Source organism: Ischnura elegans, chromosome 5 (assembly GCF_921293095.1).
Source record: "Ischnura elegans chromosome 5, ioIscEleg1.1, whole genome shotgun sequence".
NCBI classification, from domain to species: Eukaryota; Metazoa; Arthropoda; class Insecta; order Odonata; family Coenagrionidae; genus Ischnura; species Ischnura elegans.
This window is the reverse complement of record NC_060250.1, coordinates 84166119-84274825: the sequence shown is the minus strand read 5'-3', so window position 1 is coordinate 84274825 and position 108707 is coordinate 84166119. Positions and strand designations below refer to the sequence as shown.

General features: G+C 38.0%; 1 protein-coding gene across 9 annotated transcripts; it reads right to left on the bottom strand.

Annotated features, from left to right (window-relative positions):
* Positions 1-1685: 1685 nt before the first annotated feature.
* Positions 1686-62309, bottom strand: LOC124159145 (chromodomain-helicase-DNA-binding protein Mi-2 homolog). 9 transcript variants are annotated; one of them, XR_006864908.1, is made up of 35 exons: positions 62110-62302; positions 61251-61375; positions 61012-61140; positions 60730-60919; positions 60073-60218; positions 47634-48080; positions 46665-46934; positions 39350-39549; positions 37499-37622; positions 35964-36149; positions 35115-35275; positions 34759-34933; positions 34362-34474; positions 33727-33896; positions 32880-32965; positions 31599-31910; positions 31022-31261; positions 30707-30829; positions 30071-30258; positions 29189-29489; positions 28466-28654; positions 27058-27210; positions 25933-26170; positions 25304-25449; positions 23272-23363; positions 22939-23125; positions 21689-21940; positions 20520-21176; positions 19689-19945; positions 18748-18913; positions 18089-18283; positions 17383-17731; positions 14275-14348; positions 7592-7630; positions 3176-3316 (listed from the first exon to the last, which is right to left on the bottom strand). XR_006864908.1 is itself a non-coding variant. In XM_046534736.1 (34 exons), exons 1-33 carry the CDS (start codon positions 62144-62146, stop codon positions 7617-7619), a joined length of 6618 nt encoding a protein of 2205 aa, XP_046390692.1. In that variant the 5' UTR covers positions 62147-62302; the 3' UTR covers positions 3177-3316; positions 7592-7616. The 9 variants fall into 9 exon arrangements, 8 of the variants coding, with proteins under 8 accessions (XP_046390686.1, XP_046390687.1, XP_046390689.1 ...); XM_046534736.1 differs by lacking the exon at positions 14275-14348 and having other exon boundaries at positions 3177-3316; XM_046534730.1 differs by lacking the exons at positions 7592-7630; positions 14275-14348 and having other exon boundaries at positions 1686-3316; positions 62110-62309.
* Positions 62310-108707: the final 46398 nt, after the last annotated feature.

Here is a 108707-nt window from a genome sequence, read left to right as displayed (position 1 = left end):
CCAAACCAGTTTGATATAATTTATCAAATTGGTTTGGTAATTGTTACTAAATTTTTCAATGAGCCATATGACGACCGAAAATTTTGATAAATTTCATCAGAATTCGATAGTTCTAACTAAACCATTTCTGGGGACATTCTTAAGTAATTAAAAAATGACTCGCGGTCGTTAAGCCTCATCTCTTGGAGGAGATGATGGTAGTCTCCCTACCTTCTGCGTTCCTCAAATATTGGGCGAACCCACCACCTTTTTCTTGCATATCGCCGTCTTCTTAGTAAAACAAGGCCCAATAAGGCATTAAACCTCCATTCCATTTGTACAGGATTCAATGGCAGTACTGCACCCATTTCTTCCCTTCAAATATGTTCGCAGAAATACACTCCAACTCATATATCTGAAAGTTAGTTTGCAACAATCATACACGGTCGTGTCGTTTCTTTTTTTATAATTTCTTCTTTGCCGTAGATGTCGCGCAAGCACATCCTACGCGCAGGTTCGCTTTCGCTTGCATGTGAACGGTTCACGCGAATACGTGACGCGTATCGTCGCGCGCGTGCGCCTCTGACGCGTCTATGAAAACGTACCTTAAGTGGCAGTGGAAGGGAAAATAATGAAGTGAGCCAAAAAGTGGACACAAAGGCCATAGATACCATGCAGCTAACCTTTGCAGACATCAGGGAAAATACACAGGATACAGAATCCTTGTCAGACACACAAGTAGCGATGGCTCATGTGGTGAGTACTGAGCAGTACATAGTAATACTAACTAAAGCAGTATTACTTCCACAACGCAGCCAGTAAAATTGCTACATTGATACTGGAGTACATATTGCGCAGTACCCTGAAGAGTTTTCAAATTTCCAGACGAAACTGAATTTATTGATTCCCTAACTAAACTGACCAGTAGCAACCCCATAATTGTGTATCACTTAATAATACGTATCTATGAAGAATTCAAAGATACTTGGAGCTTTTGAGACAAGGTGATGCAGATCACTTGGACTGAGAGGGTGAGAAACTAAACAGAGTTCCAAACAGTGGCGCCGACTCCATGGGGTCAGAGGGGGCCCGAGACCCCTCAAAAATTTGTTATGGGGGTGAGGAAAAAAATGTGTCAGGTTTGTTAAGTTTCCCCGGAGTGTTCAGTTATCGAGAGTTGGGTTTTAGCGATCTAATGTTGATCATATGACTCTTCTAATAAGCTATAAAAAAACTATAAAACTCACTATTTATAAAATTTCGCGGGGCAAGACCATCGGTATGGGCCCCCCAACATTTTTTATAACTCAGCATCTCTGGTTCCAAAGAATGGGAGAAAAAAGAAAAGTGTGCAGAACAACATGCCAGAGAGAGATCCAGTGCATTGGCCATGTCATGAGAGAGAGTATTTAGAGAGAGAAATTTAATAGAGAAAAATCAAAGGAAAAGTCTCCTAAGGAAGACCAAAAGAGAAATGCTAAGTGTAAATAAGGAAGGGAACAAGGAAAAAGATCAAAAGGGGCCCAAATGAAGTAGCTTGGGAAAGAGAGAAATGGAGGGATCCAGTACACCAATCTTAAGAATGGAAGAGCATGAATGGATGACTGAGAAATCGAAAACAAATCTTAAAATATTACCAATCTAAACTCCTCCCAACAAACATGGTGAGACATACCCATGAAAATGCAAAGTTCTGGGAAAAAACGTCTTTTTGAACCAATGGGTCTTCCATTTATTTGTTGAAACTTTACAGCACGACCAAGTAAAACACATACTTTGCAATCATCTTGACAAATACCAACCTTAGAATAAAAAAGTATGAAACTGACATCATGTAATCTTTATTATTAATTGATTAACTGATAAATCCATAAACTCATGTTCATACTGCAAAAAATTCTTCCAAAGATTGCTATTTTACGTCATACAAAAATTGTGTTGTCAAGAGGTCTTAGTCAAAATCTCAAGAGCACAAGACTCACGCACCATTCAAAATTTAAGTTGTACTAAAAAAAAATGCCCAAGAAACAGTTACCTCCTTGATTATACGTAATAGCTTTAAAAATCGCACATCTACGTTCAAAACTGTTATTTTTTTCACTATCAAGAGTTCCTTGAACACTATTATCTTAAAAATAATAGGTGCAATATAACCATCAGACCAGATTATGATAATCTTATGGCGATTAAGTGCAGAAGAGCATCTTCTGCTCATACTTTCACTTCATCCTTTTTTTACATAATTAGAAAACTGTCAAACTGCAAAGAACACGAGATAAAAAGGTACCGCTAGATGAGAACAGATCGAGGAATGTTTTACACCAGCAACCACTCCTGTGTCAACGGCTGGCCACTCAAAAGTGTGCCAAAAATAAAACTTCTCCCATACTGTTACAGACATTGCCAAAGAAAAAATGTATAGGTTTTTATGGAAGAAATTCAACAACTCTCAGAGTGACAGGCATAAAGGAAATGCATTGCTTCAGGGATTTTAACTTTCTTTAGGACATGTTCATTGTTTTGCTATACATTGTTGTAAGACACAGCTAAAAATAAAAAAATGGCTGAAGTGCCTGCATTGTATCTAAATAATACAGATGCCTTATTAATACAAGTTTTTCTTCTGACAAAAAGGTCCTAAACTACAACCTTTCCTCTTCACAGGGGGCATTGAATTTCTGATTCGTTAAGACCATCTTCCTATTTTCTTTTACCGCATTGCCCAGCAACCAAACAATGCCCTAAATAAAATGTGCCAAAGTATTCCTTTGGCTTACTGAGGAACCTTGACACTAACCACACATATCTGAGTACGAATGCATAATAAATAATTTATAAAATGTCAGAAATTCACCAAATAAAAAAAAAAAGAAAACAGCAACACCAGCATGAAAAAGGGACAGCAGTGAAGGAGAATCACTCTCATAGCAGCCATTGAGATCCAAATAAAACAAAAAAATTCTCTATTTAAGGCGTGAAAAGAGGTGAAAACCAACTAATTCGCTTGTAAAAATTCCACCGCCAGCCCCCCCCTCTCTCCATTACCTGCATTGTTTCACACGCATACTCTCTTGCTCTCACACAATCACACACACCACGTGGTCCATTGTCGTGCCATTTCTGCCTTATTTCCACTGTTCTCATGTTCCCTTTTGTAGAAAAAACTCAAATATCTTTTTTTTTTTAATGTTTCCAATGCCAGTGCATGGGTGAGTGCATCAATCGTCGATGAAAATCAAATTCTGCTGCTGGCTGTTCCCAAGCTTGTTAGGCCCCATCACTGTTCCCATGGCGGCAGCTGCCACCATCCAGTCCTCTATTTTCCCTGGAGTGATTCCTTCAGGGACGGGAAAGATGTTGGCAAATGACATGAAATAGATGAGAAAATTACCGTAGGTGAGCACACAACCTTCTGGAGAAATTCAGGACAACAAAAAAATTATTCCACCAACCAACCACCAAGTTCTACTCCTAGAGGAGCATCCAATAATTGCGTGAGGCATTTAAGGGAAGGAGGGGGTCAAGCTGATTCTCACCCAATCTCACGTGGGGGAAGGGGGGGCCCTCGCAAAGTATTACGTAATTTTTTTTCAACAAGAAAGAGCGAAATTTTGATCATGATACTCTAAAACACTAGTATAAACTAATCTTAAATAAAAATAATTAAACAAAATGTTTTTTTTAATAAATCCAATGCAATGAAGCATAGATTAACGTATTAACACTAAAAAATATGCATTATTAAAAATCTCCCATGAGATTAGAGGGAAAGGGGGGTGTCGAGACAAATCTCATGATATCTCACTAAGGGGGAAGGGTAGTCCAAAAATCACCTCACGTAATTAATGGACACCCAAAAAAAAAATTGACTTCCATAGTATTTTAGTACATATTTCTTGTAAAGCCATCCAAGTTCTTTTATCAGTTGCATATTGTTGCTTTATGACAAACAGATACATCATTGCAAAAGAGTCTAGAATAAATTTTACTGTTTTGAAGCACTGCGGCCAAAATTACCACTTTGGTCACAATGCACCCTTGAAACATACGTCCCAGTCACCAACGGTATGAGACTTCCCCTGAGATTACAAGAATATTCACTGAGAAATAAGCTCCAAAGAAGCAGTCTTGCAAGAGAGGCATTTAATTTAACACAACCCAAAAATTAACAATAAGGAATCTTGAGATCATTCGTAGATGGGCTAACTTTTAACAACTCATTTTCGCTGAGGCAAATTGGGAATAGCATTGATTCAGCAATCCAATCCTTGAGAAATAATGCATAAGCAAGCCACTTCGTGTTTTTGCTTCCCACTTCCCTTCCTTTGTCATACAAAATTGAATAGTTTTTGTTTGAGTGGTAGTTGAGGGGAGGAAAGGTAGTCACCGCCTGTTTCATTATTTCAAACAATAACAAAAAACCTTTTACATAATTAGAAATTTCAATAACCGAGGCAAGTCGCCTTGAATTAAAAGTAGAGATGTGCGTATAGTATCCGCGAATACTCGAAAACCTCGAATACTAGAAACTATTCGGTATTCGATATCTCACATAATTATGCTAAAGGTACAATCTAGAATACCTCGAATACTTTGAATTTCGTGCCATACACTGTCGCACGCATATCGTTGGTATTTGACTCAGAAAAATGTAGAAAACCCTAATCATTTAGTGCATGCAGCACCGTTTTAGGCAAGTTGACCAACTACATCAAATTCGCGGATTAGAGCGGTGAAAAGAGTTCAACATGGGGAACCAAAAATGATCGGCTGAAAAAATCCTAAAATCCCTGGATTCCCCCACCAGGAGAACCTCAGCGCCGTGGGATAGTAACTACGTAGCACAATTCCCAAAATGCGCTACCCCCTCCATCCATCAGCCCCTCCTCCAACGCTTTCCTCCTCTCCAAAACCAAAAAGAAGGCCCCAGCTCGCACAGGGTTCGTATTACGAAGACCATAAATCAAAAGCTTCAAAAGAAAATATCAAGTTACAGGAGAGTAATAGAATCGTGTTTCACCCTTCCCTCTTCCTCCCCCTTGACCTTTTTCTGCCTACCTGCTTCGAAGCTCCCCATTTCTGGAGGACAACTGCTGCATAAGTCATCTCAAAATTTATCTAACAATGGCTTTTGGAAATTGATATTACACCTTTATTGGATTGAAATATTAGTAATGTGCATGTAATTTAAAAAAGAATAAGACCAAACACCTACCTACTTACTAACAAGACCAAACACGACGTATTTCTGAGTTTATTTAAGCATTTTACGCAAAGAAATAAATGTCAAAATACGACGGAGACTTAGCACTCTGGCGAAACTCGATATCCTCGCAACTGAGCTCCTCGGAAGCTGATGCCGTATTTTTTTTTCGAAAACATACATCAAGTTACAATTTATGAGTTATGCTATAAATCTCTATTGTCACAGTCGAAGGGATATTTTCTCAGGATATTTGGTTTCTCCCCGCTAGCAATTCAAATTCATCTGCTTATCTCGTGTGAACTTCCAAAGATGGACTGAAAATAATTGAAGAAATCCGGTGGAGAAGCGCGTGTATTTTGCAAAACGCCTTGGATTGTCCGCTAGCACTTGACAGTAGGAGTGAGGGTAAAGCGAGCTACCTGTTGAAAATAAGAAGTTGGATGAAGCCGAGTATCAGATCGGCGTGCCGCAGAAATGGCGTTTGGTAGATAAGAATGTATACATCAGACAGAAATCCATCGTAGCACTGTAAATGCCGATACAGCATGAAATCATTTTTTCACGAGGTCGTGTGTCCCCTTAGAATATTTGAGAGAGTTGTTAGTTGAACCAACTATATGCCCAAATTGTTTCCGTAAAATTAAAATATTCCATTAATTAGCTAAATTCCTGTTTGAATCCTTTAAATTGCTTAAATAAACTCAGAAATACGTCGTGTTTGGTCTTATTCTTTTTGAAATGACGCGCTCATTACTAATATTTCAATCCAATAAAGGTGTAACATCAATTGACGAAAGTCATTCTTAGACACCTTTTGTGCTAATAGATGACTCGTACAGCGGTTGACCTCCACAGAAAAGGGGAACTTCGAAGCTGGTAGGAAAAAAAAGGTCAAAGGGGGAGAAAAGGGAGGGCCCGAAACACGTTTCTATTGTTCTCGTGTAACTTGGTATTTTTTCCTAATGCGATCCCTGCGCGAGCTGGGACCTTTTGTTTGATTTAGGAGAAGAGGAAAGCGTCAGAGTGGGTGAGGCGAATGCTTAATGGAGGGGGATAGCGGATCGTGGGAAATGTCCTAAGGTTGCTATCTCACGGCACTGAGGTTCTCCTGGTGGGGGGAATCGGGGATTTTCGGATTTTTTCACCCAACCATTTTCGGTTCCCCTCGTCGAACTCTTTTCACCGCTCAATTCCACGAATGTGATTAATTCGTCAACTTGCGTAAAACGGCGCTGCGAGCACTAAATGACTACAGTTCTCTACATTTTTCCGAGTCAACTACCAACGACGTGCGTGCGACAGTGTATGACGCGAAATTCAAAGTATTCGAGGCGGTACTTTTCGCATAACTATTCGAGACATCGAATATCGAATACTTTCTAGTATTCGAGGTATTCGCGGATACTATTCGCACATTTCTAGTAAATACTCATTTTCGATTCAAATTTGGCATAGAATCGAATCAACCCATTACTAATTGAAACTAATTATTTCACATTGCATTATTCCTAATGCAGTTTTACACTTACTCCTGTTTCGATTGGCATTTAAATTTGTACGGAAAAATTAAGACCATTGATACTAATTTGCATTAAAAATGGCGTCCATCAGTTAAATTTTCCTCAGTCATGTTTTAAGAAAGTTCAAAAATAAATACTGAATAAAGGTTAAATCACTGGCTGAAGCGCATTGAAAAGCTTAATTTCAAAGAGAAAAATATGACTAAATAGTGATTACCGTTCCCCTTTTTTTCTTTTAATTCATAAATCTTTAAACGAAGTCTGAAAAAAGGGCAAAAAGCATTTCACATGCAGCACCATATTTAATTTTTAAGTGAACCAGTATATTCAAATCAATAACTCAGGAAATAGGTTATTCTTAATGGCATATACACTATCATACCATACTTCTGATAAAAGCACTTGCAATTCAATATCCAAAGGAAGATGCCTATCAAATATCCATCGTATTACCACACAATTACTACATAATTTCAAATCACAGACCATATTTAGAATTCATTTTTCTAACCTTTCACCTAAAATGATCAAAAAGGTATGCATATAAATGAGTTGTAACTGACAAGAACTTGCTGGGAACAATTATAAATAACCAACAAGGTGTTTATTAACATCCTTAAAATTAATGCTCATAATTATAAAAAGCATTAAGAATTGATTCAATCAATAATTCATAAGATAATATGCAGTGCAAAACAAATTTGTGGCTCCATTTCATGCAAAATTGGTATTTAATAAGCAATGATGCAAGGCAGGTGAAATATATAGTTGATAACAGACAGCAATAAAAATTAAATATATGGAACACAAAAGACACAGAAAAGGCATTCAGCTTTACTTTAAAAATTAACTTATTAAGACTACTAATGTTGGGAAATATTCTAACCTCTCTCCCCTTCCAAGTCAATGGATCAGCTTGAATTCACTGCAGATTGTTTGAGACACAGGCAGGCACACAGGGTCAAGGAGAAAACACACATTTATGAAAAAGCCATAACTATCAATTATGGAATTACCTAATTGTTAATACATTACTATGCAATATTAAAATAGGCCATAACAGCTTTAAGCATAAAAAAGAAATCATTTGATTCAATTTTAAGAGGTCACATATTTATGCAGTACTAACTGCTATTTAAATTATTATCACATTTGGTTACTAGATTGTCTCAAAATTTAAATTCAATTAGCTGCTTCCTCTGAGAGAATTTAAGCTTCCGAAAATATTACACAGGTTTTAAGAAGAATACATTGTAATATTTCAAGGAAAAGTATATAATTTACAAGGTATACTTAGAAAATTTAATGCAAGTTATACTTGTTTTCAAATACATACTCAATTTTTTATACATTAATTCTTTAAATTTAACTCTTAAAGAAAATGTTTGTGAATAACTTATGCAATAATGAGATTACATATGATGAATCAAGCACAAATGATAAATATGGTGATCAAACAATGAACTGCATAGTCAAGGGAGTTTAAATGAAGGTAGAGTGGTGAACAGTGATATGATATGGGATGGAAGCAGACAGTAACCAATCAACTACTCAACATGTTCAGGGCCAGATGCAAATCTGAATGGACCCGCAGAGAAACTAAAAATTAAATAAAGAGTTCTAGGTGAAGCCTGCACTAAGCTCTCTACTCATGCAGCATGCAAAAGCATAAAAATCATTCTGCCTATCGAACTTATCCATTGACAATCAAAAAAAATATTCCAGCCAAAAAAAAAACTATCCAAGATAATTCACCAAAGACAATAGGCTAAATTGAAGACAAATCAGACACATATCAGCCATCACATGAATGTTGCAATAAAGAACACTACTTATTGGATAGCTTTCAAATCAAGAAACCTGCATTATTCTTCATTCAGTGCCAAGAATGCATTGGAAACAAAATTTTATTTTTAGTCTTCACTTTTCTACACTCCATTTCACTAACATTATATCTGTGCATAATCAGAGGCCCTAATTTCAACAACTTCCCTCTCAACTCCTTAATTCTACACAGTATACCCCACAAAAACAATGACACAGGAATGATTATGATGATACTATGATCACAACATCACTTCTCTAGTCAAGATTACTTCTGAAGGCAAATGAGATTACCAAACGAACCATCACTACCATAGTTTCCCCATTTTTTCCAAATTCTGCTTCATTACTCCCTCTCCTAGGACAATACACAAACTCAATATGGCCAATTTGAATTATCCTTAGGAGCGTGATGCCATCTATGGCCAGCTAAAGGAGCTACACTTACAAATCCATACTCTGGCTTCTACAATGCAAAATTCAATTACTCTAGCTAACACAGGACAAGAGGTAAAGTGAATGGAAAATAACAGTACCTAGCAGGAAATTTTACTACAAAAAAACAACAACAATGAAAAATAAAAGGAGATAATAAAGCAGGGCCATTCAATGAGCAGGGATTAATGGGTCCACCAAATTAAAACTGGAGAGGCAAACCTGAGCAGACACTCTACAAGTGAGCATACATGTGCATTAGTATTTTTTCAGTCACTTATGAGGCTGCATCAACCCGCCCATCAGCCCATCCAGCCTCTACCAAGACTCCCTCCAGTTGCCATCGTGAAACAACGGCACACGGGAGACGTCAATATCGGGCGACGCCTCTGCAAAAACACCAAGTATAGCCCAAAGCCCTTTCACACCACAGTTTTTGCTATCATACTTTTCCCTCAAAGGAAATACAAACTAATAAGATTCATTTTCAAAGACAACTCAACAGGAATCTGCAGCTCTCATATTTTCAGGGTTGCGACAGAAAATGGATTGTTATATTCCCTTATTTTTTCTTAATGCACGAGGGAAAATTTTCGAATGAGCAATGATTAAATGAAATGCCAAGTAAAATACCTAGGATCGATTACAATCTAAGGAAACTAATCTTATGTTTTTGAGAAGAGTAACATACATTTTGATTAAGTCCTTCAATCCTCTCCACAAATATTAAAAATTTCCATACAAATTGATCACAACTCTGGAATTTCAATGAGAGACTTTTGAAATCCCAAAAAACATTTTGCAGTGAATTATCCTTTTTCAATAATGTTTCAGATGGGATGGACATTTCTAAAACAATAATCAGAGCCTGAACTGGAATGGCATGAATTTTTTACATTTTCCCAGGCCTTAAATTTTAAGGCAATCCAACTCTCCTTGGCTCTATTGGATTTCCAGATCTGTAGCAACCCTGACTTCCTATTGAGTTATGGGTGACCTACACCAGAGGCACTCAACCCAAACTTCTTTCAACACCCTTTTCATGTGCACCATATTCTTATTCATCAATGGAAAGACAGCATCATAATAACTATGACCACATTATTAATGAAGTAATGCAGTTTGATTCCAAATTCAATACGAACTTATGTCCATGCTGGTTACTTAGCTCTCAATCCAAGAAGTATGATTGACACCAACTAACAATCAAAACATTCTCTCTAAAGAGGATGCATGCCTCCTGTTGGACCGGTTTTTCTTGGTTACGGATTACTCACTTATGCCATCATGTTGACATTTTCAGGGTTTTTAAGTAAATCTTGGGCAACAATGGACTGTAGCTTGAATTTGAAAAAAAATTTCTACGCATAATATCTTATTTTTTATTTGAGAGACAGGTAAATTTTGACATAGGTCTACTCAATGCATTCCAACAATGTCAAGGTTATATGGTAATTTTTAAACAAATGAGCTACCAAATAAGACAAAAAATGAGCAGTTGAGAGGCAGGTATGCATCCTCTTAATCTCATTAATATGCATCAAATTAGAAGGCTACCGCAACTTGCGTGATACCTAAGGGATTTACAATGCCCAATCCCTAAGGACATCAGACATAATGGCTCAAGATACAAGATTAAAATACAATAAAAAGACAATCAGCATGATAATCACTCAAATGACGAGGAAAATCGCTTATGATGCTCCATTAAAAACATTATCTCATAGGATCGCAATAAAAGAATAATTAATTAAGATTTAAGATTGAGTGCCAATGGTCTACATGGGCATTTTTACGTATAACATTTCCTAACCACAGCATGCTAGACTAGAGCAATCTCTCTTCTATAATCATTAAGTGATAACCTTACTCCTTTCACAAGATTTCAACAGGTCTCAAAACATGGAATCCTAAGCTTTAAAAGAGAACTCCCACTCTATAAGTCAATAATTAATATTAATAGAAAATAATCCCATTAACCTATACTTGATCCCACATGCAGACCTCATAACTTCTTCCACAAGTTAATTTAAGGCAGCAATGCGATGGCATTCATGCACAATCTATCAGCTACACTTGTGTTCTCAGCAGCACTGAACCTGTGGCATCAACTACTTACAATAACATCTCACACAAAAGAAGCCAGAGCACATATTCCTCACTACTTGTTCAATCAACTACTTTTTCTATTTCCTTAGGCATATGATTCATTTAAAGGTATACCAGTAACCACCGGGCAAAATACAGAAATCACCTCTCACGTAACAATAATGTTAACACTCGAGTTCCTTATAAATTAAATCTATTCTAATCTTTACTCTCTCTTTTTTTGCCCATTATTTTAATGGAATTATAATGGAAACCATTTACGCCAAACCAGTAGATTACCAACAAACCTCTTAACATAATTAATGCATATACTAACATAATGCCTACTTAGTTTCAGTCAAAATAAATCTCTTTTTGAAACTTATGAAATTTCTGATGGGTGTTGTATACTTAGCAAATACATGAGGGCTTCAATTATCCCTCCGAATGGAGAGGCCACCCTGAACTAGATAATCGAAAGAAATGGATGATTCATTCATGATAATTTGATTGGAAATTTTTATCAATCTAGGTTTCCGTACCATCCCTCCTAAGTATCTTTAGCAACCATTCCACTGTAAACAAGTTTTGAGGAGGGGAAGGGTTACAGAAGGAGAACAGGGGATGGGACAAAGTGAGATTTGGGCATGTTCAAGGAAATGATTAGGGAAGTTGTAGGTAGATGATCGCATGAAGATAATCATTTGACTGATTACTGAGGTTCTACTACAAGTAGTTCAGTCAAATGCAGCGTTTAATTTAACAGATTCAATAATATTATATGTGCATTGTAATGCAATTTTATTCGCGGAAACTAATCAAGGACATATTTCAACCTCATGCCCCTTAAAATGCAACAATAACAGATTGATTTTGAAGATTATATTTATCTTTTCCTATGCAGGGTCCTAAAAAGCAATCTCAATAATAGATTCTTGCAGGAGTGCACACGTGAACAATATTTCTTTTCCCTCCCTTCTCATGCTACACACCAGTGGAAAGAATGAAACGGATTCATTAAGTTTTTAAAACCATTAAATAAAAATTTATAAAATGAAATTTTGAAGGAAGAGAATTTTTACCAGTGTTGACCCAAACTTATGATGCTCATATTGAAATAAGTTTCAAGTACTCAGTAATTGATTAAAAGGGAAAATAATTACATAAATTCAGTTTGACAAATAAGGATGTTTTAGAAAGAAAGCAAGAAAATATAGTGCTATCTTCAGAAAAATGCATAAATTACTTGAAAGAAATAAGGAGGAGTAGACATAAGAACATTAAAATTAAATACTTTCAGGACACAAACAACAAAGATGCTAAGTCTCAATATCTGTACTAGCTACTAAATAAAATTTTATGAAGAAGATCACCACTAACAAAAAATTCACTAAGCCTTACCAATTCCAGCTACTTGACAAAAATGATACAAGATCTCCTCAAAATGAAATCATTAAAAATGGGCACTGAGGATATATATAACAGCCCCGGTTTTTTCAATACTTAAGGCACTAGATTTTGACAATGTTATTGCAATCCTTAAGATAAAAATTTTTGGAATTCTTTGAACCTACTTTAGGTCAAATGACACTTAAATTAAGCTATTATTCCCTCCTAAAGCACACATTTATGCCAAACTCCATCACCAAGATTTTCAACTCTTTATAAAAACCTTGACTCACACAGTACTATGTACACCATAAGAAATTTATTTCCAAATAACCAGAAAACTATCTCTTCTCCTAGTAGCTTCAATGTTCCAATACAAACACAATATTTAATAATTGATAATGGCTTGTTTTCAAATTTTTTGCTAGAATTTAAAATAAATGTTATGCCCTAAGCACATTTGGAGGAAAAAAAAATGAAAACTAAACTGGCTGACCTCTCACACCAAGGGTTAGAAAGAAGAATACTATAAATATGAGAAAACGATTACTAAGCTGATGGAACAAAATTCAAGAATTGAACAAATCAATTCCTTGAATCAAGATAATGGGCAGTTGGAGACCAAGAAATATTGAATTATATTTTATTGCAGGAGGGTCCAGTAATGATGAAGATGATCACTAAATGAGAGATATGCCGAGGACATAAGACGAGCCAATTGCACTACAGAACAGTGTTATGTAGCACACGAAGAAGAGATGCACATGCACCATGCTAGTATGGAAATGGCAGACATGGAACATGCTTGCACACCACAGTTGTGTTTGAGTGTGTATGGAGTCAAGTCATGCCTCATTTAGAGTGCACTTCCTCAGAGCAACTGCACACTGCATACCGATGCAAATCAGCTTTGAAGTTTATCTTTACCAAATCCTTCTGCCTATCAATTCATTACTGAGTCACTAAAGGACAAGATACACCTTATTGAACTTCCCCCAGTTTTTCTTACGTGGATGAATAGCAAAACTAAAAGTACATGATCAAATTTTATCAATCTGTTTCTTAAAATTTTAAATCTCACACCCATTGTATGATCACCAAGGACACTTTCGGATAGCAGTGAGTGACTTCACATCCACATTATGGATAACTATAGCATGCAGTAAAGAACCTCGATTGCTCCATAATCGATGAAATACCTCCAGCTGAAATTATCCAACATCTAATAGTTTTAAGATGTTCTCCATTCACCTATCTGGAAGTAAGATATTACGGATTTTTTTTCAGATGCTAAACATTAAGTGTTTATCCTACCATCTTTAAACAATGATATTATTAAAAACGATACAGAAAAATTAATTTTGTCTTTGCCTTTTCATTAAAAAAACTATTTTTCATTTTTTTTAAGTTTCAAGAGCATATTTTCAAAACAAGGACATAAAAGGCTGGAACATTATCAGTATAAATAGTACAATGGTATTCATGAATATGAAATTCATATAGATGAGGTTCAAGAAACAATTAAGACAGGACAAAATAATCTTGCTAACATGTGTAATATTTGTGCAGTCATTTCCCTCGCGTTTCTAGAGGTTCATCTTTTCATATTTCACAATCAAGGGTTCCTGGACATGGCACTTGTTGATTTTAGCCAAGCCTTAACACAATACCTTTTTCAGATAGCGGAACACATTGCTTTTTAAATTATTGTTATTATAAATAATATTCCATCATTACATCTACTCCTCGGAATGCACTCTTGCCCTAAATGAGGCATGGCGGGACATTGGGATTGGGGCAGCCTACAGATGAGGACAAGGGAATGATACTTACTAAAACGGAGGGTTTCCGCTCAGAAGGGATTGGGAAGAGTGACAGACCGCATCACCATTCTTCAGATTGAAAGACTAATAAATGAAGGATTACATTATACTCAGCGGAATGCCAATATGCTATAAATTGTACGCCAATATCCAATTTGATATCAAAATTGTACCCAAGAAAATGATCATGCTGAAAGAATTTACCAGAAAATAAACCTATATAAACGTTTCCACCAAATTGTCTATAGTTATGACAGAATGAAGGATTATCATCAAATGACAGTTGAATTAATACTGTCAAATTCGTTTTCATGAGATCACTACAGTGAAATGTTCCTACAGAATTAGCACATGCGTTACAGAAATGTAATAAAAAATGGATATACATTCCTGATGATAAACTAAATGCAAAATAAAAATAGCTCTTAGTGAGCAAACAGCGCCTTTCCAACAAACTATAGAAAAAAAAAAAAAACTACAGATGGGACGTTCAAATAGTAAAATCACTGATTACCTCGAAGAATGAGCTTTTTACACAATTTGATATTTGATGACACAAAGTAATCAATTATTCGAATTTCAAATACAAAGCACAAATCGTCCGTGATTCTCTTTAAATCTGTTGACAATGGTTGGGACCCACATGGAGGTTTGCACATTTTGTTGATTCACCTTTAATAATATTTTTGCGAAAACTTATCATTGAAAGTTAGCATTAAAACATGCAGATAACTCCATTAGAACAACACTGAGAAGAATGTCTCTATACTTCCAAATGCAGACGAGATTGGCTATTCCTTTTCTCCTGTGACTGCCTGTTGCATAATGAAATTTACGTTTTACATATTCAAATTTCAAAGTAATTGTCAATTCTTCACTTAAGGCAATTTAAGGCTTGCAATAAACGAGTAAAGCATTATTAATAATACAACCTTTAATATGCACATGATAAAAAAAAGGAATTGCACTCCATGCACGCAAGTTTGACGTAATCGTGGGTGACAGTTGTGTTAGGATTTAGGAGATGCATTGAAGTGGAATGACTTGCAAAGTGTTTTTTATTTTAACGATCATTTCTAATTAAAATTGGTGGAAAAATTCATGTTGAGTTAAGCAGTATTCAATATTTGAGTAAGGTATTCGGAAAAAAATTAGGTATTTGTATTTGATATTCGAATCAGAGAAACATGCTATTCGATCCATCTCAAAAAAAAAAAAAAAAACTATCATCAAATTAAAGACAAATTTCAGTCTCCAGCATGAATTGACATCATATAATATCTACAAAAGGGCACTATTAATGAATGCAATGGTCAGCAACCAGACTAAACACCGGAGGATAATTTGAAGCCCTTAACAGGGTGGGTAAACTTTCAGATTATCAATATCATCGAGACTGAATTTGAAGACTGAGAGATCCACATTTCATCATCCATGAATAAAAGCTTGTATGCATTGATAAGGCCCATCAGTAACCCTAACTATTTAACTTAATCTCTGAGCATCTATCTACTTAAAATCATACCGCAGTGAACAAGTATGCAACACCCCGATGGAAGCCAAACAACCTACTACTTCTGATTTATGAGTAGACATGGCAAATCAGCCATTTCTTATTAGTTAATAATTAGAAACCAAGAGCTTCACTATGGGCATTACTTAATAGAATATGTTTAAAATTACAATTTTCAAATTAATAGCTAAATCACTCTAACATTTACATTACTACTGCCAAAAACCCAGAAATCATTCAATTTTTTAAGGAATTTTAAGCACTACATTGTGCTTCACCCATATTTAAATGAATAAATCTGAAATCATACATGACAAATGAAGAGGTTGCACTTAAAGAATATTACACACTAAAATACTTCGAACTTAAGCTTAACCACTCATTCATTGAATGTACATAAAGTCACTTTTTTTCCAAGTACACCACCTAACATTAGTCATACTAATACACAAATAACCCAATATTCAAAATAATAATCCCTATTTCCAACTTCACCATAAGAGAAAATCAATTGATTTTTGTGCCGTAAAATAGTATTTAAAGCATAGAAATAAGGGTTGAAAGTTCGGATTTGAAGACTCAATCGAATCCCATTAAATGCATTTGTTCAAAGTTCAGTTTAACTGATGGATTATAATTCAATCATCTCTTAAAAAATATTTAAATAAAACCCATATCAAGCTGGAAAGGAATATTTCCCAAAATTACAATCATATTCATACCAAATAGATTCTCTTGTCAACTACTATCAAAAAAGCCACAACAGACTAATCCTTCACCATTGCTATCAATTACTTTTGAAAATACAGTGGAACTCCGATCTATCGTTCCCGCATTGATCGGTTCCCCGAATTCGTCGATTTTTTCATCCATCCCCCTGAAAAACGATAGATTGAGGTTCCACTGTAATTACCATGCAATGCTAACAAAGATTCACTGATGAAGTCTGCATTATATGGCATCAGATAATTTTATTAAATTAAAATGACAATTCTTCAATTAGTCCATTTCTGTTCAAACTGACAATTAGTATTTGGAATTGATTACACATATGTAAAATGCAAAATCTAGGACATTATTTAATAAATATTGAGAGGTAGCTTCATAATAAGATACTATCTGGTTTCTCTAAACACTCCAAATCGATGACTAACCTATTCACTTGCAGCACTACACTGACTGCAGTAAATCTACCCCTGAATCATTGTTAATGGACTGAAACTTAGCTCAAAAATGAGTGATTACTGGATTCATTCCCACACACTGATCAGATACAAATGCATTCCCAAATATAACACATACTCATATAATTTACCATAAATACTATATAATTAATTTCAAATTTCATTTAAGCTATAAAGCTTTTTCTAAACCCTAGGAAATATAACCATTAATCATACTGATGTGGTAATTATATGAAAAATTTGAAAGTGGTACAAAGGGATCTTCTAATAAATACTCAGAAGCTGAATACCAACACCACCACAAAATATACTAAGTTCAACTTGACAGAAAAGAAATAAGTTCATTAATTCCCAGCAAAGAAATGACTTTTCAGTCACACAACTAAGCAAACATTAAAAATGCAAAAGTGCACTTGCTTACCAGGGAATCCAGACTGTGGCTGCCCAGGCACTGAGTACTGAGGCCTGAAGTTGGCAAAATTGCCACCAGGGAAAGAGCCAGGGAGTTGACCAGTCTGGAAGCCAGCGGGAAACTGGCCAGGAAGTATTCCCTGACCGGAGGCATTCGCAGAGGGGGCCCCAGGTGGCCCAATGGCCGCACCTGGGCTCGTACCATTCCCAGACCCACCAGTAGTCGCCAGTCGTGACAGAATAGACCTCTCAGACATCTGGAGACGCTGCGCAACTGGTGGAATGCGGGCAAGGGTAGCCGGGAGGCGACTCACATCAGACTTCATGTCAGAGAGCAGTTCTTCCAGTTGGTTGAGAACCTAAAAGAAGGCAAGAGATACAGCCCAATGAGCTACACCAGCTTCTCAGATTTGAACACGGGCAACAACTTGTGACCAGTTTGAAGCACTCAAAAGTAAGCACTCTCTCCTTCTAAGCACTCCTCAAAAGGAAAACATGGAGTCAGCAAGGGTCAAAACATTTTAGCCTGACTCCAGATTTTCAAGGCTTAAAAATTTCCATGCTGTATTACATTGTAACTTAAATAAAAACACTTTCAACATCCACAGTTTTATCAACAAGAGATCAAAATAAATTTAAGGAATATGAAGTAGGCTGGCATCTCTCAATGATTTCGCCAATTTATTTTTTCAAAAAAAAAAAAAAAACTATCTTACCTTGTGGAGTACAGCATTAGCTGGCTTGTTCCCGGCCAAACTTTCCTTTGACAGGTGCTGATGAGACTCAGCTAGACACTCAACCTCAGCAAATCGAGCATTCAGAGACATGGCTGGATGATTAGGATCTTGGGTGAGGTTTAAGTATGCAGCACGGCGAAGTTGTTCCTCTATCACTAGGGCCTGCTCAAGGAGCTGTGGACAAACAATACAAGTGTTACCTGTCCATCATTGCAATTACACTTTAAACTTCATCCAAGAGGATAGCATTATTATTGATCACAAAATATGGTTCTAATAAGAGAGCATATAGAAAAATGCCATATAGGAAACAATGAGGCAAATGACCTATCCACCTGAATAAATTTTTGATATAATTTTACTGATGAATAGACATTCAGCATATGCACATAAACTACGTTGAATACAAATTTATCTATGGAAAATAAGAGTGTTTCCTATGCCCAACGAAAAATTCCTACTGTCAATTAGAGATAAATAAGCTTAGTCATGACTATCAAGCAGGAAAAAGTTTGTAGCAAAATGAATGAAGAACTTAAATGTAAGTTATTTCTAAGGGAATTATGATGACAACAAATAATTAGTAACATTTACTATTAAAATAAAGAACTTCCATATACACTGCAGTTGATTCTCACCTTAAACCTCCTGGCCAAAAACTTGTTTTTGATTTCCAGGAAATTTCCCTTACCCACGTCCATCTTGAAAGGCTCATTGATGATGGCAAACCTGATATCATTCTGAATGTCTTGCCAACGTCCATACCCATGGGTAACAATGCCAGCAAGCAACCAGTAATCATGCCTACATGAGATAATAAAGGAAAAAACTAGAAAAGGTACCCACAGCTGGCTAAATCAAAATAATAACTACACAAAATTCTCATTTATGGATCTAAGGGATCTTAAGTGCAAAAACTTGCAAGGTAATGGATAACTTAACTGCAAATAAGGAGATTATAATTCATCAGATTAATCCAAATGCAAACAAAATGCTGAAACTAAGTGTAACTGAATATTACCCTTAGTATTTGCACATAGAGTGAAGGAATTTTGATGAAGTTTTTCACCTCCATAAGTTCATTTTTTTAACTCAAGGAAAGTACAAAGAGAAATATTGAATATTACTTATGGTGAACACGTAGTATGATTGCATATTGGAAAATTTCTAATACATCATAACAAACAATTAGGACACCAATATAACTAACAGCCTTGCTTCATAGAAATGATAAGAGATATTCAATTATGGAAAAGAATATGACAATTCAGTTGATGTGATATGATTAAAAGCCGCTGCTTTAGTATGTTGATTAACTAGAGAGTCTGCAATTACCATTTATTTCGGTTTCAACTCACAAGAGACCAGACCACATATCTGTTTATTGCACCAATGTCAGATCAATGAATAGGATATTACAGATTAGGTTTATGACCCGTGGAGTGCAAAAATGTAATTCAATTTACAAAAGTAATAATGTGAAAAATCAGTGCAACCTTAATTTTCCTGAAAAGTAGATAATAAGTGCATCCAAAATACAGCTTGGTTTCACCATATTAATAGTAGGAACTTAACCAACCTCCTGTGCCAAATTTCATACTCCCGACCAGGAACTGCAGCCTTCTCTTCATTCTGCCAGAGGGTGTGCAACTCAGTGAATCCACCATCAGCAATGTTGAACATGAACTTCCGCTTCAGTTTCTCAATGCTAGCAGCATCTTCACCGGTCATGGCCAAAATGGCAGGAGACGATAACATGGGCTTGGGACCCTCTTCTTTTCCATCCTCCTTCTTCTCGTCCTTAGTGGATGAAGTATCATCTCCACCTTCCTTAGCCTTCAAGCAGGAAGAATAAAATTACATGAGTAGATATAAAGGTATGCCTTGAAGGATATTGGTCACTGGAATTATTCATCAGTATTGCTTCATTAATTTGAAAACCTCCTTGAACTGAATTACTGTTAGATAATAGGCTTCTACAAACCAGCTTGGAATCAGCTTGTCTTTTGGGTTTCTCAAGTTTATGTCAAAGAAATGAAAAACTTTGTTGTATTCCACCCATTTATTTAAGGTAAGACTAGTTTTGACGCAGTGGCATCATCCTCAATTACTAGTAACTACCTTAAAATAAATTGGTGGAACACAGTACAGTTTTCCATTTCCTTTAAGTTAAAATAAATTTCCACAAAGTTGAGCCAGAGACGATACAGAATCTCTTAAGTTATTTTGTCAGGAATGATATATTTTAGAAAATTTCCAGTTTCCTTCTTCAGATCTGTCTTTCGAAACTGGAACATTTCCACAGCATCATTCCACATGTTATGTCACCGGAGAGAAACTAAAGGACTATCATGATTAGGAATTTCTCTTACCACAGAATGTACCCTTAAATAAAAATTTGCCAACTCACCCCCTCTTTCTTCTCCTCGGAGGCACCCTCCTTGGCCTCGTTGCCTTCTCCAGTCTTGCTCTCATCACTTTCCTTTCCTTCCTCCTTGGTGGTGGCAGCTGCTGACGGCTCTCCCTTCGCCTCGGCAGTCTCCTCCTTCTTCACCGCTTCAGCACCCTCACCCTCTTCCTTCACCTCTTGAGCGGCAACCACCTCCTTCTCCTTTGCGACCTCCTCTACATCTGCCTTCTCTGTCTTTGCAGGCACTGCAGAGGGAGCTGTTGACGCTGCACTGGAAGTATCCATTGGAGTTTCAGATGTGGCCTCTGGCTCCTTCTTCACCTCCTTTGGTGCCTCTTCCGCAGCTGCGGCGGCCGATTCGCCTCCTTCCTTAGTCTTGGCATCTTCTCCCGCATCCTCTTGGGGTTTGGGTGTCTCAGTCACTTCCTCCTTCACCGTGACAGTTGCATCTGTAGCAGAGGCCGCCTCCCCCTCTTCCTTCTCGCTTGGCTTTGCCTTCTCAGCCTCTTCCTTGGCCCCTTCACCCTTCGTCTCCTTGGCTGCACCCTCATCTTGGGACTTCTCCTTCTCCTCAGTCTTGGCTTCGCCCTCGACCGCCTCCTTGCCTCCTTCCTCCTTGGCCTCCTTTGCCTCTGGCTTCACACCCTCCTCGGAACCCTGATGAAATGAGAGAGCAGTCCCAATCATGAGAGAATCGCCAAAAAATTACGGATGGATTAGCTTGGCTCTTGGCTCACCAGTTTTCCCAGAGGTTTTTGTTTGAGAATGATAGGATTTATTCTAATCAGATTACATTCCAAACTGTTTATTATGTTTGGTTGCAAAGTGATTAGATTTATATGATTAGAATTTGATGAGTCATAAATGTTTTACACAGAGGAAGCATTAAGTAGATTCACTATTGCATAAAAAGTTTGAACACCTTTATAGAGCATAATTTACTTGAAAGAGAGTGATGTCAGGAAACCAATAAAATATATAGAGATATCTTTCAGCATTATTTGAGGTGGTTCTCAAAACGTGAACACTAGAATCATTAATAGCTCTTGAAACACTTGATTAAGAACTGGAACCGAAAACTGGTATCACAAACTGATGCCCGTGACCCAACCAGAACCATAACCAACAAAAAAGTGAAGCCAACTTATGCTTCTTTCATGCAAAATTACCTCATCTTTATCCTTTGGCATTGAGAGATTAGTTGGTCCAGCTCCATCCTCCTCTTTGCCAGAAGCCGCAGGTGTGGGGCTAGGTGCTGCACTGGGAACAGGCGTTGCACTTGTGCTTGTTGCAGCACTTCGGATCTCACCACCATTTGTAGCCTTATCTCCTTCCATTGGCGGCCTTACAACAGGCTCCACTGGCTTACGAATGAGTTCGGGCATACTGTAGTAGCCATTGATGTGCTCAAATTCCTGTACCTAGAAATATAATTAGATTATTAAAACACCTATCTCATTTCATAATAAAAGGGTGTAGAATATCCAGGTTACATTAATTCGCTGATGAAGATATCAAAATTATTCAAAATAACTGTCAGAATAACATATTGAAAGGGATTTATGTAAATTACTTAAAATGAAAATGCTGTAAATAAAAGCATGTCAATAAAAATTCCTTTTGTTTTTACAAATATAATTTTAAATCACATGTATTTAATGTTAATGGTACTGCAATTTCTCACAGTATAATTTACAATTGCAAGAACCAACTTCAGCTTTGGCAACTTTGCAAAGAAGAAAATGACCACCTTTTCAATCTTCACTTGTTCCATTGATATCAACCTCATGCATCTAATCTGTGTTCATAAAAACAACAAACAATTGCACTGATTTTGGCAACTTTGCGACTAATATAAATTTTAAGGGTTTAAGTTTATTGGACTTCCACTATGCTTAAACTGTGTTTCAAAACAATGATAAAATTAAAAATTGGAAGAAAATTTTTTAGCAAGAGTTAAAGGTATACATAATGTATGTTTCTCTATAATTACTTTCAAAAAGGCAATTTTTGTGTGTTTCAGTGGCCCGTTAAAGATAGCACAATATAGATAGAATTGTTTGCTCCACAGTTTGTTGTCAGCCACAATCAAACATTCATACATCTTGCAGAGCATAATATACTCATGGGGTAAAAGCATTACCATTGTTACCATTTATGAGGTACTTGTAAAAACAGAAAGACTGAATACATGTGTGTGTAACTTAAGAATAATACATAGACAAATTATTGAGTTATCCTCTTTCATGGCTAAACTTTAGGCAGTCTATTGAAATGCCTCAAACAAAACAAAAGTTTATATTGATAATCTGTACTTGCAGCACATACCACTAGCACTTAAAAAATTGGAGGCACAATTTTATAACAGAACTTTTAATATCCCAGCCCTACTTTCAGCTCATCAAATAATGCTACCAACCTTCTTACGAATCAAAGACATGACTCCAATCCTGGTAAGGACATGTTGCCTGCTGAGGCCTTCACGAGGAACCCCATCAGCAAAAGTTTCTGCATTATCAGCACCAGGCTCACATAGATGTCGCATGAACAAAGAGACATATGACTTGAAATTTTTCTCTGATTTTCCACGGAGATCACGAACCAACCTAAAACAGAGGAAGTCACAATTTTAGGCTTTTTTTATAAATACCTTAAAACCAAAATTTTGCCAGCTAACAGATAAGTGTCTCTACTACAAGTGACACTAAGTATCTCCACTCAGAACTCATGAGGCTAAAACTAGTGAACTCACCACTGAGAATTAAAAGCATCCTGGGGAGGCATCCCATAACGCATGATAGCATTAAGGAAAGCTTTCCTCTGCCTAGCATTGAATCCAAGGACCTGCAGAATGACAGGAAAAACGTTTTAGGAATTGCTAAGATAAAATTATGACATTTGTAACATTTTCTGGGTATTTGTCATCAGGATCATCAATGTTAATCATGGAATTAATGATGCTCCAAATAGGGAGATGGTTTGTTGGAGAGGGCCTTTAATGGAAGCCTACAATCAAAGGAACATTCCATTCTAAAACCTCTTCATTCCCAGGATCACTGTGCATAGCACAGCGATCACTGAAGGAATTAATATAGCGAGTGCAAAAAATACAGACAAGCAGAAACTTCCCACTGTCTATCACAATGATTGCTCACTCGCCTGTCATATGAGTAAGATTTTGCATCATTTGACATACCCAGAGATTTTTTAATAAGTGAATTAAAATGATACTTGGCTAATCTCATCATCAAAGCAAGTAAATATCACTTTGTACTCCTACATTTAGTTACACCCAAGTAACAATAGGCAGTATGAACACCAGAAGAAGCATCAGAAAGTTGACATAACACCTAGCTAAACCAAAGACAAGGATAGGAAAAGCAAAACATGGAAGTGACAGAGGAAGTTTGATGGAGAAAGAGTGGACGTACCCAGCAGAACAGGAGAAAAAAATAAGAAACGAGTAACAAGTAAGAGAAAAGTACAACGAGAAAGAGAACAGGAGACAAAAAAGAGGAATGAGAGATGGGAAAGAAGAATAGTAACCAAAGTTAGGTGCGAAAAAAGAAGGCTGGAGGTGTATGAGTGAATATGAAAGGCACAGAAGGGAAACAGAGACGTGAAGGTACATTCCAACTAAGCTTCATGAAGAAAGATCCAGAATCTAACAAGGACATCCATTCCTATAATTATTACCTGATCACAAGAAGTACAAAGAGCAACTGAGAAATTTCAATTAAAATTTAAAGAATTTCCCCGTCCTTGTGTAATTATACAGGAATATTTCTGATTGTTTATAAATATATTTACGTAATGCCGCTAATTGGCCCCAATCATTTCTTGAATGAATTAAGTTTATATTTGTGCATGAATAAGGTAATCAGCATTTGCTCATTGAAATGAAAGTCTAACCAATGATTTATGTGTATGTGTCATTAATGAAAGATTGTGTTTAAGATAAGATTACTTAAGGTAACCCGTTGGATTTCAACTGCTTTCGTACTTTCATTCCATAATGGAGTCAAAATGAGTAGGGCAACAAATTACTACTTCTTCACAGAACTAATTTGAATCAACCATTGACTTAAAAATGCATGGTGTCAAATTCAAAAAAGGGTTAAGGGCAGAAATCAAACAGAAGCTTGCCATTCAATGAAATATACAAGTAACTAAGTTTACAGATTTTCATATTGTATATTTAGAGCTACTAACTCCTAATTAGAGAAAATGAGCTCAAAATTAATTACTTTCTTTGAGTAGGCACTACGTTTGGTTTATTTGACTGGAAACCCCTGGTTGAATAACAGGATCTTAATTTGGTATTTCCTAAATTTAGACATATTTTCAGAGAAAGAAACATTTTCCAGTCCAGTGAGAACAAAATAACCAAATTAATCATTAGAAATAATTCACAATTGGTGGAACCTTAAACCAAGAATAGCTTTCCATCAATAAGATATCTCTGTTTTGTCACTGAAACACTGAATTTCGTACTGGAATTGGGAGGTAATTTGTGTTTATACATAATATGAGTAAAGACCCATTCGACTAACAACATTGTAGATGATGTGACACTCACAGGAATTGCTTTAATAAAATCTGTATGCAATCTAAATATTTTCAAGTCCTACTAACTAATGATATCATACTACCCTGCAAAATTAATTATAAATTCACAAGCCATATCCAGTTCCAGATCAGTTAGACAAATACATGGAGTCCATGCTCAATGAAAGGTTGTCATTACTATTCTTAAGAAGTTATTGCAATAAGAATTGGCTTACTTCAATGTTTCCTCCAACCCTGGCAAGAAGAGGTGGTAGAGGTCGATCCTTCTCATCCCTCCTTTCCATGCCTCTCCTCTTGCTACGGCGACTACCCTCGCCCCCATCAGTCTTTTCATCAAAGTCGTCATCTTCCTTATCATCATCTGTGTCAAACACATTAATACCAGATTAATGAACAAATTGGAAGTAGTGATAAATCTTTAAATAATGACCAACATCAAAGTCGACCTAAAGTCAAGAACATTTCTCTTACAAATTTGGTACCTTTTAAAACAAACAAGAACCCACAATACATAAATCTCTTAAAGCAAGGAAGGATATCCTCCATGCATGCATTAGATCTTATAAGGTACTAGGTCAATGCCAATAAAATTAATAGTAACTTAAGTGGCAATTGGTTCATTAGAATTTACCAAATCTACTTCAACTTTCAACATTTGAACAAGAGCTTGAATAAAATTGAACCCCAAAAATCTGAAAATACTCTCTAGAAAGCAACCAAAAAGAAACTAACCAACAATAAGGATATTAAAAGTGTATCATCATCAGAATAAAGAAACTGCCCCGTGTTATCACCTCCAATAATACCTACATAATGCCAAGAAACCTGACACTATTAAACTAACCAGATGGAGCAGAGAAGTCAGAGTTGTAGTCTGACAGATTATCCTGCCACGATGCATCATCCCGACCATCAACAGCGTCATTGTAGTTAACCTGCTTCCTCACTCGCTTTCCTTTTCCAAGGGTGCGAGCAAGATCTTCCTGCTGTTGCTCATAATGATGACGCAACAACTTCACCCAGTAGGCAGGATCAGTATTTTCTGCTTCCTGCTTGATAATTTCTGTGCCAACATCTTCCTCCTGATAGGATTGAGACTCAGTCAATAATTAACAACAAAATTTGCCACCGTTAAATGAACTGTAAATTGGCAATCCGCCACAAGTAATTGCCACTAACACTAATCAGGGGGTATAATAATAATAATCAAATGTCAGCGCTTCAATTCCTGTTCTAGCAAGCACAAACAAAACATGCTTTTAGGACAGAGCTAAGAAAATTCTATTTAAAATTAAAGCAAGTGGATGGAAATAATTGGTGAATTCAAGCACTAAAATTTAAAATTCAAAATTATGGATTTATTGGTGTATAACTTCAGTAAATTTGAATCTTAAATAATTGAATAGAAAATTGAAAAATAATCAGATAAGCACCTCCTAATAACCATTTTCATAAGTTTTTGACACAAGTACCATGGGACCTTAAAATAATTGTAGCATGATTCATGGAATTGCATCAGCCAGTAAGCATATGCTTGGGTGAAAATAGAACCGGAGTTTACTTCTTACTAAATTTATCGCAGCATTAATGCGTGAGGCCATCCATTAAATGATAAGAACGGGCCACTCACAAAGATGCAATTAAAAAAAAAAGATTACCATGAAAGAAACTTAATATCCATTCTTTTCCATCCATGACTTTCCCAACTGGTTTTGATGTGAAAGCATTCCCGCTCATTTGAAGGTAGTGTGTGGTCTAACAACACTCCACATTTAATGAAATTCTACATAATTTCAATATAGGATAAATATACATGAAGAGCCAAGAAAACCATTGAAACATAATCGCCATTCATACTTCATTCTCAACTCCATTTCCTTGATCATATAACAAGCATGTCCATCAATAATCAGAGCTCTAAAAATAAGAATGGTCCACCAAAATCAGCAACTTATACTAATCAACTCACATCTTCTCCTTCCTTGGTCACGTAACTGGCCACTTTGAAGGATGATAAGTACTCGTTTGCCCAGTTCTCCTTCTGCTCAATACCCAGCTTGGTCCTGTCAAGCAAGTCGTCAATTGCCTTTTCGTCATAATGAATGGCTTCATCTTCTTTACCCTATAAAACAAAAAAAAGTAAAAGCATGTTCATACAGTGTGCATGAAGCATATTTAAATACAGAAAACAATAATAATTGAGCAGTTTCTTTTGAAAAATCAAAAAACATCAGAATATTAAAAAAAAATTTTTTTGAAGATAGCAAGCTAAAATCTTGGGACTTTTTGACTTGAAAAGTCTTCCATTCACAATGCAAAAGGCATACTTTAAGTACACACAAAATAATTTACAATAAACATGCATTTCCATCTTCTGTCACCTCAAACACAAATTATGATGCATAACTAGTATTTCAAAGTAACTAGGCAATGGCCAGATTTGCAATGAACAATAACATTTTCCCTCCCATTGTTTTTATTTAATCACTGACAAATAGTACTAGCTAGGCATCTGGCTGCTTGGAAAGCAAAGGCTTCAGTTATATTAAAAAATTGAATAGGGTTATTTTCTTAATCAAAGAAAACGAAAGGCATTGATTGCGACTTGTTACCTACCATTAGGGTATTCATAATATACTAATTCTGTATTTGATTTTAGAAGTCCCAGTTTAGACAAATGTTAATGGTCAATTTTAACCTCATTTGAAAAAGGCCAGATTGGCATCCATGCTATGCCACTCCACAAGACGTCACAGGGACTTAGATTCTAAAGGAGTACATAGGAGTTTTACATCACCTGAGATTAGCAATGCACGCAGGAGGCACAGAGCTCAAGGAAAGATTTCTTAATAATCACCCATTAAAATTGCCTATGGACGGAAAGTTTCCTTCGTTTGATAGGGTATTAATAATCCTTATTTAAGCCAAGTGCTACCTGCTAGCAGGGAACTCTAGGGAACCGCGATGCTCGGCAGCAAGGAGCCTGCATCATAGCGGCAAGCAAGTAGCCTGCATCATAGTTCATAGCCTCACACCCAGGTGGCCTCACTCAACAACAGCCAGATGTCACACGGGCTTTTCCCTGCATTCATACTTAGCCGTCGCGTTTTCGCACGCTTGAAAATTTTCACTTTTCATTTATTCGCGAAAAATAGACAACGTCATTTAAAAATCTAAAAGCATAAAATATGTACTCCAGGGGTAATAATCTTTCAATTTACGCAATAAAAAGTAATAGGAAACCACCCTATTAAACTAGATGAAAAAACTGCTTTGGATGCATCATTACATAAGGTATTTCTCAACACTATATAGTGATGTGGTGAAAAAATTAGGAAAAATAGCTCATTTCACAAAGAAACAAGGCACTTTCTCACCTCCTCCTCTTTGAAAAGCTCCTCTGTACCAAACCTCAGAATGTCATCCAGCTCCTGCTTGGTGAAGTTGGTTCCACGACCACCCATACCAGGCCTAACAACTAAGTGAGTCAACATCATTTTCCTCTTTGCCACTTGTGTTACACGCTCTTCCACTGAATTACGCGTGACAAATCGGTATATCATCACCTAAAATTTAAAAAATCAATAAAGAAGTGAAAATACAAAACATTAACGACACCACACAAGCACTCTTCCATTCTGTATGTTTTCCAAAAATTGAATTATAGCTCTCTGTAGGGTTGCCATTGATTCTAAATCTAATTTTATTCATTCATTTGTTCCCATAGTTTTGCTGCAACAGAAAATACTGAAAAAAGGCAGGGATGCACTGAGTAAAACATATGACTTAAATGGAAAACAAGTCATTTTTTGAGATACATGAAGAAAAGTTAACAATTGGCCAATTTTTGCATTAGCCATCAAAAGAGCTGAAATCAAAACGGAGAGTTTCTCGTACTTTCTCTCGCGTGGAACACCTCATCAAACTTTCCTAATATCAATACAAAAAGATAAACCCCATGCTTGGTATATAAAACTCAAAATATATGAACAGGAATACATTTATTTCAAGTTACTATAAATTCAAATCCCTAAATAACAGTGAATTAAATTAATGGTTTAGATGATGTAGTCCTTTAAAAATACCATTCCACAACTCACCTTGTTTGACTGACCAATACGATGGGCTCTTGAGAAGGCTTGGATGTCATTATGAGGATTCCAATCAGAATCGTATATGATTACAGTATCAGCTGTAGCCAAGTTAATACCAAGACCACCAGCCCTAGTGGACAGGAGGAACACAAACTGCTGAGCACCTGGAGCATTAAACCTGTCGATGGCCTCCTGACGTTGAGATCCTGTGATACTACCATCAATTCTCTCATACTTGTACCCCTCACCCTCCAAGAAATCCTCCAGAATGTCCAACATTTTAGTCATTTGTGAGAAAATCAGGACTCTGAAAAGAAAAATTGGGAAAAAACAAAAAATAATCACATCCGAATATTTTTTTACCAAAAGCAGAGAGGAAAAAATTCATTTAAAATTCTAATTATAAATTGAAGGGAGAGAAATTTGAAAGGCTTTTTTCAGTATCATAAGAGGATTGCAACACTGATAATTCTTTCACTATGCAATAAACAAAAAGAGAAACAACAATTACTTCAACAAAGAGGACCTGGGTTAATTATTGCTTCCTTTTCCAGTAATTCCATTGTACAAATAATTTTCATAGGTAATAATCGATAATACGAATATCTGACACCTCAAATACACTGATCAAAGGGACCAGAGCATGTATTTACCATAGGCCAATTGCAAGACGTGAAGTTAAAATCTCACAGGCACCTCCTTGTGCAGACTTCAAAAATTTTTGAAAAATATGTTCCCACAATATGCCACAACCATACAGAAATGACTAAGTTTGCAAAGACTGCTTGCCAAATAAAATCTTGGGAGATGGAGATGACACCCTTAGTATGCTTTCATTCATAACCTTTAAAAACAATCATCTTAGATTTAAGATCAATGGAAACTTGCCTGTGCCCCTGATCTTTCAAGGTGTGGAGCATCTTGGAAAGTAGTACCAACTTTCCAGAGGCCTTAATCAATGCACCAACTTCATATGTGCCATTTATAGAAGTTGGGGCTTCCTGTGCAGCAGCAGGGAAAAGATATGGGTGGTTGCAACATTTCTTCAAGTCCATCATTATGTTCAACAGAGAAACCTAGATGATAAAGGACAAGACAAATTGTACAATAGCCACTATGAAATATTGATGAGTTAATCAAAGTATACAGAGCTACAAGAAGCAAAAAAATCTTCAACAGATATTAAAATTTAAAAAAGTAAATAAAGGGTCCTCAACATTGGCTTGGTGCTAAAAAATAGGAACACAAAAATCCCTATATTCACTCTAGTCAAGACAACATTAGGGCCAAATTCCAACAGCAATCACCAACACAGATTTATGATGTAAATATGAAACTTAATACATACTTGCATAACTGCATTTCAAGCTGTGGAATAGATTGTGGAATTCCACCTAGTGATTTCCTATTTTGAGGTGTTGTCAGCATAATTTTAGATTTTAATGAATACAATATTTTACTGATAAAACTTTCTAAATTAGAAATTCTAGCAAAGTCTAGCAAAAAACTATGTTTTGGTCTCACCTGCTGACCACCTCCTTTGGCATTCAGAGCTTCAAAGTTACGAGTGAGGATATATTTATAATACTTCTTTTGCATTGGTGAAAGTTCCACTCGGACAATAAATTCTGATTTTGCTGGCATGTTCTGCAAAGAGAAAAGTACATTAGTTTTGAATACAATTCATTACAATTGTACAGGTTAAAATGATTGCAATACTCAAGTTATATTTGTGCAAGGCAACAATAAGATGCCCATTCTTAACACAAGCAAGATATAAATACAGCCAATAATATAACACAACAAGCATTAAATCTTGAGAAAATTATGTATGATTACCTTAAGTACATCAGCCTTAAGTCGCCTCAGCATATGAGGCCCAAGCATGTCATGCAATTTCTTCACTTGCTCTTCCTTAGACAAATCAGCAAATTCATTCTGGAATGCTGAGAGGTCATTAAACTTATCCTGACAAAGGAAGTTAAGAAGATGGAACAACTCCTCCAAGTTGTTTTGCAGAGGGGTACCAGTGAGCAGCAACTTGTACGCAATATGGTAGCTATTCAGGATTCGGAAGAACTAGAGGAGATAAAAATGCATCTTAAAAATAAATAAACAGTGTGTAGCCAGAATTGACACACTCACCATGGCTGATACTACGCCACAGAAGTAAAAATAAAATTATCATTGCTATTATTAATAAAAGCATCATTGATACAACATTTAACACGGTGCTTATCATAACAAAATGCAAGATATTCATGATGGAAAAACTCATTTGCCTTGAACAGGAAAATGATTTTTTGCCGACAGAAATTTCTCACATTTAATCACAGATCTTCTCATAGAATTTTAAACTGGAATGTCTGCCATGAGAGCCAAGACAGGTTTGAATTAGCATGCATCAGTTGCTTACTTTAGACTGATTGTTTTTCAGACGATGTGCCTCATCCACAACCAACACAGCCCAATCAATAGAGCCAAGACATGCCGCATCAATTGAAACCAGTTCATATGAGGTCAGCAGTACATGGAATTTGACCGAAGATGCCTTAATTTTAGAAGCCTTATTGCCACCACGGACCGCTCCCTCTTCGAAAGACAACTCATGTTCCCTGATGACAACTCTTGAGTCTTTGTCGCCGACATACGTCACGACATAAAAATCTGGAGCCCAGGTTTCAAATTCTCGCTCCCAATTGATGATTGTTGATAGAGGAGCACTGACCTACAATTTAAAAAAGGAAAACTTAGTGACCATCTTAGCAACCAACTTAATCATTTTCTGAGAATATCCCACATAATTTAAAATCAAATTTTAACTTCCCTATATACATTTACCAAGGATTCAACAGTGAAAAAACCAAAACAAAGTCTATCGATTCAATGTAAAAACCCACTACAGTGGAAGTCCCTTTATAACAACAGCTCTTGGGAACTGAGAAGTTGCATGCAATAATGAACTGTACTTATTACCAAAGGTAGTTAGATAATCCAAAAAAAATCACTCCACAGGTTACCACGGCAAAGTTAAATGGTTCCTTGGCTATCTCTTGCTATGATGCACAAAGGTTAAGAAAAGACTTAGCTGTTTCACAAAATAAAATATAATATATTTGCGACAGGTTTCGATACAGCGTATCATCATCTGGCCAGATGATGATACGCTGTATCGAAACCGGTCGCAAATATATTTTATTTTATTTTGTGAAACAGCTAAGTCTTTTCTTAACCTTTGTGCATCATAGCAAGAGATAGCCAAGGAACCATTTAACTTTGCCGTGGTAACCTGTGGAGTGATTTTTCATTATTATGAAACAGCTAAGTCTTTTCTTAACCTTTGTGCATCATGAAGGAGTTTTACCACGTTACGCCAACCACCATCGCATTTATCTCTTGCTAACTCAAGCTTGGGGCTTCCACTGAACTTTGAATAGAAAATATTCTTAATTTTTGCAGAACATGAAGAATCAATAAAAACCAAGTCCAGAAGCAACATAATAACAATCAAACATGACAGATAATATAATAAAAAAACTTAGAATCTTAAAAGGGATGTTGGAAAAACCTCGTAACAATAATGATATGCACTTTGAAAGTAAACTTGAATTGTAAAAAAATCTCTTACATTTAACGTGTAGAAAAATCATTCAGAAAAACCCAATGACCATAATAGTCTTAATTTTAAAGTACATACCAAGAATGGTCCCCGACAGTGACCCTCCTTGTACAGTGAATACAAGAAAGTGATGGTCTGGATCGTCTTCCCCAAACCCATTTCATCTGGAAAGCAAATTAAGAATATTAGACAAACCGAACATGTTATCTGCTCAAATTCAGGGGAAAAGAGCAATAAAAAAATAATTGCAAAGCCAAATCTCAAAAGTGACATGAATTATGTTTCCTGTACTGACCAAAAAGCTTCCATACTACCAAAAAAGGAAAGGATTTACACACTCTTACACCCGACAAAAATCAGTAAACCGACAGCATTTATCCAACTAAGTATTCATGTAATTTTTTAATTTAACATGTCATGGAAATGGCATTAAAATTATATCAAAAATATGAAATCTAATTGAAAAATAATTCTACATACACACAAATAGAACTCTTTGAGATTAGCCAGAGGAAAGAGCAAGTGTGTCACCATAATTTCACTCAGAAACTTTCAACTGAGAATGGGCAATCAAATTATAACACTATACTGGCAAAATGATTTCAACTAATTGTTATATAATTAAATTTACAATTAAGAGATACCTGTAAGAATAACTTCGTTACACCTCAAAGGTAAAGCATAAGCTAAAGTTAAAAAAAACACCATTAGAAAAAAATAATAACGCTAACATTTTTGAAGACACTAAACTTGATACAGGAGGACAAACAATGACTGGAATACATGCTTATGAAGGAATTAAAAGGCACAGTCTATCAAAAAGAGGCTTACATATTAGGACTAAATTCACCCAACAGAAAGCCTCAACTGAAAATAGGACATGATCAATTTAGTCAAGGAAACAGAAAAAGAGATGAAATCATACCAGCAAGAATTGTGTCAATGCCTTGTCCCCAGGAATACCTCAACCAATTCAGACCTTCCAGCTGGTATTCGTGCAATGCCATGCCAGTTTGGTCAACAAACTCAGGCTGCTTTTCATACTTCTTTTTGAGATCAGTTGAAGGTTTGTCAGGAGGAGGAGTGTAGCGACGCCTGCAAAAATATCTTGTTTCAATGAACTAGGAAACAAAAATATACTAACTACCTGATATCATCCTTCATTTAAACAATGAATTATTTATTTGTAGAGGACCCAATATACTTAACCCAAACAAAAACCTTTCTCTGATTCATTGAAAGTTAAGAATGGCACCAACTGAATTTCATAAAATATTAGCAGGCTCATAATTTGATAAAGAAAGATGGAGAATTTATCAAATTAAGGTTTTCATAAGTGCCTAAGTAACAAAATTCCATAATAACAACTTATGGCATTGAATTTCTATTTCAAATGAGCTGGGACAATAATTAGCTTTGGAGGTTATCATTTTCACTTGAGCATACATAAATGTTTTTCATTTCAAGCAACAATTCTCTGTCCTTCACTTCAGTACAATTTGCAATTGATGCTCAATTTATGGCAATCAGATGCCTCTAAAAGTGAATAACAGCTCTTACGGAGTCCGGTCCCCTTCCTCCTCTTGCAGTTCCCTCGTCTTTGTCTTCTTCCCCTTGCCTTTTTTGCCCTTCTTCGAGGCAAGCAGGTCAGCATTACAAGAAGCTCGAAGGTCCTGAAAAATTCAATATGCCATCACAACATAACATTTCATTTTGAAGTGCTCAGCATTAGGAGCAGGAATACTTCTTTAACTATTACAATTTATAGACTAATAAGAAGCATGAAAAATGTCAGTATTGCCGTCAAACAAACAAATTGGTCCACCACTCATTATTTCAACTTTTATGAAATCATGGGCATAGTGATATGATGCAGAGAAGATGGCAAAAGAAAGCCTGTCATGATTAAAATCAGATATTCTACAAACTATTTCTATCTATTCACTGAGCTACCAACCTGATAATACTCTATTGCACGCTTTAATGCTGGTATGTCATTGTTTTCTTCCTCCCAAGTGGCTTGATCGTAACCAAGATCTCTCCACTTTACCAGGTACATTGTTCTACCATCCCTTAATGTCTTATGATTAATAATTCGATGAACAATCAGCCACTCTGGTTTAATACCATACCTGTAACATGAATACAAAAACTTTAGAACAAAAAATTTAGGCGTAACATCCACGTAAAAAGCATGGTACAGCAATTAGATGCCACAGTTAAAGGACAAAAAAATATTTAAATAATAAGACCCTCATTCTTGCTTTGAGCTATTTCAGGGACATAAATAATGGTAAACGAGATTTAAATTACTTGTAAAACTTATCCTCCAGGGACTGCTCATCAGCGTTTGCTTCCCTAATTTTCTTCATCCGCAAATCATACTCATCGAGTGGCTCTTCCAATTTAGGTGGCTCATCCATATCAGATTTACGATAATAGTATCTGTACATGGCTGGATGAAAGACATCAAGCTGAAAATAAAGCCATCAATGAATACAGAGTTCCAAATACTTTCATTAATAAATAATGATTTCAAGTCTAATTATTAATTATTGTTACTACAAATGAGAACCCAAAGTAAATAAAACTATAAGTTTTCAGCAAAATAACTTGCAAGAATCATATTCACAGGGTGGGAAAAATTATTTTCATAGATCTTAATCAACAATTATGCTCCTACTAACCAAATATTATGCTTAACTTGAAGTCGTGAAGCAGTCACTTAACGATTTACCAATTTGACCAGCAAGAAAAACTGTCATTAGTAACAAGTTAGCTTCATTTTTTATGCAACACGTCATACGTGCATTGACTGCCTATTGGCTATCTTGGCTATTGGTATATAACTTAATTTTTTCAATTTGCATAAAAACTGATAAATTTACTACATGGTTTACAATTGAAAGCTTCTTAAAGTTATCTTCATTCAAATTTCAATTATAAATGATAGGATTAAAACTAAAACTCACTTTAATCAACAGAAAGTCAAAATCTTAACGCAAATCTTGCCAAGAAATCAAACTTATATGGAATGAATTGACTTAAAAGAATGATAGAACACACACTTAAGTTGGATACATAAGATTTATTGAGAATAATAGCACCTGTAAACTTCGTGAAAAATTTATCACACACTAAAATGTCTCAATCCATACACACCTGTAGCTCCGTGATCCAGTCACAGTGCCAGTACGACTTCTCCTGCCACTTAACGAAAAACTCTCGCATGGGCTTCTGCGGTCCTTTCTTCGAGCCTTCTTCCTCTTCTTTATCCTTCTCTCCAGGCTTACGCTCAATCCACCTCCACGTCAAGATCTTACCGACTTTTCCAGGCAAGGGCTCGGCCTACAGGATAAATTAATTTTAAGAACTTTGCCAACAAAAACTGTGAAGAGGCCCAAGTTTGAAAAGTATTTGCTAGGGTATAATTTCATTAATTAGCAATGGTGGTAAGGAAGAGTCTGTCAGAGAGGAGAATTATGTAAAAGATTTTCAGTTTTCACTAACCTACTCCAAAAAAAATGCGAGAAAAAGAAATTTTTTTCACATAAAAAAATACATCAACTCATGATTCATTACAAAATTAAACCATCAAAGAAGTCAACATAATATCACTCTGTCAATGAGTCATCCAAGATACTTTCAAGTCAGTTTCAAGTGCCTATCCCACCATAACCTCAATTATTTCCATTACAGAAGTAAATATGAAATTGAAACAAGTTATTTAAGGAAAAGTTGTTTAACTGTGATTTAAAATCTACACATATGTCAACATTAACTTTCTGACTTCACTCAACTATAGGAGAAATATGCGTAAGTAAAGTAAGCCATTACACCAATGCACTGTTGGTTAATTATAGATGTATGTGTAAGGAAAATAGAAATAAGGAAAATTGTCAATGGCCACGTAAATTTTTTTCAAATATTTATTAATGAAAATATGGTATCAAGAGATAAATCATTTGAAAACCCTCATCTCCGATTATCCATCAAAAAATAGCAGCCAAAACTTACATTTCTGATCAGTCACTGAAACACAAAGCAAGGCAAGTTCATTCCTAAGAGTTTAAATAAGTTAAATTCTTGTTTAGAAAAAAAGACCAGTGGCAATATCAAGTTGAGATATCCAAAATACCATTATTATATGAGCAATGCTACGTGGTAAGTTCAGGGAGCCAAACATAAGCTCGTTACAAACAGAATTATTTAACATGGGTTCTAACAACAATTGTGAGCCTGAGCAACTGAAATACAACATCATCTTTGCTAAACCTTTAGGAAAAAAGTGCCATTAAAATAATTAGAATTACGTTTTAGATAGAACATATTTTGAAGCAAAAACAAACTTGAGATGGATGGAAGTATGCATCCCAATATTTTAAAATACATTTCCTTATGCAATATATGATGACTGATAAGATTGAAGAGACCCACAAGTCATTGAAACTAAAATTGATTGAAACAACACTTTTCTGTGACTGACGAGTTTTGAATATGTACTTAAGCTTCCACTAAAAATAAATAAATATTTATGCTACCTTTCAAATTCAAACTCATACTGACTTGGGCTACCTCAGTTATAAGACTTTAGATTGACATTACTACAGAAAAATGCTTTTTGAATGAGGATTTTCAACATCAAAATGAGCAATGCACCATGCTAGATGTCTAATATGCAGAAAGAAGCAACTCACAGAACAGCGAGGGCATTTCCAATCACCATCTGGGATATCAGTTAGTGGGGGATTCAAGCAGAAAGTGTGGTATGCAGATGGGCAGGAGTCACAGCACAGTAATTCCCCTCCATCCTTACAAACCCTGAAAGAAAAATTGATAGTATTAAAATTCATTTCATAAAAAAAGCTTCCAACAATGAACGACACACAATGACTAACAGTAAAACATATTAAGCCAAATATTTATTGAATTATTTATGACCGAAAGAGGTTCTGACTTCAAAGCATGCAGCTGAGAATAGGGTTAGAGCCCCAGAAGAAAAATCATCTTCAGATTCATATCTTTTTGAATAATGGCTACGTTGAAAAAGCTACCTAATGCATACAAACATATTTAGGATTTTAGAAAAATCATTCAAACATGACATCATCAGTTTGTGTCCTTCAAACACTTCTCCACGAGGTGGCCAGAGAACTCTGAAGATGATCACAACATAAGCATTTAATAGTTTCCATTTTGATATAGCCTGGATCAAATGTCCATGTGACAGACAAGGAACCTATTTCATGTGCTACTAATTGGTTTCATTCATACATAGTCAGTACATTATCAATAATAGAACACTGAACCATGTGAAATCCCTTTGGCCCTCATGGCCTCGAAGTAATTTCAATTTGATAAGTATTGATTTGAAATCCACACAGCAAATTATAACCCAGGAAGAAGGTATAAGGAGTCACCTTATTTATGGCCAGCCCCTGGCCTTTAGCGGCTCTGTGTATAAAAATGTGCTGGACAGGAGGCCTACCATAATTTTCAAATTGCTTTAACTAGGTTCTATGGCCATGAAATTAACAACCCAAATATGCTCAATATAATGATGTTTAGGCTTCCTTTTCTTGCCTTTTACCTACCTTCACACTTCTTAACAAGTAAAAAAAATAGTTGGGCAGGTTTATATTTTACATTGAAAACAAAAGTCTGTTTTTCACTAACAAGAAAAAACAATGAATTTACTTGATGAAAAATTGGCCCACTGGAAATTTATGTAAATAAATATTTGAACTTTCCAAAACTATGGCAAGAGCTTTCTCATAGCTGTTACAGGCCTGATAAAAATTAATTACCAGGCAAAAATAGTCACCCTGACATTACCTTGAACAGTATAATGTTCATGAAGCAGTGAAAATTCTAACTTACAATAAAAGTAGATAAAACATACTAAAATATGTTTCCTTCATGAAATCTAGTAATAAAAAGAATATAAAATGAATAGCAATTGTTTGTAACATTAGGATGAATTGGCTAAGTGACTAATTCACTGACCTCTGTAATCCAAAGTTCCCCTGACAGCTTGAAGACTCAGCCTGTCTTCCCATATTTCTCTGATAAGTAACATCCCCATCTTTAGGATGGACATTGCAAATGATAACTTAATTGCAAAGTTTATTTTGCTACATAAGGTTTCTGCCAACCATATAGACACTAAGACTAACTCTTCACCATTTTACTAACCCATTCCCGCAACTTTATCCAGTTATAATAAAAATAGTAACAGAAAATGTATAGCACATCCTGGCCTTTGACTAAGTTTTTGATGTATTACATAAAAAAATAGTAAATTACTACAAACATTTGCTTCTGAGGATGCCTCCCTCATTATCCAACAAAGAATCAGCACATGGCCCGAAAAGTTTTGCAGAGTTACATACATTAATGATAGTGATTCAAAGACTACCTTAGTGAGAAGCCTGAGAACCTTCTAACAAGAGTAAAACATTTCCTGAAGAAAAAACACTCGACAATTATCATAATGCAAAAAAAAACAGGTTTAATGCAAGTTTCACATGCATGGGCTTGTTTGGTACCTGCAGAATTCCATGTGCTCATCCTCTTCTTGCTCCTGCACGCCTTCTCCTTCACAGTGAGGGCACGACCACTTCCCTTCAGGGGTTTCCTCCAACTCGGGTTCCAAACATACTAGATGGTATGCACGGGGGCATGTGTCACACAGAATGATTTCACCACCTTGCTGGCAAACTTCACAGTAATCTTGATGGTCAGTCTGCTATAATACGCCATCAAGTATGAGAAAAACACGAAAGGCAAAGTGAAGTCGGGGACTGAAGGGAACCAAGGCAGGCTCACACCAAATCATAACCTATGCCAACCAATTTTAGAAACATCGGTGGACTAGCTGTGTCTTGAACTACAGTAACCCTTAAAAAAAACTTTGCAGATTTTTTAAGGGTTACTGTGGTGGAAATCCCATGGTGGTCACGTCTATCAATTAAACCTTTTTAGAATCAAATATTTCTCAATTTTCTGCGAATACTTAACGGAAACTCTATTCGGTTCTTCTGATGAGATGGGCTTTTCGTGACTTCCAATGCTTCTGAGTCCAACTTCGGCTCCATCATCAGGGTCAATAACTCACTCTCATAAGGCGTGAAAATGATTCTTAAGCCTGACTAAAAGAAGTCCAGCAACCACGAAATACTTATCTCGTATGAAAACTCAGTATCACACGAAAGTGCACTGAAACCAGACATTCGAAAGAGGAAAATAACTCGCCTTCACCCAGAGTGAAAATGTGCCAAAACAGGAAAACCCAAATACCAACAAAAGAAAAAAAATCCATATCTCTAACACTGGTTTTTCAATTGACTTCACAATCAAGTTACTCTGTTCATCTAGTCGTTGGCAGAATAACAGTTGGAGTTGGGTTCCATCGCACTGCTGCAGACTCATGTGAAAATAAGATATGCATCTCTCCCATAATATAATTAGCGGTAGCATGAATACTCAATATTTAATCTGAGTTTGGTACTTCTTAAATATTAGAACTTAATTTTTAATCTTTAAGAGACTAATCTGTGCTATAAAGACCATCAGCATGGACAGCAGTGTTCAGCTCAATTAATGCACCCAGCACCAACAAAGTTTTACTGTCAGCGACCATGTAAACACCCATTCTCCTCCCCATAGATGATTGCCAAGTCAACCAAAAATGCACTTTCCAAGATGTTCATTTTTTCCAACTTTCTAAGGCATTAGGTTTTTTTTCTATCCTTGGCAATTTCCATTTCAGCAAATTATTAGCTCAGCTTCATTATTTCATTCTAGCATTAGCCTATATTTGAACTAGGATCCCTCAATTTCCTGAATTTGCTAATTCCGATCATCCTGGCTTAAATCCTAGTCATGCTAAATTTTCCTAATGTCGAATCATTGCTCATCCATACCAGCAACTTTATCCTGGCAATTATTTTCCCGTCATAAAGACAGCTAAATCCCACAGGAATAACCTAGAAAAATTCATGACAAGAAGTACTTGGTTCAAATTCAACCTTAATTTTGTACTCACCTGGGTTTCAACAGAGTTGTGCTATCATCTGGTTACAGGATGGCACCATAGTATTGAAACTTTGGTCAGTACAATATGAATAGCAGATGTAAACTAAATAATTTTCAATTTGAAAGTGAGCTATTTCTAAATAGTGAAGCCTGAAATAATTACTAACGAACTAAAAACCGCAGCCAGGACTGTGGATGCTACCTGCATCTCTAACTTGCTTCAATTTCTAAACAGCAAAGTATCTACCTAAAATAAAAATTCATCACTTCCTCATGGAGTTGCACTGTATGTAAATCTTAAATGGTGTGTAAAATTTAGGATTGGAAAATTAGAGCATGAATAGTAAATAAGGGATGAAGATTTAAGCCCTACATCTAAAGATTGCAAAGCCTGGAATGACTTTCGTAGCATGTCAATCACCCGACATTAATAAGCAAAACACACCATCTCCACACAATTACTGTATATTTTAGTCATAAAATGAGATACCAGCTCTCCTGATGATGGCCAGTATTAAAGGCTGCTAAAGTTCTCTACATTACTATTCCCTCCACCTTTGCCGAAATTTCAAAGAATAAGTAGCTGTCAGTAGATTAAGTGGTCTGCTTATCAATTCAGCCACAACAGCCATACAAGAAATTTAATAAGAAAACAGACCTGATGATTACCAAAGCAGTCTTCAATACAACTATACAGTTGTGCAGATCAAAGATTGGTCAACAGCTACCATCCATTGTACCCTTCTCCAAATGATTCATTTGCCTACTTGCTTAATTTTTTCATATCAAATTGAACCTGGCAAATGTACTTGACTAAAGGTCTATCTTGAGGAGATTCCCCAACTAGATTATACGGATGAGACAACCATGCACAAAGTCATTTGCACCACAGAAAAGAGTTATGAGAATAAAGTAAACCTGCTTTCCTGTGAGCCCACTCTTAGCAAACGATACCAAAAAGACTCAAGCTTGAAGAAGCATCCTATGGACACTGAATTTGAAGTCCCTGACAAATTGCAGCAAAAAAATCAAGATTCTTCCGAAAAAAAACTATGCTACTTCTAACATCATTGTACTGAGTTTTGTAAAGCAATCAGAAACAAAATGATGTTTATCAATTATATCACCTTACTTTAGAAAAATCAAAGTTCCATCTGTTTTTTTTTTGCATCGGGAACATCAGAAATACCCTGTCAACTTACAGCAAGAAATAATCCAAATAACTACCAAGCAAGAAGTCATGCCATCACGAAAAAATACTTGCATAAATAATCTATAGCTACTTAAGAAAATATGTCATTCATCAAAGACTTACGCACCACGGTAGTACTAAATTAACCACTTAGTAACAAAGTATATATTAGTAGAGCAAAAACTACTGCACTCATTAAATCACAGCTACACCACAAAAGTTAACCTCTGTGAGGCCACATATCTCAGTGACCAGGAAGTAAATTATTCATGAAAACAAAATCACATACAACTGCATCATGACATCGGAGAACAAGTTTTAATTTTATGAGAATAAAAATTTCATGAGTAAAAGCAAGTAGCATGAGTAATCTCACTGACCAACGATAAAGGCTCATACGAGGATTTTAAAGTCTACACTAGATCTTAAAACTAAAATTAGCAATTAGCAATTGACGGCAAATTTTAGCCATAACTGATACTCTTTCTCGCCAAAATATGGAGGGAATCGTAATTAAATATCTAAAGCCTTAATTTGTATTGGGTATTATAACAATTTCATCACTGGCCCATAACTGATATTAATGATTTTTTAAAATCAATTCATCAAAACCCTTGTTATTCAATTATTATTTGCACTTAAGAGAAATCTTTTCATCTTGAATTCAATTACAAAGGCAATTACCTAACTTGAATGCTTCTGAGGCTCATTAACTTGTTCTCAAATCCTTTCGGGATTCCCAGAGTAGCAGCTGAATTTTGAGGGCTGAAAAAAGCTTCAGCTCTTCCCAACGAAATCAATTATGAGGATAGTAGCCAAAATAAAATGCCCATAAACGAATAATTCAAGTCATAAATTTCAGAGATCATATAAAAACATTTCAACTAGTTATGTAGTAGCGACAAAAAAATTTAACCTACACAGTTTGACAATACTTACTTAATTACACAATTCTTGACTTCAAAATGCAGTTACTGACTGAAGGACACCAATTACAAATGTGAATATATGTCTACTTACTACTGCATTAATTAAAGGAAAAACTTAACCTCAGGGTAACAAACATATAACTCCAAGGTAGCCACCTACTTAAATCTGAAGACTAACAACTGAAGTGGCACAGAAAATTAAGATGATATGTTATTACAATTAGGCATGTATTCTTTTTACTATATAAAAACTAGAGATGGGTCGAATAGCAGATTTCTCGAATTCGAATATCGAATTCGAATATTAAATCATTGCTCGAATATTCGAATACCTCGAATTTCGAATACCTCGAATACTAAATGATGAATGCTGGAATGTTTGACTTGGTTGCCTATGCAGCAGGCAACACAAGATTTTGGGAAGTAATTTTGAATTCCTTTAAATGATTCGAACAGGAATTTAGCTGATTAATGAATATTTTAATTTTATGGAAACAATTGGGCATATGATTAATTCAACTAACATCGCTTTACCCTCACTCCTGCTGCCAAGTGCTAGCTGACAATCTGAGGCAATTTGCAAAATACAAGCGCTTTTCCTCCGGATTTTCTTCAATTATTTTCAGTCCATCTTTGGGAGTTCTCATGAGATAAGATGATGAATTGGAATTGCTATCAGGGAGAAACCAAATATTCTGAGAAAATATCCCTTTGTCTGGGACTGTAAAAATAAAGATTTATAGCACCACTCATTAATTGTTACTTGATATATGCTTTCGGAAAAAAATACCGCATCAACTTCCGAGAAGCTCTGCTGCTCATATCGAGTTTCGCCAGAATGCTAAGTCTCCGTCGTATTTTGACATTTATTTCTTTGCGTAAAATGCTTAAATAAACACAGAAATACGTCGTGTTTGGTATTATTCTTTTTGCAATTACGCGCACATTACTAATATTTCAATTCAATAAAGGTGTAACATCAATTGACGAAAGTCATTCTTAGACACATTTTGTGCTAATAGATGACTCACGCAGCGGTTGACCTCCACAGAAATGGGGAACTTCGAAGCAGGTAGGAAATAAAAGGTCAGTGGGGGAGAAAAGGGAGGACCCGAAACACGTTTCTTTTAACTTGGTATTTTTTCGAAGCTAAAGTCTTCATAATATGATCCCTGCGCGAGCTGTGACCTTTTTTTTTATTTCGAAGAAGAGGAAAGCTTCAGAGGGGGGGGGGCTAGTGCTGAATGGAGAGGGATACCGGATCTTGGGAAATGCGCTAATGTAAGTATCCCACGGTACTCACACAGCAGTCGACCTCCAGAAATGGGGAACTTCGAAGCAGGTAGCCAGAAAAAGGTCAGTGGGTGAGAAAAGGGAGGAGGGCGTGAAACACGTTTTTATTGTTCTCGTAACTCGATATTTTTTTCGAAGCAGGGGTCTTCGTAATGCGATCCCTGCGCGAGCTGGGACCTTTTGTTTGATTTCGGAGAAGAGGAAAGCGTCAGAGTGGGTGAGGCGAGTGCTGAATGGAGGGGGATAGCGGATCGTGGGAAATGCCCTAAGGTTGCTATCCCACGGCACTGAGGTTCTCCTGGTGGGGGGAATCGGGGATTTTCGGATTTTTTCACCCGACCATTTTCGGTTCCCCCCGTCAAACTCTTTTCACCGCTAAAATCCATGAATTTGAGGTAATTCGTCAACTTGCGTAAAACGGCGCTGCGAGCACTAAATGACTACAGTTCTCTACATTTTTCCGAGTCAACTACCAACGACGTGCGTGCGACAGTGTATGACGCGAAATTCAAAGTATTCGAGGTATTCGAGGCGGTACTTTTGTCATAACTATTCGAAACCTCGAATATCGAATACTTTCTAATATTCGAGGTATTCGAGTATTCCCGGATACTATTCGCACATCTCTAATAAAAACCTTATTATTATTCAAATATTGCAATGTCTTATTTTAATGATATTAAGAACTTCCACCATATCGTGCCCAACATCATACAAGATATATAACAAACCACTTAGTGGAAGAAATAAAATTTTGTGGGGCAAGGTGAATAATAGCCTGGAAAGATCCATCGTAAAGCTGGATCCAAAAACGCTGAGCAGAGACATTAGAAGCATTGAAGTTATTCTGCAGATGATGCACAGCAATATTAGGCATAGATGTGATTATGCCTGAGCTACCATCCAGCAAGTGAAAAGCAAAATAAGCAAGCATGCCACTGTCCACCTGTAACACTATGTATATGCTGATGTATTACATGATGTAATCCCTGATTTTTTACATTCAAACTATTCAGGGACGAGAAAGAAAGAATTTTTTCAACAGATAATTAAAAAATAAGATATAATTGTGAAAAAAGGCAGAGTAGTTTAGCATTTGGTGTGAGTTACCATTGATTTTTAGGGATATTTTAACTAATAGAAAATCAAATGAAAAGCATGCATGATAATCAAATTGTGTAAGAAAAGAAGCCTTTTCCAGGAAGCATGCAACAAATAACCTATCTCCGACATAAATCAATCAATTTCATTACGAAATAAAACAATGATCCAGCACTGCAATACCATTCCAAACTTGATCACCTGAGCTACAAAATAATTCCACACAGATGATAAAAGGTGATACTCAGATAAAAACCAGGCAACTTTACAGTAAGTAGGAGAGTAGTTAAGCAAATTAATAAGCATGGCCCAATATTTACTTTACAAATGTTATGGCAATTGCATAAATCAAAGGCCAACCAAATTCAAAAATTAATTCTTTTGAGATTCCACGAAAAAACGAAAATTATACAACAACAACCAATGAAAGTAAGAAATAATAATAATTGGCAATACATTTTATCAACAATTGTGCATACATGTATGAATCTAAATAAAAATCTGTAGCATGCATTGTCACTACCATCTTTTTCTCTTTGAACTAAATAATTTTAATTCACCAGAATGGATTTATTTCAATAACACTTGTACAAACCACAAATTTAAAGAACACAATCCAGGTTTTGACACCTATGCAGCACCATCTTCCTGAACTGAGGGAGAACCTAACCACCAAAACCTATGGCATGGTCGTATTTGTGGTTTAAAACAGACTGGAATCGACCACCATTCTTTTGGTCAAATATTAATGCGACTATAAGTATTTATAATCCTATAAATTGATAAATTTCACAACAAATACCTATTAAGTTAGGAGGGGATACCTTACATCACAAGCAAATACAGTCAACTCTCAATTATCCATGCTACTAATGAATATAAAGCCCGAATAATAAAAAAAACCACTGATATTCGATAATATAACGAATGTGGCCGGAATATTAACAATTACTTCCTGATGCAGAAAATATTTAGGACACACACATTTACATTTGTATTAAGATACATTTCACAGAGATACATCATCTATTTTTTTAGATTTTCATCATTAATGCCAGCAGAATATGCTTAAATATTTAATGAGCAGGGAAGGGAAAAGAGACCGGACAATTTATAAACCAGATACTTAGGAGCCAGATTATTGAGAGTTAACTGGATAGCACTATCAAATTTATTTGGTCGTAAGGAGAAACTTAATTTTTGACTCCCAATATTAAACTTGTTTTTACTTCCAATTTAGAACACTTACAAGAAGGCTACACACTGCAGTAAAAGAGAGCCGATTTGGAGGTAAGTAGAAGAAAAGCATACCTCATAACCATCCTCTCCTTCACCACCGGGGAACTTGGATGTTGTTTTGGTTTTCTTCTTCTTCTTCGACTTATTCCCTATTTTTGTCTTAGCCTTTCTGCGAGGGGGAGGGACAGGAGGAGCGGCCACAGTATCAGGTTCTTCAGTGGTCTTTGAGGCCTCTTCAGCATCCTGAAGCATTTGCTCAAATTCCATATCGGAATCCCTCTCACTACCACTACGCTCCTCCTCCTGGGAAGAAATAGGAACCATTTCCTTTCTTAACTCTATCTGTAAATAATGGCATTTTTTATAAAATTAGTTCAAAAACACCAAAGAAAGGTACAGGTTCATGAGAAAATTGAAACAAGCCAAACCCAATATGCTTTGATGCAGGGATTTTGAATGCCCGATGATGACAGACATTAAAACAGCTCCAGGTCCTCTAAAGGCTGGTAATTCATGAATAAACAGTAAAAAAAGCAAGTTCTCCAAGCTATAAATTACGTACTTGCCATATCACGTATAAAATGTTCATAGCAAATTGAAACGTCATAAATAAACAATACTGTTAAACCAAAAATTAATGCATGTCAAAACCCAATGATATTCCTTTCCAAGTAGATTTGGAAAATAAAAGGTATCTCGCACTTAATCATTAAATTTAAAACAAGAAGCAATCTCAGGGATCCCTGAGAGGTGAAATATCACTCTCTACTAATCACTTTCATTAATTACAGCAAAACTTTATCAACATATTTCATCAAGATGCTCATCAAGTAAATTCTGAGCATTTGAGACCCACTAACACGCCCTTGGAATTTAGATAAAGAGCAAGGAGAATCCCTCTTTTCACTGAGAAAAAGGCACACCCTGACTGTGATCAAAGGACACACAGCATCTTTTGCACTTCCTCAGGTTTCCAAGAGGAAAGCAAAAGGCAAGCAATTGTCTAAGGGCTCAGGGGTACAAAGTGTAGGGAACACTTACTGAACTGCCCCTCTTTCTCTTTCCAAGCTTGATCTTCAGGGTCGGAACTTTGGCTTTCTTGCTCGTCTTCTTACGCCCTCTCTTCTTCTTGGATTTATCATCGTCATCATCATCACCTGCACCACCAGGGGTGCCACTGCCACTCCCCCCTTCATTGCCATCCCCTCCCTCGTTCCCACTACCTGCGCCACTGCCCCCAGGGGTCATCGCAGCCCCACCTGATAGGCCACTGACTGACGCAGGAGGAGAATCCCCACCGGCATCGGGACTCGGTGGCGGCTCCTCTTTCTCTTTGACGGAACGAGACCGGCTCGACTTGGGAGTGTACTCGGACACAGGAGTCACTGGCTCTGACACTGTGGCTATCTCTGGCTGTGTGTTTGGGTTGATGTTGGAAAATTCACGCCACTTCGCCGCAACCAACATCATAAGCTTGGACATGGGCACCTTAAAACAAGAAGTGACAACAAGAAAGGTGAAAAAATAGCAAAAATGTAAAATTTCAATATAAGAAAAGAAAAACGCTGGAAAAGGCAAATGGTAAAAATACATTAATGTTTTCAAAACTAAGCCATCAAAGTCTCACTCCACGTGCCTCATTGGAAATTAGCCATCAATTTGAAGTATATTTTTAACACATGAATGTAATTGCAGCTGATAATTACATTCAGATAAGTTATGAAACAAGCCACTAACGCAGAACATTTTTAAAGCTACCAAAACCATCAATAAAACTTTCCCAAAGAATTGATTGGTAACTACGTAAAATCCATTCGTAGAACAAAAATCAAAATAGCTACAGCAGCCCCTATTACAAATATAACAAATCTGTTGCTCCTAGATTCCTTGTAAGTGGATTTGTGGCATTTTGGATATCATGGCATCCATCATACTTCAGATAATAACAAATATTACATGGAACCGTTTAAATGATGGTTCCAAAACCATGAGGAAAAGTTCTGTTTCCAACATTAAATTACAGGTAATTCTTGATACATTCCCCAACAATATTTTAAAAGGCAAGTTAAACTGGTGTAAGCATACACAGTTACACAATTCATAAAAAAACACTAAACATGAAACACAGATTGCTCATCTTGGATTTCTCTTACATAATTAGCCAGAACAAGGTATTAATGTGAAACATCAGTAAGATTTTATTACTGCTGCCTTACATTACCATTCACTTTCACCAGAACGCCTTTTTGCTGAACATAAACACCAATAAAATGACCAATTATTACTATTACACATAGTTATTACCCTTCCACAACACAAATATGTATTGATTTGTTAAAAAAAATATCACAATCACTAGACATAGGACAGAAAAATAAAACTGTATTACAGTTAAGTACAGTAGAATATGGATAAAATAATGAAGACTCCAAAACACATTCACATGGAGTGAATGAGCAGTCTAATACATAAATCAACAAGTGAATATAAACTGATAAGGAGAGACCACATACTTTGCTCCCCCTTTTTCCATGCCGTATTTTTTATGGCATTCGGAATGGCAAACACATATCTGAACTGGTAGTGGTTTCATTGAATTCAGAGCTTCGTCGTGGCAGAAAATTTTGTATTTTTAATTTGATCATACAGCGACAAATATTTTTATTAATTTTAATCGCAGCAAGCATATGCACAAGATAAATTTTTTATCATCATAATGGCGTTTAGGTATTTAAGCAGTGTCATTTCAAACGCGGAGATATGAAGACCTAACTTGCTACCCTCCTCAAAAACATACCAAAAGATTAACAGGGAGCAATAACAGTGGCTTTTTTTTTGAAGAAATGACATTTGTAGGTGGTTCTTGTTATCATGCTGGAAGGGCAATGGAAGATTTTGGAAAGCGGCGAGCACAAAACACATTTGGCATAATTGTTTATTTTAAGTAATCGACTTTTATTTCATCCCATTTGTTAATTGAAATAATATTTCGGAATGCTTCTTTTGTTACATACAGCATAATCCGATCCCCCGGGCTAATGATGGGGAGAGGCAGCACGAATTATCGGAAAACATGAAAAATCCAAACTTTCACTTGAATATCATTTAATTTCATCACTGCTCCGTATCATACCTGGTTTCCGAGAACCATGCGTCTGTGGCTGCAAGATCATAGATTTAGAGAAGTGGTTTCAACGAATGATTCTAAACACTTTGATGATACAAAAAATTGACATTCTAGCACACACCAACCCTTGCTAGTGTAGTCGTCATACCTCTGCATTAGAAACAACACCGCTTAAATACCTAAACGCCATTATGATAATAAAAAACTTCTCTTATGCGTATGCTTGCTGCGATTGAAATAAATGAAATACTTGTCACTGTTTGATCAAAAAAATAACTAAAAAATATACTGCCTTGACGAAGCCCTAAACCCTGGCCCCCCAGGGGAGCGGACGACGCTACCACTTCACCAATTGCCCTATCTGCTTCAAGGTGCGTTATCTTGGAGTTATATAGGGCTTGTTAAAAGTACCGCATGCAAATTAATTAATTACAGGCAAACTTAAGCCCATTCAATGGAACCACTACAAGCTCAGATGTGCATTTGCCATTCCGAATGCCATAAAATATTGAAAAATTGAAAAAGGCAGAGCAAGGTACATAATGTCTCCTAGTGAGTCTTCTTTATAATTACCTATGGGTTACCAATAACACATTGCCCAAAACTAAGTGTTTACGCAATAGGAAAGCTTATTAGAAGTTCAAATTCTCCTTTATTTAAGTTTTTGCCCAGAGGAACTTGTTACTGAAAGTAAAGACTCAGCAGATTAAAACCATTACAGTTATCATCATAAAAATACAGTGGAACCTCGTTAAAGCGAGTAGGGGATATAGCGACACCCCCGCTATTACGAGAGATAGCCGATGAACCGTCAATTGACCCTATAATAAGCGTGTTAATAAATTTGTTTTTACGAGACCCTTTTGGTGTTGGCTCTCGCCATAGCGAGGGTTTCACTGCCGGAAGACTTTCATCAAGACTCCTTAACCTCTGTAATTGCTAGCGATCTGTTAGAAATGAAGTTAATGGAGTGCTCAGTTTCAAATTTATGTGGTAAACTGTCGTTCGATAAATATAATGATTGATGAAACAATGCTTTGCATGATTTTTATTCAGTGCGGCGCTTATAAATTGTTTGAGTAGTTAAGTCGTTATTTGAGTAAGGAAATTTAGTGATGCAAAAAAACATCACCTTTCGCCTGGATTTATGCTTACGTTTATCGGATAGATGTTTATCTGTCGCCGCACCACTCCTGTTCCTGTATATCTGTTCGCAACAGGTATATTGGCTATTATTTGCTCCACCTCCGGTAAAGCGACAATTCGCTATAGCGAGTGTTTATTAGTGCACCGTGGGGTGTCGTTATATCGAGGTTGCACTGTAAGTATTTGCTGACAAAATATTCAGGTTTTTCCTTATAAGAACTGCAACTAGCACTAATGTACTAGTTAGTAAAAGGGAGGATTTTGATACACATGATTTTTGTTGTGAAACTAACTTAAAACCAGAGAATTACCAGATTTTATTCTATTTGGGTATAATATTTTGATGGCATGGGTACAGCTTCTCAAATTTCTAAGTTACCCATAAAACAAAATAAATGTATGAGCCCCTACATCAGCCTCTGGCATTTCTCAAAGAGGACGAAGTTGAATTGCTGGCTCTTGGCACTAAGGTTTTAAAAACTAAGATCTTGCTCAGGTATAAAGAAGTAGTATGTACAAGGTGATGCTCCACCTACTGGATTTGTCCTACCATCCTATGGAACTATGACACCCAGAGCAGCAGCAGAAACACACGTAAAATTGTACTTGCAAACTAAGAACAGTGACCAAATTATATCATACTGAATGATATTTTATCCAAAGGACCTCAAACCAAATTCCGTTAAGAGTGGAGAGTCACTTATGGAACTTTAGCCAGCAGGGTACCATTTGATATCCCCAAAACTTTAAAATGTGTGTTCCACAGTTTACTACCGAGTGCCACTTGTAACGGTTCACCATTTTTGGGACAATATATGTCCTTGATGAGATAATGAGGACCAGTGTTTCATAAAAGGACATCAATTAAATTGTGAGACAGCAGAGAAATACAGGAAGACTTCAAAGGGACACATTTGGATAACAATGAACTAAAAATAAGTTTTTTCATATGACATCCTTTCTTTTTGACACTATTAACACAAAACTATAGCATTTTTAAATACATGTAAAAATTTACTAGAACAATTTATGCTACAAATTAAAGACAGATATTGCTATTTTCATACTTTTTGACAGAAAATTCGTGACACATTTGAAAATTTTATTCCTTCTCTTTTAGCATACATGATATTCAATGCATAAGGTGGATAATGTTCTCATCCTATCAGGGCCACAGCTGACTAGTGAGTTTTATCTAAAAGACAAAGGTAAAATCAAACAGCTGAACACACAAATATTTCAAAACTCGAATTACTTGACAGCTCTCAAAAGCAAATGATTTGATGCTAACCTAAGGTACTGATGAAGCATGTAACATCTACTAAGATGTACCACGTACACAATGTACAAAAAGGAAGTAAAACAATTAAATTGTGTGAATTTCAAGGTGTGAAAGAAACTAAGTAGGATATAAAATAAGGAGAGATGGAAGTCTGTAGAAATTTAGGCAAGAATAGCACCACAGAATAAATGTAATCTTAGACCAAATGAAAATTTAAAGTTGCATGACTAGCTTTTTCCGCCAGAGTAGCATAGTTTTCATAACTAAAACAGAAGTACTGGAAAAAATAATTTGAAACAATATTTATCTTTTGCCTTTTGGCAATTTGTCTTAAGAAAGAGAACTGGTTTTTAAGACTATTTCCAAACATGGAGCACATTCTCACCCTAATGTGAGTTCATGTTTCCACAATTTCACTTAAAGATTTACAGGCTAACTAATTTTAATCATTATGTACTATCATTTGCAAAAGTCTTGCAAAAAATCGAGCGGCGCCACTTTCACTCCACAAAGATTGTTCTCGGAAACTATGGTTTTCGGGTATATTCAGCAAACCAACAAAGAGTCTTCATGGTTCAATATTTGGAGAACGGATCATTAGGTGGGTGAGATATTTTTTCATCCTTTTCAGTCTCGGGATTTGATCGTTTCCATTTAAGTGAAATTAATGTTCATTATGTTCCCCCAAACACATTGTAGCATTTAATGCAGGAGTAAAGATCGAGGGTAATTCCTCGGAGAGATTTTAAAAAGTTTGTAGCTTGGCTCTTTTTGAGTGTTCTTAGTTCTTTTAAGAGAGCAGGAAATCACGAGTCGTTCACTGTCAACATGACAGTTTTGTTTACATCTATCGACTCGGGTTGGTGTTTTTAATACAATATTTACGACATAAGATACGAGGCAGCTTTGATATTCCATGTGCTTCTTCATATAAATATCTGAGCAAACACGTAAAATATGAAATTAGTTAAGCTGATCGGCATTAATCGTTGCGTAAATAATAACAGAGTTGTCCGACGTCCGTCAATCGGTAAAGATGTATTCCTTTCCACGTATTCAAAGTATGACCAGGAAAACTTAATTCCAGGTAAAAGTCCCATTTTTAATGATTTTCGGATCTCAACAGGTATTGTTTGATAATATGTTCCACTGCGAAATTTGTGTGAATGCGTATAATAACTCTACGCTGCGATGTGATTGATGATTAAGTTATCATATTTATAGCTGCAATCATTTTCATATACTATGATCAATTCGGGATATTGTAGGATACTTACTCAGCATCATTAATTAACTTCTCTACTTACATTAAGTTGGTTACATGGTATTAGGAAATGTGTTTGTTGGCAATACGTTTTATGTTTAGGGTAAGATTGAAATCAGTGGAACTGCAGCTCATTTCATAAAACCTTTGAAGTTGAGTAAGAAGGGCGTAAGCAAATCCTTACAGAATTTCTGCTTGAAATGAATGCATATGCTTGCTTCATTAGAAATACAAATACCGAGTTAGAAACGTAATAACAAATAATGATAACTTAAAAGGACGATACCATACCGAAGTCGCAGGCGACAACATCATAATATTCCTATTGTATACACTAACCAGCCGAAGCATAAAGTATGCGAAAGCCTCTGTGCTCAATTTATAATCATATAAACAATTAAAATACTAAGATACCGAGAAAATGATTATTTTGATCAAAATTCGTTCAATTGAGAAGCTCATGAAAGCAGCTTAGTGTTACAACAACAACAAATACTTAACATTTTCATTTCCGACTAACTTATTACATTTAGATATTTTAAACACTTATGGACACAATGCTCGACAACACGTGACACAACAATGTTCCCACCCTCCTAATTACCCGCTTGAAGAATTCAAACACCCAATCGACTCGTTTAGCTCAGTGGATAAACACTGGGTTGTGGATAGGAAGGTCCTGCGTTCAAGCCTCTTTAATGTTCGAATTTTTTTACCCTCCTCACAGCTGTATTTTATTTTATTTTTTTAATGTATGTTAAGATGGTACCAAATGTTGAATTTTAGCATGTTTTACAAAATTTCTAATTTAAATGATTGTGCGACGGGAATCCTGCGTTGTTAGCGCGATAGGACAAATCATTGCATTTCCCTTGAAGTAACTCGAATCAGAATCACTGGTGAATGTGATTCCCGGTGCTATAAGGTTTCCTTTACAGGTCCGTAACTACTCATCATTATTACCCACTCTTAGATGACACCCAAGGTTCTTGGATGACACCCACTAGGTACTCACTCTTTCAACGGGTAAATATTTTCAATTATCTACTCCAGTCAACTAAGAGTGTAAAAATAATATCAAACGCCGCGATGACGCAACGACATCTACGCTCATTTACTCAACTGAGCATCGTAATGATTTCCTACGGGCGTAATCCAGTACACGCTCCCAATGCTCCCGAGTGCTCCCGCTTCAGACGCTACAGATTCGTGGTCCACTTTCGCTCCTATCGCTCCCAGTGCTACCCTACTGGATCACGGCTGGAGCGATTGTAGCATTTGTTAGTCGTTTGTTTTACTAGTATCGTCTGCTCGGATATTAGATCGTCTGAATTAGGGATTGTTATAGCCCCTTGTACTTTACTTAGCGTGTTAGAGAGGTCAGTAATATAAATGACAAAAAGAATATGACCATGGGGTACACCACAAGAAACCTATTTAATATTAGATCTTCATTGGATACCATGATCGGGCACCACAGCAGACCGATGCTTGTCCTGAAGATTTTACCCACTGGTTTGCAAATCCTCTAACAACAAGGTGATAAACTTAAACTATAAAGAGCAGATCATATGATACATATAAAAGAAGATAAGACCGATTAAATACCTTACTATAGAAATTTCAATGAAACCAAAAATAAGCCTAATTAACTTAACTCACCTAAAAGCCTGCGTTTAAACGATACACGTACAAGTTAATGCCTGTTTGCGTGAATTATTTTTGTGGACCGAAACGGAACATGTACGAATGTTTGAACCTAGCTAAAATAGGTTAAATTTGCCGATCATGCATTTGCACAAGTTGAGTGGTTACACGTGTAACCACTTAACGTGACACAACGCAACCGTACGGTACATTTCGTGTTCTTTCTCGCGTTCATACATTTAGACTTGTGCGGATTTATGTAGGTGTAAAAAGGCCTTAAGTGGAGTGTCCTTTATGCGATTTATCAATTGCACTCATGACATTGTATGACAGTCTCAAAAGCAGTCCTACACTTGAACCAATCTCGTCAACAACGAGCCTTAAGCATAAATGCAATGCGTATCAACCTGACCTTAAGAAAATTACATAAGTAAAATACAACCGAACATCAATAATTGATTAAACTTCAGTTGAAGATTAGAGGAAGATATCATCATTTAACAGAGAATACAATCTTCATGGGGAAAGCTTGAAGAAAACCTAGGTTGGCCGCCAAAAAGCAACAAACGGAATGCTTTAACTAGAAGTTCACGTACCCTAACCTAAGAAGTCATATTCTATCTCAATTTCACGCAATATCAAGTTCAAATAACTAATAATTAATCTAAATAACAAATAAATCAATATAACTTACAAAATTAACATAATTCTTATGTAACGGACGGAATGCTTCGACCGGAAAGTTCACTCACTACATGTCTTATTAATTTCGAATAGCCATTTTCTATCTCCCCTTCTCGCTAGCTCAAGCTTAAACCACTAATAATTAAATAATATTATATATAATTAATTATCACAACAAATTTTATAAGATATCTTGGTCTTGCCGCTCAATTTCTTCCCCGATCTGGCCCGTGGCGACTCTGAATTGTGAAACCATTGAGTTACAGCCATTTGCCTCACCGTAATATCCCCCGAATAGTTCTTTAACCATTTGGTTTTAGCATTTACTATCCAGGCTATCTTAGCGACTTCTTCCATCAACTCCAAATGGTCATATTATTGCCGGCCAGGTCCACAATTGTTATGAACACCATTTTCTTTAGCCTTCCTTCCCGTTCAAATTCGCGCTGAAAACCGGTTCGCTCCAGCCATTTCTTGGGAGCGTTTGTAGCGAGAGAGAAGCGAATATAGTGACGTCATGCGTGACGTACGAGAGCGCCACGGGAGCTTTTGTAGCTTCTACTGGACCACGAAAAGACTCGCTTCCAGTGCTTCGGAGCACTGGGAGCTTGTACTGGACTACGCCCTACGTCTCACTCCCGTGTCACGATGACCCGTTCGTGAGTCGTTCCCGAGCTACCATGAAGATTCATCCCCAGATAGTGATCATTCAAATTTAATGGTGGCCAGAAATCGAGGATGGAGCGAAAGTGGCGCCGCTCGATTTGTTGCAAGACTTTTGCAAATGATAGTACATAAATACTTATTTAATCTGCTTAACATTTTAAACTCACAGTCCTACAGTACATAATTTTAACAATTTAACAATACCCTTTATTACACCTCCATAGTTTACTGGAGAATCCACTGTTAGTGAAATGCAATAAGGCAGCCCTTGTTAGTTTGTTACTTTAAAATTGTGCTTGTTGACATCAAAAATTCAAAATTATAACTAAATATTACTTATAGACTCATAGTTTTTTAATGTCAAAATCATTTGTCATGAGGACACAAGTTATGGTTCATAGTGACTATCCTATTGTTACAATAAAAAATTATAGGATAATGAATTCATTACTGTAGAACCTTGATTGTCAGCACATGTGATCCTAGACTCTTTAAAATACTTTTGCATGTTTTGATGACTTTCTGCTTAATTACGTAGTTATTACTTAATATTATTAAGTAGGTATTACTAATAATTTAATATTAATTGCATATTTTATTTACATAATAATGGGTTCTAATTTTGACAAGTACAGTTTTGAACACTTAGATTTTCCACCAATAAGAATATCAGTTACAGTGGAGCTAAATGAGCAATATGTTCATCTCCCTACCAAAAAATACTCGTAAATGCTCACACTTAAGGGAGAGTAATTACCCACTAATGAGCATGGATTCATGCAACTATTTGGGCCCACGGATGGGCCCAAATTAAGGTTACACTAAGAGAAAGTAGCTTATTCCCACAGAAAATGCAATCAATACTCGCAACTGATAGCTAGCATTAAAAAGTAGCTCCTGCTTAGACTAGCTACTCTTCATAGGCACTCTTAACTATCTCCAATTACAACAGGAATGAGTATACAGGCGGTCCTCAACTTTAGTATACTTGACTTTCTTACAATTCACACTTTTGTGCATTCCAAATTGACACCTTTCACTCGACTTTCGTACGCTAAATTCACACTTTCGAACATTTGTCTGTATTTTTTTCAAATTCCCGCCACGTTTAATGTGAATTCCAACATTCAACTGTTTCATATCGCAGCACATGCAGGCAATGCGAACGTATACGAGTGAGGGCAGAGTTAACTTAAATCAAGGTAAATTTCATGGAGAATATGTATTAGTCATGATTTAAACCTTCAGCAACAACATTACACGGAATCTCTTCCATATTCCTTAAGTCTTTTGTCTTTTTTGAATATCATGTGAAATAAACGCGATCCTGAGTTATGCTGCGACAAGATGTCACCTGCTGAGGAAAACGAGATGTAAAAATTTAAATGTATCGAGAGTGAGGGTTCAACAATTGCATTTTTTAAATGCTTCTTGATATTTTATTTAAAATGGATATTATACGTGGAATGTCAACTTAAACACAGAGAGGAAGTTTCACTTGGTACCTGCAAAGGAATTCATGTTTTTTAAAACTTACATTTATATTTTCCTTGTATTTTCGAAAAACATTATATAATGTGAGGAATGTTAATAATTTATCATTAAACATTAATTAATAAAAATAAAATCTGTGCAGAAAATAAGGTTTTGGAATGCATATTTCGATCTTTTGGAACGTAACCCCTAATTACTATGGAACTCAATGGTTCGACTTTCGTACATTCGACTTTCGTACACGTTTTCAGGAACGCATTGTGTGCGAAAGTCGGGGACCACCTGTACTCCCTACTCATGTAATCCAATGATGGTTTAGATGTTGTTTGTACCAATGCAAGCATTAAAATGATAGATAAGAGCGTCAATTACCTATCAATGGATTAACTTCATTAGGTCACCCACCTATCTCTTATCACCACTTCTCACATAAGCCAGTCCCCCAAATACCACATAACTGTCACAACAACCTCCTCTAACAACCCTACTCCACCTAAAAGTGATGAACATTTCAAGGGAGTGAGAAATTTAATCCAAAGAATGTATTACAAAACCTTACACAATACTGTGCTCAGATAATGATCATGAGTGGATAACGTCTCTCTTAGTTATCTGCTTAGGCTTTTCCAAGTATCACAATAGAAAATAACTGTACTGTAATTCTGAAACTATATGAGATCATTCCATATTCATAGTACTACACATTTTTTACACTTATAACAATACAAAAAATAACAGCATTTGTCGTTAATATTAAATAAAATTTTAAGAATATAAATTTATAATGTTAATCTCATCTAACAAAATAATAATGAATACCAAAATTCTGCAAAGGGGCAATCTTAGCACTCAAATATCCTAAATAATTTCTAAACTAGCACCGATTCATTCAATTTTCAACATCAGAGCATAACAAATAATGGCATGGATACTGTTCCTCATTAAATATTTAAAACTGTAGTTTTCATTTCTATTATACTGGCTAAAGAGGAATTTAACAAATTACAAAAGCCTTAGCCTAAAACACCACAGAGCACTGCATCCTGTAAAGGATATTTCCAAACTTGAATACCCCTTGTACTCTTCTATTTCACAAAATTTCTCCACATTCAATGCAAGTAGTGACATACATTTTGACTCATCCGTCAATTGTCCATAGCCAAACATGAAGGTTTAGAGGAAAACGCTGTTTAAACTAGAAATGCCGATCAATGTCAAATCAATCATCAGAAATCCTTTACTTCATTCTCTTTGCTATATTCTACACCAACTTATGCTTCAGCATTCTGGATAACTAGCCATAAAGTCAACAGCATAAGAGCAAAATTGTGACTAAGTGCTGTCACTAGCAGCTTTTAATGCCTCTAACCCAAAAGCACAACCCAGAGATTCCCTCACTCTCGAAAACAATTTTTCCTACTCTGTAGCACCGATCCAGCGAACTTGATTAGATATGCAGGAATCAAAAGTCAATGAGCAGGCTAGAGTATTCACATATTTTTTTAAATACGTGGAATAAAAAAAATATGAACAAAAATAAATTGTTTCCCATATGAAATCTGATGAATTTGAATAAAATTCAAGGGAAAGATTTCATTAATTTTTGCCAGAAAAACAGAACCCATAACATTACCAGAAACAGAGTACATTCACTGCTTGGAACATGTAAATGAATAAAATAGCATGCTGAGAAATACTACCAATTCAACTGGCTAACAGGGAGTTGTTCTTAAATCAACACCTCAACAGTTAGAAAGAACATAATGAATGCAAAGCAATAGTCTTCCTGGCAATCCAACTCTTGAGTTCTACAAAGAATCATACATAAATAATTCCAAGAGAGAAATGATCATCTAACTTAGTAAACTTTCACTTGACAATCTCAAGGTCTAGGTCTGTACTGGTCAAGTGTAAGCAAAAAATACTTCTACTAATAGTCTAATCCCTAACATTTCCCTCTAGAAGCAAAACAATAAAATAACATAGGCCCAAGCTAAAGCTACAATCATTAAGTTTGATAACTGTGAATCAATAAGAAAGAGGTTCACACCAATCAGGACAGAAATTGAGAGCCATTGTTACACTTTTTTGGTTGCGCATGCTTTGCTGGCCCTAAATTAAAGCTAAAAGTATTTTTTTTAATATCATGAACACACAACACTGAACATACCTTTGGATTCTCTTTTGAAAGTAGAGGTCGCACATGTTGCTGGAAGAGTTTGTAAGTAGTCAAATTCTGAAAATCTGATTCAGAATACTCTATTTCAACATCCTGAAGACCAAATGTTGTACAAACTTCTTCAATGGTAGGCATTCCTGAAAAATAAGAATTAACACGAATACCTACATTATCATTTCCTTGAAATGCTTTTCTGACTTCACTATTGCGCATTGTATATTGCCTGGCATGCATTTAAATCAACTAACTTTTCAGCTAAAGAAATTTATTAAAACTAATAAAAAAATTAACTAATTACTTTTCCTGGAGAGAATTCTAAAGATAAGTTGCCCTTTGGTCTCAGGACAATTGAAATATTTAAAGGTAAAGTCAGATTTTAGTGAGGAATGCAGAGACGTTAAATTAGGCAATAGAACTGCATAAGAAACCAAATGCTATCCAAGCAATAATAACTTCCACGGTCACTAAGATGAGTATACAGCACAATTAGAAACCAACTATGAAAAGCCACTAATCACTTTACAAGTCATGATAAATAAATTCAAATGAGAGAGGGCAGTTTGGAAACCACTGATGAGCACACAGATACATGAAACCTCAGGCCTCTCATTTCATGAAAGAGCAACTGAGACGTATCTGCATTCATACCTGCGTTAGCATCCTGTGCAGGTGGTGGTGGTGGCGGTTGGTGCTTCGGTGTACTCCTAGATTTACGTCCTTTCTTGCTACTACCGAAATCTGAGTCATTGCCACCGACCGAGTTGCTGGAATTCCCTGCCCCACCGGTAACTGAAGAGATATTGCCAGCCTGATCTTCTTCAAACCCAAAATCGCTCTCCTACAATACAAAGTAAGATTTGAGTGCTAAACTTCAGCTGACAATACACAAACACTGGTATTTTACCGGCCTCTCGACTAACAACACCTCACCTCCTCACTATCAGCTTTCTTTTTCTTCTTTTTCTTTTTTCCCTTCTTGTCTTCACTTTTGGCTTTTCTTTTCTTTCCCTTCTTCTTTTTTCGACCATCTTCTGGCTCGTATTCATCATCTTCTTCCTGCTGCGAGAATATGGATAAAAGCATGCATCAACATTTCTTCACCACATAACAAAAACACTCCCTAAAATACGTTAACTTTCACGTCAAAGGTGAAGAATAACTAAAAATACCGGTGGGCCTTCTTCCGATTCTGGTGAATTATCTTCTTCTTCTGGAGCACCTAGTGAGGATTGCTGAAGAATAGAAGACGCTACCTCCTCTTCATTATCTTCTTGTTCATCCTCGTCTTCTTCCCCTACAAAAAGTACAGAACTAAATTAAACGCATTCCGAAGGGATGAAGAACATTTCAATGGAATCTATGAATTACGACAAGAGTAACTCCCCGATAGAACTTATTACCCAGTAACATAAACAAAGGTTATATTAATAATTTTGGTGAAATTATTGACGTAAACACAAACACTTGAGGTCTAATCGACGATAATTGAGTAAAACAAAATAAATTGTTATTATTTCATGAACGCTTTAAATTAGTTGTGCACCGAAATTGCAATTTCGCAAACATTTCGAAAATCCAAAATCCACAAAACTTTATGCTGACTATTTCCACGTTTATATTTAAATACCATTAATTAATGACAAAACATCCTAATTAAAACTAATTTTTTTGTAGATAGGGTCAATCCCATCGTTTGATGGCATCCATTTTGTCAAGGGGTCGGCCCATTCTGTAGAATGCAAGCCCGCGCTGTCAGAAAATAATGACACCGTTCCCCATCCACCACGCCACTTTCATTTTTTTGCTAAGATGAACCAAATCAGAGAAATTTTCCGGGAAATTTTGCCCTGCTTGTCTACCATCATATCATGAATCAACTCAACAGCAATATTTAATCAATAACTGACCATATACGAAACTTTAAAGGTAGAAACAACATAAAGTAACACTATTTGTAGTCCCGCTCAAGCGGTCAACGTCTACGATGTTACGGTGAAACAATTTCCTAAGATTGGTGTGATTACTTACCGGCATACTGCTCTTCCTCTGGATCATCTGATGCCATGACTAATTATCCTTTATCGCAGAGTGATCCTTGATTACAATATAAACAATTCAAATCCTAGGAGTATTCACTATCAATTCCACTTATCATTATCGGTTCACCACACCGCTATGCTTCCTTCAGTTCCTCGCAGGAAGACCAGCGGACCAGCCACAAATCGACTGAACAGCGCATGCGCAGTGTGACGTTATCGCATGACCCGGGTTAATTCAGCAGCGTGAAGAAAAAGTGCGCTTTGCCTAAAGATGATTATTCAACCATAGAAATAATGCATTATTTTCCCAATCGTGTGATATTTTGGAGGGTCAATATATCATCATTAATTTGGACGAAGCTGTCACATCAACATCATCATCGAATATCCCCCACAACGCTATATAATACGCAAAATTTCGGTGGAATTAAGCATTGCAGTTTTTCCCAGGGCAGGTCAAATATTGATTGATTGGATGAAATATACTTTTGAGGTAGCTTTACACACTCAACATGGATGCAATGCCTCATAGCCCACAGGAAGGATAATTTCGTAATGAAAATACTGAGTTAATCAATTGGAAAGATACTCAATATCGCATTTCTCTTATATTAAATACATTTATGATTATAATAATATGCCCTAAAGGCACTTCCCCATGCATCCAAAGTCTCCTAAATAGGTGCGGTCGCGTAAATGAGATATTTATAACTAAAAAAATATTTAAAATTTTGGCGAACAAAAATAATAAATACGAGTTATGGTTGAGGATTTAATTTCTTTTTAGCATATTTTATATAAGCGCAAGCATGTTCTCTTTTCATCTGCACGTTATTATACATATGCATACCAAGTAGTAGGGGGCATCCATTTGCCCGGGAAATCACGATTTTACTCGATATTGATGCAGAGAATTATTTTTTGTTAATGAGGAAATTATCATTCCTCCTCACTACATTAATATGAAATTCTTAGCATTCTCTGCGTTTTTAATTTTTTGGCCGATAAAAATCAAAGCTCTAAGCTCAATCATCGAAAAAAATAGCTGATTATTGCACACAAACTTTTTTTGCACGGATGATAATTGATTAGAATGCCTTGAGTTAAACGGCTATTTACCTTTAGCCAGTGATGCATTTCTCTTTAAGCGCCCTCAATTTCCATTTTATCATAATTGAATAATTCAGCACTTCTTCCTTGTAACGCTTACATCTGATGGCCAAAAAAATGACGACTTTCGTGCATTCTAAGTCAAGGTAATAAATTTTCTCATAAGAAAATTAAAGTTATATGAGCTACAATAATTATTTATCTTAAGTGAAATTGCCGCACTTCGCGGATGACTCTGTGTAGGTGAAAGATCTGCCCATAAGTCCATGGTTATTTCTTAGAGAAGATAATAACGTAAACCACTCATTGATTCAAATCAAAGGCTAAGGATCAAAGATTGGATCTGTAATTAGAATATTAGATACATTAAGTTTATTTTGGGTTTCATGAGTTTGCTCTGAAGCGTTTGGGAAAATATTTCGCGGGTTATATTGAACAAACACTGAGCATACCACAGTATACATTATATACATTGAGGGAAGATAAATTATGTTCCTTTTATTGAAAAGGGGCGTACTCAGTATTGGCTTCATTGCTTGGAAAATCATCTTGATTTCCTGTTTTTGCGTAGAGCAAACTTTTGCCGATTCCTGATAGTTACTCCAAAATTACCCTTCTATCATGGTAATAATTTTTTGAAACACGGTCAGTCTTATAAATTTTTTTCGTGGAAATTCATGAAATTTTTGTTTAATATTAAATATTAAACAAAAATTTAATGTTATTTAATATTTTTCCCCCTCTCCCTAGTCTTCATCCTCCATCCACAACTTCCCTTCGGTCAGTAGTCAGTCCTTCTACACATACGGGTCAAACGATTGGCCAATGATTTGAATTCTAAAATTATTTTTTACCCCCTGACCTGGCAAAGACCGTAAACGTTATTTTTCCTCAATTAAAATTCCGTATTCCGCATGCGCTTGTAGAGGAGTCTGTACAGATTAAAGGCAAGCAACCCGGGCGACGTAGTGAGGGGGGACGACCAAACGCCCGTATAGTTTAATTGGGGGTATTCCATATCAAATCTCCCGGTAGGGGGGCGACGCAACAGCAGTTTGCCAGGATAAGTATTTTGCCATGATCTGGCCCCGGTAAAAGGCCTACCCACAAGTCGCGGCCTGCAGCCAACGCGGGTCCTGACCCTCGAAGGGGTATCCGTTGAAGTAAATCAGTCGCTCAAGGAAGTAAGATGATGAGGATGTGATGATATATCACTCACTTGATGCTTCTTGGAACGCATTACTTTTGGGAAAACGGATAGAGAAGTTGACGGACGAAGTTTCAGAGTAATTCGTAAAAAGTAAGATCGGGGGGTGGTCGCTGTTAACCAGCGGTTCCCGACCGGTGGTGTGCGTACCCCTTGGGGGTACGCGACGAACCAGTCGCGGGTACGCAGGAAATTCTCGGTCACGCGGACGCTACGTTCCCTCGATTTATGTAATAAAAGTTATTTATAGCTAAAAGTGTCACCTACCCACGTAGTGAGATTATGTAATAAAATGTGAACGTTACATTTTTGTGGGTACAATATTAGTGATATAGATACATTTTGAGGGGTACGAAAGGAAAAAAAATCAGGAACTGCTTCCGTTAAGAATTGGCCGTTTGTAAATAAGTAGAGACCGCAAGTCGTGGAAGGGGTTGGCCGGTGCAAAGAGGGAGAATTTGCACAGTTTACATGAGAAATGCGATCAAATAGGTTCCATGGTTACGTGACCGCTTACGGAGGTGTTTGCTGAAAAGATGAGGCCCAGAGATGCCGACTTTCAAACAATATCGGAGGGGCCCAAACCGGGGATCTTGCCCGAGAAATTTTATAAGTGGTGAGTTTTAAGTTTTTTTTAAGCATTTTAGAAGAGTCATATGATCAATATCAGAACCCTGATAACTCGAATCTCGATATCTGGACACTCCGGGGAAAATCGACAAGCTTGACACATTTTCTCCTCACACCCATAACGAATTTTTGAGGGGGCTCGGGACCCCTTAGGCCCCATAGAGGCGGCACCTCCAATGAGGCCGTCAGGGCAGGTCTCGCTGTCTTTTCATTTTATGAAGTTAAATTTCACCAATGTGCATGGGTTACGTTCTTATGAATGTTAATTGGGTCTTGACATTCTGAGAAAGTGGGGAGAGGGATGGAAATGGATTATGCTGGTAACCAGAAACTCGGATCAAGTGGACCAACAATGATTAGGAATAACAGAGGATTAGGATTGTTAACGTAGCGGTGCATAGAGATAGCAGATACTTTTTAATCTCATTTTCCTCACACGATAAGAGCATGGCCTGTCTGCACATTTTAAGATCGTTCTCGCGAGAACGTAGCTGGTTGGCGATCTTGCTATCAGATTACTCTTGATTAATATTTCAAGTAGAACACACACTACTTGCTCACCCGGGATTCTTCCTGTTCAACTATTGTATTTATGTGTAGATTTTCTTCGGATTAACCCTAAAAGTGCTCGCTATTAATTCAATCTGGCCAACTTTAAATCTCAATTACTGCCTCTTTACTACATGAGTCCTTATGTTATCCCGTCTTCTGCTCAAGGTTTTTAGAAGACTACTCTTAACTCCCGCTCTTCTTAGCACTTCCTCGTTACTTAGTCACCCATTATTTCTTCATCATTCTTTGATAGCACCACATTTCGAATACTTCGGCTCTTTACTTCTCTGCTGCTGCCTACGTCCAAACCTCGCTTCCTTTGAGAAACATACTTATGTTGCTTCCTCACGTCTAAGCATTTTCAGCTGTAAGTATATTCTTGTTTATGTAGAAATCCCTCTTTTACTGAACTATTCCACTGAATATTTATTTGATTAGAAAACGAAAATCGTTCTTTTTTATAATAAATGCAACATTTAACAAGATATTCTAATGTTGAAAATGTGCAATTTTAGGAAAGCGTCTTCGAATTTCACATTGAAAAATATTACCGATGGATATTTAATGCAAATTAAACAATTTTTGATATCGTTCACCCATAACAACATGGAGTCAAAAATTAACTTCGTTATATTGCAGAAAATATTTATTTAAAAAAACCTTTACCGGTTTCAACCTTCTCAGATCATTAACAAGAGGTAAAAGAGCCTCCGATAATTCTTTTACCTCTTGATAACACCTGAAGGCTGAAATCTGTAGAGTTGTTTCCAACAAATACTGTGTGGGATATAACTAAGTTTAATTTTTAATCTAATACGTCACCGTTCCTCGAAGTTAACTGGAAAACCATCGATTTGATACGTTTATAAAAAGTAAAATTTTTCAAATCAAAGTATGACGATATGGTTGTTTTTATCATTTTTTATAAATTGTAGATAAAACTCTTTTCTGCAAGGTGCATATATTTGATCTGGGTGATATAATATAAAAGAAAGGATTTGAGTGAAGGAGTCCGGCTCTTCGCATTTGACGGCATGAAGGAAGGTAACAATGCACGCAGTGGTTCATTTCAAAGGCCTTGGATCGAGAAAATAATTCGTTATTTTACAAAATTTAAATAAATTTATAAATTTTATGTAAAATATAAATTTTCACCCCTACCAACGAAAGATTTGTTTCCTAAATCAAAGGATTGCCTTCCTGGACTTTTTTGCCCTCATCAATCACCACCATATCCCCTTTTCCGTCTGCATTAAACTGGGCTCACTTCGTTATTGTAATAGGATGGTTTCCTATTTTTTTTATTGCTCAAATCGAAAGATTATCACTCCTGGAGTACGTATTACACGATTTTAGATTTTTAAATTACGATATCTATTTTTCGCGATTTAATGAAAAGTGAAAATTTTCAAGCGCGCATAAACGCGACGGCTAAGTATGAATGCCGGGAAATCTCCGTGTGACGTCGTTCTGGTTCCCGCTGCAGCAAGTGAAGTGACCTTGGGGCGAGGCTTTGAGCGCTGATACGAAGCAGGATGCTAGCAGGTGGCTGAGTGCCCTGCTAGCTGGTAGCGCTTGGCTTAAATAAGGATTATTAATACCTTATCAAACGAAGAAAACTTTTCGACCTTAGCCAGTTTTAATAAGTGATTATTAAGACATGTTTCCCTGAGCTCTGTGCCTCATGCATGCATTGGTAACCTCAGACGATGTAAAACTCATATCTACTTGTATAGAAACTAGGTCCCTGTGACGTCTCGTGGAGTGGCATCGCATGGGCGCCAATCTGGCCTTTTTCAAATGAGGATAAAATTGACCATTGCCATTCGTCTAAACCGGTATTTCTAAAACCAAATACTTTGTTTATTATGAATACACTAATTGTGGGTATCGAACCGCAATCAATGCCTTTCGTTTTCTTTGATGAAGGAAACTACCCTATTGCTTCCTCAATATATCGTGAACAAACGTGTATTACGGAATTTCCTGCGACAGGTTTTTGCACATGTCGTGAGATTTTTATTCGTCAAAACTTCAGGATTTAGTTTGCTGTCATAGCTCTTATATTTAGCCTCAGTACCGTCGGAAAAGTGAATTATTTTTCTTAAATTGTGACCCTTTCTTTTGAGGAAAGTTATGGGTTCCCCTTAAAACGGATCGAATGCTCTTCGGTTAAGTTCTGTACGGTATGAAATGGTAAATCACATAATATGCTGATATAAGCAAATGAATGTCGGCAAGTAAATGAAACACTTTGCCCGCATCTTGAAGAGGAAAAGAAAATTTTTCAAAAATTGTCTCTAACATTAAAATAGCTAACATTTTGCATCCCTGCGATGTAATCATTTGCTATTAAGCAAAAATTTGTGAAAAGATGATGTCAAATGAAGCGCTTTGGTAAGTTCTGGAGAAGCGACTATTAAAAGTTCAGCGCAGAGGGCAGAGGCCGCGGCGGCTATTGCGCGTATTTCATGCAAGGGTGTATTGCATTTCAGGACGTAATGTTAATCTCAAAACCTGTTACTTTTGATTAATTGAGTACTTATAAATTTTGTTTCAATTTCGTATGTCTGATATTTATTACAGTAATTTTTTTGGAAATATATAATGTCGGCCGATGACGAACGATAAACTTAACTTTCAGCGTTATGCATACGGAGTAATGCAGCTGTAACAACGCAGTAGAACGCAATTATGAAGCTGACTAACAGAAATGGATGTTTTACCGAAGCGAGCAAATTGAAATCCACCCGGGAACGTCCCTCGTCTCCAAGTGGATCCCCTCCCCATCTCGAATTTGTTTCTGGCAACTTTTTGTTATGTACCATGCTTCACGCGTACAATATCACTGACAGTCGTGATTCATCAGCACATTTCCCATGCATACCCATAGACGTTGAGAAATTTTTCGGGGGTGCCCTGGTAGTGGGGGGTAAATCGATTAAATCACCGGTCTACTAATGGGCGCCTGACCCTAGCGATATCACAAGATCGTAGTGGACCCCGCAAACGCCTTTCGAGGAGACCTAAAATCTGAACCAGCACACCCTTCCTCGTGACTTTTTTAGCATAATCCCTGTCGCAGGAAATTTGGTTGAGTGTAGATAATGTTCATGACATTGCACTGAAAAAAGTTTTGGGCGAAGTCACTTGCACATGAACGAATTTATAACCTACGCACTAAAGATAAAATCCGCAATGGGAATATTGTATGATTTGGCTTAAATAAAAAAATCAGATTTCCTCTATGCTATAGTCAGTGCAGTAATCTTTCGAAACGAATTTCGTGTCATGCAAATCTTTAGCATGTCTCTTACTTATCACTAAAGTAAATATTCTGAGCCTAACTCAAGACGTACGAGAGTTGTTTTGCATTTGCAAGTTCTATTGAGGGTTGAAAAACATTCAATCCTTGACAGACTTTTGGGCAAATAATCCTTGAAGAACAACAAAAAGAGTCGGGAGGTGGAAGTCATTTGGATAATAGTTCCCGTATGAGGACTCATCACTTGCAGTCGACTCGTCTTTTTTCGCGATACATGTTTAAAAAATTACGCTGCCATCTTGCAACTCTTCTGAGTACATAGAGAAGAAGACCTTATCAACATGAAACTTTAGGCCAAAGAAAATTTTACCGTAACGCATTTTTCTATATGAATTAAAGGTTCTTAAGAGATTTTACGACCCTGTCCTACTGATATAACCAGGAAATTTTAAGATGAAAAGGATGTTTTTTAATTCATACGTCTCGAAAGACAAAAATCGATCAGTCAATCAGGAGTGACGGCATATGACCGTATCTTCCAAAAATTTCCCGGGAAGGGTTTTGAACCATTGAACCCTCTCCTCCCCTCACTACGGCCTTTTACTGAATGTAACTGAATCTAATTTTTTCGGTAATTACTGTGTACGTAAAGGTTCTATCTATAATTAATTCCGTCCAGATTTGCTGGGCGTAAAATAGAGGAAGGAGAAGTACCGGAAAATTCATAAACTTTCCAAATTCGGTAGTAAAAATAATACTTAATGTCTTATAAAATATGATCATTGGTTAAGAGAATACCTTGCCTTCTAAGCGTGGCTGAATTGGGGCTAGTCTTTCTTCCTAGAATTCAAATCATGGTACGACTGAGAGATTTATATGAGGGTTGACCCCATGGATTCACTAAAGGCACCACTTATGCATACAATATAAAATTCATCTCACCATTGCCTGATTTGCAGCCCAAATCACTTTGTTCTTGACTTCTCTGAGTGGAACTTTCCTCCCCAACACCACATCTTGGGGGCATTGTCAAAGAATATTTATTCCACTCACGCGCAGGAAGCATTTAACCAAGGTTTAAATGTAAATTCGGCCGAAAAAAATACTTACTGCTGACTTTATTACTTTGCATAAGTTAAAATGCTTAAGTCGATATTGCAAGTAACCTAAGTCGAAACCTAAGTCGTACTTTAATAAATTCATGTGGAATTACAATTTTTTTACTTTTCATTACATGATCTATTCCAGCGTGTTACAAATATAATATTTTAAATATGCCCCCTGACCCACCGGTGGATACCCTGTCAATTCTTGGAATTAACTCCCAAAACCTCATTAAAACTCCAGAAAAAATTTTAATCCTTGATAGCTATTAAGTGTAAAACCCCTGATGAAGCCGTCGGATTGAGAGAGATGATACACTGATATAGGGAATCGAAATAATACCCGTACCCTGATTGTTTAAATTTATGTGACCATGGGTTGAGAATTACCTTCGCCTATCCAAACCATCCTTCGTATTGGAGCACAAAGAGAAGAATCAATAATCAGGAGGTGAACAGAAGCGTAAGAGAGTAGCTCAGACAATTTTTCTCTTCGGTAAGATCAACCTCTTACCCTGGGGTTATCTTCTATGTGCAGGGTAATGTGTAATTATATTTTTAGTATTCCTGATTATTTTTTTATTTGTGAACCAATTTATAGCTCCAAAAGAGATGGAAGGACGTAAGACTTCACCAGTAACGAATGAAAATTTTTGCCGATATGCCCATTTCCTATTTTTCAAAGTTAAATTACTTTGTACTTACAATTACTTGCAATATCGACTTTAGCACTTTAACTTACGCAAGGTACTAAAGTCGATACTGCGGAATCGTTCTGCGATGTACTGTTGAAAGGAATGTAATTTTTCACTTTTGGCTTAAATTTGGTAATTTTATAGTTTATCATTCTGTGCATCCAAACTAGTGGTTCCTTTAAATTTATTTCACAAAGTGGAAAATTTCATTCCATTCAGCAGTACATGACTAAATCCATGACTTAAATGGCAATAGTGGCAATAAGCTGCAAGATCAATATTGGAATCCTCATTATCCAAGAAATGAAATGCGAATAAGTATTTGGGATGAGAAGCCCCATAAAACCGTTCACTAATGCGAACGACGAGACCCCGCCAGCGGGAATTCGATGAAAAATCACGTTCCGAGTGTTATGCCCTCGATGAAAGAATACATTGCGTCGTTCGCAAGGCGATTGCCTCAGGTTCATTGTCCTGGAAAGAACGGATATTATTATCGCCGCCGTGCGATTTGGGGCCACTTCAGTTTTTCTCCTCACTTTCTCCCTCGAGAGTTTACGCCGATACTCGCCGCTGCGCCATTGTTCCAATTGCATCTCGGAAAAGCCATTGTGACCACTCTCTCGCACCTAATCACCATTCGTTTCCCGCTTCCGAAATGGATTTCGATTCGTGATGCTGAAGCTCGGCAAATATGCAGTCGATGGGACGGGTCAACAACCTTTAATCACCCACCGGTCACATGCTGTAATTGGCGTGGTTGCACTCAACGTGGATATGTACTCTACTTTTTGAATTGCATTTTTACCAGACATTTTTTCAACCACATAAGTAAATAATGAAGGGAAAGATATCCGTTGTCTCAAGCATGACTACATAGAATTTGGTTGTTAGCAATCCATGTAACTTTATTTCGCAAACTCCTTTCATTCATAATTGTAAAATAATCAAAAACTTAAAAATAGTTTCAAGTGGGACGCGAGTCATGACTTGTTATTTAATTTATAAATAACAAGAAACTGTTTATAAATGATAGCGATAGGTTTTACAGCTCCTCATATTTGTTGAGCAGCACTTTGGACGAAATCGAACGCAGCAGTAAATATAATGGAGAAACCATAGTATTAGAAAATGACACATTCATGAAAAAGGAAAGGCGTAGGAAGTAAAATCGCGTCAATTAAATTCTGGCAGATATTCTGATATGGAGGGTGGCGCTTTACGGAACAGAGACATGGACACTGGGGAAGGGGAATGAGGAGAGGCGGGGTCGGATTGGTATGATTGCTAAAGTGTTGGACTCCCACCCAGTTGATCCGGGTCCAAATCCCGGCGGTGGCAGAGATTTTTCATGGAGTGATTTTTCAGAGATTACCCGTGCTTTGTGGAGGGTACAGGACTCCACCATACCGTACCATACCAGTGAAGATTTCTCGCGTCTTACTACAGATAAGGTCTTCCATATGTCCTTCAGACGATTCGATGCCAAACTCTCCCATCATCCTTGGGGATTCAGGAATCCGAGGAGATATGGAGGACCTCACATGGTGCGAGATCCGAGAAATCTTCACCGCCATTGTTTAGCGGAAAAAAACCAGACACAGTGGCGCAGCGAGCAGGGGGGGGGTTTGGGAGATAAACCCCCCCCTAGAGCTCAGAGAAATCTTTAAGTTTAATCCATTTTACTTAATTAGATTAATATTACTTATAGAATAATGTGAGGAATGTAAAAAAAATCCCCTCGGAAGGCCGTAAAACTCACCATTTTAACCATTTATCTTAAAAAATTTCGGGGGGAGGGCCCCTCACCTCCAGCTTCCCCTGGCGGGTATTCCATACCCCCTAACTCCCCAGTATTAGTTGTGCCTAAAACCCCCCCCTAGCCTTAATTCCTAGCTGCGCCCCTGACCAGACATGACACCATACCATTGAGAGTGGCGAAAGACATATGAGATTCGGGGATGGAGAAGGTGAAATGGACCGAGAGAAAAGGAAGTAAGTGATGGAGGTGAAGGGAGGGGAGAGAAAACTGCTAGGGGATAAAGAGAGGAGCCAGAGGGTGCGGATCAATGGCCAAGTATTAAGCAAGGTAGGCTAATAACCACGATCGAGGGAAAGATATTGGGTAAGCAGGGAGGGGGACGACATACAATGGAAATCGAGATGGAAATGGAGATGAAGAGTAAATGGCCTTATGCCGAATTGAAGAGGGGAATTCACCGAAGGAATAGTTGAAACGGACACTCCATGAATTTTCGGAAAATTTTTATTATTTCCCTCATCATCATCATCACTGGTCAACAATCCTAAGATTGGTTGGAAGCAGCTCTTCACTCAATTCTCCCATTGACGAATCTTTTCACACCAACGTATTTCTTCTCTTTTACATCCTTCTTTACCTGTTCTCTACATTTCTTACGAGGTATTCCTTTTCCCTAGCAATCTAAAATTTCAAAAATCTATTTTGAATTATACTTTTTTCATTCAAAATTTAATCAAAATTCACTCTTCCTATTATTTATCAAAATTTACTATATTCCTATGAAACGTCATGTATAATCAGTGCTCTAGTCGCACCTAATATTTAAGCTTGGGCATTGGCTTTTGCCCGGACCGTGCAGTTCCAAATAGAGAACCATTCGGAGTGATGTTCAAGTTAGTGCAGCGCTGCGTTCTTCGATTTTGAAGTAAAACCGTTAAATTAGTTAATTAGGAGACTTCGCGCGATCTCTTTGTTTTTCTTTGACTTTCAATTAGTGTTTTCAGCCGTATGTCACTCCCTATTGAAAATATAACCCTAAAGGTAGCCTTTTCTGTCTTCGACCTTTTTGAGCAATAACGAGTCAAACATGATTTTTGCTATGTTGTCAAACTACTGAAGAACTTTGTAATACCTGAAGAAAAGTAAGTAGATTGTGAACAAACATTCCAAAATACAATTCTAAAATCGCCGTCGATGAGAATCATTTTAGCTAATAGGTAATGTTCGTCAGTATGCAAGGGTTCTGAAATGATAGATTCAAAAAGAAACTTGGTTAAATTCCAAAAAGTATTTGTTTAAAAAACTACCGGTTTCGACCTTTTCAGGTCATTATCAAGAGGTAACAGATCAGGTTCTATAGGTTGCAGGTTCGAGTTTTCGGTAAATACTCCGTGGAATATAGTAACGTAACATCACTACACGAAGTGGAGTCGCGAACCAATGATTTGAAGGATTTGAAATCTCGGGTAAAGTCGACTCCCCGAAAAAAAAATCCTCGCCGCGCTCGGTGGCCCATTGAAAGGAACTGGGCCTCCTACCCTGAAAAATATTAATTAAAAAAGGTCTGGGAATATAAGCCATAATTTCGGTATTTGGGTGTAAAAAAATGAAATGGTTATCCTCAGAAAGTTACGTTCTTAGCTTAGGTAGCAACGCGGTTCGCTTGCTGCGCTTAACCTTGGCATAGAATTCATTTGGTGACCTAGAAGCTGCTGGTGCGAAAATTACGTAACGGAGCCCCAAAGTTTTCCGTAACGACACTGCGGAAGCATTAGTATTTCCAGTACCGTAACTATTCTTCCTGTTATTCATCAGCATAAGAGGAAAAAAACTAGCTGTCAATTGGTTTATGATAAGCAAGTCCTAACCAATTACGATCTATATTTAGTGTTTTAAATGCATGAAATTTAAATGCAAACTATATTTTATGATCTTAGAGATAACTTTTCCATGAAATATAGCAAAGAATGACTGAAACTAGTATCTTTATTTCTCTGCATCTGTACAATTTTATTCGTCTGATTTCCTGGATTATTTTCGAGATATATTTTTGATTTTTCAGAAATGTTCGTGACTAAACTACGGAAAAACATTTACCTACCTACTTCTCGAAATTGTTTTACAATAAATTGGCGGCAATGGTGTGTGTGAGCAATTACTTAAATAAATAAATGTCTTCTTCAACAGATCTTACATTTTCGGTGCAGCGAATCGTCTCTAATTTTCCCAATTTATTAATGATTTAATGAAATTAGGTACATAAAAACAAGCCGCCACATTAATGCCAAATTCTCCGACAAGGGAAATATACAAATTATGTGAAATAAAAAAAATAACCTAATTTTTAGCCTTATATAATGCGCATCAACACGACTTCAACAGCAAACTAACGGGCATCCGCCTGCTCCGTCTGTTGCACGTCGGCAAATAGGTTCAATTAATGACTCTCGATTAGTGGACAAACTGCTTGGGCAAATCATAATTTTTTAATCGCATTGAAATTATCAATTTATCTTCGCTCAACCTTTCATAGCATGCTGGATCCAGGGATGCCGACTTACAAAAAATATTGGGGGGGCCCGGGGATCTTGCCCCGGAAATGTTATAAGTAGTGAGTTTAAGTTTTGTAAGCATTTCAGAAGAGTTATATGATCAAAATTCGAACCTTGATAACTCGAATCTGGATACCTGGACACTCCGGGGAAAATCGACAAGACTGGCATATTTTTTCCTCACACCCATAACGAATTTTTGAGGGGGCTCGGGCCCCCTCAGGCCCCATGGAGTCAGCAAATAAAAAGATTTTGGAACAGTGCAAATATATGTAAAAAAAAATGTGAATAGTGTCATTTCAATTTATGAAACTACCGTCCTAGAATTAAATGTTAGGTACCAGGAAATAATAATATATTTTCTATATTTGCCCGGAGATCTGATGTATTGATATGAAAAGATATACCTCATATAGTAAAATCTGATGCTTTCCCGGCGAATATATTCGAAAAAGGCTATTCGGGTTTCCAGCCGGGTGGTCTCCCTCCATTCTTGGCAGAATTGAAGGAGACCACCCGGATGAAAGCCCGAATATCCTTTTTCGAGTTTACCTCATATATATTGTACACAAATAAATGCTTTGACAGGCAGTATCATGGAGGTATTCATCAATGGAATAGAACAGATATTATTTTGACTACATATTTTCAGCCCTGATTTAAAGCATCAATGCATTTTATTTCTTTTGCACACAATGGTAAAGTACTGAATAATTTATATGCCCATTTCTTTGTAACTCATTTTAGCAACTCTTGTAAGTACCTAATTTTATTGGATATAATTTTTCGTCAATGCGTGGCGTTGGTGGAATTCACCGTTCACATCAAAAGTGACGTTGCTATTCTTCACATATATGATGGTTAGAAATAAATATACACATGGCAAAGGAATAAGATTCAAGTCCTCGGTAAGATCCCGTCCCTTAAAGCAGTAATTACAACACATTGATGAAGAGCAGCATCTTCACCGTCACCTTGAAAAATCATGTACCATCTCTTCTATAATATCTTCCTAGGTTTACATTTTTAACATCTAATACTCCACTCGCTCTCCAGACCGCTGTAAGCTTTGCCCGGGGAGTGTGATGCGTTCGACCTTGAACTGCGAAGAGTATTGCAAAGCGGCATCACGAGTAACGCTACGGAGGCGGGCTGCACGGTACTTGATAACAGCGGACTGAATATAAGAACTATAAGTCAATCAGAACAAAATGCTGAAAATATCTGTCGATTCGATGACCACACCCATAGGCGATTCTATGGGGCGAAGGGTGGGGGGGGGGGGGACGGAGGCGCGTGCCACCCCCAGACCATTAAAAAAATATTCAGGATTTTCAATACGGTCCAATTATTATTGTGTTCGTTTTGTATTAAGAGGTATCCTTGTGCCCTCCCAGAACAAAATCCTGGATACCCTTGCTTGCGCCTCCCCCCAGAAAGAAATCATGGCTCCCCCCCCCCCCCCCCCGACCACACCACTGGAGGTAAATGAAAACAAGAGCGATGGGTGCCATAGATCTTAATGTGACGGGGGTTGGGTAATGTGAGCGGGGGAACGCCTATCAGGGCACTTGAAAATAGGTGAAATAGGGTTTGGCAATTTCGGCCGTTGGGGTTTTTCCCCACCCATATCCCTTGCGTACGTGTAACAATGCTTGGCTGTAACATAGGGTGATGGATGGATAATATTAGAGGGCAGGGTCTAGGAAAGTTTAGGTTAACTCATTTGAAATAAGGACACCTAAAGTCCTTATTCCTAAATACAAAGTCGGAATAATGCGTATGGATTTATGTAATAACAATAATGATTTTATTCCAGATTAGATAAATACAATTGTGAGGTAGCTTCATTTATTAACAGAGGTAGCAAGGATTATTACAGCACTCGAGTGATACTCCCTTAACAAAACTCGCACCGTCTCTCTACACACATTCCGCGCGACTGACTCTTTACACACATTCCGCGCGACTGACTCTTTACACACATTCCGCGCGACTGACTCTTTACACACATTCCGCGCGACTGACTCTTTACACACATTCCGCGCGACTGACTGCGCGTCACCCTCCTTACTGGCTCGACCGTCCGAGTTCCTCGGCGTCCCCCAGAGGGGCAGCACCTGCCGGACCATTTCGAACAGCCAGTTGATGACAGTCGGCCTTTCCTGATTTCAGGGCCGTCCTCGGCCCGCTCTTGCGGTTGGCTGACCTCTTCTTCTACAGCATCGGATTCCTCTTGAATCGGCTCGTTGGCTCCCTGGTCTCCGAGGCTGCATGGGGGTGGGTTGTCATCTTCTTCTACAGCATCGGGGTCCTCTTGAATCTGCTCGTGGGCTCCCTGGTCTCCGGGGCTGCATGGGGGTGGGTTGTCATCTTCTTCTACAGCATCGGGGTCGTAGTCTGGTGGGGGTTGGCACCATGGTTTCATTCGATCTGCACAAAAGACCGAATGAAACCTCCTCTGGGTTCTGGCTGCTCCTGGGATGTCTGTCAGCAAATATCTATCCCTGGGGAATACCTTCTCCACCCTGTATGGTCCCTTAAATTTGGGTGCTAGCTTTCGAGACGTTCCCGTCGCCTGGGCTTCTCGCTCGACTAACACTAACTCTCCCCGCACGTATTTTCTTGGCTCCTTGTGAGCTTCGTCAAACCTTTTCTTCTGCCTCTCCTGACATGTTACCATCCTGCCTAAAGCTTCCTTCCTAACCTCCTCTATCACTTCTTTGCTCACTTCATGTTCATCTTCCTGCAATGTCACTACAACTCGGTTCCTTAACGCATTCCGCGGGCGGTACGCGAACAACAGTTCATGTGGACTGGCTCCCACCGTCTTGTTCTTCATCGAGTTCATGGCAAATTGAATGTCTTTCAAGCGCCCATCCCAATCACTTCCATCCTCCGTTGAATTCATCGTAGTGATAGCTCGAGTAATTATGGCGTTTGATCTCTCTACTTGTCCATTTGCCCTAGGCGTTGCAGTGGCGTTCTTGATGTGTTTTATCTGATGCCCCTCGCAAAATTCCTCAAATTCTCTCGACGTATATGCCGTTCCTCTATCCGAGATGATACGGTCCGGACAACCAAACAAGCTAACTATCTCACTCAAGGCCTCACAGACTGGTTTTGACCTCGTGTTTTTCACAGCTCGTAGTACTATGAACTTCGTAAAATTGTCTTGGTACGCGAGGACGTATTCACTGCCTCTTTTGCTACGAGGGAACGGTCCTAGGTGATCTATGTTAACGGTATGAAAAGGCGTACCCTCGCGCTTAGTTGGGTACAGTATTCCTTCCCTTTTCCCGCCTGGTCTCTTGTGGTACGCGCATTCGATACAGGCTGCGATATATCTCTTTATCCTTTGTCTCATCCTCGGGAACCAGAAATATCTTCTCAGGTGTTCCAGAGTCTTTTCTTCTCCGTAATGTCCCATGTCATCATGGCTCCCCTTTATGATTCTCCAAATCGCATCTCTTGGGACCACCCAACGACTTCCCCCCTCCACTCTTCGACATATTCGATGGTCTCTTACTACATAATCAGTGTGCACTTGCTTATCCTCGTTTGTCTGTGCTGGCTTTTTCAATGTCGCATGTATTTCCTGGAGACTCGGATCTTGCAGCTGCATGGTCAACAGCCAATCCTCCTGCTGAATTCTGGTGGTGAATATTTTTGAGTCCACCATCTCAGGTGTTCCAGAGTCTTGCGTCGTCAGGTTCTCGTTCATGTGTATCTCGTCTTTCTGGATCCGTGACTCCTCTTCCACCTTCCGCACTTGAGAATTCTTTCTTTCACTAAGGTCGGCGTTTTCTCTGGAAATGGTGAGTCTCCCAAACTCCTTTTCGACCCGAATTCCTGGTTGGTCTAAGGCACTCCGCCCTACAATGATAGCATCCTCCTGAGAATTTTCTGGGACAATTAAAACCTCTACTTCCACATTCACATCGTCTACTTTCAAGATCATTCGTTTCGTGCCAATAGCTTCACAACCCCTTGATCCAAACCCAACTAAACGCTTTTGGCTCGCCTCATATTCGACTCCTAGTTCTTGTGCAACGTCTCTTCTCAGGGTGACAACATCGCTTCCTAAATCAACGAAGCCAACCACCCTGTCGTCGTTTATCTCTATCCACTTGTGGTACTCGTCTTTTATGATGCAATTGGGTCGTGTGATTTTCCTAACGTTCCACTTTTTCTCATTCTGGGTCGTTCTCGGTGTTGCCTGCAAACAATCTTTCTGCATATGTCCCGTCTGCTTGCACCGGTAACAAATTCTCTCACGGGCAGCTACTCGGCACTCCCTAGCGAGGTGCCCCTCTTTTCCACAATTGAAACAAACGCCCTGGGTAGGCGTCCTTTCGCCACTCACTTCCTTGACTTCAGCCCTTTTGTCAATGGTCACAGGAGGTCGATTGTGAAAGTTTGCCCTATCTCCCAATTTGGCCCTATGAGTGACACTCTCGTATCGTCTTATCTTGCGTAATAGTCCTTCTACATCTTCAAAGTCACACATAGTCAGCAGCTTCACTAGTTCCTTATCCCACATGCCATTTAGAATGTACTTGATAAGGGAGGCTTCATTTACTTCACCACGCCTAGCGATAGTCTTCATCGCGTAAACATATGACTCATGCGTCTCGCCACGCTGCATTCTTCTCTTTGTAAGACTCAAGTGCACGTCGGCTTGGTCCTCCACTGATGGGAAACAATATAATAGTCCTTTTTTGAACGCCTCCCAAGAGTGTACTTCCTCGGCTACGCTATTCAGCCAAAGTTTCGCCGCTCCGCGTAACTTACTAACGGATTGGGCTAACAACATCGACTCGTCCCATCCGTAGGCTGATGCAATGCTCTCTACTCGCCTGACCCACTGTACCGCCGTGAACCCCAGGGTTAGCGAAGGTTCAAACTCCGGCAATAATTGCTCTGCTATTTCTCGATAACCCACCATACTTTTATCAAGAACTAACGATTGCCCATTTAAAAGATCTCGTTCACGTTCTAGAAGTTTCCTTTCTCTCTCTAACAATTCTCTCTCGTGTTGCAAAAGCGCTTGTTCCCTCTCCGCTGCGCTTCTAAGGACGCTACTCTCTCCGACAGGATACCGCCAATTTCCCAACGACGGTTCTCTGCCCTTAGTAGGCCACACGACAGTAGCCTCGCGCGGTTGCTCACCGGGTCCTCTTGACTGTATATCCTCCTTAGCCTTGTCTCTCGCGGCATACGGCGTCGACGCAGGCAGAACCCACTTAGCGGTAGCCTCTCGGTGCATCTCACTATGCTCCCTGGCCACGCCGGCCTCGCTCTCCTGCTCTCGACATGTTCCCGCCAATTCAGTCGCGTCCCTTCCTTCCGCAGAATGGACCCCGTTGAAGCTACCTACGCGACACTCGCCATCCCACGACGCATTCGTCGGACTGGTCATTGCTACACTAGAACCACACTCTCTCACCTTACTCAGTCCGCACTGGGGTTTTTGATGTTCTATCTATTGATGGCTGGATGTGCACGAACAACTCCACCGCAGCTCGCTGGTCGATCCCACTTCTGAACTGTGAGGTAGCTTCATTTATTAACAGAGGTAGCAAGGATTATTACAGCACTCGAGTGATACTCCCTTAACAAAACTCGCACCGTCTCTCTACACACATTCCGCGCGACTGACTCTTTACACACATTCCGCGCGACTGACTCTTTACACACATTCCGCGCGACTGACTCTTTACACACATTCCGCGCGACTGACTGCGCGTCACCCTCCTTACTGGCTCGACCGTCCGAGTTCCTCGGCGTCCCCCAGAGGGGCAGCACCTGCCGGACCATTTCGAACAGCCAGTTGATGACACAATTATTATTTATACAATGATTTTTCTGAAATACAGGTTCCCCTATGGACAGTATCTCCGTTTTCCAAAAATATAGAATAAGTGTGTTGTCACTACAACCACATAGATGCTATCATTGGTGCTGGATAAATTAGAAATTAACCTATGGTTTGAAATATGTAATAAAAGCAAAGCTGTAAGATATATTAGTTCAAAGACTTGCGTTTGAAGTAAAAGAAAATTTGAAGCATTTTTAGCATAAACACATTTGTCTGTAATCAGCAGCAGTTATTTATATATGAGGTGGAATGTCACTGCATGCCGCGACCATATCCTTGAGCATTATATATTCAAATAATTCAGGCTACGGTGCTTTTTTTTATTTTCCTCGTACCAGAAGAGGCAGGCCCCCTCTCTCTCCTTTATGTATGTATAATCCTCTGACATCAGCGTTAGTTACGAAAAGTAAATTTTGAGAAGATTCAGTCGCTGTTGTGACTACGGATCTATCTCGCTCAAACTACCTTAAGGGGTGGTCTTGGGTATTTGGAGACCATTGACTGGGGCATATGATGGGCCCCTCTTACCGGGGGATTTTGGGGACCTCACCCGGAAAATTTTTGATATTGCATGCTTGGAAACGGATTTTGACGCTATTTTTACGCTCTTAAAAACCAGAAAAGTTAATAAAAGAAGAAATTTTGTAAGAAAATACTATGAAAAAAGTAAATTTCAATTGTTATAAAATTTAATGAGGTATGTTTTTATTATCTTTTTAGTGAATTTTTCACAACTGAAATCTAAAAAATAATCGAAAAATACCTCTTCGGATAAGCCTTTCAACAATGCATCATTTTATCTTCTGAAATACTTGTATTTATTTTATTTATATTTTTATGTAACCTTTTTACTCTGAGTGTGTTTTAAATAAAGCAAATAATGAAAACACAGGATTTTATAGTTGCGAAAAAAGTTTTTGGTCAAGTAACCTAATTCTTTATTACTACGCCTTTCATAAACGCTTCGCTGTAGACGCGAGTATTAAGGGGGGCCCTAAGTTCGGGGCCCTCGGTGATTGCCGACCGGCCGACCTGCCCCGTCCCTGTACTCGTCGTCAGAGTAAATGCAAGCAAGAGATTTTCGCCTTCCGCGCAAGCGACCAAGATTGAATAGGAAAAGAATCCAACAGCATGCGATCACGCTAACACTACTTTCTTCCTTCCCCAGCCTCCCTTATCCCTCTATCTCTCACTGATCTCAGTATTTCCTCCTCCTCGTAGTGTGTCTCCTAACCAGTTACTGAGTCTCCTACTTGTCTCTTCAACCTTGTCGTGGTGTAATGGCTTCCGCGCTCAAGTGACCCATATATTGGAAAATGGCGGGAGAAATAGTAGTTGTGTCTCACAAGAGCTCCTGGTAGGACCCACATGGCTCGAAGGCAGTGACGCGACGAAACTATTGGTTGTCTCGGAGCAGATGAAGCTACAGCCAGTGGCGTAACTAAGGCTGGGCTAGGCTTTGGAGAGGGATGGATTAAATTGAATAGCACGCCACACCGGGGATAAAATACACAACTTTTGCGTCACTACATGAATTTTTTATAGAAAAACATGACTAAATTTAACATCTGTTAAAGAAAGTTACTATTCTTTTATTTTTCACTAAAATGGACGAAGAAATAATACTAACAGTCAATTTCATATTTGTTTATGTTCCAAACTGTTTGAACACATTTTGCTTGTTATTTATTTATTTTTTTATTTATCTCAATTGCCCCCGAAATCAGCACCATGAGGCCTGTCATCGGGGGTTTGAACAACTAACATTAGACGATCACATACATCCGTGCCATGGACAGGGGAAATCTATCCAGGCAGACTCGAACCCGCGACCTTCGGTATGGTAGGCGAGGATTATCCCCGCCTCCACCGAGGCCGGGCAATATATAGATAGCGAATTGCATCTCTGAAAAATGTATTAACCAGCGGTTATTTCGCAGTTGTTTCTATAATCGGAAGAGGCTGAATTCATCCAGCCAATCGAGCTAGACGTACTAGCTCGGGGCATTCCATCTTGAGCCAGACACAAAAACCGATATTGGGAACAGTAGCGCCGACTCCATGGGGCCTGAGCCCCCTCAAAGATTCGTTTGGGGGGGCGGAGCCCCCTCAATAATTCAAGAAAATAATTAAGTTATATTATGCTTTGTGAAATCACAAAAATATATTGGTATTTTTTATTTCCCATGTTTGACGATAGTTACCTTTAAATACATTCAATAATGTGCTAAATAAAATAATTATAAGGTAGTAAGCAGGTTAACTGAAAACAAGTTGTGTGAATCATGATAGTGTTTCGGTGCTGCGACACACTTTGAATTTAACCTCTTCCCTGAGCAAGACCCCCGATATGGGCCCTCCCAATATTTTTTATAAGTCGGCGCCCCTGATTGAGAACGATATTGAACAAATCGGTCATATGACTCACTCTGGATAGATAGACAGGTGGATACAGCTTGATGGCAATCCTAGAGGTCACGTGATCAATTCAGGGTTGCGTTTGTTATATCATTGTTATAATAATACATATTCCTAGCTCTATTACCAATATTAGAAAACCACCTATGTAAATCTATTGCCTTAGAAATATCCGATTAATACGCAGAAAGTCTAATAGGGAAATTGCATACTTTTTATAAACAGTATGCTGATATACTACAGTAAACACTTAGTACAGCAATATACTTTTTTCCGCTTAAAATTCAGTTTATACCCTAGAAAATGACTCCCAAAAGTCGCCCGAGTTTCGCGGGCTAAAAAATACCGCCCCCACTAATCTTTGGCTGTGACGTCATAGTTCAGTACGAGTCCAAGATCCAAGCCCAGTAACTGCAGGTTTGGAAGAGCCACGTTGCGTTTAAAGGAGAACATGGGTGAAATAAGGAAAACATACAAGTGGTGCATTGTTCCTCTGTGCAATAACACCCCAGAAAAAAATTTCGTCTGCATTCCCACGGAGGAAATTAGAAGAAAAGCCTCGATGCATGCCGTCTGTCGGGATGAGCGTTTCGGAAAAATAAGAGTATGATAAACGGAATGATAAACCCGTGTGCTATTTGAGCGAAGATAACTTTAATATAAATAATATTTCCATATTTCATTGACTGAATAACTTGAAACATAGATTATTCGATAATTCGGCCGCCGTAGAATAAAAACTCAACTTCCGAACAAAAATCGAGATAGGTGTTTCTCGATGGTTACGATGGACTCAAATTATTAAGGCACTTGTCAAATTTCAGTTACGGAAGGACATAGAAAATTCCATGGTGTTTAAAATCAAGGGAGGAAATATGAAAATATAGAGCAACGTTGATCCTCATGCATTCGAGTGCCAGCCAAGAAGACAGCGTTTTCTTCTACTGTCGGCGTCAAAATATGATGTGCCGCTGTACTTTGCAAATTTATATCCTGGCTTCACTACATGCTATAATAATGAACTATACGTCATTTTAAAGGAAATTTTATCCTAAATTCTGATTTATTTTATTACAAAAAAAATTGAAAAATGTAGACACGGTTACTAAATTCAGTTATTAAAGTGGTAAAAACAAAACAAATTATTTAATTTGTAGTTTTGACCGACTTATTTTTAATGGCCTATATGTTAACCCCGCCTGAGACGAATCCAAAGAACCAAATCTCATTGAAATCGGTGCAGCCGTTCTCGAGTTATAAGTGTTCTAACTAACACGATTTTCGACTTGAAAATCGTGTTAGTTAGAACACGATTCAATCGTGTTAGTTAGGACACGGTCAGTGCAATAAATGACTCCGCGCACCGAAAAATTAGCCGTTTTGTCAACTTCATGAACTTTGCAACTCAACCTAAGGAAAACTACTACGTTTACAGCATTCATCTTCCACATTAATTTACACTCATCAGTGCGGATTAATAAAATGGCTTTTGGGTATTTTTCGAACTTATATTTTGTTATAAATTAATGAAAATATTTAAACATTATCTTGTCCCATGGTTTACCCCGAAAGATAAAGGAAGTTGGAGATGGAAAAAGAATGGAATCCAGAGGTGGTCACAAAAAATGAATCGCAGCATTCTTTGATTTTATTCTACGCCGTTGCTTGCTTTTCAAAAAAAAAGTTGAGTCACAAGAGGAATGTTCCGCTGCCTTTGATTTGGAAACTATGGAGATAAGAAGAAGACATGTGTGGATCAGCAATTTCCATTTAGTTGGTTGTCAGGATAAACCAAGGATCCATTTAAAGGTTGTCAGGCCATCGTATAAAGATAGGACTGATGTGCACCACAGGGGAAATGGTGTGTTTGAGGGAAAGTCAAACCCAAAGTTGCCCAAAGAATGCGCAGTTCTATGTTGCTCTTTCCCCAGTTAAAACCAAATAGATAATGGATTGGGATGATATTTTCACCACGGGTTCCAGTGATAGTGAGAGTGCAGGTGATCACGGTCATCGTCGAAAGTCATCCCTCTAGGATTTCCGATACGGAATTTTTAAGTGACAACCGATCGCAATGACGATAAGCTCGCCTTTAGAGAAGGTTTCAGATATATCGTGAGAAAAGCTCCCAAAATGTATTAAAGACTCTGTTTGGAAAACATGCACATTTTAATGCTAATTTAGGAAGTATTTCATTTCAAAAGTAACTTATTAACACCTGAAGACGTTGTGTTTATTATTTTGATCGAAGTGCGATTGACCGATTCTTTCTGCAGAATAGGAAGTGGCTTCGGGGTTTTTAGTCACAAGATGGTAGATTGTGTTGGAAGTTCGTCTATATTATCGCTACTTAATTGAAACATTGATAGTCTGGCTTCCTCAGAGCTTCCTGTCGCCCTCCAGGCAAGGTATTTTTAAGTTGAAAGTATCATCGACAGCTTCGAGGTGGAAATAAGTTCACCATAAGACTCTACCGGATTGCCAAAAGAATACACATTTCACATGAGTATACGCTTTCGCCAATATTATACGCAAGTCTCACTTTGTCATGAACTATAAAACATTACAGATGCACATCAGCTACCTTTCCATTTCTCGGCATCGACTTTCCGAGCCGACGAAGTCTACAGTTTCACTAAAATACCCTGTTATCATGATGGAATCAGTAACAGGAAGCTTGCTAGGATCAGCGTAAGAATAGCCATATGCCTTCATCTTTACGCAATCTATCGCTTTCAATGGAGGAGAAATAGATCAAATAATAGCCCTGAAGTCACAATGAACAACTCCGATACGTCTGCACTTCAATAAATGAATCATAACCACGCCGTCGCATGTATTCAATTATGCAACCTATACTATGGCCGTGCCGCCGTGCCTCGTACTGAACTATGACGTCACTTTTCTACCAGCCAATCATCGGGCGTCTTCGCTTCTCACTTGAATTTGAAAATTTTCGTGAACTTTGATGCATTAAATATCGCAAACCACGTCATAAAATAATAAAAAAACTTTCACCGAGGTATGCAAACATATATTTTTATATAATTTTGGGGCTATTGATTATATCTGAAAAATATGCAAGTTCCCTATTATAATCACCAAAGTTGCAAGCAAACTCGAACCATTTCCAACAAAAAAACCAACAACTAGTAATCTTTCGTAATAATTCATTCGTCCACAAGGTATAGTATTTTTGTTATATAACGAGTCAAATATCGCAAAGGGAAAAATTGTTCTATTTTAATTTCACATGCACTCTTACCTATTGGTCAAATATCTTAACAAATCTGAGGTAAAATCAGGGAAATCTAGGAAAATCCCTCCCATTGGCTGGGAAAATCTCAAATCCTACATTTCCGAAATATGAAAAAAAAAACCTACCGTCGTAGTCAGCCACCGAGGCCAATCTCGGAGTCAGCCTTTCATTTATTGCCACCGATTGATTCTGACACGGAATAATCCCGAACGATCATAATTTCACTATGAGGCGAATATTATTTCATTATTATTAATGTATCGGAATTAATCTCGAATGATTTTATCACATCTCTCTCATGGAAATGCTGGGATTCATCTTCTTAACCATTTCCAAGATATACCAGCTAATGAGACAGTGTGATTAAATGCACACATGGGGCCGCAGCTAGAAAACATTCCGGAGGTGAGGGGGTGTGGTAAGAGGGTATTTAGGGGGGTCGTTTAGAAGGGGTACACTTAAGAACGTATGTTCCCAACATTAGGGGAGAGTTTGAACCTTCGGGTTGGTGTGGTGGCTAGAGTGTTGGCTTCCCACCCGACGGGCTTGGATTCAAATCCCGGCGGTGGCAGAGAATTTTCAGAGACTGCCCGATCCCTGCTTGAATGTTGTGTGGACGACATTTCAAGCGCAACACTCCGTCCGTCGGATTGGACGTTAAGCCGTGGTTCCCTTGGCGCCTTTCGTTAAGAGCAGGCTAACGCCGACGCCGGGTTTCTTTCCACCCTTCCTTATCTACCCCTTCCCTCAAGGCGCCAAAGACCTCATCTGTCGGTAGCCTCCTCCAAATACCAAGCCATACCAGTTTGAACCAACTAACCACACTTCGCCCTACTGGCTGCGGCCTTCTAAACACATTTAGGGTCTGGAACTTGAAACACGTAGACTGCAATTTGATATAACTGACAATGAGAGAAATCTGCGACCCTCATTTCCTTACTAAATGTTGTGAACCGCTTCAAATGGTGCTCGAAGGGGGAGCGTTTTTACCAGCACGTACTGCGCTATGCAGGTTATTATACTGTTTAGCGAAATGGTAGTTGTTGGACTATCGGTTCCTTAAAGCCGTTTTACACGGGGCACGTCATTATGCAATCTGACGTTTGTAAGAAAAGGCTGTCAAAATTGTGTCGTGTAAAGTGTGCATTACTAGGAAACAAGCAAGAATGCATGTATGTGAGATGGCAAAATAACCCTTGGTCTAATTCCGATCTCGCGTTCTCGCAATTTCAAAACTTTTTCCAGTGCTAACCTGCGCAATGACGTGCCCCGAGTAAAACGGCCTTTCGAGGTGTCATGACAAAAACATAAACATTCCATGTTTTTAGTGCTTGCTTGAGCACTCACAAAACATACTTCACGCAAACAGCGCTCCATACGGAATAACGTATTTAACACGAGGAATAAAATCCATATGGCTGTTATATATTTAATATTACATTATTATGCATTAGAAAATAGAAACATAGTGATCAAGAGCGAGGTTTTCAAGCCTTAAGATTTTACTCTACCACTTCAGTATGCAATGCTAATGCCTGCCGCATATGCATTTCATGTATATTGATTTTCCATGGGAGATCCTCCCCTACTCCCGTTTCGGTGAAAGATATTGCATGCTTTCCACATACCCTGGAAAGTAGCGGATCCCCACCTCCCCAAAAAAAGCAACGAACTCAATCTCCTCTTAGTGCATGGCATGGTTTTTTGTGACGTCTCCTGTCATAAATTAAAATGCTCGGTTATGAAAAGAAAATCTAGGCTGGTTTCCAGGGCCGCTGCCAGAAACTTCTGTTTATGGGGGTTCATCCAAAATGTTCATACAGAGAGGGATTAAAAAAAACAAAAAACACGATTTTTCCAAAAACTGAAACTAGAAGGTAAAAAAATAAGCTTCTCGTCGCTCGGAGAACAAATCTTGGGTGCAGATTAGGTTTATTTTAAATGAGTCTAGAAGAGCCTGTAGGTGAGTAAGGATTGGCAGGCAATTGTTTTTGGAAAAAGTGTGTTTTTTAATCTTTTTTAATTTTATAATTCTACTTTTTTTGAGGTGAATCAACCGATTAAACCAGATCTGCTAACCTTTTCTGTCAGATATATTTTTATAAAAGTTAATGAAAATTATTCTTTTTCTATTTAAACTTTATTATGGTGTCATTAACACTTTGCCAAAAAGATTTGCCATTTTCTGTGAAGTAAATTTTGTGGTCTATGGCCATAATGATGTTCAAGTATGCACATTGGGAGGTTATGAGTCTTGTCCATTTTAATGGACACACTGACTGAATGGGTAAAAGAATTTTCTGAGGGATGCATTTCGGGGGAGGGGAGAGGGGGTTTAGTCGGACGAGATACGCATAACCGAGAATTCGGGGGGGGGGGGGGGGCAGGGGTAGGGGGAGTTGAGACATTAGATCCCACTTCCGATCTCTACGCCCCTGATGCTTGCAGAAAAATGGCGAAAGTCCTTCGCCATAGCAAAATGCATCCATCCACCAAAGAGATTTAGGATTGAAAAAAATCATAATGTTGTAGGGCTGAATCAATCCAATGGCGTAGGCGGAAAACGAATAGGGGCGGCGGATGAGTAGACAAAATTAATAACAGTTTTATTATGATCAATCCACTTCAAAAGTAGTCCTTTTTATAAAAAGAATAGGTAACTTAAAAGATCTGTCTCACAGCCTAAGCTTAGATGATTTCACATCCTTCATCAGGTCAATATTTTATATTCATAAGGCCTGTTTACACGGTACATTAACACGTACGGGTTAATGTCTAAATGTATGAACGCGAGAATGAACGCCAAAATGCACCGTGTAACCACCCAACTTGTGCGAATGCATGCACAGAAAATAGAACCTGTTCTAATTTGGTTCATGCATTCGTACATGTTTCGTTCCGGTCCACAAAAATCATTCACGCAAAAATACATTAACTCGTACGTGTTAATGTATCGTGTAAACAGGCCTTTATAAGATAAGTGTACACAATTTTCCTCCATTATTTTTTATTCACACTCCTGATGAAGAAAATAAAAATTTTCGAAACATTAAAGAAGTGCAAAGAATTGTATTCATTGTCCAAAACATTATCTTCATGCTCACGAATTGAGGAAAATTCGGACAATTGAACAAAGAATAAGTAAAAAAAGGTAAAAAAATTATTTTTATACCTATTTTCACAAAGAATCCCTGTTTTATGGGATCGACATTATCTCTAGGAAGATGGGGACAACAAATATTCCTTCTTTCTCTGCACCCCTGTTTTAAGGAGAACCCAATCCTTCAAATCCTGCCCAGACGAGCGGGGTTCAAAATTTTCAGGGTTGTGAAGGAACGCATTAGTTACTCACTGCTTCACGCTTTGAAAGCTACCTGACATGATTTACTGGCCATATTCACGTATAGTCACTCTATCTCACTGCTTCAGTTGAAAAAATTGATTTAAAATATTTTCCACCATTTCGTGGTAAATTCAACTTGAATAAAGCAAATATTGCATAAAATTACTTGATATTGCAGGCATTTCATTGATTACTGTGCAGTTTTCATAGAATTGTGAAGTCAGGAGGTTTTCAAGAAAACTGTTCAGGTTTGAGCCACTCCCCTTTGCTTATGTTATTCAAAATAAATAAGTTCAGAATGATGCAACAACAAGCGTGGTAACATGAGTAATCATTCCAAGTTTCAACTTCCTGATTAAAATTCTTTAGGGTTTTCGCTCGATTTTTCCACAATTTTAATCCACTGCGTTACCGTCTCCAATAAGGTTAAAAAAAAACACCGCCACAGCGAATTTTAGGATTTTGAGAGCGATGCGTGGAAACATTTCCCTGAGAGGAGGGGACCACCACCAGTTTGGTTGAATAAAATTTAACAAGGTCATAATTATACTGCTGAGACTTTTGCCTTCAATTAGAATCGTGGACACATCTCCACATCGGCTAATGGGCAGAGAGAATTCTCGTTTTGGTGCTAAACATAAAAAAATATATCCAGAAATTACATTCAGTGGATAAAGATTCAAATTAAGTATCGTCTAGTAGCCTGAGAATGCCCTTGGCACTTGTGAATGTAATACCCTTTGCATTGCTATTGGCATTGATTTTAAATTTAAGTTTTATACGCGTTCGGTTTGAGTTCATAACTTCACCAACTTATCTGCGCAAGGATCAGGGTCGTCGATTTTTTGCGGCGAATAGTTCGAGAAGTGGTCGTGAAAAACGAAAAAATACGAGTCTCCTTATTTTCCAAACTATAACAATCTATATCTTTATAAGGGGATGTCTGTTTGTCTGTCCGCTATGCGTTTCGATACAGCTGCACGGATTGCAACCAAAGTGAGTACGTAGGAGAATCTCATGCTCCCAAAGACTCTAGTGCTGCTTTCGGTTGCGTCCAACAGAATCATCCATAGAGTCGTTTACCCATGACCATTTGTTACGTCACGTCATACAACTTCTCTAGTAACATTTTGGCGAGTAAGAACACCTTTTGACCCGCTCAAACGGTAATCATAGCTCAAAGGGTTCTATATGTAACTATTAATCCTCTGGGTGCAAACCTTTTTACTAGGTTATGCGTTCACACGACATTTTTGGTCTGCGCACAGTGGCGGATACAGATGGGGGGCGCGGGGGGCGCGCCCCCCTCCCTTGCGGGTCCGGCCGTATTGCCAAACATTGCAGAACCACAATTGTGACTTTTTTATATCATAAGATAGCAATGTCTTATATATGTATATAATTACTTTAATTAACATTTTATTTTACTCTGCCTGCGACTTGATTATTTTTTAACACGATAAAAGTAAAGGCAACTCAATATATCTTTTGCGCCCCCCCCTTGAGTATTTTCTGTATCCGCCACTGTCTACGCATGTACGGACACACAAACGATCAATGTTGTGGAGCGGGGTGTAAGTTGAACACATGCTGTGCGTGGTATATGGAAATCGTATTTTCCATTGATTGCTGCTATATAAGAATACCATCATCAGACCTGCTATGTTCCTTTACCTAAAAATCCTGCCATGTGACCATGAATTCCAAGTTCCAATTCTGCCACTTCTCTGGGGAGTATCCTTCCCGAACAACGCCAGGTGGCCTGGTAGTCATCAATAAAGTAGTAATGCATTCGGCTACTGTTTGATTAGAGTGTTCGGAAACACTTTGAAATTGTTCGTAATCAATCAATCCTCAATCTCTGAAGTAGAGTCGTTGTGGACATGGTGTTTCTTTAAATCTTACGTAATGCACACCGGATACCATCGGAAAGTAATGAATATATACTCTCTACCGTCACCATACAGTTGTATAATTCAAGATCGTCTCCCGCCTTAGTGACAAGAACAACATACTTTATCATAAATTATCGGGAAATAAATGAAACAGAAGAACGACTTCATTTGGCATTTAAATGTCAAAATAAGTAAATTATTTTGACATTTTCAATATTTATTCCCATGGGAAACACGTTCTAAACTTTTTTTTCTTAGCATCTTTCTTGCGCTCAAATTTGCGCACTCGTGGGTAAAAAATTAATTAATACAAGAAATGATCACCAAATTTCTCCCTACATACTGACTTCCCCGTTGACCGCAAGTAAAAAATTCGAGACATACATTTATGAAGCTTCAAATTTTCATATGTTACATGAATCACCAAGAAATATTGAATGTTGGTTTCATTCACCTTTTCCACAATAAATTAAAATGTCACAACTTGGCTTGCCGCCCCCCCCCCCCCCCCCCCCCCCCGTTATGATCCTGGGTACGCCCTTGTGTATTCGGGGCCGTCCCTTGTCCTTCTTCCCTTCCTCTTGTCCTACGATTGTTTTCATAAGGCCACCATGCCGTATAATGTAGCCAAGTAAGTTATCCCTTCTCCTTAACGTTTTTTCGTAAGAATCCTTTTTCTCCCACTCTTCCTCGTTACTTGAAGAGAGACGTTTGGAGAGTTGTATATATAAGCGAGTTTAAATTTCTGCTTGAGGCTTTCGCAGCGATCATCACTTTCCTCATTACTTACTCGATAATGAGATATTACTGCGATAATGAAATAATTTCAGCCTGGTATCCCTAGATTATTCGAATCAAGCGTGATAATATCAGCAATTGCAATTAAAACTCCGGTCCGCCATATGACCACCACCGGATGTTATTGGTCAGAGCTGCCCGGAAGCTAAGCCAATAGGTCAGGGTTGGTATGAAAGGCGGATTAGAGATGAGGCGGATTAAAGTCGTTGTTTTGGGGAGGGGCGGTTTATTAATTACCGCCGCGCCTTGGTGGTATGCAATACCCCTAAGCTATTACGGGTCTGTGATCCTATACAGGCGCGCAGCTAGGAATTAAGACCTAGGGGGGTTTTAGAAGCAACAAATACAGGGGGGGATTGGAATACAGGAGGTGCGGGTACCCTTCCCCAGAAAATTTTTCAGATAAATGGTTCAAAATGGTGAGTTTTACGGCTTTCTCAGGGATATTTTATTCATCCTTGCACTATTCTATAAGTAATATTTATCCCATCAAGTAAAATGGATTAAATTTTAAAATTTCTCCGAGTTCTGGGGGGGTTTTATCCCCCAAAACCCCCTCCTCGCTGTTCCACTGATCCTATATAGCTTTTAGCTCTTGATCAATCATTTTCAAACATTGTTTGTGCATGCTGGGATCAAAAAGGCAATATCTACTATCAGTAATCATAAATATATACGCTACATTCCTACGCCGCAAGTAAAAAATCGGAGTCATACATTTATGAGGCTTAAAAATCTAATATGCTACATCATTTGCCATGAAACATTGTGTATTTGACTAAAAATGCCCAATAAAAAGTATCAATACAATCCCCAGTTGCAATTATTTTTTGCTTGTCCGCGGACCGGAGTTTTAATTGCAATTGCTGATATTATCACGCTTGATTCGAATAATCTAGGGATAACAGTCTGAAATTATTTCATTAACGCAGTAATATCTCATTATCGAGTAAGTAATGAGGAAAGTGATAATCGCTGCTATGCTGACGAAATAAAACATTACATTCGAGAGCCACACTAAAAATTGCCATCTTTACAATGATTCCAGAATTTCAGATGGGCGGCCGCCGTCCCGTATCCTCCATTAATCCGCCTCGGCCTTAGTGGGTATCCACCAGATAACTTTTGAATGACCAATGTCGGCGTCTGTATCTCACGAAAGGTGCCAAGAATCACACGATTTAACGTCTGGGGTGCTTGAAACGTACTCCGCACAGCACCAAAGCAGGAATCAATCTATCTGCGATGTAAATCGCTAACTCCATCGGGGTAGAAATCCAGGCTTCCAGAATGGGAATCCATTACTCAAACTACCACACCGATCCAATCAACTGATTTACTAAATGGAGATATGCGAGACACATGTAGCATCATTGAATGTTGAAAATTCTCAGAGGCGAATTAGAGGGGGGCGGCAGCCCTCATTCCCTCGTCATTTCTGGAAATATTACGATATGGCAATCTTTAAAGTGCCTTTACCGTGAAAGTTTTTATTTCACCAGCTTAAAAAACGACGTTTAAAAAATAATTTCACCTAAGAGTGTAATTTTCCACAAATTGCTGGGAATTGTAACCCGTTGAAACGCACCCAGATTAGAGGCCTGCAAGCGAACGTAAGAGTTCGTGCTCGGAAGAAACCGGATTAAGGATTTTGAGGAACGTAAATTTTTAATTATATATATGTACGAGTATGAATATTAATAAAATGTCCTCATAGGCGCGATTGCCTTTCGCCACCGAGGTTACCGCCTGGGTTGGGGCCAAACCGCTCAGTGAGCGAGCTCCCCCTGGATGCACTCAATGTTTCGAGTTTCTAATGCTAGAGTTCATTTCGAATATCTTTGCGACTGAGAGGCAGGCCCAAGTTTTTTGGGGTGAGTGTGGAGGGCACGTGACCTTCTGAAAACTAGCCAAAATGAGATAGGAGGAGCCTAACCTCCAGGAAATTCAGTCGCTTTCAGACCTCCGTGGTGTAAGTTTCGTAACTTAGCTGTGTTTCCGACTGAGAAGAGGGTTTGTGACACAGTATTTCTTTTTTTATTAAATTTTACAGACAAAGTCTGAGAGGCGAATTAGAGGGGGGGCGGCAGCCCTCATTCCCTCGTCATTTCTGGAAATATTACGATATGGCAATCTTTTAAGTGTCTTTACCGTGAAAGTTTTTATTTCACCAGCTTAAAAAACGACGTACTCTTGGAGAAAGCATGGAAACGCCTGCATTTCTCTCTCCCTATCCCATATCCCTAGTGCTGTGGGTTCAACCTCCTGCCGCGACGCCGCTCGAAATAATCCGAACTAGCACGACTGGGCCAGTCGCAAAGATATCTGAGAAGGACGATAGTCCCCTGTAGCGCAAATGAGGGAGGGGGCTTAGGGAACCAGGGGCGGATTAAGGTAATGGGGTCGTTCACTCAGACCCGAAATCGAAGGAGGTAATTCGGTAGATGAAAAGGAACGATAAACTTAGACGAAAAAAAAGTCTCCCTCATTCAGCCATTTTTTCGTAACTTTGAAATGACAAAATTCAAAAGTTGCCGCCCACTCTTCATGAGTTATTGACGTCATTAAAGGCAGTAATCACTCATAGTGTTAGTGACAACGAACCACGTGAGATTGATGCGGGAGGCCGAGAAGTAAAGGAGAGGCGGTGAGCCATTCAGCTAGAGTCAATGACGATATTAACTTATCAGCGAAAGATTTAAGGCGGTCGATTCATGGGCGTACCCAGCGGGGGGAGAAGGGGGGGGGGGACTTCCCCCCCCTAGAAGTGAAAATAAATTTATTTCGAATCAAAAGTTATGAACAAATTTTCCTTTCGAAGAAAAATGATATTAGTATAAGAAATGGAACTAAAATAATCATTATTTTTTCAAGCAAATAATTATATAAACTAATTCATTGCTGTCATAATTTCCTTAAAATTTTGGTTTCATTAGCCTTTTCTGAACAAAAAAGTTACAACTTGAACGACCACAGCTAGTTCCTTCCCCCTCTTCCCCCCCTCCTCCCCAGTGTTGATTCTGAGTACGCCCATGGGTCGATTTTTTGTGGTAAATATCTCGATCTAGGCAGGCGACAGATCGGTAAATGGAAAAATAAGGATGTAATTATTTTTCAAACTCTACTGCAATGAACGATAATAAAAAAATTAATGAGCCCATTATTTTAGAGAGTTTATCACTTTCTTGAATGCCTTAGTAGCCTGCAATATCTCTCAATGATACTGCATCTGAGATCTATTATCCATATAGATAGACAAGTGGCTTTTAGATATACTCATTGATTATTTTTAAATATTATGTTTTAAGTTGGTGAAATAATCACTCGTGTTACATAATCAGAGATTTGCATTCATACCGATTTTTTAACACATACTGTATTGATAACTTCCAGCCAAAATATTTTGGATTTGAAATAATATTTTTTTATAGTCCCAGAGAAATTATCCTGATAAAAATGAAATCCTCCAAGGAGGGTAAATGAAGGGTAAAGGAAGGGTAGTACCCTCCATGGCTGGTAGTTACCACCCGTCTACCCTTCCTCTGCACTCGCTTAAGGGTAAGGAAGGTTGGACTATCTTTCATCTACCCTTCCTTGGAACCTTCCCTTACCATCCGTCTAACCTCCTTTAAGGGTAAGGGAAGGGTAGGACTCAGTGGCGGTTTGCCCATAAGGACTCTCGGACGCCGCCCCTCCCAAATATTTGAAAAAGTAAAAAAAATAAATATCCATTAATTTATAATTATACATCTGATTAATCAAAGCGTTTTTTCAGTCCCATACATCGAAAGTGTTGGAAAAACACGAAAAGAAATACCGCGAGAAGTTCGTATTTGTAGCCGTGGGGCGCTGGCCAGAACGTCCCAATCCATCCCCATGCAGTTATATGGAGAGTGGTAGTGGTGGGGGCCGCTGGTGCTATGACGCGTCTAACGTTGTGTCTTATGGAAGTCTTGGGACGTCGTCCGAAAATGCGCAGAGCGACGAGTGAGTTGACATCGCTGCGCAGGCCGGCGGGCGTATAATCTGGCGTCTACTTGGTGCTGCCACAGAAAAGGGACGTACGGAATCAGAATGGTCACTGTACTGGGTGTAGTTATACGATTTTAATTTTTAATTACTGGTAGGTATTGCTACAGTAAATAAATTATCCCATTATGCTTGCGTTTTTTGGTGTTTGAATTCCGGAACACATAAAATCCAACCAGTTAAAGGCCGTATTGACGAAGGAAAACTATTCTCGAGTATTTGACACAGTTCTGTTATGATTACGAATTTCAAGAACCTTGAGGAAACTAATATTATAATATTTAGGCCTTAACAATGTATTCATATCTTCCCGATGATTAGAAATACGGTACCTATTTTTCAGATAAATTTATCAAAAGACCTGCAGTATTAGGAAAAATCAGTTAACATTCCCCACTGATTTATAATTTAAGAAATAGTTGCGTGCGTGAAAGGGTGAAGGATTAAATATGATTTAAATCGTTAAGCGCGACTTTAAATAGAGTCATTCAATTAATGTCATGAAGTGCCGCATACAATGCACCTTTTGTGTGTAGGTTCATCATTTTTCTAGCCGTCCTTGTTGTATTAGTTCATGTTCACCTAATTCCTCAGTGGCAGAGCGGTAGCTATCTGACGGAAAATGCCCACTTGGGTCTGATTTAAGTGGCCTCGAAGAGTTCATATCAGTGCGGAAATCCTTACAGCTCCCATCTGTGGCTCAGTCGAGTCGTCTTCTTTTACGATCTAGAACTTATTTTCTATTATATCATGGCAATGATTTCGAAGACACGGTTATTCCAAATGCGACCCGTTGGCGTCTCTTGTGTTTACCACATATGAATCTTAGACTCAAGGAGATGGTCCGTGACGTCCTTTGTTTGCGTGAATGCCTTTGCTGACCTTAAATTCGTCCCTCAGCTGAATCAGCATTAGTGGACCACGACTTCTATCTCCCTTGAGTCGTCCTTATAGTAACGGCAAGACTCTCGGAAAGAACGGAGTGAAATGAGTTCAGACATCATTTTCGAGGAGTTAATTGTGCGTAATTGCCGATTAAGAAGTTTCTTAGTGCTGTGTGTACATTCAAGAAGACAATTTTGAATTAATCACAGTGCTCGTTTTTTTAAGGGAAATATAGGGAAAAATTGTCCCAATTCTGTGTCCAGGCACCTTGTTCTTTTTGGTCGTATTTTTAGTCGGCCTATTTTGTGTCGTCCCTTGTTTATTTATAGACTAGTGCCCTTGCCATGTGTTCAATCAGAAAGAAATTGTTGTCCAGCGCTGATTTCAACGAACGTGTAATTGATCACTTTGCTGGACAAAATGAAAGAAGGATGGACTTTTGCAATACAACTAAAGGCCTGTGAGTATTTCATATTTTGTTAAAAATGTGTGAGAAATGTTTAATTGTTGATTTTAAATCATACTGTATTCAAGAAGTATCGCGAAGACCACCATCAAAGTTTACATCTGCAATAGCAAAGCGCGCGCATTCTAGTAGTGTTTGTTGCCTAGTGGAAGTCAGTGACACTCTCCTCCCTCCTCAGGTGTTACAAGTGTCATTGCTACCTAAATCATTGCAAATGTTGTATAGATTTGACAAATAACGCATTATTATTGCAAAACGAGCAACAGAAGTGTATTGCGGGCATATCCGCACGAAGAATGTAGACGCTAAAACCTAAAGTTACGTATTTTCGTTTGTATTTGCAAAATATCGCAGCAAATATATTTTTATTCTTCAAGATCATTGATCAGTATCATCGAGAGTCCGGACTAAGCCGATCCGTATGACCGAGAGTCTACTGCATTTAGTATTTATTAATCAAGCTTTAATAGGAAAACTAGGTATTTTTGTTGAAAAAAACGGAACAGATGGCATCACAGAATTTAATTCCTATATTGCCGTAAAAACTTAATAAAATACACGAAATATTAAAAAATTATGACCCCCCGGTGGAGTGCGCCCCCCCTAGCATTTGACTCATGAGCCGCCACTGGTAGGACTATCCTTTGTCTACCCTTCCTTGGGACTCCTCCCTTTCTTTACCGTCCATCTAATCTCCTTTAAGGGTGGGTAAGGGAAGGGTAGGACTATCCTTCCTCTAACATCCATTGACGGTTGCCCTACTCTTCCCTTACCCTTCAGGAAGGATAGGGTCCACCCTTCCTCTACCCTTCTCCTACCCTTCCTCTAGCCTTTCCTTACCCTTCCTCTACCCGCAATGGAGATTAGGCCTACCCACCATGGAGGAGATTATTTTTATCAGGATAGAAAATTCAGTCCTATTTATGAAAAGAATACATTTTTTTTAATCCAAAACATTTTATGGCTATAGCCTTAATTCCGTTAAACCCACACAAATCATGCTGGCATCTCAGAAAAAAAGGTACAGAATATTATTATGTACTGTGTTTTGCTGTTAGAAGTTTGTTTTGTTTGGTGGTGACCATTTCACCTGACATTACCTTAGAGTTTTGTTTCCGCAACCACAGATGCATGTTTCCATTTGGTTTTACCACTGTAGTCACAAGAAAAGTTTAAGAAGGTTTTAATTAAAGTGAAAATGCAAAAATACAAGACAATGCCATCTTTTATCCCATTAGTGCCATAAAGTTATTTTTGTCAAACATTCATTTAGGAAGTTATTATTCTGGCTAATAAGGCTCATTTTAACTTATTTCTGCAGTACTTAAATTTTTACAATAAATAGTTTAAATAATACAGCGTGTCCGATATGTCGGACGGTCAGTTTTCAGTGTTGATTACAGATTCAAAATAGTACAGAAAAACTTGATAATTTAGAAAATAAAAAGATCAACCTTTTAACAAAAAATGAGATAAAAGTTATCAACATAGTGAGCAAAATACTACAATAAAAGATAATTTACTTACCCCGTGCGGGTGACTGAAAATTCTTTCAATGCCATGTCTCACAAAAATACTTCTCTAGTCGATAAATTCAATGAGTCAACTAAAATATTAGCAGGGCAGTGAAGACAGACATCCAATTGAACTTAATACAGTATTAAAATGTAGCGCAAGTCAACTGGAGCCCATAAAAAAATAAAATACGCACGTCCGATATATCGGACGCTATGCAGTAATGGGTTAATGTAAAAAAGTTACAGTTGTGGTTCTACAATGTTTGGCAATATGGGTGATCACACAGGGGGGGGGGGGCACGCCTCCCATCTGTATCCGCCACTGTGTGATGAACAAATGTCGTTGGTGCTGGCCAATAAATTCACATCCATTCACATAAGGGTTGGTTTAATTACTCCGTACATTAAAAATATTAAATACCAATGTCTATTGAGGTGACTTTTGCAGATGATTTAGATAGACAGGAGTTGAATAAATTAAATTATGTAAGTACCAAGTTCTTTATTATTTAAAGGAAGAAAATTCATTCAGTAAAACAACTTGAGAGTGAAGAGGGATCAGATCTTCTTGATGGATCGTGCCAATGATGATAACTGATGAGTATCCTCCCTTTTGGTGCATCTGCATGTTTTGATGCATCAACGGTCAGGCCCCCTTATAAGGCAAACCTCCACTGTTGTTAGAACAGTACATTCAGAATTACTATGGTGATTATATCACCTTTCATAGGGGAGGCCATATCCCTCCAACCTATTTCTGTTACCCATTTTAGGGTTTCTAAGGGTTATTTCATGCAAAATAACTACGCCCTATGCAACAATGAACAGTATATAAATTTATTTTGTCACGAATACACTCGAGTCGCACTCCAGTAATTGGTGAATCGCGATGTCTGCAGATTCAGTTACAGTTCCGCGCTACGGCTTCAGGTCTCACTCGCGTGGGCTCAGGGACACTACTCTAGGAGAAGGGTGCCAAATCCCCAGGGTACCATTACCCTGCCGGTGCCAAGAGTCCTCCGCCTGTCTCCCTCCAGGTGGTGCTGCCTTTCGGTGATAGCGTGCAATGATTTGAACGCTGCACCCATCTTACCCATCCTTGGGTGCCTGGTAAAATATGAAAAGCTTGGCAGCAATAGTAGTTCCTTGAGGGATGGCTGATAGAAACATCCCATTAAGATATTTTTTATGCTAGAAGAAATAATATTGTAGGGGACTGTGGTGGCCAAGGGGGTATATGGGCTATTGATTGAAGGGTGCCATGGTCAAATTTGGGGTGAAGCCTACAGACATCCCAAAATGAAATTCTCAAAGTGCAAAGGAAATAGGAACTGGCCCCTACTCTGAATTTGTTTCATTTGCATAGTATAATGGCTTAATTTTGTTCTCTTCTCAGATCTTCAAGGGTCCAAAATTTCTGGTATTATTGAAATATCATAATCATATCTGCCCAAGGAAATAAATTCTTTTAGCGACAGCTCCTTTGGTTAAATGCTCCACCTCCACCACTGATAAACTTTTAATATTCCATAATTATACAGTAATCCTTTTGTCCTCTTTCATATGATTTGGGTCTATACCATATGCTGGCATGCAGTGAGCAATTGCCAATACAAATAAGATTAGATCCGAAAAGAAGAAGAAGATTTCAACTAGGCTATATTTTAGTGATGAAGAGGTTTAGGAGCAGGATAAAGGACAACAAAAGCTACCAGGGCAGACAGTGAACATAATCTTTTGATGATGAAATACCATATAAAATTCAAGAAATTAAAGAAATCATTGAAGAACTCATGCCAATTAGAGAAACTAATGGAGCCAAAAAATTTTAAAAATTTCAAGAAGTAGAGTAAGATGGAATTAGATCAGACAGAGGAACTAGTGTAGAATAGCTAGAAAAATCTAAAAAGTGGAGTCCAGGAGGCTGCTAGAGAAGTTCTTTAGAGATGAAAATGCACTTAGAAATAGCCATGGATCATAGATAAAGTCACCACACTCTCCCTTTCTCTCTCCGTTGTCGACTCGGCTAGCCTTTCTCGCAAGCCTTCCTCTAAGCATCAATAGCAGGAATTCTCCCTGGCTCTCTCTTTCGGTGGATATATACCCAGTTGGAGGGGTTTTAGTGGTGAGAGGGGGTTTAATTTTACCTGTTAGGTCGAGTGGGTCACCAAGCGGTCTGCATTGACCAGCATATTGCACAGCAAACACTTATGAACCACAGATTCATAATGCCTAAGGGATGACATAATACTACCCACACCTCAGAATAATACTACCCACCAAGATAAGATAAACTCACCATTTTGAATCATTTATCTTAAAATTCCGCAATTTATTAATCTCGCACCTACCGTTTATCCTGGTGGGTATTCCTTGCCCCCACACACCCCGGTATTAGTTGCACCTACCCACCACCCAGAGCTCAGAGAAATTTTAAGTTTAATCCATTTTACTTAATTGGATTGAAGTTACTAATAGAATAGTGTAAGGATTAATAAAATATCCCTTAGAAAGCCATAAAACTCACCATTTTGAATCATTTATCTTAAAATTCCGCAATTTATTAATCTCGCACCTACCGCTTATCCTGGTGGGCATTCCATACCCCCACACACCCTGGTATTAGTTGCACCTAAACCCCCCCCAGCCTTATTTCCTGGCTACGCCCCTGCATAGAATGACAGGTGGAAGGGAAGAAGGGCAAGGGACAGCACTGAATGAGTAACATAGGAGAGGTTATAAAGGTTGTGAAAGAGAAGAAATATGTTAACATTAACCCTTTGGCTGCGGGAGTAGATGATTTTAGCTACCAGCCTGTGCGGGAGAGAACCAAGAAAATATTTTTCCCTCTAGCCTGGCTGAGTGTCTCGCAAGGAGTAAACCCTTATAATCCGGGGCAACCCATCTATCTTTCTTACTAAAGGATAGGCCTACATTTGGGCACTTATCGTAGGCATATTAATAGGGTGGAGCAGGAAGGAAACAATAGGTGGTACCATAGGAAATTCCAGGAGGCACCCCCTGCCATGAGGGATGGACAGGGAGAGTTAAGCCATATTAGAGATCACTACAGTGAGAGAAAGTGCACTTGGGCTCTATCCAGGAGGCAATACAAATCTTGGGGAGCTGCCTTAGGTAGTCAAGCAATGGTCAAAAGTTGAAAAATGTTTTTACCGCAGTCAGCATACAGCACGTTTAAAAACAGTCCCGCAGTTACACCCAACATGCTTTTCCATGAATTTTATTTTATTTTTTGTAGTTAGGTTGTGTAAATATAGTCATTGGAATATGTTAATGCAATTTTTTTCAAATTTCCTTCACACATGTAGATTTTTCAGCATGTGGCTTTAGAGAAACATTGTGCCGCTACGGAACTTTTTCAAATTTATCTGCTGCAAATTAGTATCTCATTCAAACTTCGTTCATTCAAGATGTAACTATTGTTAACTATTCACATCATTAAGTAAATTATTATTATTATTAAATTAATTTACCATGAAGATTATATCTATTAAATATTTATTTCAAATGCAAACTTTTTACATGCATGAAGTGCTTTATTTGCACTGATGCAGGAGTAAAATGCACTGAGCCACAAGATGTTGATCAATAGCAACTTTTCTATAACACCTTCGAACCAAGGCAACATTAATATTACTTTAAATTCGCCAGTTTGAATTTCGTCTTCCAGATGACTTGAGGATAACCTATGAGGACAGAGGACAATTGCACATTCTATCACAGCTAATTGTGCATAGGCATAGGTAATATTCCTCTTTCCTTTAGAGCTATTGCTAGTTGAAGGGAAGAAAATCAATTATTGAAGTAAACTTTGATGTTCCGAAATTTGATGTTCTGACAACTCATTAGTGAGAACCATTACTATGTCGCACGAAAACTTCAATTGTACGTCTTCACAGGTTCCTTTCCCAGTACATATTTCAAAGTCGTACATGAGTCCCTACTGGCCAGATCTCATAAAAACTTAGAAAACCCTACGTATAAGGCTTGCCAAAGATATATTGTTACCATCGGCTCCTCCCCTTGATAGGAATGGTTTGCTCATCAATGGAATGTCACTCTTCTGGGGGTGTTTGTTGCATTTTGGAACTATGGTATTCAAAAGAGGCCTCAATTAATACAATTTGTCATATTTATGATGATTCTTGGGATTTTGATGGTTTTTATTCGCGAAAAGTCAATAGTCATCACCTCAAATGAAGTCGATGGAGTCGTTGCTGTACTCAGATATGTTGCCATAACTGGGTTCTTCTATGATGTCAGCATTGTCTTCCTCCTTTTCCAGACGTCTGCACTTCAAGTTTATCACATATGACTAAGTATTAAGAATATGCCAAAATAATCACCAAATTATTAGGCTTGATTGCCTAAATGCACTAGATTTACCCATCGTCTTGGATACCCATTGTTGCTTTGAAGCAACACAAATTTCGGATCAAATTTAAAAGTAATAGACATCGTGTCACCAGCCTTCATCTTTTACGATAGTTAAATTCAAGCACTTATTTTAATAATATATTGCGTAAAATATGATTGAACGATATTCAATGACAAAAAATCTTCCTAACAAACAAGGATGTCAGGGAAAATTTTTAATCTTTCTACAGACCTCATTTCATTGTCCCCTATTGAATCGAGATTTGCACAAATCATCACTTTGTGACATAAATATTAACTCCGAAGACACAGCTTTCAAGCAATATTAAAGCTAAATACACCAAAGGATGAAGTTCGCCATGAAAAAATATTTGGCTTAGCCGGGATTCGAACCCGGATCTCTCGATTGCCGATCAGGCATGCTAACCAGTTACACCACCAAGCCATTTTCTCAGAGCGAACTTCGGGATGGGTTTTACCGAACAATATGTTTACGTCACAAGTCCACACAGTGGCACATGTGGCGAGGGTCGTGTTTACTAAGCCACTGTTGGGGTGAAAAACCCTTATTTTGCTGTTGGTCTGCGATGACGAATTTCAAAGCACTGCAGGAACAAGTGACTTTGTACGCAGTCACGCGCAGGGGTGCAAAGTTAAATACACCTAAGGATGAAGTTCGCCATGAAAAAATATTTGCCTTAGCTGGGATTCAAAACCGGATCTCTCGATTGCTGGTCAGGCGCGTTAACCACTTCCACCACCAAGCCATTTTCTCAGAGCGAACTTCGGGATGGGTTTTACCGAACAATATGTTTACGTCACAAGTCCACACTGTGGCACATGTGGCGAGGGTCGTGCTTACTAAGCCACTGTCGGGGTGAAAAACCCTTATTTTCCCACTGGTCTGCGATGACGAATTTCAAAGCACTGCAAGAACAACCGCCTGACCGGCAATCGGGAGATCTGGGTTTGAATCCCGGCCAAGTCAAATATTTTTTCAGTGCAAACTTCATCCTTTGGTGTATTTAACTTTGCACCCGTGCGCATGACTGCGTACAAAGTCACTTGTTTCTTCTACTACTACACAAGAAACTTCTACATTAAGCTAAATGAATCTCGTATATTCACTCTGATCCTGGCACCACTATATATGGCAGGGGCAAAAAAATTCATATGAAACTGGCCCCCGCAATAAAATGCAGCTTGCAAATGTTACAAAAGGACCTTGAGAATTGGGACCAATAAATGCAACTACCACTACCTTCTTACCAAGGTGAGACTGGTGCGATATCAACCACTCGGCCTTAGGTAAACACCTCTTGAAGAGATGCAGGTGTGGTGTCAGCCATGCAAAGTTCCTGTTTGAAGAATTAATAGATCTTCCACCTTCTTGGCACCCTCTAAGTTTATATCTACTGCAAGTGGTAGCAACTCAGCCTTTCCCTTTGAGTGTCAATGGTACAAAAATCCTATTGATGCATAAATCACTGTTTTGAGATTTTTTTGCTGTTGCAAGTATAATAATTTATCAATAGATCTAGTAGTTATTTTAATGAAGTGATTGAATGGGTTGATGGAATTAGTAAATAAAACTCACTTCAAAAAATTATATACCATGAGGAACCATCAGTCAGATCAGCTTTGGAGAGAGTCTCAGTGTGTGTCTGCTGAAGGTCGTCTTGTGGAAGGAAGTGTTGTGGTCTGCCCTTGCTGTTCATGGGTGCAGGTGCCTTTCTGGTGCCAGAATTTTCTGTACCATGGTGGCCTTGCCAGAGATGTGACCTCAGCGAGTTAGTGGCCCAAGTGGAGGAGCTTAAAATTTGAAGCAAGGACCCATCATCTTTATAGGGGGTGATCTAGCCTTTAATGCAGGTGAAATGATTAAAGTTGGTGGTCCAAGAGGTGCCGAGGGAATCAGAGGTGTTGCTTAGGGTGGGTGCAGGGCAGTGTGCCTTCTGCCCCTGTTGTGGAGGTGGATTCACATAAAAAATGGGGAAGGGTCATGACCTGAGTCCAGGTAGTGTGCAATACCACCCCGGGAGAGAGGGGCATTTTTACAGTAATATGCTGTGGCGCTTACTCCATGGGGCTTGAGGGGGCCCAAGCCCCCTCAAAACTTCGTTATGGGTGTGAGGAAAAAATGTGCCAGGCTTGTCGATTTTCCCCGGATTGTCCAGATATCGAGATTTGAGTTATCAAGGTTCTAATGCTGATCATATGACTCTTCTAAAATGCTGAAAAAATTAAAACTCACTAGTTATGAAATTTCCCCAGCCAAGATCCCCAGTTTTCCCCGGCCAAGATCCCCCAATATTTTTCGTAGGTCGGCATCCCTGGTAATATGCTCTACAATAAATACAGCTTAAACCTCTCTCAAGTTTGGGACTTGAAGCCATGCATTTCCGTATACTCTCCCTTTACTCCTTTACAAGCGTACAAAAACTATTAAACTAATAAAAATGAAAAATTTTTGAAATAATTTGGGGTGGGGATTGTGATCCCTGTGACTCTACCCCCTAAATTAGCCCCTGCCCTCAAGGGGCAGGTATCCTAAAATTACAGGCACAAGAGTTGGACCATCAGCTGGTGAAATGATTGTCGATGGTGAACCTTAATGTTCTGGATGATAATTTCACCTGCCTCCTCAGGGGTGATTTATAAACTACTAGAAGATGTATGCAGGTTTTAGGTTGTCATTGCAATGCTGAAATCGCAGTTTGGGAAATGGACTTAAAAATTTTGCCATCCTGCTGCATGACCTCCTATGGACCATTGCCAGGACACAGGAGGGGGCAATGACTTACATCATTATGAAAAAATCAATGAGAGAATGATGGCAGGTCCTTGAATATGAAGGTGTGCTGGATGCCATTACATACTGCTGGTTGAGGGCTCTGGCCTCAAAAGTATTCCTGGAGCTGGAAGATGAAGAAGGTGGCATTGAGGTTGGGGCCACTGGCGAGGGAATGGAACTGCGTTGGAAGGCATAGGGGCTTGCCTTGTACAAGATCTACTGGAGGGTCTTGGATATTCTCCATCGCTACGTATCGGAAACCCATGAGTATTGCTGGCAGTACACACACCCACTGCTAGTGGTGTGTCAGTGGATGGAAGATTTTAGTTATCAGAGGAAGCACTTCACCATATCATTTGCTGTTGGTTGGTAGTTCAAGTGAACTACCCCACTAGCTATATTGGAAAGGTGACAGAAAAACGCATTCTCAAATTGTCTGCCTCGGCATGTGGTGATTTGCTGAGGCATGCAAAAATGTGACAACCCATCCCTAAAGGAAGGCACATGCCATGGTTTTACCGGATATGTCCTCCTCGGGAATAGCCTCAGGCCACCATGTAAAATGGTTTATGCTGGTGAGGTAGTAACCATGGCAGGTTGGGTGGGGACCAACGAGATCGATGTGAACATGGTAAAATATCCTCCCAGGCAGGGTAAAGTTAGTGAGGGGTAAGAAGACATGCCATCAGTTTGCAGAAAGGGGATGTAGGAATGAGCCCATTGGCCAGTGGGTGATACAGAAAAAACTCAAGAGTGGGGGGGCACAAAATATCAGAGAGGCCTTTACACTTTGATTTAAGTACTTCATGGCTATCATCATTTGTACCTCATGGATCTTTTCTTATTTATCTTCCCTCTATATGAGAGGTCTTCCAGCTCTCTGTTTTATGATTAAAGTAATTTTTATAATCCCTGGCGTTTATTAGGAGCTAAAGATAGTTCTTATGGGTAATTGCTACTCAAATACATACTTCATAAGGTAAATAGTCCTTAAATTCCTTCTGTGTATGGAAATGAACGTGCTTATATTCATCCCGATCCAATCTTTCCTTCCATAATCCTAATTCTTCCCCCAAGTGGATGTTGGTTCTGACCTCCAATCATATGTTATAGTTAAATATATGTATGTTAGAGTGAAAGCATCTTATAAAATCAAAATGTAAACAATGTTGGCAGCTTAATAGGTATATCATTTGTTTCATATCCTTTGCATAGCAGAAGATGGCATTGTGTGTCGTTCCCCCATTAAAGTTGTAGTAGCAAATTGACCGTTAAGGGAGTTAGTTCATTTTGCATGATGCACCAAATATTTCTCCCAAAAAACTTCCAAATAATCTGCAAAAAGAAGTCGTCTATATATAATTCATGTGTAATTCTCAGCACCATTTTCGGCCATTTTGAAGTTTATGCAATAGTTTTCCATCCCCCATATTCTTAGGATTAATTTCTTTTATGAGGACTGTAACTGTATTAACAAAATCTGAAGACCAATCTGCTTCTCCTCACATCGTGCATTTTAGTTTGAAAATTCTTCTCTCACCAACCTTTACTTTAGTCTTAAGATTCTGTAAGGGGAAGTTGTCTTCTCCTGCCACTTATCTAGTATTCACATTTTAGAGCATCATCCTCCTATGTCTCACTTTTTTTCCTAAGTTCTTCCTCTCACACCAGTTTCCGCAGATACAAATCCTTCATATATGTATTCCTTTTCTTGAAAACATTCGTAATGGAAAAAGAAGAATGAATGTCCATTCTACGTAGAGATAATTTATTAACTCCATGCATGTTACTTTGAGATGATTGAATGCTTGGTAAAATAAATAAAGGCTAAAATTCTCACTGCTATGCAGTGCCTTAGCCATGATTATAGGCCAGGGGGGAGGTAGACAGGTTGTCAGGTCACGCAACAAGTATATATTATGTATTGGGTGGGGTATTATGAAAACAATTGTGAAATTCTAGCAGTTCAAGTTGTTTATTTTGAAAAAAATAACACAAGAATTATAAAATTGAAAAGGAAAGAAAAGG

What these genes read in the sequence shown, in the direction of transcription:
- LOC124159145 (XM_046534730.1), bottom strand. Translation starts at nt 62,146, where the DNA reads ATGGCATCAGATGATCCAGAGGAAGAGCAGTATGCCG. An exon ending in GAGCACATGGAATTCTGCAG is followed by an intron (nt 37,623 to 39,349) that starts GTACCAAACAAG and finishes TTTTTCTTTCAG; the next exon opens with GGTTTGTAAGGATGGAGGGG. An exon ending in TGAAAAACAATCAGTCTAAA is followed by an intron (nt 31,262 to 31,598) that starts GTAAGCAACTGA and finishes TATCTCCTCTAG; the next exon opens with TTCTTCCGAATCCTGAATAG.